The 144,179-nt window shown below is 45.2% G+C and overlaps 1 pseudogene; it reads right to left on the reverse strand.

Moving 5' to 3' along the window:
- Positions 1–22,820: 22,820 nt before the first annotated feature.
- Positions 22,821–98,558, reverse strand: LOC120980105 (annotated as a pseudogene).
- Between the last annotated feature and the right edge of the window lie 45,621 nt (positions 98,559–144,179).

A 144,179-nucleotide genomic window follows, 5' to 3' on the forward strand; every position in this document is an offset into this window, starting at 1 on the left:
ACATGGGGCCGACCCCTCTTAATGTGATGAGGATTACCGCACATGGGGCCGACCCCTCTTAATGTGATGAGGATTACCGCACCTGGGGCCGACCCCTCTTAATGTGATGAGGATTACCGCACATGGGGCCGACCCCTCTTAATGTGATGAGAATTACCGCACATGGGGCCGACCCCTCTTAATGTGATGAGGATTACCGCACATGGGGCCGACCCCTCTTAATGTGATGAGGATTACCGCACATGGGGCCGACCCCTCTTAATGTGATGAGGATTACCGCACATGGGGCCGACCCCTCTTAATGTGATGAGGATTACCGCACATGGGGCCGACCCCTCTTAATGTGATGAGGATTACCGCACATGGGGCCGACCCCTCTTAATGTGATGAGGATTACCGCACATGGGGCCGACCCCTCTTAATGTGATGAGGATTACCGCACATGGGGCCGACCCCTCTTAATGTGATGAGGATTACCGCACATGGGGCCGACCCCTCTTAATGTGATGAGGATTACCGCACATGGGGCCGACCCCTCTTAATGTGATGAGGATTACCGCACATGGGGCCGACCCCTCTTAATGTGATGAGGATTACCGCACATGGGGCCGACCCCTCTTAATGTGATGAGGATTACCGCACCTGGGGCCGACCCCTCTTAATGTGATGAGGATTACCGCACATGGGGCCGACCCCTCTTAATGTAATGAGGATTACCGCACCTGGGGCCGACCCCTCTTAATGTGATGAGGATTACCGCACATGGGGCCGACCCCTCTTAAAGTGATGAGGATTACCGCACATGGGGCCGACCCCTCTTAATGTGATGAGGATTACCGCACATGGGGCCGACCCCTCTTAATGTGATGAGGATTACCGCACCTGGGGCCGACCCCTCTTAATGTGATGAGGATTACCGCACCTGGGGCCGACCCCTCTTAATCTGATGAGGATTACCGCACATGGGGCCGACTCCTCTTAATGTGATGAGGATTACTGCACATGGGGCCGACCCCTCTTAATGTGATGAGGATTACCGCACCTGGGGCCGACCCCTCTTAATGTAATGAGGATTACCGCACATGGGGCCGACCCCTCTTAATGTGATGAGGATTACCGCACATGGGGCCGACCCCTCTTAAAGTGATGAGGATTACCGCACATGGGGCCGACCCCTCTTAATGTGATGAGGATTACCGCACCTGGGGCCGACCCCTCTTAATGTAATGAGGATTACCGCACATGGGGCCGACCCCTCTTAATGTGATGAGGATTACCGCACATGGGGCCGACCCCTCTTAATGTGATGAGGATTACCGCACATGGGGCCGACCCCTCTTAATCTGATGAGGATTACCGCACATGGGGCCGACCCCTCTTAATGTGATGAGGATTACCGCACATGGGGCCGACCCCTCTTAAAGTAATGAGGATTACCGCACCTGGGGCCGACCCCTCTTAATCTGATGAGGATTACCGCACATGGGGCCGACCCCTCTTAAAGTGATGAGGATTACCGCACCTGGGGCCGACCCCTCTTAATGTGATGAGGATTACCGCACATGGGGCCGACCCCTCTTAATGTGATGAGGATTACCGCACCTGGGGCCGACCCCTCTTAATGTGATGAGGATTACCGCACATGGGGCCGACCCCTCTTAATGTGATGAGGATTACCGCACATGGGGCCGACCCCTCTTAATGTGATGAGGATTACCGCACATGGGGCCGACCCCTCTTAATGTGATGAGGATTACCGCACATGGGGCCGACCCCTCTTAATGTGATGAGGATTACCGCACATGGGGCCGACCCCTCTTAATCTGATGAGGATTACCGCACCTGGGGCCGACCCCTCTTAATGTGATGAGGATTACCGCACCTGGGGCCGACCCCTCTTAATGTGATGAGGATTACCGCACATGGGGCCGACCCCTCTTAATGTGATGAGGATTACCGCACATGGGGCCGACCCCTCTTAATGTGATGAGGATTACCGCACATGGGGCCGACCCCTCTTAATGTGATGAGGATTACCGCACATGGGGCCGACCCCTCTTAAAGTGATGAGGATTACCGCACATGGGGCCGACCCCTCTTAATGTGATGAGGATTACCGCACATGGGGCCGACCCCTCTTAATGTGATGAGGATTACCGCACATGGGGCCGACCCCTCTTAAAGTGATGAGGATTACCGCACCTGGGGCCGACCCCTCTTAATCTGATAAGGATTACCGCACATGGGGCCGACCCCTCTTAAAGTGATGAGGATTACCGCACCTGGGGCCGACCCCTCTTAATGTGATGAGGATTACCGCACATGGGGCCGACCCCTCTTAATGTGATGAGGATTACCGCACATGGGGCCGACCCCTCTTAATGTAATGAGGATTACCGCACATGGGGCCGACCCCTCTTAAAGTGATGAGGATTACCGCACCTGGGGCCGACCCCTCTTAATGTGATGAGGATTACCGCACATGGGGCCGACCCCTCTTAATGTGATGAGGATTACCGCACATGGGGCCGACCCCTCTTAATGTGATGAGGATTACCGCACATGGGGCCGACCCCTCTTAAAGTGATGAGGATTACCGCACATGGGGCCGACCCCTCTTAATGTGATGAGGATTACCGCACATGGGGCCGACCCCTCTTAAAGTGATGAGGATTACCGCACATGGGGCCGACCCCTCTTAATGTGATGAGGATTACCGCACATGGGGCCGACCCCTCTTAATGTGATGAGGATTACCGCACATGGGGCCGACCCCTCTTAATGTGATGAGGATTACCGCACCTGGGGCCGACCCCTCTTAATGTGATGAGGATTACCGCACATGGGGCCGACCCCTCTTAATGTGATGAGGATTACCGCACATGGGGCCGACCCCTCTTAAAGTGATGAGGATTACCGCACATGGGGCCGACCCCTCTTAATGTGATGAGGATTACCGCACATGGGGCCGACCCCTCTTAATGTGATGAGGATTACCGCACATGGGGCCGACCCCTCTTAAAGTGATGAGGATTACCGCACATGGGGCCGACCCCTCTTAATGTGATGAGGATTACCGCACATGGGGCCGACCCCTCTTAAAGTGATGAGGATTACCGCACATGGGGCCGACCCCTCTTAATGTGATGAGGATTACCGCACATGGGGCCGACCCCTCTTAATGTGATGAGGATTACCGCACATGGGGCCGACCCCTCTTAATGTGATGAGGATTACCGCACATGGGGCCGACCCCTCTTAATGTGATGAGGATTACCGCACATGGGCCGACCCCTCTTAATGTGATGAGGATTACCGCACATGGGGCCGACCCCTCTTAAAGTGATGAGCATTACCGCACATGGGGCCGACCCCTCTTAAAGTGATGAGGATTACCGCACATGGGGCCGACCCCTCTTAATCTGATGAGGATTACCGCACATGGGGCCGACCCCTCTTAAAGTGATGAGGATTACCGCACCTGGGGCCGACCCCTCTTAATCTGATGAGGATTACCGCACCTGGGGCCGACCCCTCTTAATGTGATGAGGATTACCGCACCTGGGGCCGACCCCTCTTAATGTGATGAGGATTACCGCACATGGGGCCGACCCCTCTTAATGTGATGAGGATTACCGCACCTGGGGCCGACCCCTCTTAATGTGATGAGGATTACCGCACATGGGGCCGACCCCTCTTAATCTGATGAGGATTACCACACCTGGGGCCGACCCCTCTTAATGTGATGAGGATTACCGCACATGGGGCCGACCCCTCTTAATGTGATGAGGATTACCGCACATGGGGCCGACCCCTCTTAATCTGATGAGGATTACCGCACATGGGGCCGACCCCTCTTAATGTGATGAGGATTACCGCACCTGGGGCCGACCCCTCTTAATGTGATGAGGATTACCGCACATGGGGCCGACCCCTCTTAATGTGATGAGGATTACCGCACCTGGGGCCGACCCCTCTTAATGTGATGAGGATTACCGCACATGGGGCCGACCCCTCTTAATGTAATGAGGATTACCGCACCTGGGGCCGACCCCTCTTAATGTGATGAGGATTACCGCACATGGGGCCGACCCCTCTTAATGTGATGAGGATTACCGCACATGGGGCCGACCCCTCTTAATGTGATGAGGATTACCGCACATGGGGCCGACCCCTCTTAATGTGATGAGGATTACCGCACCTGGGGCCGACCCCTCTTAATGTGATGAGGATTACCGCACATGGGGCCGACCCCTCTTAATGTGATGAGGATTACCGCACATGGGGCCGACCCCTCTTAATGTGATGAGGATTACCGCACCTGGGGCCGACCCCTCTTAATGTAATGAGGATTACCGCACATGGGGCCGACCCCTCTTAATGTGATGAGGATTACCGCACATGGGGCCGACCCCTCTTAATGTGATGAGGATTACCGCACATGGGGCCGACCCCTCTTAATGTGATGAGGATTACCGCACATGGGGCCGACCCCTCTTAATGTGATGAGGATTACCGCACCTGGGGCCGACCCCTCTTAATGTGATGAGGATTACCGCACATGGGGCCGACCCCTCTTAATGTGATGAGGATTACCGCACATGGGGCCGACCCCTCTTAATGTGATGAGGATTACCGCACATGGGGCCGACCCCTCTTAATGTGATGAGGATTACCGCACATGGGGCCGACCCCTCTTAATGTGATGAGGATTACCGCACATGGGGCCGACCCCTCTTAATGTGATGAGGATTACCGCACATGGGGCCGACCCCTCTTAATGTGATGAGGATTACCGCACATGGGGCCGACCCCTCTTAATGTGATGAGGATTACCGCACATGGGGCCGACCCCTCTTAATGTGATGAGGATTACCGCACATGGGGCCGACCCCTCTTAATGTGATGAGGATTACCGCACATGGGGCCGACCCCTCTTAATGTGATGAGGATTACCGCACATGGGGCCGACCCCTCTTAATGTGATGAGGATTACCGCACATGGGGCCGACCCCTCTTAATGTGATGAGGATTACCGCACATGGGGCCGACCCCTCTTAATGTGATGAGGATTACCGCACCTGGGGCCGACCCCTCTTAATGTGATGAGGATTACCGCACATGGGGCCGACCCCTCTTAATGTAATGAGGATTACCGCACCTGGGGCCGACCCCTCTTAATGTGATGAGGATTACCGCACATGGGGCCGACCCCTCTTAAAGTGATGAGGATTACCGCACATGGGGCCGACCCCTCTTAATGTGATGAGGATTACCGCACATGGGGCCGACCCCTCTTAATGTGATGAGGATTACCGCACCTGGGGCCGACCCCTCTTAATGTGATGAGGATTACCGCACCTGGGGCCGACCCCTCTTAATCTGATGAGGATTACCGCACATGGGGCCGACTCCTCTTAATGTGATGAGGATTACTGCACATGGGGCCGACCCCTCTTAATGTGATGAGGATTACCGCACCTGGGGCCGACCCCTCTTAATGTAATGAGGATTACCGCACATGGGGCCGACCCCTCTTAATGTGATGAGGATTACCGCACATGGGGCCGACCCCTCTTAAAGTGATGAGGATTACCGCACATGGGGCCGACCCCTCTTAATGTGATGAGGATTACCGCACCTGGGGCCGACCCCTCTTAATGTAATGAGGATTACCGCACATGGGGCCGACCCCTCTTAATGTGATGAGGATTACCGCACATGGGGCCGACCCCTCTTAATGTGATGAGGATTACCGCACATGGGGCCGACCCCTCTTAATCTGATGAGGATTACCGCACATGGGGCCGACCCCTCTTAATGTGATGAGGATTACCGCACATGGGGCCGACCCCTCTTAAAGTAATGAGGATTACCGCACCTGGGGCCGACCCCTCTTAATCTGATGAGGATTACCGCACATGGGGCCGACCCCTCTTAAAGTGATGAGGATTACCGCACCTGGGGCCGACCCCTCTTAATGTGATGAGGATTACCGCACATGGGGCCGACCCCTCTTAATGTGATGAGGATTACCGCACCTGGGGCCGACCCCTCTTAATGTGATGAGGATTACCGCACATGGGGCCGACCCCTCTTAATGTGATGAGGATTACCGCACATGGGGCCGACCCCTCTTAATGTGATGAGGATTACCGCACATGGGGCCGACCCCTCTTAATGTGATGAGGATTACCGCACATGGGGCCGACCCCTCTTAATGTGATGAGGATTACCGCACATGGGGCCGACCCCTCTTAATCTGATGAGGATTACCGCACCTGGGGCCGACCCCTCTTAATGTGATGAGGATTACCGCACCTGGGGCCGACCCCTCTTAATGTGATGAGGATTACCGCACATGGGGCCGACCCCTCTTAATGTGATGAGGATTACCGCACATGGGGCCGACCCCTCTTAATGTGATGAGGATTACCGCACATGGGGCCGACCCCTCTTAATGTGATGAGGATTACCGCACATGGGGCCGACCCCTCTTAAAGTGATGAGGATTACCGCACATGGGGCCGACCCCTCTTAATGTGATGAGGATTACCGCACATGGGGCCGACCCCTCTTAATGTGATGAGGATTACCGCACATGGGGCCGACCCCTCTTAAAGTGATGAGGATTACCGCACCTGGGGCCGACCCCTCTTAATCTGATAAGGATTACCGCACATGGGGCCGACCCCTCTTAAAGTGATGAGGATTACCGCACCTGGGGCCGACCCCTCTTAATGTGATGAGGATTACCGCACATGGGGCCGACCCCTCTTAATGTGATGAGGATTACCGCACATGGGGCCGACCCCTCTTAATGTAATGAGGATTACCGCACATGGGGCCGACCCCTCTTAAAGTGATGAGGATTACCGCACCTGGGGCCGACCCCTCTTAATGTGATGAGGATTACCGCACATGGGGCCGACCCCTCTTAATGTGATGAGGATTACCGCACATGGGGCCGACCCCTCTTAATGTGATGAGGATTACCGCACATGGGGCCGACCCCTCTTAAAGTGATGAGGATTACCGCACATGGGGCCGACCCCTCTTAAAGTGATGAGGATTACCGCACATGGGGCCGACCCCTCTTAAAGTGATGAGGATTACCGCACATGGGGCCGACCCCTCTTAATGTGATGAGGATTACCGCACATGGGGCCGACCCCTCTTAATGTGATGAGGATTACCGCACATGGGGCCGACCCCTCTTAATGTGATGAGGATTACCGCACCTGGGGCCGACCCCTCTTAATGTGATGAGGATTACCGCACATGGGGCCGACCCCTCTTAATGTGATGAGGATTACCGCACATGGGGCCGACCCCTCTTAAAGTGATGAGGATTACCGCACATGGGGCCGACCCCTCTTAATGTGATGAGGATTACCGCACATGGGGCCGACCCCTCTTAATGTGATGAGGATTACCGCACATGGGGCCGACCCCTCTTAAAGTGATGAGGATTACCGCACATGGGGCCGACCCCTCTTAATGTGATGAGGATTACCGCACATGGGGCCGACCCCTCTTAAAGTGATGAGGATTACCGCACATGGGGCCGACCCCTCTTAATGTGATGAGGATTACCGCACATGGGGCCGACCCCTCTTAATGTGATGAGGATTACCGCACATGGGGCCGACCCCTCTTAATGTGATGAGGATTACCGCACATGGGGCCGACCCCTCTTAATGTGATGAGGATTACCGCACATGGGCCGACCCCTCTTAATGTGATGAGGATTACCGCACATGGGGCCGACCCCTCTTAAAGTGATGAGCATTACCGCACATGGGGCCGACCCCTCTTAAAGTGATGAGGATTACCGCACATGGGGCCGACCCCTCTTAATGTGATGAGGATTACCGCACATGGGGCCGACCCCTCTTAATGTGATGAGGATTACCGCACCTGGGGCCGACCCCTCTTAATCTGATGAGGATTACCGCACCTGGGGCCGACCCCTCTTAATGTGATGAGGATTACCGCACCTGGGGCCGACCCCTCTTAATGTGATGAGGATTACCGCACATGGGGCCGACCCCTCTTAATGTGATGAGGATTACCGCACCTGGGGCCGACCCCTCTTAATGTGATGAGGATTACCGCACATGGGGCCGACCCCTCTTAATCTGATGAGGATTACCACACCTGGGGCCGACCCCTCTTAATGTGATGAGGATTACCGCACATGGGGCCGACCCCTCTTAATGTGATGAGGATTACCGCACATGGGGCCGACCCCTCTTAATCTGATGAGGATTACCGCACATGGGGCCGACCCCTCTTAATGTGATGAGGATTACCGCACATGGGGCCGACCCCTCTTAATGTGATGAGGATTACCGCACATGGGGCCGACCCCTCTTAATGTGATGAGGATTACCGCACATGGGGCCGACCCCTCTTAATGTGATGAGGATTACCGCACATGGGGCCGACCCCTCTTAATGTGATGAGGATTACCGCACATGGGGCCGACCCCTCTTAATGTGATGAGGATTACCGCACCTGGGGCCGACCCCTCTTAATGTGATGAGGATTACCGCACATGGGGCCGACCCCTCTTAATGTGATGAGGATTAGCGCACATGGGGCCGACCCCTCTTAATGTGATGAGGATTACCGCACATGGGGCCGACCCCTCTTAATGTGATGAGGATTACCGCACATGGGGCCGACCCCTCTTAATGTGATGAGGATTACCGCACATGGGGCCGACCCCTCTTAATGTGATGAGGATTACCGCACATGGGGCCGACCCCTCTTAATGTGATGAGGATTACCGCACATGGGGCCGACCCCTCTTAATGTGATGAGGATTACCGCACATGGGGCCGACCCCTCTTAATGTGATGAGGATTACCGCACATGGGGCCGACCCCTCTTAATGTGATGAGGATTACCGCACCTAGGGCCGACCCCTCTTAATGTGATGAGGATTACCGCACATGGGGCCGACCCCTCTTAATGTGATGAGGATTACCGCACCTGGGGCCGACCCCTCTTAATGTGATGAGGATTACCGCACCTAGGGCCGACCCCTCTTAATGTGATGAGGATTACCGCACATGGGGCCGACCCCTCTTAATGTGATGAGGATTACCGCACCTGGGGCCGACCCCTCTTAATGTGATGAGGATTACCGCACATGGGGCCGACCCCTCTTAATGTGATGAGGATTACCGCACATGGGGCCGACCCCTCTTAATGTGATGAGGATTACCGCACATGGGGCCGACCCCTCTTAATGTGATGAGGATTACCGCACATGGGGCCGACCCCTCTTAATGTGATGAGGATTACCGCACATGGGGCCGACCCCTCTTAATGTGATGAGGATTACCGCACATGGGGCCGACCCCTCTTAATGTGATGAGGATTACCGCACCTGGGGCCGACCCCTCTTAATGTAATGAGGATTACCGCACATGGGGCCGACCCCTCTTAATGTGATGAGGATTACCGCACATGGGGCCGACCCCTCTTAATCTGATGAGGATTACCGCACATGGGGCCGACCCCTCTTAATGTGATGAGGATTACCGCACATGGGGCCGACCCCTCTTAATGTGATGAGGATTACCGCACATGGGGCCGACCCCTCTTAATGTGATGAGGATTACCGCACATGGGGCCGACCCCTCTTAATGTGATGAGGATTACCGCACATGGGGCCGACCCCTCTTAATGTGATGAGGATTACCGCACATGGGGCCGACCCCTCTTAATGTGATGAGGATTACCGCACCTGGGGCCGACCCCTCTTAATGTGATGAGGATTACCGCACCTGGGGCCGACCCCTCTTAATGTGATGAGGATTACCGCACCTGGGGCCGACCCCTCTTAAAGTGATGAGGATTACCGCACATGGGGCCGACCCCTCTTAATGTGATGAGGATTACCGCACCTGGGGCCGACCCCTCTTAATGTGATGAGGATTACCGCACATGGGGCCGACCCCTCTTAATGTGATGAGGATTACCGCACATGGGGCCGACCCCTCTTAATGTGATGAGGATTACCGCACATGGGGCCGACCCCTCTTAATGTGATGAGGATTACCGCACCTGGGGCCGACCCCTCTTAATGTGATGAGGATTACCGCACATGGGGCCGACCCCTCTTAATGTGATGAGGATTACCGCACATGGGGCCGACCCCTCTTAATGTGATGAGGATTACCGCACCTGGGGCCGACCCCTCTTAATGTGATGAGGATTACCGCACCTGGGGCCGACCCCTCTTAATGTGATGAGGATTACCGCACATGGGGCCGACCCCTCTTAATGTGATGAGGATTACCGCACATGGGGCCGACCCCTCTTAATCTGATGAGGATTACCGCACATGGGGCCGACTCCTCTTAATGTGATGAGGATTACCGCACATGGGGCTGACCCCTCTTAATGTGATGAGGATTACCGCACCTGGGGCCGACCCCTCTTAATGTGATGAGGATTACCGCACATGGGGCCGACCCCTCTTAAAGTGATGAGGATTACCGCACATGGGGCCGACCCCTCTTAATGTGATGAGGATTACCGCACCTGGGGCCGACCCCTCTTAATGTAATGAGGATTACCGCACATGGGGCCGACCCCTCTTAATGTGATGAGGATTACCGCACATGGGGCCGACCCCTCTTAATGTGATGAGGATTACCGCACATGGGGCCGACCCCTCTTAATGTGATGAGGATTACCGCACCTGGGGCCGACCCCTCTTAATGTGATGAGGATTACCGCACCTGGGGCCGACCCCTCTTAAAGTGATGAGGATTACCGCACATGGGGCCGACCCCTCTTAATGTGATGAGGATTACCGCACCTGGGGCCGACCCCTCTTAATGTGATGAGGATTACCGCACATGGGGCCGACCCCTCTTAATGTGATGAGGATTACCGCACATGGGGCCGACCCCTCTTAATGTGATGAGGATTACCGCACATGGGGCCGACCCCTCTTAATGTGATGAGGATTACCGCACCTGGGGCCGACCCCTCTTAATGTGATGAGGATTACCGCACCTGGGGCCGACCCCTCTTAATGTGATGAGGATTACCGCACATGGGGCCGACCCCTCTTAATGTGATGAGGATTACCGCACATGGGGCCGACCCCTCTTAATCTGATGAGGATTACCGCACATGGGGCCGACTCCTCTTAATGTGATGAGGATTACCGCACATGGGGCTGACCCCTCTTAATGTGATGAGGATTACCGCACCTGGGGCCGACCCCTCTTAATGTGATGAGGATTACCGCACATGGGGCCGACCCCTCTTAAAGTGATGAGGATTACCGCACATGGGGCCGACCCCTCTTAATGTGATGAGGATTACCGCACCTGGGGCCGACCCCTCTTAATGTAATGAGGATTACCGCACATGGGGCCGACCCCTCTTAATGTGATGAGGATTACCGCACATGGGGCCGACCCCTCTTAATGTGATGAGGATTACCGCACATGGGGCCGACCCCTCTTAATGTGATGAGGATTACCGCACATGGGGCCGACCCCTCTTAATCTGATGAGGATTACCGCACATGGGGCCGACCCCTCTTAAAGTGATGAGGATTACCGCACATGGGGCCGACCCCTCTTAATGTGATGAGGATTACCGCACATGGGGCCGACCCCTCTTAATGTAATGAGGATTACCGCACATGGGGCTGACCCCTCTTAATGTGATGAGGATTACCGCACCTGGGGCCGACCCCTCTTAATGTGATGAGGATTACCGCACATGGGGCCGACCCCTCTTAAAGTGATGAGGATTACCGCACATGGGGCCGACCCCTCTTAATGTGATGAGGATTACCGCACCTGGGGCCGACCCCTCTTAATGTAATGAGGATTACCGCACATGGGGCCGACCCCTCTTAATGTGATGAGGATTACCGCACATGGGGCCGACCCCTCTTAATGTGATGAGGATTACCGCACATGGGGCCGACCCCTCTTAATGTGATGAGGATTACCGCACATGGGGCCGACCCCTCTTAATCTGATGAGGATTACCGCACATGGGGCCGACCCCTCTTAAAGTGATGAGGATTACCGCACATGGGGCCGACCCCTCTTAATGTGATGAGGATTACCGCACATGGGGCCGACCCCTCTTAAAGTGATGAGCATTACCGCACATGGGGCCGACCCCTCTTAATGTGATGAGGATTACCGCACATGGGGCCGACCCCTCTTAATGTGATGAGGATTACCGCACATGGGGCCGACCCCTCTTAATGTGATGAGGATTACCGCACATGGGGCCGACCCCTCTTAATGTGATGAGGATTACCGCACATGGGGCCGACCCCTCTTAATGTGATGAGGATTACCGCACATGGGGCCGACCCCTCTTAAAGTGATGAGGATTACCGCACCTGGGGCCGACCCCTCTTAATCTGATGAGGATTACCGCACATGGGGCCGACTCCTCTTAATGTGATGAGGATTACCGCACATGGGGCCGACCCCTCTTAAAGTGATGAGGATTACCGCACCTGGGGCCGACCCCTCTTAATGTGATGAGGATTACCGCACCTGGGGCCGACCCCTCTTAATGTGATGAGGATTACCGCACATGGGGCCGACCCCTCTTAATGTGATGAGGATTACCGCACATGGGGCCGACCCCTCTTAATGTGATGAGGATTACCGCACCTGGGGCCGACCCCTCTTAATGTGATGAGGATTACCGCACATGGGGCCGACCCCTCTTAATGTGATGAGGATTACCGCACATGGGGCCGACCCCTCTTAATGTGATGAGGATTACCGCACATGGGGCCGACCCCTCTTAATGTGATGAGGATTACCGCACATGGGGCCGACCCCTCTTAATGTGATGAGGATTACCGCACATGGGGCCGACCCCTCTTAATCTGATGAGGATTACCGCACCTGGGGCCGACCCCTCTTAATGTGATGAGGATTACCGCACCTGGGGCCGACCCCTCTTAATGTGATGAGGATTACCGCACATGGGGCCGACCCCTCTTAATGTGATGAGGATTACCGCACATGGGGCCGACCCCTCTTAATGTGATGAGGATTACCGCACATGGGGCCGACCCCTCTTAATGTGATGAGGATTACCGCACATGGGGCCGACCCCTCTTAATGTGATGAGGATTACCGCACCTGGGGCCGACCCCTCTTAATGTGATGAGGATTACCGCACCTGGGGCCGACCCCTCTTAATGTGATGAGGATTACCGCACATGGGGCCGACCCCTCTTAATCTGATGAGGATTACCGCACATGGGGCCGACCCCTCTTAATGTGATGAGGATTACCGCACATGGGGCCGACCCCTCTTAATGTGATGAGGATTACCGCATATGGGGCCGACCCCTCTTAATGTGATGAGGATTACTGCACATGGGGCCGACCCCTCTTAATGTGATGAGGATTACCGCACCTGGGGCCGACCCCTCTTAATGTGATGAGGATTACCGCACCTGGGGCCGACCCCTCTTAATGTGATGAGGATTACCGCACATGGGGCCGACCCCTCTTAATGTGATGAGGATTACCGCACATGGGGCCGACCCCTCTTAATGTGATGAGGATTACCGCACATGGGGCCGACCCCTCTTAATCTGATGAGGATTACCGCACATGGGGCCGACCCCTCTTAATGTGATGAGGATTACCGCACCTGGGGCCGACCCCTCTTAATGTGATGAGGATTACCGCACCTGGGGCCGACCCCTCTTAATGTGATGAGGATTACCGCACATGGGGCCGACCCCTCTTAATCTGATGAGGATTACCGCACATGGGGCCGACCCCTCTTAATGTGATGAGGATTACCGCACATGGGGCCGACCCCTCTTAATGTGATGAGGATTACCGCACATGGGGCCGACCCCTCTTAATGTGATGAGGATTACCGCACCTGGGGCCGACCCCTCTTAATGTGATGAGGATTACCGCACATGGGGCCGACCCCTCTTAATGTGATGAGGATTACCGCACATGGGGCCGACCCCTCTTAATGTGATGAGGATTACCGCACCTGGGGCCGACCCCTCTTAAAGTGATGAGGATTACCGCACCTGGGGCCGACCCCTCTTAATGTGATGAGGATTACCGCACATGGGGCCGACCCCTCTTAATGTGATGAGGATTACCGCACATGGGGCCGACCCCTCTTAATGTGATGAGGATTACCGCACCTGGGGCCGACCCCTCTTAATGTGATGAGGATTACCGCACATGGGGCCGACCCCTCTTAATGTGATGAGGATTACCGCACCTGGGGCCGACCCCTCTTAATGTGATGAGGATTACCGCACCTGGGGCCGACCCCTCTTAATGTGATGAGGATTACCGCACATGGGGCCGACCCCTCTTAATGTGATGAGGATTACCGCACCTGGGGCCGACCCCTCTTAATGTGATGAGGATTACCGCACCTGGGGCCGACCCCTCTTAATGTGATGAGGATTACCGCACATGGGGCCGACCCCTCTTAATCTGATGAGGATTACCGCACATGGGGCCGACCCCTCTTAATGTGATGAGGATTACCGCACATGGGGCCGACCCCTCTTAATGTGATGAGGATTACCGCATATGGGGCCGACCCCTCTTAATGTGATGAGGATTACTGCACATGGGGCCGACCCCTCTTAATGTGATGAGGATTACCGCACCTGGGGCCGACCCCTCTTAATGTGATGAGGATTACCGCACCTGGGGCCGACCCCTCTTAATGTGATGAGGATTACCGCACATGGGGCCGACCCCTCTTAATGTGATGAGGATTACCGCACATGGGGCCGACCCCTCTTAATGTGATGAGGATTACCGCACATGGGGCCGACCCCTCTTAATCTGATGAGGATTACCGCACATGGGGCCGACCCCTCTTAATGTGATGAGGATTACCGCACCTGGGGCCGACCCCTCTTAATGTGATGAGGATTACCGCACCTGGGGCCGACCCCTCTTAATGTGATGAGGATTACCGCACATGGGGCCGACCCCTCTTAATCTGATGAGGATTACCGCACATGGGGCCGACCCCTCTTAATGTGATGAGGATTACCGCACATGGGGCCGACCCCTCTTAATGTGATGAGGATTACCGCACATGGGGCCGACCCCTCTTAATGTGATGAGGATTACCGCACCTGGGGCCGACCCCTCTTAATGTGATGAGGATTACCGCACATGGGGCCGACCCCTCTTAATGTGATGAGGATTACCGCACATGGGGCCGACCCCTCTTAATGTGATGAGGATTACCGCACCTGGGGCCGACCCCTCTTAAAGTGATGAGGATTACCGCACCTGGGGCCGACCCCTCTTAATGTGATGAGGATTACCGCACATGGGGCCGACCCCTCTTAATGTGATGAGGATTACCGCACATGGGGCCGACCCCTCTTAATGTGATGAGGATTACCGCACCTGGGGCCGACCCCTCTTAATGTGATGAGGATTACCGCACATGGGGCCGACCCCTCTTAATGTGATGAGGATTACCGCACCTGGGGCCGACCCCTCTTAATGTGATGAGGATTACCGCACATGGGGCCGACCCCTCTTAATGTGATGAGGATTACCGCACATGGGGCCGACCCCTCTTAATGTGATGAGGATTACCGCACATGGGGCCGACCCCTCTTAATGTGATGAGGATTACCGCACCTGGGGCTTCGGCCACTTCACCTGCTCACAGTCCGATGTGTCCAGGAATTCTTACCAATTTCGAATATCCATGTAAGAAGGGATTCCCTGGCCCGGCGGTGAAACGCGTGGGCATTTGTATTTTGAAAGTCATTTTAAAGCGGTTGTTTGCACCAAGGCTGACATCTGAAAGCCCTTTACAAAGTCCTCCTAATGACCTCACGGCCCCCCCCCCCCCCCTCCCCACTTTACTGCTTATCTGTGCAGCTCTTCAGTTTCAGTCAATACTTTCCAGGGTAGAAACATTAATCTTTTATAGGAGTTAAGTGAAGGAGACAAATTTAGCCGACATAAAAATAACAGTAATCTAAAAAAAGCCTATTAAAAGTCCCTGATGGCGACACATAATATCGGCATCTCCTCCGGTAAGTCTATTCCCGAGCGCTGGGATTTCTCCCTCATTCAGCAGATAGAAATGCGTCATGACCTTTTACTGCAGCAATCCCGGATTCTCCTCTCTGCAGATATCCCATGTGTGTATCATATATCTCCCAGTATATAGAAAGAATCACTTCCAGTAATAGAGCCGTCTAAAGGCTGCCACGTATCGATCCAGGAAGCGCTATTTTTACCTGTATCAGATAGACATAGAGGAAAATCTACCCCCTTTGCTAAAAGTGACTTCTGCTGCTCTGCTGATTTTCCAGGGATATAGGACATTATGTCATACATACAATACACACAAAAAGTTTGGGATATTTGGCTCTCGGGTGAAAGTCAGGCATTAAGTAGAAGCAGCGATGGTGATTTCCTCATCCCAGACAATTTACTGACACAGAAGCCGACCCCAGTGCTGCGTATACCGCCACAAAATGTCAGTGTGTCACCGACCCCAGTGCTGGGTATACCGCCACAAAATGTCAGTGTGTCACCGACCCCAGTGCTGGGTATACCGCCACAAAATGTCAGTGTGTCACCGACCCCAGTGCTGGGTATACCGCCACAAAATGTCAGTGTGTCACCGACCCCAGTGCTGGGTATACTGCCACAAAATGTCAGCGTCTCAGGAACTTGTCCTGCTGCTTTGAGCATCAATTTCAGCTTGACACCGACGTCTCCTGCTGTTCACAAGTCGCCTTATTGTCTGCCGAGGCATGGCATCCCACTCTTCTTGAAGGGCGGCACTCAGGTCATTGAGGGTCTAGGGTACAGAGTTACGAGCCTCTACACGGCGACTCAGCTGATCCCAGAGGTTTTTAATGGGATTCAGGTCTGGAGAAAGTGCAGCCGCTCCATGTGAGGTCCCCCAGTCTCCAGCAGCCGCTCCATGTGAGGTCCCCCAGTCTCCAGCAGCCACTCCATGTGAGGTCCCCCAGTCTCCAGCAGCCACTCCATGTGAGGTACCCCAGTCTCCAGCAGCCGCTCCATGTGAGGTCCCCCAGTCTCCAGCAGCCGCTCCATGTGAGGTCCCCCAGTCTCCAGCAGCCGCTCCATGTGAGGTCCCCCAGTCTCCAGCAGCCGCTCCATGTGAGGTCCCCCAGTCTCCAGCAGCCGCTCCATGTGAGGTCCCCCAGTCTCCAGCAGCTGTTCCCTAATGATGGGACCTCGATGCTAGCGCATTGTGCAGCGACCAGGTCCACAAGGGCAACACATGAGTTATGGTGGGCCAATGGGGGTAGTAGTTCATTTACTCACTGTTAGAAGAGCCTCCCTGGGCGAGCGTGCAGTGATGGGGAGGACAGCACTAAATCCTCCGGGGCACTCTCTATTGCAGGGATCACCAGCCAGATGGAAGTTGAGGTGCCCTTGATGGTATAAGTGTTTAGGGTGCTTTGGTGGCTGGGCCCCTGTGTTCGTGACGCCAGCACCGTAAGGTGCAAATGTTGAGGGTAGTAGAAGTTGTACTAGAAAACAGTTGAACATTTACTGAATCAATTGTCTCAGGGCAGTTGTTATAGTTCATCAATACAGCAAAAGCAATAATCCAGATGTTGGTTTAACTGGAATTCCTTATAACAGGTCTGGCAATTGTCAGTTGAGGAGTTCTCTAATGCTGTTACTTTACAGGCAAAGAATAGGTCAATTTGAACTAGGTCCACTTTCTAGCACTCAGGTGCTGAATATAATGATTTCCTATTTATCTTGCGCAATCCAATAAGGGCATTCTCCCTCGTGGCAGGCAAACTCTCTGCTACATTATTTTATGCAGGATGCTCTCCTGAAATATTCAGGTTCACTATGTCCCAGAAAGCATTTAGTGAAAAAGGACAATTCTGTGCACTAATTATCCAATTGTGTCCAGGTACCTTTAAGTTCCTCCCGGTCACCTGTGCTGGTGAAGTCCCTTGGCTAGACTCAGCTCTAATCTTCACTACACTTGCTCTATATTCAAACTTAGACTTACTGTCTTGTGCTGGGCTGCAGTAAACTCTTGGTTTGTCCTCTCCAGGCTTGATCAGTGCCCAGAGGTAAGAAAGGCAGCTACATTGTGGATCTTGCCTGTTCTCCTCCACCATTAACTTCCTTCTCTTCTCTCTCTCACTTCAACTAACTACTTTCTCTCAAAGCTAGCACACCCCTGGCTATATATATTATGTGGCACCAGCACCACCTAGGGGAGAATAAATGTAATGACAATGTCAGCCTGATATTAGGAAAATACAATACATTAAATACATTAAATAAGACAGTTAGCAGCAAAAGTTTAAAGTGCCCACATATAGCACATAGTGGGACACTGCAATTGTCCTCCATGAAGATGACATTAGACCCGTGTTGTTCCCGCAGAGGCACAATGACTGGAGTAATGGTGTTCTTCAGGTAGTCTGGGCTGTCACTGGACCATTCACAGTGTAGGGCAGTTCTGTACTGACTAGACGCACCGGCCCACACTGTAACACCACTGTGTCTCTCTGTATCTCTGATACAACCTGCTGATGACTCTATGTGACACTCTAAGCTCAGGGGCCACTTCCATCTGAGAACATACTGCTTAAAGCCTCGCAATGGCGAGATACTGTTCATCAATTGTTAGGTGTCGTCTTGGTCTCATGATGTCAGAATGTGAACAGCATGATGAGGAGGACGGTTTAATACCAAGTCTAATTGAACCAGGAAATTTATTGGGCGATTCATGGATCAAACACCTGTGGTGAATTTTGCCGTTAAGCTCCTTGTTATAGAACTGCAAGTTGTGCAAAATGAACTGAAAAGCAGTAAGTAAAGGTCTGCACACTTGAGGTTGTTAGGTGCTAGCGAAGGACTGAGTAGTCATATATAGTATAAGGATAATGAGTTCTTGCAATTCAGGTCACAGTTTTTATTATAAATAAATAGCATCCAGAATAATTGATCCAGACTTAATCATGAAAATGGCTTTTTGAAGAAAACAGAGACTTAAATAGAAACCGGATGTTTCGGTCCCTCTAGGACCTCCCTTAGCAGTGAGCAAATTTATAATGAAATATAAGATACAATGCTGAATATGAACATAGACCTGGCACCCAAAAACCTGATGTCTACTGAAAAAAAAAAAGTAGAAAAAGAAAAATATCATAGCTTATGGTCCCATTAATTGTGAAAGGGCACATATCTTGGCATAACGACTGCGAAGATGCACATATCTGGGTATAACTACTACAAGGGGCACAAATCTGGGCATATTACTATGAGGGGCACATATCTGGGCATAACTACTGTGAGAGGAGCACATATCTGGGCATAAATACTGCAAAGGGGCACATATCTGGGCATAATTACTGTGAAGGGGCACAAATTTGGACATACCGTAACTACTGTGGGGGCACATATCTGGTATAACTACTGTGAGGGGGCACATATCTGGATATAACTACTGTGAGGGGCACATATTTGGTATAACTACTGTGAGGGGGCACATATCTGGATATAACAACTGTGAAGGGGCACATATCTGGGTATAACTACTGTGAGGGGCACATATTTGATATAACTACTGTGAGGGGCACATATTTGATATAACTACTGTGGGGGCACATATCTGGTATAACTACTGTGAGGGGGCACATATCTGGATATAACTACTGTGAGGGGGCACATATCTGGTATAACTACTGTGAGGGGCACATATCTGGTATAACTACTGTGAGGGGGCACATATCTGGATATAACTACTGTGGGGGCACATATCTGGTATAACTACTGTGAGGGGGCACATATCTGGATATAACTACTGTGAGGGGGCACATATCTGGTATAACTACTGTAAGGGGCACATATCTGGTATAACTACTGTGAGGGGCACATATCTGGTATAACTACTGTGAGGGGGCACATATCTGGTATAACTACTGTGAGGGGCACATATCTGGTATAACTACTGTGAGGGGCACATATCTGGTATAACTACTGTGAGGGGCACATATTTGGTATAACTACTGTGAGGGGGCACATATCTGGATATAACTACTGTGAGGGGGCACATATTTGGTATAACTACTGTGAAGGGCACATATCTGGATATAACAACTGTGAAGGGGCACATATCTGGGTATAACTACTGTGAGGGGCACATATTTGATATAACTACTGTGAGGGGCACATAGTAACATAGTAACATAGTACATGTACCGAAAAAAGACATTTGTCCATCCAGTTCGACCTGTCCTCCTGTTATTTGATATAACTACTGTGAGGGGGCACATATTTGGTATAACTACTGTGAAGGGGCACATATTTGATATAACTACTGTGAGGGGGCACATATTTGGTATAACTACTGTGAGGGGCACATATTTGATATAACTACTGTGAGGGGGCACATATTTGGTATAACTACTGTGAGGGGCACATATTTGATATAACTACTGTGAGGGGGCACATATCTGGATATAACTACTGTGAGGGGGCACATATCTGGGTATAACTACTGTGAGGGGCACATATTTGATATAACTACTGTGAAGGGGCACATATCTGGTATAACTACTGTGAAGGGGCACATATCTGGTATAACTACTGTGAAGGGGCACATATCTGGTATAACTACTGTGAGGGGGCACATATCTGGTATAACTACTGTGAAGGGGCACATATCTGGTATAACTACTGTGAAGGGGCACATATCTGGTATAACTACTGTGAAGGGGCACATATCTGGTATAACTACTGTGAAGAGGCACATATTTGATATAACTACTGTGAGGGGGCACATATCTGGTCATAACTACTGTGAGGGGCACATATTTGATATAACTACTGTGAGGGGCACATATCTGGTATAACTACTGTGAGGAGGCACATATCTGGTATAACTACTGTGAGGAGGCACATATCTGGTATAACTACTGTGAGGGGGCGGCCCTAAAAAGCCCCTGGTGATCAGCGGAGCAGCTCCGTTCCAGGCCACGCCCCTGAATCCTCCAGTTTTCTCCCATAATAACTGGTTGATTGGCCTCTCAGGATTCAGACCTCCCTCACAAGGAGATCCCTGCGGGGGGGTTATATCTATACAGTAATAAAATCCCTTCCACCTCGTCTCTAGTAGGTTTATATTTGGTTGGAATATTATGGCAAAAAAATAACGCCAGATTTGGTTAATTTGGGCTGGGGCCAGTGGCAGTCACCTAGGCCTTGTGGTTCATTAATACCCCCAGATACATTTGTCGGGATGCTATTACATGTTGGTTATACATTAAGGGGGTCCTCTCCCTTCAGGAAATAGCACGTATCATGCAGAAGAAGTTAATACCAGGCCGTTACTAATGTATTGTGATTCTCCATGCTGCCTCCTTTGCTGGATGGATTCATGTTTCCATCACATTATACACTGCTCGTTTCCATGGTTACGACCACCCTGCAATTCCTCAGCGGTGGTCGTGCTTGCACATTATAGGAAACAATGCCGGCCTCTCTGGTGGTCGGGTCCATGGGTGTTCACATAGGCTGCTGCTTTTTTTTATACTGTGCAAGCACGACCAGCACTGATGGATTGCAGGGTGGTCGTAACCATGGAAACAAGAAGTGTATAATGTGATGGGAAATGAATCCGGCCAGCAAAGGAGGCAACATGGAGAATCAGAGTACATTAGGAAGTGCCTGGTATTAACTGCAGCTACATGATAAATGCCATTAGCTGAAGGGAGAGGACCCCTTGAAGTTCCCGTAAGTTCTATTAGAAGTGAGCAGGTTATGGTCATGAGTGATTTTCATTATTGCTTGTAACACGGATAGCGGCCACGGTTAGGCGCCACGGATCAGGTGTCCTTCATAGCCGACTGCTCTCCATGTAAATACAAAGAGCTGGGCCGGGTGGCTTTCACTCCACTATTCATCCAGGCCGGGGGCTTTTCTACAATCCCACCATGAAAGATAGATGAACTCCTGAAGCCTATTGTGATGTTCAGACGGTGCCAAGTTTCCAGGGAATGTGAGCGATAAGCGCAGAAGACACTGACCTTGTGTGCGGCAAGAAATAGAAGCCGTTCTAAGTTTAATGCAGATATCTGTAAACAGACGGCTTCACGCCTGCTATAATTACGCTTCTTGTCCGAGGGGCTCTTGTTAGGACCCATGGACGGGGCCCTATATTTGGAGCGGCACACCGGCTGCTGTGATAGTAGCAAAGGCTCCTTGGATACGCAAACAAACAGAGTTAATCAGCGGGAGTGGGACGGAGGCCAGGAGCGAGAAGACGTGGCCCCGTCCTGTGGTCACGCTGGCCTCTCCATTGTATCAGTAACATCACTGTATAGATCAGGTCACCCTACAACCAATGCGGTGCGACCACTGCTCACCTGCGGACAGCTGCACCTGCGGGTTGTGTCCTACGTCTCCAGTAAAGGCTCATTCACACAGCAGCGTCATGTATGTCAAGCCCCACGTGTCTCTACAATACGCCATACATACCCCAGGGTCGCGTCCAGCAGCATTACTTAGGATGGGTTTACGGCACGTTTTTTCCATCCATTAAACGGATACGTTGGGATAAAAACAAGGATACAAAAGCGCAGCTCACCTCGCTTCTGTATCGGCGGAGTCCAGTGAAAAAGTATACCTTCAAATATGGCGAACAGATGCCAGTGTATACTATCAGTCCGAGGCATCCGGTAATGTCTACGGTTTTTGTATACTTTAAACAGATAGCAAAAACGTGAAGTGAACCCGGCCATAGATGTACGGCTAGAATATATGGCAATGGTGGGTCTACCGCCACAGAACGAGTCCAGCCACATAGAAGTCAGTACCTCAACCATCCGAGACCGAACTAAAAGAAGATTCCGCAATTCTCGATTGTATGTGATCCTGATGTAACTGCGGAGTGTTCAACGTGCAGAGAATTCTCCTCATCATTACTGCTACCTGCACACATCTCTCTTCTGGAAGGCAGGGTTCTGCTGCTGGTTCTGCCGCTGGCTCTGCTGCTGGCTCTGCCTCTGATTCTGCTGATGATTCTGCCACTGGCTCTGCCTCTGATTCTGCCGCTGGTTCTACTGCTGATTCTGCTGCTGGTTCTGCTGATTATTCTGCTGATGGTTCTGCCGCTGGTTCTGCCTCTGATTCTGCCGCTGGTTCTGCTGCTGATTCTGCTGCTGGCTCTGCCTCTGATTCTGCCGCTGGTTCTGCTGCTGATTCTGCTGCTGGTTCTGCTGATTATTCTGCTGATGATTCTGCCGCTGGTTCTGCTGCTGATTCTGGTGCTGGTTCTGCTGATTATTCTGCTGACGATTCTGCCTCTGGCTCTGCCTCTGATTCTGCCGCTGGTTCTGCTGCTGATTCTGGTGCTGGTTCTGCTGATTATTCTGCTGATGATTCTGCCGCTGGCTCTGCCTCTGATTCTGCCGCTGGTTCTGCTGCTGATTCTGCTGCTGGTTCTGCTGATTATTCTGCTGATGATTCTGCCGCTGGCTCTGCCTCTGATTCTGCCGCTGGTTCTGCTGCTGATTCTGCCGCTGGTTCTGCTGCTGATTCTGGTGCTGGTTCTGCTGATTATTCTGCTCTGCTTCTGATGCTGGTTCTGCCACTGCTTCTGGTGCTGGTTCTGCTGCTGATTCTGCCGCTGGCTCTGCCTCTGATTCTGGTGCTGGTTCTGCTGCTGATTCTGCCACTGGCTCTGCCTCTGATTTTGCCGCTGCTTCTGTTACTGATTCTGCCGCTGGTTCTGCTGCTGATTTTGCCGCTGGTTCTGCTGATGATTCTGCCGTTCCTTCTGTTTCCGATTCTGCCGCTGGTTCTGCTGCTGCTTCTGCCTCTGATTCTGCCGCTGGTTCTGCTGCTGTTTCTGCAGCTGCTTCTGTTAACTGATTCTGCCACTGGTTCTGATGCTGATTCTGCTGATGATTCTGCCACTCCTTCTGTTGCTGATTCTGCTGCTGATTCTGCTGCTGGTTCTGCTGATTATTCTGCCGCTGCTTCTGTTACTGATTCTGCCACTGGTTCTGCTGCTGATTCTGGTGCTGGTTCTGCAGATGATTCTGCCGCTGGTTCTGCTGCTGCTTCTGGTGCTGGTTCTGCTGATGATTCTGATGCTGGTTCTCCTGCTGATTCTGGTGCTGGTTCTGCTGATGATTCTGCGCTGCTTCTGATGCTGTTTCTGCTGATAATTCTGGTGCTGGTTCTGCTGATGATTCTACCGCTGGCTCTGCCTCTGATTCTGCCGCTGGTTCTGCTGCTGATTCTGGTGCTGGTTCTGCTGATGATTCTGGTGCTGTTTCTGCTGATGATTCTGCGGCTGGTTCTGCTGATGATTCTGCGGCTGGTTCTGCTGCTGCTTCTGGTGCTGGTTCTGCTGCTGCTTCTGGTGCTGGTTCTTCTGCTGATTCTGGTGCTGGTTCTGCTGATGATTCTGCACTGCTTCTGATGCTGGTTCTGCTGAAAATTCTGGTGCTGGTTCTGCTGATGATTCTGCCACTCCTTCTGTTGCTGATTCTGCCACTGGTTCTGTCTCTGATTCTGCTGCTGATTCTTGTGCTGGTTCTGCTGATGATTCTGCGCTGCTTCTGATACTGGTTCTGCCGCTCCTTCTGGTGCTGGTTCTGCCGCTGCTTCTGATGCTGATTCTGCCTCTGGTTCTGCTGCTGCTTCTGGTGCTGGTACTGCCGCTGCTTCTGGTGCTGGTTCTGCTGATGATTCTGCAGCTGGTTCTGGTGCTGGTTCTGCTGCTGCTTCTGGTGCTGGTTCTGCTGATGATTCTGCCGCTGGCTCTGCTGATGATTCTGCCGCTGGCTCTGCTGATGATTCTGCCGCAGGTTCTCTTGCTGATTCTGGTGCTGGTTCTGCTGATGATTCTGCGCTGCTTCTGATGCTGGTTATGCCGCTGCTTCTGTTGCTGGTTCTGCTGATGATTCTGTGGCTGGTTCTACTGCTGCTTCTGGTGCTGGTTCTGCTGATGATTCTGACACTGGTTCTGCTGCTGATTCTGGTGCTGGCTCTGCCTCTGATTCTGCCGCTGCTTCTGTTGCTGATTCTGCCGCTGGTTCTGCTGATGATTCTGTGCTGCTTCTGATGCTGGTTCTGCTGCTGCTTCTGGTGCTGGTTCTGCTGATGATTCTGACACTGGTTCTGCTGCTGATTCTGGTGCTGGCTCTGCCTCTGATTCTGCCGCTGGTTCTGCTGATGATTCTGTGCTGATTCTGCCGCTGGTTCTGCTGATGATTCTGTGCTGCTTCTGATGCTGGTTCTGCTGATGATTCTGCTGCTGGTTCTGCTGATGATTCTGTGCTGCTTCTGATGCTGGTTCTGCTGATGATTCTGTTCTGCTTCTGATGCTGGTTCTGCTGCTGATTCTGGTGCTGGCTCTGCCTCTGATTCTGCCGCTGGTTCTGCTGATGATTCTGTGCTGCTTCTGATGCTGGTTCTGCTGATGATTCTGCCACTCCTTCTGTTGCTGATTCTGCTGCTGATTCTGCTGCTGGTTCTGCTGATTATTCTGCCGCTGCTTCTGTTACTGATTCTGCCACTGGTTCTGCTGCTGATTCTGGTGCTGGTTCTGCAGATGATTCTGCCACTGGTTCTGCTGCTGCTTCTGGTGCTGGTTCTGCTGATGATTCTGATGCTGGTTCTCCTGCTGATTCTGGTGCTGGTTCTGCTGATGATTCTGCGCTGCTTCTGATGCTGTTTCTGCTGATGATTCTGGTGCTGGTTCTGCTGATGATTCTACCGCTGGCTCTGCCTCTGATTCTGCCGCTGGTTCTGCTGCTGATTCTGGTGCTGGTTCTGCTGATGATTCTGGTGCTGTTTCTGCTGATGATTCTGCGGCTGGTTCTGCTGATGATTCTGCGGCTGGTTCTGCTGCTGCTTCTGGTGCTGGTTCTTCTGCTGATTCTGGTGCTGGTTCTGCTGATGATTCTGCACTGCTTCTGATGCTGGTTCTGCTGAAAATTCTGGTGCTGGTTCTGCTGATGATTCTGCCACTCCTTCTGTTGCTGATTCTGCCACTGGTTCTGTCTCTGATTCTGCTGCTGATTCTTGTGCTGGTTCTGCTGATGATTCTGCGCTGCTTCTGATACTGGTTCTGCCGCTCCTTCTGGTGCTGGTTCTGCCGCTGCTTCTGATGCTGATTCTGCCTCTGGTTCTGCTGCTGCTTCTGGTGCTGGTACTGCCGCTGCTTCTGGTGCTGGTTCTGCTGATGATTCTGCAGCTGGTTCTGGTGCTGGTTCTGCTGCTGCTTCTGGTGCTGGTTCTGCTGATGATTCTGCCGCTGGCTCTGCTGATGATTCTGCCGCTGGCTCTGCTGATGATTCTGCCGCAGGTTCTCTTGCTGATTCTGGTGCTGGTTCTGCTGATGATTCTGCTGATGATTCTGCGCTGCTTTTGATGCTGGTTATGCCGCTGCTTCTGTTGCTGGTTCTGCTGATGATTCTGTGGCTGGTTCTACTGCTGCTTCTGGTGCTGGTTCTGCTGATGATTCTGACACTGGTTCTGCTGCTGATTCTGGTGCTGGCTCTGCCTCTGATTCTGCCGCTGCTTCTGTTGCTGATTCTGCCGCTGGTTCTGCTGATGATTCTGTGCTGCTTCTGATGCTGGTTCTGCTGCTGCTTCTGGTGCTGGTTCTGCTGATGATTCTGACACTGGTTCTGCTGCTGATTCTGGTGCTGGCTCTGCCTCTGATTCTGCCGCTGGTTCTGCTGATGATTCTGTGCTGATTCTGCCGCTGGTTCTGCTGATGATTCTGTGCTGCTTCTGATGCTGGTTCTGCTGATCATTCTGCTGCTGGTTCTGCTGATGATTCTGTGCTGCTTCTGATGCTGGTTCTGCTGATGATTCTGTTCTGCTTCTGATGCTGGTTCTGCTGATGATTCTGGTCCTGGTTCTGCTAATGATTCTGCCGCTGGCTCTGCTGATGATTCTGCGCTGCTTCTGATACTGGTTCTGCTGATGATTCTGGTGCTGGTTCTGCTGATGATTCTGGTGCTGGTTCTGCTGCTGATTCTGCCACTGGCTCTGCCTCTGATTCTGCCGCTGGTTCTGTTGCTGATTCTGGTGCTGGTTCTGCTGATGATTCTGCTGCTGTTTCTGCTGATGATTCTGCGGCTGGTTCTCCTGCTGCTTCTGGTGCTGGTTCTCCTGCTGATTCTGGTGCTGGTTCTGCTGATGATTCTGCGCTGCTTCTGATGCTGGTTCTGCTGAAAATTCTGGTGCTGGTTCTGCTGATTATTCTGACACTGGTTCTGTCTCTGATTCTGCTGCTGATTCTTGTTCTGGTTCTGCTGATGATTCTGCGCTGCTTCTGATACTTGTTCTGCCGCTCCTTCTGGTGCTGGTTCTGCTGCTGCTTCTGATGCTGATTCTGCCTCTGGTTCTGCTGCTGCTTCTGGTGCTGGTACTGCCACTGCTTCTGGTGCTGGTTCTGCTGATGATTCTGCTGCTGCTTCTGGTGCTGGTTCTGCTGCTGCTTCTGGTGCTGGTTCTGCTGATGATTCTGCCGCTGGCTCTGCTGATGATTCTGCGGCTGCTTCTGATGCTGATTCTGCCGCAGGTTCTCTTGCTGATTCTGGTGCTGGTTCTGCTGATGATTCTGCGCTGCTTCTGATGCTGGTTCTGCCGATGCTTCTGGTGCTGGTTCTGCTGATGATTCTGCTGATGATTCTGCTGATGATTCTGCGCTGCTTCTGATGCTGGTTCTGCCGCTGCTTCTGGTGCTGGTTCTGCTGATGATTCTGTGGCTGGTTCTACTGCTGCTTCTGGTGCTGGTACTGCCGCTGCTTCTGGTGCTGGTTCTGCTGATGATTCTGACACTGGTTCTGCTGCTGATTCTGGTGCTGGCTCTGCCTCTGATTCTGATGCTGCTTCTGTTGCTAATTCTGCCGCTGGTTCTGCTGATGATTCTGCTGCTGCTGCTGCTGCTTCTGGTGCTGGTACTGCTGCTGCTTCTGGTGCTGGTTCTGCTGATGCTTTTGACACTGGTTCTGCTGCTGATTCTGGTGCTGGCTCTGCCTCTGATTCTGCCGCTGGTTCTGCTGATGATTCTGTGCTGATTCTGCCGCTGGTTCTGCTGATGATTCTGTGCTGCTTCTGATGCTGGTTCTGCTGATGATTCTGCTGCTGGTTCTGCTGATGATTCTGTGCTGCTTCTGATGCTGGTTCTGCTGATGATTTTGCCGCTGGTTCTGTTGATGATTCTGTGCTGCTTCTGATGCTGGTTCTGCTGATGATTCTGCCGCTGGTTCTGCTGATGATTCTGTGCTGCTTCTGATGCTGGTTCTGCTGATGATTCTGCCGCTGGTTCTGCTGATGATTCTGTGCTGCTTCTGATGCTGGTTCTGCTGATGATTCTGGTGCTGGTTCTGCTGATGATTCTGCCGCTGGTTCTGCTGATGATTCTGTGCTGGTTCTGCTGATGATTCTGCCGCTGGTTCTGCTGATGATTCTGTGCTGCTTCTGATGCTGGTTCTGCTGATGATTCTGGTGCTGGTTCTGCTGATGATTCTGCCACTGCTTCTGTTGCTGATTCTGCCGCTGGTTCTGGTTCTGCTGATGATTCTGCGCTGCTTCTGATTCTGGTTCTGCTGATGATTCTGGTGCTGGTTCTGCTGCTGATTCTGGTGCTGGTTCTGCTGCTGATTCTGCCGCTGGCTCTGCTAATGATTCTGCCGCTGCTTCTGTTCCTGATTCTGTGCTGGTTCTGGTTCTGGTGCTGGTTCTGCTGATGATTCTGTGGCTGGTTCTGTCGCTCTCACACAAGTATATTACAGGCCCAGTGTTACATCACTTCTGACCCAGACTCACAGCACCATGGGGTGAAAGCTCTTATTTTACTGGAACCTCCTCCAGATGAAAGTCCTCGCCTTCAGTCTGGAGAAAGAAGGAGCTTTTTGTTTCCACCCGCTTAGATTTAGTTCAGGACAATGAGTCCGTGTTGTGTAAGTGAGCGATTGCAATGTACGCAGCGGTTCTAATAGTCTTTGTATTCTATTCCTCACCTGTTTCAAGATCTCTGCTTGCTGTCATTGAACTGGGACAGTCATGTATACATTGAGGCTAAATGGCTGTAAATACCCAAGACTTCTCACAACTGATGATTTGTTACAGTCGCATCTAGTCCAGACAATCCCGCTGAGGACGTTCCAGACAGGATTCCATCGTAGAAGACTGTGAGATATTGGCCATCTATGTGTTTTCTGGGAAGAGTCTTAAAACTTGCATATTTTTATACATTCACTAAGCTTAATTCACTTAAAATCAGAAAATGTCATTCTTACTGGACCTGAAGGTCGTGCAGTCCGGGTGACATTCCAGGCCACTGACTTCTATCCACAGATCTCTGCAAATCAGGACATTGCCACGGACGGCTGACAGAGACAGACATTGGCATCACTGACCTACTTTCAGCTATGAATGAAACCACTGCCGGCAGAAATCATCACCATTAGCAACAGAGTCTGAAATATAATCCATCACAATCCTATGTCTGAGCTCAGTGCCAGATGGTAGGCGGCTACAGATCAGAGAGATTCTGGCTAAAAGGTAGCGGAGCCCATAATACGCTAAAGTCGTTACTGAGGAAATGGTGCAAACTTTTATTTTCTTCAGAGGCATTTATACTCACATGCAATAATAATCAATGAAAACACTGTTTGGCCGCTTTCAGACGAGCGAGTTCCGTGCTCCTGACTCGCAGTATGAGTATGCGGCAGCTCCCGTCCTGACCTCCCAGCACTAACAGGTTGCATAGCCTTATACTGATTTATGTTATGTAACGCTTAGAGGTCTGGAATGTATTGGATAACACTGAGATAATGCTGTCAGTGCTATACAATACATTCCAGAACTGTAAGGGTTACATAGGATCACAAATCACTATAATGCTAGGCGACCTGTCAGTGCTGGGAGGTCAGGACGGGAGCTGCTGCATACTCATACTGCGAGTCAGGAGTGTACAACTTGCTCGCTAATAAAGACCTGTGATCACAGCAGCATCAACACTGGGTAAAGGGGGATCCGCTCTCCACTGACATACTTACATTGCTGGATTAGAACTCCTGCAATCCTGGAGCAGCCGGGAACCCTGAGGGTTATTACTTCTCCTTACCCCTGTACATAGTGCCAGTGTCTCCTAATGACATCTTGGGGAACATATTGTGGGCCAAAAATATATTATAAAATAAGTAAAAAATATATTAAAATACAAGCAAAGAAATATTTTTTTAACCATAGCCGCTCCATGCAGGCAAAACTATACACATTATATATCAAAACCACCCACACAACATAGGGAGCCCATTTTAATTATTTATATTGGTATCGGTTTGCATATTTAAATAATAAGGATCTATGATTTGGAAGATAAATACTTTTTTCAAACCTTTTGCACAGTTTTCCCCAAATAAAATGGAAAAATAGGGAAAACAAATTCTCAAAAAAAACTAATAAAAAGTGTCACGTAAAAATATCTCAAAAATAAATTTTGGCAGCTCAACAAACAAAAAAGTTAGGACTGTTAAATCTCACAAAAAATGTCTGGTGATTAAGGCCATTTCAGGCCTGGTCAGTAAAGAGTTAAAATGCGACTAAATAAACCCACTTCTTGTAGCCGTTTTATATTTTCCTTTTGGGCAACACACAAGACATGGAGCCCGTTCTCGGGGTGGTTTTGGCGCCCTCTGTGGCCGTGAGCTTTCAGTGGGAGGCGATGCCGGTGGGTTAAAGCTGCGACATGTGGTGTCCAGGTGGACGCTGTTTGACGCCACAGAGCGTTCGCTCATAGTTTAGCTGCGAGCAGATCCGCAACATTGAAAGTAAACAACCGCGGCAGAAACCGCCACGTGAACGTATCTTAAACGTGAGCATTTTACTGGAGGTTTGCGTTTCCCTGCAGATTCTCATAGCTGACATTTTGCGTCATTTTCCAAAGCTTTCTTTCCCATTAGAATTCCTCGTTAGGTAAAGATTAGCATAAGAACGATTAACTGCAATTAGCCTTCAGCAAACGATCCCACGTGACACGAACTGTCTGAGATTGGTGCAGGGAGGAGATGTGGAACCGGTGGGGGCCTCCACCGCATCCCCAGGACAAGGCTCTAATGAGACATTTGCTTTGTCAGCCCCTGTATATGAATTACTGCAGGACGATTATTGAGGAGAAGACCGCTGGTTCTTTAGTATAATACGGTTTGTATTCCTGGGTTCCTGGGATCGGAGCTGGTTGACCTGTCTTGTATCAGGCTGGACTCTGGCAACTAGCTGTTTGCACGGTCCGAGGCCATCTACATCGCCCCATCGCCCTGCAGGCTATTGCAGCAGCATCTCACTCACTTTACCTGTCCCACCAGAGAAGGTCTCCAATGAATTCCCTTGATTGTTCTGTGGTTAGCCTACAAGCTAGAATCAATTCCATGACACTCTTGAAGGAAGCCCTCCTCCACAGCCGGTTGGACTACACCGCTCAGCATGCCTTGTTTTCGCTTCTCCCTGCACTGATGAGGGGACATCACCCCAAAGCAGTGGTCATGATAATCCGAAATTTTGTCTCATGGCCTGTTTGAAACTTACCGGAGAGCTAGCGTCCAACTGGTGGTTGACAGGCCCAGCTTTATAGGACACTGTATGTATGGCCTACTACATGCTGTCTACAAGGAGAAACAACAACCCTCACCGGATCCTCAGCTAGGGGACATGACATAATACGGCTTCTGCCTGACTTTAGGCTCAGGTACCATCTTAGAATGCTGACTCCTCCTGGGAGCTTACAGATAACCACGAGAGGCCACGAGGTCCTACAGAAGGTGGCCTGCTCTAAATCAGGGGCGTTCATAGAACGTAAGCTCCTCGTCTATTATCAGCAGTCATTCTGTTCTTCTGATCACATTCTTTGTCCTCTAATAAATGACATCTTCTCCTGCTCTGCATTTACTTCTCAGCATCTAATATGTAAGTGCTGAAATCACTGCGACAATCAGTGTAATGTGAATAAGTCCCATGTCCTGCTGGGGGCGATTAACAACGAGAAGGTTTCTGGGCTCCGGAGTTCATGGATCCGTCTGTCACACACTCTGCTCTATGGGAGGGGGGGTGCACCGCCGACAGTCTGCCAGTCATTCCCCATGTGACAGATTCATCACCGACGCCATCCCTCTTCATACCTTTTCAGTATCTAAACACAATGCCAGTTTGTACAAGTACAGCCAGTGCTGGTGCTTGAGGTCCTGGGGTTGAATCTGCTTGGATGTTATATGTTCTCTTTGTGTAGGTTGCAAATATATAATTATATAGAGAGGATACCCAGGTTATACCAGCTGCAAATATATAATTATATACAGGAGATACCCAGGTTATACCAGCTGTACATATATAATTATATACAGGAGATGCCCCGGTTATACCAGCTGCAAATATATAATTATATACAGGAGATACCCAGGTTATACCAGCATGGTCCATATCACTATATACAAGAAGATGTATAACTTATACCAGATGTACATATATAATTATATACAGGAGATGCCCAGGTTATACCAGCTGTCCATATATAATTATATACAGGAGATGCCCAGGTTATACCAGCTGTACATATATAATTATATACAGGAGATGCCCAGGTTATACCAGCTGTACATATATAATTATATACAGGAGATGCCCAGGTTATACCAGCTGTACATATATAATTATATACAGGAGATGCCCAGGTTATACCAGCTGTACATATATAATTATATACAGGAGATACCCAGGTTATACCAGCTGTACATATATAATTATATACAGGAGATACCCAGGTTATACCAGCTGTACATATATAATTATATACAGGAGATACCCAGGTTATACCAGCTCTACATATATAATTATATACAGGAGATGCCCAGGTTATACCAGCTGTACATATATAATTATATACAGGAGATACCCAGGTTATACCAGCTGTACATATATAATTATATACAGGAGATGCCCAGGTTATACCAGCTGCAAATATATAATTATATACAGGAGATACCCAGGTTATACCAGCATGGTCCATATCACTATATACAAGATGATGTATAACTTATACCAGATGTACATATAGAATTATATACAAGAGATACCCAGGTTATACCAGCTGTACATATATAATTATATACAGGAGATGCCCAGGTTATACCAGCTGTACATATATAATTATATACAGGAGATACCCAGGTTATACCAGCTGTACATATATAATTATATACAGGAGATACCCAGGTTATACCAGCTGCAAATATATAATTATATACAGGAGATACCCAGGTTATACCAGCTGCACATATATAATTATATACAGGAGATACCCAGGTTATACCAGCTGTACATATATAATTATATACAGGAGATGCCCAGGTTATACCAGCTGTACATATATAATTATATACAGGAGATGCCCAGGTTATACCAGCTGTACGTATATAATTATATACAGGAGATGCTCAGGTTATACCAGCTGTACATATATAATTATATACAGGAGATGCCCAGGTTATACCAGCTGTACATATATAATTCTATACAGGAGATGCCCAGGTTATACCAGCTGTACATATATAATTATATACAGGAGATGCCCAGGTTATACCAGCTGTACATATATAATTATATACAGGAGATGCCCAGGTTATACCAGCTGTACGTATATAATTATATACAGGAGATGCTCAGGTTATACCAGCTGTACATATATAATTATATACAGGAGATGCCCAGGTTATACCAGCTGTACATATATAGATATATACAGGAGATGCCCAGGTTATACCAGCTGTACATATATAATTATATACAGGAGATGCCCAGGTTATACCAGCTGTACATATATATTTATATACAGGAGATACCCAGGTTATACCAGCTGTACATACACTGCGTGCAGAATTATTAGGCAAATGAGTATTTTGACCACATCATCCTCTTTATGCATGTTGTCTTACTCGAAAGCCTACTACCAATTAAGCATATTAGGTGATGTGCATCTCTGTAATGAGAAGGGGTGTGGTCTAATGACATCAACACCCTATATTAGGTGTGCATAATTATTAGGCAACTTCCTTTCCTTTGGCAAAATGGGTCAAAAGAAGGACTTGACAGGCTCAGAAAAGTCAAAAATAGTGAGATATCTTGCAGAGGGATGCAGCACTCTTAAAATTGCAAAGCTTCTGAAGCGTGATCATCGAACAATCAAGCGTTTCATTCAAAATAGTCAACAGGGTCGCAAGAAGCGTGTGGAAAAACCAAGGCGCAAAATAACTGCCCATGAACTGAGAAAAGTCAAGCGTGCAGCTGCCAAGATGCCACTTGCCACCAGTTTGGCCATATTTCAGAGCTGCAACATCACTGGAGTGCCCAAAAGCACAAGGTGTGCAATACTCAGAGACATGGCCAAGGTAAGAAAGGCTGAAAGACGACCACCACTGAACAAGACACACAAGCTGAAACGTCAACACTGGGCCAAGAAATATCTCAAGACTGATTTTTCTAAGGTTTTATGGACTGATGAAATGAGAGTGAGTCTTGATGGGCCAGATGGATGGGCCCGTGGCTGGATTGGTAAAGGGCAGAGAGCTCCAGTCCGACTCAGACGCCAGCAAGGTGGAGGTGGAGTACTGGTTTGGGCTGGTATCATCAAAGATGAGCTTGTGGGGCCTTTTCGGGTTGAGGATGGAGTCAAGCTCAACTCCCAGTCCTACTGCCAGTTTCTGGAAGACACCTTCTTCAAGCAGTGGTACAGGAAGAAGTCTGCATCCTTCAAGAAAAACATGATTTTCATGCAGGACAATGCTCCATCACACGCGTCCAAGTACTCCACAGCGTGGCTGGCAAGAAAGGGTATAAAAGAAGAAAATCTAATGACATGGCCTCCTTGTTCACCTGATCTGAACCCCATTGAGAACCTGTGGTCCATCATCAAATGTGAGATTTACAAGGAGGGAAAACAGTACACCTCTCTGAACAGTGTCTGGGAGGCTGTGGTTGCTGCTGCACGCAAAGTTGACAGAATCCATGGATGGCAGGCTTTTGAGTGTCCTTGCAAAGAAAGGTGGCTATATTGGTCACTGATTTGTTTTTGAATGTCAGAAATTTATATTTGTGAATGTTGAGATGTTATATTGGTTTCACTGGTAAAAATAAATAATTGAAATGGGTATATATTTGTTTTTTGTTAAGTTGCCTAATAATTATGCACAGTAATAGTCACCTGCACACACAGATATCCCCCTAAAATAGCTAAAACTAAAAACAAACTAAAAACTACTTCCAAAAATATTCAGCTTTGATATTAATGAGTTTTTTGGGTTCATTGAGAACACGGTTGTTGTTCAATAATAAAATTAATCCTCAAAAATACAACTTGCCTAATAATTCTGCACTCCCTGTATATAATTATATACAGGAGATGCCCAGGTTATACCAGCTGTACATATATAATTATATAAAGGAGATGCCCAGGTTATACCAGCTGTACATATATAATTATATACAGGAGATGCCCAGGTTATACCAGCTGTACATATATCATTATATACAGGAGATACCCAGGTTATACCAGCTGTACATATATAATTATATACAGGAGATACCCCGGTTTTACCAGCTGTACATATATAATTATATACAGGAGATGCCCAGGTTATACCAGCTGTACATATATAATTATATACAGGAGATGCTCAGGTTATACCAGCTGTACATATATAATTATATACAGGAGATGCCCAGGTTATACCAGCTGTACGTATATAATTATATACAGGAGATGCTCAGGTTATACCAGCTGTACATATATAATTATATACAGGAGATGCCCAGGTTATACCAGCTGTACATATATAATTCTATACAAGAGATGCCCAGGTTATACCAGCTGTACATATATAATTATATACAGGAGATGCCCAGGTTATACCAGCTGTACATATATAATTATATACAGGAGATGCCCAGGTTATACCAGCTGTACATATATAATTATATACAGGAGATGCCCAGGTTATACCAGCTGTACATATATAATTATATACAGGAGATGCCCAGGTTATACCAGCTGTACATATATAATTATATACAGGAGATGCCCAGGTTATACCAGCTGTACATATAGAATTATATACAGGAGATGCCCAGGTTATACCAGCTGTACATATATAATTATATACAGGAGATGCCCAGGTTATACCAGCTGTACATATATAATTATATACAGGAGATACCCAGGTTATACCAGCTGTACATATATAATTATATACAGGAGATGCCCAGGTTATACCAGCTGTACATATATAATTATATACAGGAGATGCCCAGGTTATACCAGCTCTACATATATAATTATATACAGGAGATGCCCAGGTTATACCAGCTGTACATATAGAATTATATACAGGAGATGCCCAGGTTATACCAGCTGTACATATATAATTATATACAGGAGATGCCCAGGTTATACCAGCTGTACATATATAATTATATACAGGAGATGCCCAGGTTATACCAGCTGTAGATATATAATTATATACAGGAGATGCCCAGGTTATACCAGCTGTACATATATAATTATATACAGGAGATGCCCAGGTTATACCAGCTGTACATATATAATTATATACAGGAGATACCCAGGTTATACCAGCTATACATATATAATTATATACAGGAGATGCCCAGGTTATACCAGCTGTACATATAGAATTATATACAGGAGATGCCCAGGTTATACCAGCTATACATATATAATTATATACAGGAGATGCCCAGGTTATACCAGCTGTACATATATAATTATATACAGGAGATACCCAGGTTATACCAGCTGTACATATATAATTATATACAGGAGATGCCCAGGTTATACCAGCTGTACATATATAATTATATACAGGAGATGCCCAGGTTATACCAGCTGTACATATATAATTATATACAGGAGATGCCCAGGTTATACCAGCTGTACATATATAATTATATACAGGAGATGCCCAGGTTATACCAGCATAGTGGAATAATGAGATCTTATTGTTATTTTACTGTTTTATAGACTGTATATATTTTCTGAATGTATTTCTGTATGAATCCCCTCTACTTTATGGGTTCATTGTGTACATCTCGGGGTACAGAGGAGAATACTGTGGGTGCTGTGCCCATCACGTGTCCTCAGTAAAACACTTCTTATCCACTTCTCGGGAGGCTGACTGGGTGGCGCAGGATAAACAGACTTTTCTGCAGTGATTTAACCACAGACAAATGTTTCTGTGAAGCTCCGCACTGTCGGAGCATTTAAGAAGTGGAAACTTCCTTAAAAGCAAAATGGAAAAAGCGATGCGGGGCTTTTCTGTGGTTTATTTGAGGGGCTGTCAGCAGACTGGTGACTACAGAGATTTCACTCCTTTTAATGCAGCAAATGAGTTTCTTGTGTTTCAGAAGATTTTTTGGGTAAAACTATTTTTTAAAACAGTGGTTTTGATTAAGTGCTGCCCTGTGGGGCTCATCACGTTGGGAACGTATAGTCTGAAAAGGCTTTGACAATGTTCGTCCTTTGTGGGCATTCGATGATATCAAAGAACTAGTCTCCAGGGTGTTCCATACAATGTGTCCTCAGAAGCCGGGTCCTAATGTTCCTCACACAGACATAGAGAACAATAGCTCAACCTTCTAATGAATTTATCAAATGTAAAACAGACGCAGACAGTAGACACATCAAGAGTAGTGATGAGCGGCAGGGGAAATATTTCACAATTATTTGGGCAAATATTCGTCATAAATTCTTTTTATTATTGATTGTGAAAATCGTCAATGTAAAATGCGCGTATTGCGCACACAATACCGGCGTGGGTCACAGTTGCTTCCTTTTTTAAGCTGCTAGAAGTTTCCTGAGACTGAAGGAAATGGTCGGCACGGCAGAACATTGCAATAGCTTTATATGCAGATAGAGTGCTCCAATATATTTGCGATTGCGCAAATCAGCAATGATGCGCATATTTTTGCGCAATACGTGCAACTTCACATTTTAGCAGGTCTGACTACTGTGACACAGCAAGGGGTTTTGTCTGGGAAGGCAGGTGTTTTCCTCCCAACATGTGTGGCTGGGCTGGTTTCCAGCCAGGTGAGGTCAAATACCGGACTGGAGTTTAAGTGTCGGTCCGGGTTTTGGCAGCACCTGGCTGTCCTTAAATAGGCAGCTGGGCTCAGCAGCTGAGTCTTTGTGTTGGGATCTGAGATTTTGTGCCACAATGGAGGGCTGAGACCCATGTACACTGTCCCTTTAGGTGTTGTGGCTGTGCACGTGTCACGGTGCTCCTACCTGGATATTCTGGAACCCCAGGCGTAGTCGTCCGAAGCAGTGCAAATGGGGTGAATAGCTGAGGGATTTGTAGAATGAATTGAGTCCAGACTTGTACTGAAGTAGTTAACAGCTGTAATTGCATAAACTTTCATCAAGGAACAATCTTCCAACTTTATCTTGGTTACCAGCAGGCTTTGGCTTAAGTTCTGGTAGGCAAACACATTCGGCTCTGCTACATCTGTACTCTTTAGCACTGCCGTGTTTACTGGATTAAATAGAAACTTTTCCTTTGCTGCTGTACTTAACTTTCTGTAGTTTGACTCGGTCTTTATCTTTATCTGTAACTTTGCCTTTATCTCTGTCTTTATTCAAGGAATCTTTACTCCTGACTCTGAAGGCATTCAGCTTTGGCCTCTGGGCCCAGCAGAGCAGAAAGGCTCTGCTGGCTGGCACACAGCCTTCCCCTTGCAGGGGGTACTCTTACTAACTGAACTCCTCCCACTCTAGAGAGGGCTAGAATGGACAGAAGGTTCCATTCTAGGTAAACTAGCTCTGCCAGTGTTGCCGCCATCTGCTGGTAAACCAGACACATTACATTTTAATATAACATTACAGGAAAATACAAATACACATTGTGCAGGAACTGGCAATAAATACACATGATGATATAGGATAAACAGTAGGAGATAGTAGAGGGGTGCAAAAAGGTGGTAATGCCATCTCTGGGGTGCTACAATTTTAAGAAGAGGTACTATCAAGAACTTACCTTTTCAAGTTACAAAACAAACAAATTCATTAATAAAGTATATTACATTGTGTATATATAGAAGAGTTTATAAACAACTTGTATAAAAGTTTAGCTGCTCTCTAACATGTCTCTTACCATTCTGTGTATACAGCTCATATGTAAAGGAAACCTGTGTGTGTTCCCATACTGCTACCATGTAACCTAGTAACATAGTACATAAGGCTGAAGAAAGTCCTCCGTCCATCCAGTTCGGCCTGTTATCCTGCAAGTTGATCCAGAGGAAGGCAAAAAAATAACCTGTGAGGTAGAAGCCAATTTTCCCCACTTTAGGGGAATAAAAAATTCCTTCCGGACTCCAATCAGGCATCAGAATAACTCCCTGGACCTATGACCCCTCTCTAGTGGCTATAGTGCAGCGTGCCAGAGCTCCCTAAGGATTATTTTGGGCATGAGCGTACTAGTAACCAGGTGCCGAGGATAGTAGTACTCACGTTTAGTTGTCCCTTGGGGGGCCCGGCAGTGCAGTGGATGGGAAGACGGCACGAGATCCTCCGGGGCCCTCTCTGCTGCAGGGAACATCAGCCAGATGGAAGTCCTTGATGGTGGTGATGTTTAGGGTGCTTGTGGCGGCTGGGCCCCTGTGTCCGTGACGCCAGCACCGTTAGGTGCAAATGTTGAGAGTAGTGGTAGTAAGAATGAGGAGTTGGTAGTTGTAAACCAGTTGAACCTTTTACTGACAATCAATAGTCTCTGGACAGTTGGGACAGTTCATCAATGAGAAGCTTTTTACTGGTAATCCTATTATCAGGTAAAGGCAGTTGTCACTGGAGGGATTCTTCTAAGGCTACTTTCACACTAGCGGCGCGGACCTCCATCAGGCTGTTCCGTCAGGTGAACATCCTGCTGGATCCGTCCTGCCGCTAGTGACCGCGTGCCTCTGGACTGCCGCTTCGTCCCAATTGACTATAATGGGGACGGGGCGGAGTTGCGGCGAGGCACAGCAGCGCACGGCAAAAGGCATGTCCGACATTTATTCCGGCAGCCTTTTGCCGTGCACTGCCGTTGCCTCGCCGGAACTCCGCCCCCATTATAGTCAATGGGGACGGAGCAGAAGTCCAGAGGCACGCGGTCACTAGAGGCAGGACGGATCCGACAGGATGTTCACCCGAGGGAACAGCCTGATGGAGGTCCGTGCCGCTAGTGTGAAAGTAGCCGAATGCTGATACTTTACAGGCAAGGATCCAGGTGGTAGTCCCAAAATTCACTCTTTACAGCACTCTGGCACTACAGATGCTGATATATATATATACAGTACAGACCCTGCAGTTTGGACACCCCTTCTCATTCAAAGAGTTTTCTTTATTTTCATGACTATGAAGGCATCAAAACTATGAATTAACACATGTGGAATTATATACACTGCTCAAAAAAATAAAGGGAACACAAAAATAACACATCCTAGATCTGAGTTAATTAAATATTCTTCTGAAATACTTTGTTCTTTACATAGTTGAATGTGCTGACAACAAAATCACACAAAAATAAAAAAATGGAAATCAAATTTTTCAACCCATGGAGGTCTGGATTTGGAGTCACCCTCAAAATTAAAGTGGAAAAACACACTACAGGCTGATCCAACTTTGATGTAATGTCCTTAAAACAAGTCACAATGAGGCTCAGTAGTGTGTGTGGCCTCCACGTGCCTGTATGACCTCCCTACAATGCCTGTGCATGCTCCTGATGAGGTGGCGGACGGTCTCCTGAGGGATCTCCTCCCAGACCTGGACTAAAGCATCTGCCAACTCCTGGACAGTCTGTGGTGCAACGTGACGTTGGTGGATAGAGCGAGACATGATGTCCCAGATGTGCTCAATTGGATTCAGGTCTGGGGGACGGGCGGGCCAGTCCATAGCATCAATGCCTTCGTCTTGCAGGAACTGCTGACACACTCCAGCCACATGAGGTCTAGCATTGTCTTACATTAGGAGGAACCCAGGGACAACCGCACCAGCATATGGTCTGACAAGGGGTCTGAGGATCTCATCTCGGTACCTATTGGCAGTCAGGCTACCTCTGGCGAGCACATGGAGGGCTGTGCGGCCCTCCAAAGAAATGCCACCCCACACCATTACTGCCCCAATGCCAAACCGGTCATGCTGGAGGATGTTGCAGGCAGCAGAACGTTCTCCACGGCGTCTCCAGACTCTGTCACGTCTGTCACATGTGCTCAGTGTGAACCTGCTTTCATCTGTGAAGAGCACAGGGCGCCAGTGGCAAATTTGCCAATCTTGGTGTTCTCTGGCAAATGCCAAACGTCCTGCACGGTGTTGGGCTGTAAGCACAACCCCCACCTGTGGACGTCGGGCCCTCATATCACCCTCATGGAGTCTGTTTCTGACCGTTTGAGCAGACACATGCACATTTGTGGCCTGCTGGAGGTCATTTTGCAGGGCTCTGGCAGTGCTTCTCCTGTTCCTCCTTGCACAAAGGCGAAGGTAGCGGTCCTGCTGCTGGGTTGTTGCCCTCCTACGGCCTCCTCCACGTCTTCTGATGTACTGGCCTGTCTCCTGGTAGCGCCTCCATGCTCTGGACACTACGCTGACAGACACAGCAAACCTTCTTGCCACAGCTCGCATTGATGTGCCATCCTGGATAAACTGCACTACCTGAGCCACTTGTGTGGGTTGTAGACTCCGTCTTATGCTACCACTAGAGTGAAAGCACCGCCAGCATTCAAAAGTGACCAAAACATGAGCCAGGAAGCATAGGAACTGAGAAGTGGTCTGTGGTCACCACCTGCAGAACCACTCCTTTATTGGGGGTGTCTTCCTAATTGCCTATAATTTCCACCTGTTGTCTATCCCATTTGCACAACAGCATGTGAAATTGATTGTCACTCAGTGTTGCTTCCTAAGTGGACAGTTTGATTTCACAGATGTGTGATTGACTTGGAGTTACATTGAGCAGTGTATATAAGTAAATGTGTAGTCTGCAGAAAGGCACGTAGACCTACCGAAGAGCAAAGAATGGCAGATTTACTGGCAGATCGTGTAAACCCATCACCACCATTTCTTTATAGCGGAATGGATTGTTTTGGCCCATTCATTACCAAACAGAACCGCAAGGAGTACAAGGGATATGGACAAATATTTACATGTCTGAGCTCCAGAGCAATTCACCTGGAATTGTTAGAAGATATGACAACTGACGCATTCATCAACGCCTTGAGATGTTTCATAGCCATTAGAGGTACTGTCAGAGAGCTTAGATCTGACCAAGGATCTAATTTTGTTGGAGCAAAAAATGAATTGAAGAAAGCTCTAAAAGAGATCGATAAAGAAAAAGTAACTGAGTATTTGTTAGAGAAACAGTGTGATTTTCATATGAATGCTCCACATGTAAGCCAAGGAGGAGTTTGGGAAAGACAAATCAGAACTGTGAGAAATGTGTTAAGTTCAGTGTTGAAAAAGAATGCCGGAAGAATAGATGATGCTTCACTTAGGACCTTATTCTATGAAGTAATGCCTATTGTTAACAGTCGGCCACTTACAGTTAATAACATCAATGATCCAACAAGTTTGGACCCTTTAACTCCCAACCATCTACTTCACCTTAAGTCGGATTACATATAGCCACCGTCTGGCAAGTTCACCAAAGAGGATTTATATGCCAGAAGGAGATGGCGAAGAGTTCAATATCTATTAGAACAGTTTTGGAATAGATGGAGGAAAGAGTACTTAGCCAATCTTATGCTAAGAAGTAAATGGCAAACACCCAGAAGAAATGTCCAAGTTAGTGACATAGTGTTAGTGAAAGAAGAAGATTTACCTAGAAGTCAATGGAAATTGGCCAAAGTTCTAGAAGTTCAAAAAGATGAAGACAAATTAGTAAGAAGAGTGTTGTTACAAATAGGAGACTCAAAACTTGACAAAAAAGGAAAACGTCTCACTACTCCATTCACGTTGGAACGTCCTATACAGAAGTTAGTAGTTCTACTTGAGAGTAATAAAAAAACACTTGGAAGTTGAGAACCTGATGGAAAATTCCTCAAATTCATGTTCAAGACCTACCACTAAGAACATAGAATTATAGGTAATTTTGGTGGGAGTGTAGCTGGCCAGCTAAGACCTGTCCTAGGTTGCTAGTATAGCTTATATGTGTATACAGCTAAACCTGCCAATAGCCTTAATACAGTTCCTATGTTTATGTGTTAAAGACAAAAGCAGAGTTATTTACTGTGACATCATGTTTTGGATGTCATATGACTGTTATATTTTGTGTTCACAGAAGCAGAAAAAGATAATATGCCTTTAAGATTAATTTTGTAATGTAAGGTAAGCTCAGTGAGAAAGCATAGTGCTAATCTGTTGTTGCTGGGCAGAAGTCTAGACCAATCACAGCCAGCTTCTCACACAGCAAGAGTTTTCACCAATCACAGCCAACCTCACAGACAGCCTGTCTGGGAATTCCCCTAACAGGAGCTGCTAGAATCATTATTCACCAGAGAGAGGAGCTGAACATACAGTCATAGCTATCATCCAGCCATGTCTCAGTTATTCCCACTGTCATAACTATCATCCAGCCATGTCTCAGTTATTCCCACTGTCATAGCTATCATCCAGCCATGTCTCAGTTATTCCCACTGGCATAACTATCATCCAGCCATGTCTCAGTTATTCCCACTGTCATAGCTATCATCCAGCCATGTCTCAGTTATTCCCACTGGCATAACTATCATCCAGCCATGTCTCAGTTATTCCCACTGTCATAGCTATCATCCAGCCATGTCTCAGTTATTCTCACTGTCATAGCTATCATCCAGCCGTGTCTCAGTTATTCCCACTGGCATAGCTATCATCCAGCCATGTCTCAGTTATTCCCACTGTCATAACTATCATCCAGCCATGTCTCAGTTATTCCCACTGTCATAGCTATCATCCAGCCATGTCTCAGTTATTCCCACTGTCATAGCTATCATCCAGCCATGTCTCAGTTATTCCCACTGTCATAACTATCATCCAGCCATGTCTCAGTTATTCCCACTGTCATAGCTATCATCCAGCCATGTCTCAGTTATTCCCACTGTCATAGCTATCATCCAGCCATGTCTCAGTTATTCCCACTGTCATAACTATCATCCGGCCATGTCTCAGTTATTCCCACTGTCATAGCTATCATCCAGCCGTGTCTCAGTTATTCCCACTGTCATAGCTATCATCCAGCCGTGTCTGTTATTCCCACTGGCATAGCTATCATGCTGCCGTGTCTCAGTTATTCCCACTATGTCATAGTCCTCCTCACACATCACCAGTTTTATTAGTCATGCTTCTGCCATTAGTATACATACATTTGAGAGGTTTATGTATATTTTTTACCCTACACCTTTCCTTCTGAACTGTTCTAGTCCCTCCTTCCACCCCCCCCCCCCAGTTCCACTACCTCCCCCCAGGTCTCTATCTACACTATCTTCCCCTCCTATAATGTAATTACCCCCCCCCAGTCCCTAGTTTAAACACTCCTAGCCAACCTTCTAGCCATCTTCTTCCCCATTGAGGTGCAGCCCGTCCCTACGATCGAGCCTGTAGCCGATAGAGAAGTCGCCCAGTTCTCCAGGAACCCAAACCCCTCCTTCCTGCACCAGTTCTGGAGCCTCTTGTTCCCCTCCCTAATCTCCCGCTGCCTTTCTTGTGTGGCTCGTGGTAGAGGCAGTATTTCGGAAAATACTACCTTTTGAGGTCCTTGCCCTAAGCTTTTGACCTAAATCCCTGAAATAATTTTCAAGGACTTGCCACCTTCCTCTAACTTTGTCATTGGTTCCAATATGGACCATGACCGCTGGGTCTTCTCCAGCCCCTCCCAGTAATCTGTCAACCCGATCCGTGATGTGTCGAACTCTAGCGCCAGGAAGACAACACACTGTTCGGCGATCCCGGTCTTTGTGACAGATCGCCCTATCTGTCCCCCTAATAATGGAGTCCCCCACTACCAGCACCCGTCTGCCCTGCTCTCCTGGTCTCCTGCTTACTGGAGCTGACATTCTCCTGACTGGCAGAGGAAGTGTCCGGCTGCCGCAGTGCCGTCCTTGGACTGACATTCCCCACATCTGATAACCTTGTGTCAGATCAGGTCTAGCCTCCCTGCACTCCTCCCTCTACCCCGCTTTCTAAATGTTACCCAGCTAGCTACCTCTCTTTCCTGAGCCTCCTCTCTGTACCCCTCCCCCACATCTACACCATAGAGCTCTTGCTCAGTGAGCAGAAAACTCTTTTCCAAATTGTCAACGCTTCTCAGTGTTGAAACTCGCCCAGTTAGATACTCAATGTGCGATTCCAAACGGGCAATTTGCTCACATTTTGAACAAAGATATGAAAACGGCTGTTCCAGGACTGCAGACATCAGACAAGACGAGCACTGGACGGCGCTGTCAATAATGGACACAGACTAATGGGGATTACACAAGAAAAGAGAAAAATACAATATAATGCAGTGATAAGAATCTAACTTACTGTAGTCCCTCCTAAAGTCCCTGAATCTTAAGTCATGTAATCTAAAGTCACACACTTGAGCTCAAATACGCGAACGCTCACAAACTCGCGTTATTTGCCTGCTTGTATAAATGCAGCTCTCAAACCAGCCTGCTTTGTTTCCTTTGGATTTTAAAACCCTTCTTTCCATTCTATCTCCCTCACTAGAGAGGGAGGGACTAGCCAGTCAGTCTGGAGTACCCCCTGCTGGGGGAAGGCTGTGTCCAAGCCAGCCAGAGCACCTTCAGCTCTGCTGGATATAGAGGCCAAAGCCTGAAGCCTCTGAAGTAAGGAAGTACGTTCCCTGGACAAAGCTAGAGATGGACCAGATTGCAGAGTTAAGTTGCAGCATAAAGAAGAAGCTGAGTTCTATATCCAGCCTGTTAGCACAGCAGAGCCAGAGAGCAACTGACGTAGCAGAAAGGAGTTTGCCTGCCACAGTTAATGCCAAAACTTGCTGGTAACCAAGACAAAGTCTGTAAATCGTTTGGAGAAAAGTTTATTCAAGTAAAGTTGCTGTTCAACTATTTACAAGGTCTGAAATCAATCATTTCTTCAAATCCCTCAACTATTTCCCCAGTTTGCTCTGCTTCGGACAACAACGCCTCAGGTTCCAGCTTATCCAGATAGGAGCACCATGACACGTGCAACACCATTAAGGGACATTATAGGCCCCCTACACCACTCTGGCATTCCTACCGCTGGGTACCATCTACTACAATATCACTAAATGGGGCCCCGTGCCCTTGTTGCTTCACTGCAACTGGCGTCACGACAAACATATTTCTTTAATAAGACCCCTTGCCATTGCCGTGCGCTGCACATCCACCCGACAAACACTTTGAGGCAGCAATATACTTCACAATGTCCACTGAAGAATCCCTCTCTGATGAGATCATATAAAACTACAAGAACACATTCCAATATTTATTGGCAACTATAGAAAAGGAAAGTTATGAGCTCCCAAAGAAATGCAGGCGCCCATTGTGGCATTATACCGCCATATAGTGCTTACATATTAGGTTTCCAGGGCCTAAGCCATTTCCAGGTCTCAGTGAGGTTATTATAGTGGGTGTACAGGTTTCTATCACACTCAAAATCAAAATGCCCTTACGCTTAGGGCTCTTTCACACGAACAGTATGGTTTGTGTCACGTTGTAGTCAGCGAAAAACAAAACAAAGGCTTTTCCACGTCAATGCAAATCAGTGTTTGATGCATTTTTCACACGTGAGAAGAAAAACTGAAGTACAACACTCAACATCTCCTAGCATCAGTGAAAAATGTATTGCATCCAGTTGTTTTCCATTTTTCATGCAAGCCCTATTCATTTCTATAGGGCCAGGGCTGCGTGAAAAATGCACAATATGGAACGTGCTGCGACCTCTCCTGGGCGCAAAGATTACGCACGAAAAACATCCCACATGTGCACAACCATTGAAGTGAATGGGTCTGGATTCCGATATATGCAGGGGCGTGGCTATAGGAAGCAGGGGAAGAGGCTGCTTTGGGGCCCATCCAGGAGGATATATAGCTGCCAAGGTGCCCAAGGTAATGCCCAAGGCTGATGAGATTGTGGGCATGCCCGCCATCCTGTCCACATCTACCTTACAGTGACCACGCTTCTACAAGAACATACTGTGACTGGAGAAATAAAAGAGGATGAGGTCCTGACTGTTCTGAGGCAGACGGGGGGGGGGGGGTCTACACGGAGGACGTGGCTGTGAAATGTGCGTTGGGACTGCAGGGTGCCACCATGTTTACATGTGCCTGAGCCACGGGACATGGACCGTGCTGTCAGTGGGTTTAATACTCTCACTGTGATCCCGGGGACAGGGTATAGTGGGTGCAGTGTGTTAGGAGGCAAATTGGGGCGAGAACTTCTTTACTGGAAACTTGAACTTATTTTTCTACAATAAGAAATCTTATTACAGGATTTGAAACGTGTGTAGGATCCAGTCGGTAAATATCAGTCGTCCGCGTTTTTGCTAATGTCCTTTAGTCAGATGTGTTCACCCGAGCCGCAAAGCCCACGTGGGTGAAAATAAGCGGCTTTTCAGACTGATAATTGCATCTGACAATTACAACAGGTTACAAAGAGCCCTGGGAGCGGACTGAGTCACCCGCGCAGGAGGGGATGACCAGACACTATTCCTCCATATTTGCTTTGCTTTCAATTGTTCTCCTAATCTCCTAATCAGACTTAATGGAGAGAACATTGCGGCGAGAATGAAAGGACTGGCTGTTTTTAGTAGGACAGAGGCTGGCCTCCCCCAGAGACGGAGCTGAGCTGTGGGACCACTGGCTGCTTCTTGATCTTCCCTCTGAGGACCTATCCTCTGGGTCTGACACACGGGACCCCCCGCTGATCAGCTGTTTGAGAATGCCGCAGGGATTGCTCTAGCACCGCAACCTTCTCACAGATTTTCCTAGGCCAGTGATGCTACGTTTATCGCCACGTGGTCTAGCAGAAGCTCAGCCACATAGAAGTGAATGGGGTTTAGCACAATACCAAGTACGACCACTACACAATGTGTGGCGCTGTGCTTAGTGTGCACAGAAAAGGCCGCGGAGCTCATAGGTGATCCGGTGTCTTCTCAAACAGCTGATCAGCGGGGGTCCCAGGTGTCAGACCCCCACCCATAAGATACTGATGACCTATCCAGAGGGCAGGTCATCAGTAAAAAATTCTCATAAAACTCTTTTAAAATGTGCCAGATTTATTACAATGGTCGATGTTGGATGATAAATCTGTCACTACCTGCTTGTTGGCTTATTTTTCCTCCAAAAATTCGCCAAATTCTTTGCACATTTTTGCATGCTGTCAAATTTAAGCTACATCCCCTTTTCCAAAATGGTGGAAAGCACGTAGAACAGTTATAGGGCAAATTACCCCCGAATTCTGGTGCATTTTAATTAGTAAATCTCCCCTTTTGAGCCTGTGGGATTGATCTCGGTGCTCAGTCTGCGTCGGCGAGGTGGAGATTGTGACAGGAACAGTTATCGAAGGCTAGGAAAAGTAAATTACATCCAAGCATAGGAGCCGTCATCGTGCTGCCTGTGGCAGGCGCAGCGCTATGAAGTGCCTTTTGCGCTGTGGCATTAGAAGAATTTTGATATCTCTGACTTTTAGTCTAACCAGACTGTCTATTACTCTGTAATTCTTCTAGCCCCGTTCTATGGCAACAGTAGGTTTAAAGAGCACACCAAATGCTGGAAATAACTTCTTTATTAACTTCAACTTTTCTTCATATATAACACTGCCGCCTCCGCAGCAGATAGTCCATGTACATACACGTGTTGAAAAGATATCACAAAATGGCGGTATGCATAAGATGGTGGTTCAACTGTTCAATCTTGTCATTCAACATAAAATGGTGGATATATTTCTCTCTTCAGTATCTGTACTCTCACTTTAAGTTATTTAAGCACTTTATGATCTCTTTGAGAGGTATATCTGAGGTTAACCAATAGTTCTACTTGCTCAAGTTGGTTTGCAGTTTGCTCTATACAATTGCTTATGATCTGGTGTGAGCAGTTCATAGTTTGTATGCAATTTGTATGGAATCTGGTTTGTATGTTTGCAATTTGTATTTTCAATTTGTATGCTGGCAATTTTAATTTGGTGGAACTGTCAGTAAACACACATATAACTGGTTCAGTATACAGTTCTAATCACTATACTAACAGTAGGAACATTATATAACTGTTTTAAATACCTATTTTGGCCTCTTGTTCCCATAAAACTGGACTCTGACTGGAACTGTATGTTCAGCTCCTCTCTCTGGTGAATAATGATTCTAGCAGCTCCTGCTAGGGGAATTCCCAGACAGGCTGTCTGTGAGGCTGGCTGTGTCATATGACATCCAAAACATGATGTCACAGTAAATAACTCTGCTTTTCAGGTCTTAGCTGGCCAGCTACACTCCCACCAAAATTACCTATAATTCTATGTTCTTAGTGAGGAATTTTCCATCAGGTTCTCAACTTCCAAGTGTTTTTTTATTACTCTCAAGTAGAACTACTAACTTCTGTATAGGACATTCCAACTTGATTGGAGTAGTGAGACGGTTTCCTTTTTTGTCAAGTTTTGAGTCTCCTATTTGTAACAACACTCTTCTTACTAGTTTGTCTTCATCTTTTTGAAATTCTAGAACTTTGGCCAATTTCAATTGACTTCTAGGTAAATCTTCTTCTTTCACTAACACTATGTCACTAACTTGGACATTTCTTCTGGGTGTTTGCCGTTTACTTCTTAGCATAAGATTGGCTAAGTACTCTTTCCTCCATCTATTCCAAAACTGTTCTAATAGATATTAAACTCTTCGCCATCTCCTTCTGACATATAAATCCTCTTTGGTGAACTTGCCAGGCGGTGGCTATATGTAATCCGACTTAAGGTGAAGTAGATGGTTGGGAGTTAAAGGGTCCAAACTTGTTGGATCATTGATGTTATTAACTGTAAGTGGCCGACTGTTAACAATAGGCATTACTTCATAGAATAGGGTCCTAAGTGAAGCATCATCTATTCTTCCGGCATTCTTTTTCAACACTGAACTTAACACATTTCTCACAGTTCTGATTTGTCTTTCCCAAACTCCTCCTTGGCTTGCATGTGGAGCATTCATATGAAAATCACACAGTTTCTCTAACAAATACTCAGTTACTTTTTCTTAATCAATCTCTTATAGAGCTTTCTTCAATTCATTCTTTGCTCCAACAAAATTAGATCCTTGGTCAGATCTAAGCTCTCTGACGGTACCTCTAATGGCTATGAAACATCTCAAGGCGTTCAGGAATGCTTCAGTTGACATATCTTCTAACAATTCCAGGTGAATCGCTCTGGAGCTCAGACATGTAAATATTTGTCCATATCTCTTGTATTCCTTGCGGTTCTGTTTGGTGATGAATGGGCCAAAACAATCCATTTGGCTATAAAGCAATGGTGGTGATAGGTTTACACGATCTGCCAGTAAATCTGCCATTCTTTGCTCTTCAGTAGGTCTACGTGCCTTTCTGCAGACTACACATCTACTTATATACTTTGCTTCCTTTCACTATCCAGTAACTACCTTCTCTCAAACAGCTTTGGGTAAAGCTTCTTCCTTGATGCAAGGATATGTTGTGGTAGTGATCAATAATCAATCTTGTGAAGGTAGAGTTTTTGGGTAGAATTGCTGGATGCTTCACTCTGCTAGATAACGATGCATTTTCCAGTCTCCTTCCCACCTTCAGTATACCATCCTGCAGAACAAGATTACGCTTGTACAATGGGTGGTTGTTTGGAAGCCTTTTAGGTTCTTCACTAAGTCTCTTCAACTCTTCACTGTAGAATCTCAGTTGAATGAGTCTTATGACTGTTTCTTCAGCTTTCAGTCTTTCTCCTACATTCAATGATTCCTTCTTTCTGATTCCCTTTGTCAAACGTTGAATTCGAGCTACTACGTTTATGACTGTATTCCATTTTGAACATCTGGCTAGTCTTTCAAGTATGTCATCTTGACTGTTTGTACAACTTTTACTTCTGGATCACCCATAGACAATTCCTCTTGATTTCCTCTTCCCAGAGGAACTCTGGGCCTGTGAACCAATTTGAATTTTTCAATTCTGTTACATTCAGGCCTCTCCTCCTGCTCCCTCTTTGACTGGCTACAATCTGGCTTCCGAAACCACTACTCAACTGAGACTGCCCTCACCAAAGTCACCAATGACCTACTAACAGCCAAAACCAAAAACATTACTCTCTCCTTCTGCTCCTGTCCTCTGCCTTCCCTATTACTCTGTCCTCCCTCTCCTTGACCTGTCCTCTGCCTTCCCCATTACTCTGTCCTCCTTCTCCTTGACCTGTCCTCTGCCTTCCCCATTACTCTGTCCTCCCTCTCCTTGACCTGTGCTCTGCCTTCCCCATTACTCTGTCCTCCTCCTCCTTGACCTGTCCTCTGCCTTCCCCATTACTCTGTCCTCCCTCTCCTTGACCTGTGCTCTGCCTTCTCCATTACTCTGTCCTCCTCCTCTTTGACCTGTCCTCTGCCTTCTCCATTACTCTGTCCTCCTCCTCCTTGACCTGACCACTCCCTTCTGTTACAAACTCTCTTATCTCTTGGCATCACGGACCTGGCCCTCTCCTGGATCACACCATACCTCACAGAACGGACATTTTGCGTCTCCCACCACCTCCTTGTCTCATTCCCTCTCTGTTGGTGTCCCACAAGGCTCTGTCCTAGGACCCCTGCTCTTCTCTATCTATACCCTCGGCCTGGGACAGCTCATAGAGTCCCATGGCTTTCATTGTCACTCTTATGCTGACGACACACAAATCTACCTCTCTTGTCCAGACTTCACCACCTTACTATCCAGAATCCCACAATGCCTATCTTCCATATCCTCATTTTTCTCCTCTCGCTTTCTGAAACTTAACATGGATAATACAGAATTCATCATCTTTCGCCCATCTCACTCCCCCCTCCCCCCCAACAGACCTATCTATCACGATCAATGGCTGCACACTCTCCCCGGTCAACCAAGTCCGCTGCCTCGAAGTGACCTTGGATTCGGCCTTCTTCAAGAATCTCAATCCCAGTACAGTGCAGCTGAACAGATTAGAAGTGAAAGATGTCTTCATGGGTTAAAGGGGTTCTCCTGCCATGGACATTTATCAGTCATCCATATGTCTGATTGCTGAACCTCCAGTATCCGTATGGTCACATCTGCAGTCGCTGACAGACCAGCTTCACCTAAAGAATATCAGTAACCTTTGTACATGGCGGTGCGTCACCATGGGCTAAATACATCCTTTTATCATTGTTTTTACTTTGTTTGACTTTTACACAGGTGCATTGTCGTTGCGTCACCCCCGACTTGTTGCCCCATGCCTGAGAGCAGTGGTGCGGGCTGACAGCAGAAGCAGATGAGCTTGTGCCGCTCCAGATCTGCGTCTTCTCACATATTATACCAACTGCTCGTCCTGAGAAGGTGTGCCCAGGATCACTTCCAACCAGTCTAAATCTTTTTTTGCATCTGTACCGCGGGGCGCACGCCCTCGGCTCATTCATCTCACTGCTGCCGGTTCTCGTCTGCCAAGCAGATGTTCCCAGCGCCTCGCCTGTGGGTGGATCTTGGCGAAATTAATTGTACAATGATCTACATTTTAACTGCACACCAATTATCTCAATATTAATGGAGGGAGTGATGAGTAAGTGTGGGGGTAACGTGCGTCCCTTACTTTTTATGCCTTAGATCTGAGGACACAAAGATTAATCCTGCGGCAGACGCCGAGGTGTATGTGAAGAAGAGGGGGCCTGTAACCAAAAAGAATACAAAGCATGTTGTGCTGAGACAAAGAGGGGCATTACACAATAGAATCACAGTTATAACATGACGGATCGAAGAGCAATAGATCCAGAGCACAAATGAACAGTGCCAGGGGCGTAACTAGAAGTGACTGGGCCCCACAGCAAATATTTGTAAGGGCCCCCCCAGCGCGCTTCGCACCTCCCTCCTCCTGTGTAAACCCCACTCCTTTGGCACAGTGTAGCGGTATACTGTATATTGTGTGGCACAGTGTAGAGGTATACTGTATATTGTGTGGCACAGTGTAGATGTATACTGTATATTGTGTGCACAGTGTTGCGGTATACTGTATATTGTGTGCACAGTGTAGATGTATACTGTATATTGTGGGGCACAGTGTAGCGGTATACTGTATATTGTGTGGCACAGTGCAGAGGTATACTGTATATTGTGTGCACAGTGTAGCGGTATACTGTATATTGTGTGCACAGTGTAGAGGTATACTGTATATTGTGTGCACAGTGTAGCGGTATACTGTATATTGTGTGCACAGTGTAGCGGTATACTGTATATTGTGTGGCACAGTGTAGAGGTATACTGTATATTGTGTGGCACGGTGTAGAGGTATACTGTATATTGTGTGGCACAGTGTAGAGGTATACTGTATATTGTGGGGCACAGTGTAGAGGTATACTGTATATTGTGTGGCACAGTGTAGAGGTATACTGTATATTGTGTGGCACAGTGTAGAGGTATACTGTATATTGTGTGGCACAGTGTAGCGGTATACTGTATATTGTGTGGCACAGTGTAGAGGTATACTGTATATTGTGTGGCACAGTGTAGATGTATACTGTATATTGTGTGCACAGTGTAGCGGTATACTGTATATTGTGTGACACAGTGTAGAGGTATACTGTATATTGTGTGGCACAGTGTAGATGTATACTGTATATTGTGTGGCACAGTGTAGAGGTATACTGTATATTGTGGGGCACAGTGTAGAGGTATACTGTATATTGTGTGGCACAGTGTAGAGGTATACTGTATATTGTGTGGCACAGTGTAGAGGTATACTGTATATTGTGTGGCACAGTGTAGATGTATACTGTATATTGTGTGGCACAGTGTAGCGGTATACTGTATATTGTGTGCACAGTGTAGAGGTATACTGTATATTGTGTGCACAGTGTAGAGGTATACTGTATATTGTGTGGCACGGTGTAGAGGTATACTGTATATTGTGTGGAACAGTGTAGAGGTATACTGTATATTGTGGGGCACAGTGTAGCGGTATACTGTATATTGTGTGGCACAGTGTAGAGGTATACTGTATATTGTGTGGCACAGTGTAGAGGTATACTGTATATAGTGTGGCACAGTGTAGAGGTATACTGTATATTGTGTGGCACGGTGTAGAGGTATACTGTATATTGTGTGGCACAGTGTAGAGGTATACTGTATATTGTGTGGCACAGTGTAGCAGTATACTGTATATTGTGGGGCACAGTGTAGAAGTATACTGTATATTGTGTGGCACAGTGTAGCGGTATACTGTATATTGTGTGCACAATGTAGAAGTATACTGTATATTGTGGGGCACAGTGTAGAGGTATACTGTATATTGTGTGGCACAGTGTAGAGGTATACTGTATATTGTGGGGCACAGTGTAGAAGTATACTGTATATTGTGTGGCACAGTGTAGCGGTATACTGTATATTGTGTGCACAGTGTAGAAGTATACTGTATATTGTGGGGCACAGTGTAGAGGTATACTGTATATTGTGTGGCACAGTGTAGAGGTATACTGTATATTGTGTGGCACGGTGTAGAGGTATACTGTATATTGTGTGGCACAGTGTAGAGGTATACTGTATATTGTGTGGCACAGTGTAGCAGTATACTGTATATTGTGGGGCACAGTGTAGAAGTATACTGTATATTGTGTGGCACAGTGTAGCGGTATACTGTATATTGTGTGCACAGTGTAGAAGTATACTGTATATTGTGGGGCACAGTGTAGAGGTATACTGTATATTGTGTGGCACAGTGTAGAGGTATACTGTATATTGTGGGGCACAGTGTAGAGGTATACTGTATATAGTGTGGCACAGTGTAGAGGTATACTGTATATTGTGTGGCACAGTGTAGAGGTATACTGTATATTGTGGGGCACAGTGTAGAGGTATACTGTATATTGTGTGGCACAGTGTAGAGGTATACTGTATATTGTGTGGCACAGTGTAGATGTATACTGTATATTGTGTGGCACAGTGTAGCGGTATACTGTATATTGTGTGCACAGTGTAGCGGTATACTGTATATTGTGTGGCACAGTGTAGAGGTATACTGTATATTGTGTGGCACAGTGTAGAGGTATACTGTACATTGTGTGGCACAGTGTAGATGTATACTGTATATTGTGTGCACAGTGTAGCGGTATACTGTATATTGTGTGGCACAGTGTAGAGGTATACTGTATATTGTGTGGCACAGTGTAGAGGTATACTGTATATTGTGTGGCACAGTGTAGAGGTATACTGTATATTGTGTGGCACAGTGTAGAGGTATACTGTATAGTGTGTGGCACAGTGTAGAGGTATACTGTATATTGTGTGGCACAGTGTAGAGGTATACTGTATATTGTGGGGCACAGTGTAGCGGTATACTGTATATTGTGGGGCACAGTGTAGAGGTATACTGTATATTGTGGGGCACAGTGTAGAGGTGTACTGTATATTGTGGGGCACAGTGTAGAGGTATACTGTATATTGTGTGGCACAGTGTAGAGGTATACTGTATATTGTGTGGCACAGTGTAGAGGTATACTGTATATTGTGTGGCACAGTGTAGCGGTATACTGTATATTGTGTGGCACAGTGTAGAGGTATACTGTATATTGTGTGGCACAGTGTAGAGGTATACTGTATATTGTGTGGCACAGTGTAGATGTATACTGTATATTGTGTGGCACAGTGTAGAGGTATACTGTATATTGTGTGGCACAGTGTAGAGGTATACTGTATATTGTGTGGCACAGTGTAGCGGTATACTGTATATTGTGGGGCACAGTGTAGAGGTATACTGTATATTGTGTGGCACAGTGTAGAGGTATACTGTATATTGTGTGGCACAGTGTAGAGGTATACTGTATAGTGTGTGGCACAGTGTAGAGGTATACTGTATATTGTGGGGCACAGTGTAGAGGTATACTGTATATTGTGGGGCACAGTGTAGAGGTGTACTGTATATTGTGGGGCACAGTGTAGAGGTATACTGTATATTGTGTGGCACAGTGTAGAGGTATACTGTATATTGTGTGGCACAGTGTAGATGTATACTGTATATTGTGGGGCACAGTGTAGCGGTATACTGTATATTGTGGGGCACAGTGTAGAGGTATACTGTATATTGTGTGCACAGTGTAGATGTATACTGTATATTGTGGGGCACAGTGTAGCGGTATACTGTATATTGTGTGGCACAGTGCAGAGGTATACTGTATATTGTGTGCACAGTGTAGCGGTATACTGTATATTGTGTGCACAGTGTAGAGGTATACTGTATATTGTGTGCACAGTGTAGCGGTATACTGTATATTGTGTGGCACAGTGTAGAGGTATACTGTATATTGTGTGGCACAGTGTAGATGTATACTGTATATTGTGTGGCACAGTGTAGAGGTATACTGTATATTGTGGGGCACAGTGTAGAGGTATACTGTATATTGTGGGGCACAGTGTAGAGGTATACTGTATATTGTGTGCACAGTGTAGATGTATACTGTATATTGTGGGGCACAGTGTAGCGGTATACTGTATATTGTGTGGCACAGTGCAGAGGTATACTGTATATTGTGTGCACAGTGTAGCGGTATACCGTATATTGTGTGCACAGTGTAGAGGTATACTGTATATTGTGTGCACAGTGTAGCGGTATACTGTATATTGTGTGCACAGTGTAGAGGTATACTGTATATTGTGTGCACAGTGTAGCGGTATACTGTATATTGTGTGGCACAGTGTAGAGGTATACTGTATATTGTGTGGCACGGTGTAGAGGTATACTGTATATTGTGTGGCACAGTGTAGAGGTATACTGTATATTGTGGGGCACAGTGTAGAGGTATACTGTATATTGTGTGGCACAGTGTAGAGGTATACTGTACATTGTGTGGCACAGTGTAGATGTATACTGTATATTGTGTGCACAGTGTAGCGGTATACTGTATATTGTGTGGCACAGTGTAGAGGTATACTGTATATTGTGTGGCACAGTGTAGAGGTATACTGTATATTGTGTGGCACAGTGTAGAGGTATACTGTATATTGTGTGGCACAGTGTAGAGGTATACTGTATAGTGTGTGGCACAGTGTAGAGGTATACTGTATATTGTGTGGCACAGTGTAGAGGTATACTGTATATTGTGGGGCACAGTGTAGCGGTATACTGTATATTGTGGGGCACAGTGTAGAGGTATACTGTATATTGTGGGGCACAGTGTAGAGGTGTACTGTATATTGTGGGGCACAGTGTAGAGGTATACTGTATATTGTGTGGCACAGTGTAGAGGTATACTGTATATTGTGTGGCACAGTGTAGATGTATACTGTATATTGTGTGGCACAGTGTAGAGGTATACTGTATATTGTGTGGCACAGTGTAGAGGTATACTGTATATTGTGTGGCACAGTGTAGCGGTATACTGTATATTGTGGGGCACAGTGTAGAGGTATACTGTATATTGTGTGGCACAGTGTAGAGGTATACTGTATATTGTGGGGCACAGTGTAGAAGTATACTGTATATTGTGTGGCACAGTGTAGAGGTATACTGTATATTGTGTGGCACAGTGTAGAGGTATACTGTATAGTGTGTGGCACAGTGTAGAGGTATACTGTATATTGTGTGGCACAGTGTAGAGGTATACTGTATATTGTGGGGCACAGTGTAGCGGTATACTGTATATTGTGGGGCACAGTGTAGAGGTATACTGTATATTGTGGGGCACAGTGTAGAGGTGTACTGTATATTGTGGGGCACAGTGTAGAGGTATACTGTATATTGTGTGGCACAGTGTAGAGGTATACTGTATATTGTGTGGCACAGTGTAGATGTATACTGTATATTGTGTGGCACAGTGTAGAGGTATACTGTATATTGTGTGGCACAGTGTAGAGGTGTACTGTATATTGTGGGGCACAGTGTAGCGGTATACTGTATATTGTGTGGCACAGTGTAGAGGTATACTGTATATTGTGTGGCACAGTGTAGAGGTATACTGTATAGTGTGTGGCACAGTGTAGAGGTATACTGTATATTGTGGGGCACAGTGTAGAGGTATACTGTATATTGTGGGGCACAGTGTAGAGGTGTACTGTATATTGTGGGGCACAGTGTAGAGGTATACTGTATATTGTGTGGCACAGTGTAGAGGTATACTGTATATTGTGTGGCACAGTGTAGATGTATACTGTATATTGTGGGGCACAGTGTAGCGGTATACTGTATATTGTGGGGCACAGTGTAGAGGTATACTGTATATTGTGTGCACAGTGTAGATGTATACTGTATATTGTGGGGCACAGTGTAGCGGTATACTGTATATTGTGTGGCACAGTGCAGAGGTATACTGTATATTGTGTGCACAGTGTAGCGGTATACTGTATATTGTGTGCACAGTGTAGAGGTATACTGTATATTGTGTGCACAGTGTAGCGGTATACTGTATATTGTGTGCACAGTGTAGAGGTATACTGTATATTGTGTGCACAGTGTAGCGGTATACTGTATATTGTGTGGCACAGTGTAGAGGTATACTGTATATTGTGTGGCACGGTGTAGAGGTATACTGTATATTGTGTGGCACAGTGTAGAGGTATACTGTATATTGTGGGGCACAGTGTAGAGGTATACTGTATATTGTGTGGCACAGTGTAGAGATATACTGTATATTGTGTGGCACAGTGTAGAGGTATACTGTATATTGTGTGGCACAGTGTAGATGTATACTGTATATTGTGTGCACAGTGTAGCGGTATACTGTATATTGTGTGACACAGTGTAGAGGTATACTGTATATTGTGTGGCACAGTGTAGAGGTATACTGTATATTGTGTGGCACAGTGTAGATGTATACTGTATATTGTGTGGCACAGTGTAGAGGTATACTGTATATTGTGGGGCACAGTGTAGAGGTATACTGTATATTGTGGGGCACAGTGTAGCGGTATACTGTATATTGTGGGGCACAGTGTAGCGGTATACTGTATATAGTGTGGCACAGTGTAGAGGTATACTGTATATTGTGTGGCACGGTGTAGAGGTATACTGTATATTTTGTGGCACAGTGTAGAGGTATACTGTATATTGTGTGGCACAGTGTAGCAGTATACTGTATATTGTGGGGCACAGTGTAGAAGTATACTGTATATTGTGTGGCACAGTGTAGAGGTATACTGTATATTGTGTGGCACAGTGTAGATGTATACTGTATATTGTGGGGCACAGTGTAGCGGTATACTGTATATTGTGGGGCACAGTGTAGAGGTATACTGTATATTGTGTGCACAGTGTAGATGTATACTGTATATTGTGGGGCACAGTGTAGCGGTATACTGTATATTGTGTGGCACAGTGCAGAGGTATACTGTATATTGTGTGCACAGTGTAGCGGTATACTGTATATTGTGTGCACAGTGTAGAGGTATACTGTATATTGTGTGCACAGTGTAGCGGTATACTGTATATTGTGTGCACAGTGTAGAGGTATACTGTATATTGTGTGCACAGTGTAGCGGTATACTGTATATTGTGTGGCACAGTGTAGAGGTATACTGTATATTGTGTGGCACGGTGTAGAGGTATACTGTATATTGTGTGGCACAGTGTAGAGGTATACTGTATATTGTGGGGCACAGTGTAGAGGTATACTGTATATTGTGTGGCACAGTGTAGAGATATACTGTATATTGTGTGGCACAGTGTAGAGGTATACTGTATATTGTGTGGCACAGTGTAGATGTATACTGTATATTGTGTGCACAGTGTAGCGGTATACTGTATATTGTGTGACACAGTGTAGAGGTATACTGTATATTGTGTGGCACAGTGTAGAGGTATACTGTATATTGTGTGGCACAGTGTAGATGTATACTGTATATTGTGTGGCACAGTGTAGAGGTATACTGTATATTGTGGGGCACAGTGTAGAGGTATACTGTATATTGTGGGGCACAGTGTAGCGGTATACTGTATATTGTGGGGCACAGTGTAGCGGTATACTGTATATAGTGTGGCACAGTGTAGAGGTATACTGTATATTGTGTGGCACGGTGTAGAGGTATACTGTATATTTTGTGGCACAGTGTAGAGGTATACTGTATATTGTGTGGCACAGTGTAGCAGTATACTGTATATTGTGGGGCACAGTGTAGAAGTATACTGTATATTGTGTGGCACAGTGTAGCGGTATACTGTATATTGTGGGGCACAGTGTAGAGGTATACTGTATATTGTGTGGCACAGTGTAGCGGTATACTGTATATTGTGTGGCACAGTGTAGCGGTATACTGTATATTGTGTGGCACAGTGTAGAGGTATACTGTATATTGTGTGGCACAGTGTAGAGGTATACTGTATATTGTGTGGCACAGTGTAGAGGTATACTGTATATTGTGTGGCACAGTGTAGCAGTATACTGTATATTGTGGGGCACAGTGTAGAAGTATACTGTATATTGTGTGGCACAGTGTAGCGGTATACTGTATATTGTGTGCACAGTGTAGAAGTATACTGTATATTGTGGGGCACAGTGTAGAGGTATACTGTATATTGTGTGGCACAGTGTAGCGGTATACTGTATATTGTGTGCACAGTGTAGAAGTATACTGTATATTGTGTGGCACAGTGTAGCGGTATACTGTATATTGTGTGCACAGTGTAGAAGTATACTGTATATTGTGGGGCACAGTGTAGAGGTATACTGTATATTTTGCGGCACAGTGTAGCAGTATACTGTATATTGTGTGGCACAGTGTAGCGGTATACTGTATATTGTGTGGCACAGTGGATGCTATATGTGTATAACATAAACATATTTCATATGAAAACTTACAGTTACTTGGCCCTTGGGGATCTCGGACGCCACTTCCACACTTTGGCCGGGGGCTCGGCGGAGCTGATGTGTTTTATCCTAATGAGAAAGATTTCATAATAAGGATTTGGAGAAGGGGCAGAGGGATAGCAGAGCAGGGAGAGGCTGGTGCTGCTACTAGGGGGTCATACCATGGGGGCGTAATAAAGCCCACCATAATGCCCCCCCCCCAGTAGAAATAATTCTCCTTATAATGTGACAGTGCAAAAAATACCCCCTTGTAATGCCCCCAGTTGAGCTAATGTCCCCATAGTGCCCCCATAATGTCCCAGTATAAAATACCCCTATATAGTGCCCCCAGTAAATTCCCCCATAGTGCTTCTCTCCCCCCTTCCTGCTAGTGCCCCCCATAATGTACCAGTATAAAATGCCCCATATATGGTGCCCCAGTAGATGCCCCTCAGTGTCCGGCCTCTGATAGGCTGCCGGCCTAGTGTCCCCCATAATGCCCCCCAATAATGTGTCAGTAAGTGTCCCCATAGATGCCCCCCTATCATGTGCCAGTATCAAGTGCCTCTCTCCTCCACCCCACATGTCCCAGTATCATAGTGCCAAACCCCCTCATGTGCCAGTATCAAGTGCCTCTCTCTTCCCCCCCATGTCCCAGTATCATAGTGCCATCCCCCCCCCAATGTGCCAGTATCAAGTGCCTCTCTCCTTCCCACCCCCCATGTGCCAGTATTATAGGGCCAAACCCCCTCATGTGCCAGTATCAAGTGCCTCTCTCTTCCCCCCCATGTCCCAGTATCATAGTGCCATCTCCCCCCCAATGTGCCAGTATCAAGTGCCTCTCTCCCTCCCACCCCCCATGTGCCAGTATCATAGTGCCAAACCCCCTCATGTGCCAGTATCAAGTGCCTCTCTCTTCCCCCTGATGTCCCAGTATCATAGTGCCATCTCCCCCCCAAAAAAAGTGGCAGTATCAAGTGCCTCTCCCCCGCCCATGTGCCAGTATCATACTGCCAAACCCACCCATGTGCCAGTATCAAGTGCCAAACCCCCCCATGTGCCAGTATCAAGTGCCTCTCTCCCCCCCCCATGTGCCAGTATCAAGTGCCTCTCTCTTCCCCCCCATGTCCCAGTATCATAGTGCCATCTCCCCCCCAAAAAAGTGCCAGTATCAAGTGCCTCTCTCCCCCACCATGTGCCAGTATCATAGTGCCAAACCCCCCCTCCCACGTGCCAGTATCAAGTGCCAAACCCCCCCTCCCACGTGCCAGTATCAAGTGCCTCTCCCCCCCCCACCCATGTGCCAGTATCAAGTGCCAACCCCCCCCCACGTGCCAGTATCAAGTGCCTATCTCCCCCCCCCCCATGTCCCAGTATCAAGTGCCTCTCTCTTCCCCCCCATGTCCCAGTATCATAATGCCATTTCCCCCCCAAAAAAGTGCCAGTATCAAGTGCCTCTCTCCCCCCCATGTGCCAGTATCATTAGTGCCAAACCCCCCCTCCCACGTGCCAGTATCAAGTGCCAAATCCCCCTCCCACGTGCCAGTATCAAGTGCCTCTCTCCCCCCACCCATGTGCCAGTATCAAGTGCCAAACGCCCCCTCCCACGTGGCAGTATCAATTGCATCTCTCCTCCCCCCCATGTCCCAGTATCATAGTGCCATCTCCCCCCCCCCCAAAAAAAAAGTTCCAGTATCAAGTGCCTCTCCCCCCCCATGTGCCAGTATCAGGTGCCAACCCTTCTCCCCCCCCCCATGTGCCAGTATCAGGTCAGGTGCCTCTCCCCCCCATTTGCCAGTATCAGGTGCCAACCCCCCTCCCCCCCCATGTGCCAGTATCAAGTGCCTCCCGCTCCCCCCATGGCAGTAACAGTCGAGTATTAAAAAAATAAATAAACACTTCTACTTACCTCAATGTCAGCGATGCGATGCAGCCTCTTCCTGTGTCCCGCCCTGTATGTCCATATATGAAGTCAGTGCTTGTATTTCAGAAAAGATTCTGCTGGGATTCGAACCCACGACCTTCTGTATCAGAGGCAAAGCACTTAACCACACAGCCATAAGAGCTGCCTTGCCAATGACTGAAAAAATATGAGACTTCTACTGTTATAGCTGGCTAAGTGTACATCTATACACATGACAGCTGTCCCAACACACCCAGCACTGCTATATCTCTATATGACAGCTGTCCCAGCACACTCAGCTCTGCTATATCACTATATATGATAGCTTCCCCAGCACATCCAGCTCTGCTACATCTAATACACATGACAGCTGCACCAGCACACTTAGCTCTACTATATCTCTATGACAGCTGCCCCAGCACACCCAGCTCTGCTACATCTATATATCTCTAAGTATTGCTATACAGTAGATAGATATATAGAGATATAGCAAAGCTAAGTGTGCTGGGGCAGCTGTCATGTGTACAGATGTAGCAGTGCTGGGTGTGTTTGGGCAGCTGTCATGTGTATAGATGTAGCAGAGCTGGGTTTGCTGGGGCAGCTGTCATATATAGAGATATAGTAGAGCTGAGTGTGCTGGTGCAGCTGTCATGTGTATTAGATGTAGCAGAGCTGGGTGTGCTGGGGAAGCTATCATATATAGAGATATAGCAGTGCTGGGTGTGTTGGGGCAGCTGTCATGTGTATAGATGTACACTTAGCCAGCTACAACAGTAGAAATCTCATATTTTTTCAATCAATCAGTGGCTGTGTGGGTAAATGCTTTGCCTCTGATACATGAAGGTTGTGGGTTCAAATCCCAGACACATCAGGAGACTTCAGTAAGATTAAGATCACATTAGCGAGGGGGCCTGTTCTGCCGCCGCAGCTGCTGCGAAGGGGCCCTGAACAACAAGAATCGATCATATTTAACTAAATAACTTGAAAATAAACTGTCACACACGCTGCCGGGGCGCCGGGCCCCGAAGTAGCCGCTTCCCCAGTAGTTACGCCACTGAACAGCGCCATACAGGGCGGAGCTTTAGGGGGTGCAGAGGCGGCGGGCGCTATCGGGCCTAGGAGACTGAGGGGGCCCAAAGACCCTTGTGCCGCATTGCAAGACACCGTTATTATAGAAAGTGGATGCTGGGAGGGCACTGGGGCCCAGAATCTTCAGGTTACACCTCTGGCTGGAAGGAAAGGGTTAGGTCAATCATTTGGCATGGGGGGGGGGGGGAACGTTTCAATATTTGCCTCAGGCAGCACAAAACTTTTGCACCAGGACCCATGAGCCTTTATCTACTTCCCTTGCGCCACAACAGCATCTCATCACTGGAAGGGACTCCCTGACATCTTTTTTCATTTTGATTGCATTTATTAATTTTAATGGATTTGTGTCCTGTAAGGCCGGACTCCATCTATGACGTCCATGTGTCCTAATGGTAAATGTTACCGGTAATGATGGATTTGTGTCCTGTGAGGCCGGACTCCATCTATGACGTCTATGTGTCCTAATGGTAAATGTTACTGGTAATGATGGATTTGTGTCCTGTGAGGCCGGACTCCATCTATGACGTCCATGTGTCCTAATGGTAAATGTTACTGGTAATGATGGATTTGTGTCCTGTGAGGCCGGACTCCATCTATGACGTCCATGTGTCCTAATGGTAAATGTTACTGGTAATGATGGATTTGTGTCCTGTGAGGCCGGACTCCATCTATGACGTCCATGTGTCCTAATGGTAAATGTTACTGGTAATGATGGATTTGTGTCCTGTGAGGCCGGACTCCATCTATGACGTCCATGTGTCCTAATGGTAAATGTTACTGGTAATGATGGATTTGTGTCCTGTGAGGCCGGACTCCATCTATGACATCAATGTGTCCTAATGGTAAATGTTACTGATAATGATGGATTTGTGTCCTGTGAGGCCGGACTCCATCTATGACATCCATGTGTCCTAATGGTAAATGTTACTGGTAATGATGGATTCGTGTCCTGTGAGGCCGGACTCCATCTATGACGTCCATGTGTCCTAATGGTAAATGTTACTGGTATTGATGGATTTGTGTCCTGTGAGGCCGGACTCCATCTATGACGTCCATGTGTCCTAATGGTAAATGTTACTGGTAATGATGGATTTGTGTCCTGTGAGGCTGGACTCCATCTATGACGTCCATGTGCCCTCAGGAGAAAACCCCTTTAAGCTGTCAGTTCACATTGGACAAATGTTGGCCGACGGACTCCTCCCGATGGCAGAAGTCCTCAGGAGATATAGTCCGATGCTGCGGCGGGGCACTGGAGTGACATCTCCCTGCACAGGCAGCGCGATGACATCATTATCATCGCACCGCCTGAGCTGCACAGCATACAATGTGTTACACAGAGTGGAGGAGGCGTGCATCCTATCGCTGACAGCCGCATGGAGGTAAGTATTTTAGTTTGTTGTAAAAATAAATGGATATTGCGAACCGGCAGTACAACTAGTTCCAGGCAGAGGGCAGTGTCAATATAAGTATAAAAACTATTAATTTATTTCTTTAAAAAATTACCCAATAAAACAAAGTAAAATGTGTACACAATGACACCATTAGATCATTTCCAAATTATTAAATCTGAGTGGTGGCCGCCTCCTGTATCCGGCCGCCTCCTGTATCCGGCCGCCTCCTGTATCCGGCCGCCTCCTGTATCCGGCCGCCTCCTGTATCCGGCCGCCTCCTGTATCCGGTCGCCTCCTGTATCCGGCCGCCTCCTGTATCCGGCCGCCTCCTGTATCCGGTCGCCTCCTGTATCCGGTCGCCTCCTGTATCCGGCCGCCTCCTGTATCCGGCCGCCTCCTGTATCCGGCCACCTCCTGTATCCGGCCACCTCCTGTATCCGGCCACCTCCTGTATCCGGCCACCTCCTGTATCCGGTCACCTCCTGTATCCGGCCACCTCCTGTATCCGGCCACCTCCTGTATCCGGTCACCTCCTGTATCCGGCCACCTCCTGTATCCGGCCACCTCCTGTATCCGGCCACCTCCTGTATCCGGCCACCTCCTGTATCCGGCCACCTCCTTTATCCGGCCACCTCCTGTATCCGGCCACCTCCTGTATCCGGCCACCTCCTGTATCCGGCCACCTCCTGTATCCGGCCACCTCCTGTATCCGGTCACCTCCTGTATCCGGCCACCTCCTGTATCCGGCCACCTCCTGTATCCGGCCACCTCCTGTATCCGGCCACCTCCTGTATCCGGCCACCTCCTGTATCCGGTCACCTCCTGTATCCGGTCACCTCCTGTATCCGGCCACCTCCTGTATCCGGCCTCCTCCTGTATCCGGCTGCATCCTGTATCCGGCTGCATCCTGTATCCGGCCGCTTCCTGTATCCACCTCCTGTATCTGGCCTCCTCCTGTATCCACCTCCTGTATCTGGACGCCTCCTGTATCTGGCCACCTCCTGTATCCGGCCGCCTTCTGTATCCGGCCGCCTCCTGTATCCGGCCGCCTCCTGTATCTGTCCGCTTCCTGTATCCGGCCGCCTCCTGTATCTGGACGCCTCCTGTATCTGGCCACCTCCTGTATCTGGTCACCTTCTGTATCCGGCCGCCTCCTGTATCCGGCCGCCTTCTGTATCCGGCCGCCTCCTGTATCTGTCCGCTTCCTGTATCCGCCCACCTCCTGTATCTGGCCACCCCTCAATATCCATTTATTTTTACAACAAATACTTTTGATTGGGTGAATCAGGTGAACCCAGAGCACCTATTTACATTGGAGGAGCTGGGTGAGCCACCAATACCTTTCGATGAAGTATTTTAGTTCATTTTGTTTCATTTGGCAGCATGCTGTTGGGCCACTTTGGAAGGTGGGTGGGGGGCAGAGAGGAACACTATGGGGGCATCTACTGGATGTACTGAGTAGGGGCATTTTGTACTGGCTCACATTATAAGGCCTCATGCACACGACCGTTGTGTGTTTTGCGGTCCCCAAATTGCAGACCCGCAAAACACAGATGGCGTCCGTGTGCTTTCTGCAATTTGCGGAATGGCACGGACAGCCATTGATATAACTGCCTATTCTTGTCCAAAAAGTGGACAAGAATAGGACAGGTTATATTTTTTTTGTGGACCACGGAACAGAGCAACAGATGCGGAAAACACACAGAGTGCTGTCCACATCTTTTGCGGTCCGCATCCAGGCTGCAAAAACTGCCGCTCGGATGCGGACCAAAACTACGGTCGTGTGCATGAGGCCTTAGGGGGCATTTTTTGTACTGGCTCACAATATAAGGGGGTATTTTTTGCACTGGCTCACAATATAAGGGGGTATTCTTTGTTTTGGCTCACATTATAAGAGGGTATTTTTTGTACTGGCTCACATTATAATGGGTATTTTTTGTTTTGGCTCACATTATAAGGGGGTATTTTTTGTACTGGCTCACATTATAAGGGGGTATTTTTTGTACTGGCTCACATTATAAGGGGGTATTTTTTGTACTGGCTCACATTATAAGGGGGTATTTTTTGCACTGGCTCACATTATAAGGAGGTATTTTTTGTACTGGCTCACAATTTAAGGGGGTATTTTTTGTACTGGCTCACAATTTAAGGGGGTATTTTTTGTACTGGCTCACAATTTAAGGAGGTATTTTTTGTACTGGCACACATTATAAGGGGGTATTTTTTGCACTGGCTCACATTATAAGGAGGTATTTTTTTGTACTGGCTCACATTATAAGGGGGTATTTTTTGTACTGGCTCACATTATAAGGGGGTATTTTTTGTACTGGCTCACATTATAAGGAGGTAATTTTTGTACTGGCTCACATTATAAGGGGGTATTTTTTGTACTGGCTTACATTATAAGGGGGTATTTTTTGTACTGGCTCACATTATAAGGGGGTATTTTTTGTACTGGCTCACATTATAAGGGGGTATTTTTTGTACTGGCTTACATTATAAGGGGGTATTTTTTGTACTGGCACACATTATAAGGGGGTCGTTTTTGTACTGGCTCACATTATAAGGGTATTTTTTGCACTGGCACACATTATAAGGGGGTATTTTTTGCACTGGCTCACATTATAAGAGGGTATGTTTTGTACTGGCACACATTATAAGGGGGTATTTTTTGTACTGGCTCACAATATAAGGGAGCATTTTTTGTACTGGCACACATTATAAGGGGGTATTTTTTGCACTGGCTCACAATATAAGGGGGTATTTTTTGCACTGGCTCACATTATAAGGAGGTATTTTTTGTACTGGCTCACAATTTAAGGGGGTATTTTTTGTACTGGCTCACAATTTAAGGGGGTATTTTTTGTACTGGCTCACAATTTAAGGAGGTATTTTTTGTACTGGCACACATTATAAGGGGGTATTTTTTGCACTGGCTCACATTATAAGGAGGTATTTTTTGTACTGGCTCACATTATAAGGGGGTATTTTTTGTACTGGCTCACATTATAAGGGGGTATTTTTTGTACTGGCTCACATTATAAGGAGGTAATTTTTGTACTGGCTCACATTATAAGGGGGTATTTTTTGTACTGGCTCACAATATAAGGGGGTATTTTTTGTACTGGCTCACAATATAAGGGAGCATTTTTTGTACTGGCACACATTATAAGGGGGTATTTTTTGCACTGGCTCACATTATAAGGGGGTATTTTTTGTATTGGCTCACATTATAAGGGGGTATTTTTTGTATTGGCTCACATTATAAGGGGGTATTTTTTGTACTGGCTCACATTATAAGGAGGTATTTTTTGTACCGGCTCACATTATTAGGGGTATTTTTTGTACCGGCTCACATTATAAGGGGGTATTTTTTGTACTGGCTCACATTATAAGGGGTATTTTTTGTACCGGCTCACATTATAAGGGGGTATTTTTTGTACCGGCTCACATTACAAGGGGGTATTTTTTGTACCGGCTCACATTATAAGGGGTATTTTTTGTACCGGCTCACATTACAAGGGGGTATTTTTTGTACTGGCTCACATTATAAGGGGTATTTTTTGTACTGGCTCACATTATAAGGGGTATTTTTTGTACTGGCTCACATTATAAGGGGTATTTTTTGTACTGGCTCACATTACAAGGGGGTATTTTTTGTACTGGCTCACATTTGAAGGGGTATTTTTTGTACTGGCTCACATTATAAGGGGTATTTTTTGTACTGGCTCACATTATAAGGGGGTATTTTTTGTACTGGCTCACATTATAAGGGGTATTTTTTGTACTGGCTCACATTACAAGGGGGTATTTTTTGTACTGGCTCACATTATAAGGGGTATTTTTTGTACTGGCTCACATTATAAGGGGTATTTTTTGTATTGGCTCACATTATAAGGGGGTATTTTTTGTACTGGCTCACATTACAAGGGGGTATTTTTTGTACTGGCTCACATTATAAGGGGGTATTTTTTGTACTGGCTCACATTATAAGGGGTATTTTTTGTACTGGCTCACATTACAAGGGGGTATTTTTTGTACTGGCTCACATTATAAGGGGTATTTTTTGCACTGGCTCACATTATAAGGGGGTATTTTTTGTATTGGCTCACATTATAAGGGGGTATTTTTTGTACTGGCTCACATTATACGGAGGTATTTTTTGTACTGGCTCACATTATTAGGGGTATTTTTTGTACTGGCTCACATTTGAAGGGGTATTTTTTGTACTGGCTCACATTATAAGGGGTATTTTTTGTACTGGCTCACATTATAAGGGGGTATTTTTTGTACTGGCTCACATTATAAGGGGTATTTTTTGTACTGGCTCACATTACAAGAGGGTATTTTTTGTACTGGCTCACATTATAAGGGGTATTTTTTGTACTGGCTCACATTATAAGGGGTATTTTTTGTATTGGCTCACATGATAAGGGGGTATTTTTTGTATTGGCTCACATTATAAGGGGGTATTTTTTGTACTGGCTCACATTATAAGGAGGTATTTTTTGTACTGGCTCACATTATAAGGGGTATTTTTTGTACTGGCTCACATGATAAGGGGGTATTTTTTGTATTGGCTCACATTATAAGGGGGTATTTTTTGTACTGGCTCACATTATAAGGAGGTATTTTTTGTACTGGCTCACAATATAAGGGGTATTTTTTGTACTGGCTCACATTATAAGGGGTATTTTTTGTACTGGCTCACATTATAAGGAGGTATTTTTTGTACTGGCTCACATTATAAGGGGTATTTTTTGTACTGGCTCACATTATAAGGGGTATTTTTGTACTGGCTCACATTACAAGGGGGTATTTTTTGTACTGGCTGACATTATAAGGGGTATTTTTTGTACTGGCTCACATTACAAGGGGGTATTTTTCGTACTGGCTCACATTATAAGGGGTATTTTTTGTATTGGCTCACATTATAAGGGGGTATTTTTTGTACTGACTCACATTATAAGGGGGTATTTTTTGTACTGGCTCACATTACAAGGGGGTATTTTTTGTACTGGCTCACATTATAAGGGGTATTTTTTGTACTGGCTCACATTACAAGGGGGTATTTTTCGTACTGGCTCACATTACAAGGGGGTATTTTTTGTACTGGCTCACATTATAAGGGGTATTTTTTGTACTGGCACATGATAATGAGGCATTATGGTGGGCTTTATTACAACTGGGGGACTCTGGGGAACATGAATACTAGTATGGGCACAGTGGGGACATTATCATTCCCGTGGCGTACATGACAGTAACCCCCGTGGCGCTGGACCTCCGGGGATCGGCTCATCTTTAGGGATCTGCTGGATGCGATCGATCTCTGCCCTGATAGGAGCTTTTCTGATGCTTTAATATTTGCAGAGTGTGAGAGAAGAGAGTCCACAGCAATGTATACTGGCAGTGGATGGGTTAAGTCGGGGTAACGTGCGCCCACCCCCTCTCTGCGTCATTCTCTGGTGACCCTCATTCATCACCGATTCTACATGATGTAAGGATAAAAACTCTCTCTCTCAGCTCAGTGCCCAGAATGAAAACACAGAAAACCATTCGCAGCGCCGACCGCCAGCGGAAAATAAATTGTCTATTTAAATGGACAATTTATTATCAGCTTCTCGATGGGAACAGGGTTAACCCTTTCATTGCACTCCATCTGCAGAGATCCCTTAGGCTGTGTTCACATCATGACATATACGTTAAACTGATGCCTGAGACAGACGTAATACAGTGGCATCTGCAGGAACGGACGGGGAACGTAAAGTATTGGACGGTACCGGGATGGTCTCAGCCCGGTGCTGAGAGCACCAGATTATGGACCCAGCCGTCAGGAGGGGTCGCCCCTGGGCCGTGGGTCCACCGGGATGCCACCAGTCCGGCCCCGGGCATGTGTTTTTATCCTGGACTCTGCAGGAAGGGAAAGCAGAACGTGCTGCATTTTTGCAACCTTTTTTTCTCAATGTAAATGTTAAAGGTGGGAAAAATGAGATGTTAACAGCCCCTTAAAGAGGAATTAGATTGGAAAGCGCTGATTTGCTTTGGACAATGCTTTTATGTTAGGGTTAGGGTCCTCCAAACTTCCAGGGACCTGTTGGTGATCGGGGGGAATCCGGCAGCAGGTTTATGCTGAGCCTTTGTCTCTCGCCATCGAGGGACTGAATGGAAACTTTGTCAAGTGGGAGTGGAAATGGTCTGTAACAAGTGGCAAGCATAGTATGGTACCCCAGACCCGGGGGTACTACTATGGTATCTGCAATTATTTGCCGTTTTATACACCACGTGAATGTAATGACATGCAATACACTTTGTACACCAGCAGACGGGGGATGGGGGGGGGGTTTGTCTGGTACACTAATTTGTTTTGTAACATTCCTATAATGTATTAGAGTCAGCAGAGTAATCAAGCAACCAAGCTATCAAAACTCTGCTGCAAAGTGGTGGGTAACATATTCTGACACCATTACGAGAGTTCAGGACAGGCATAGCTGGAGGCCTGTATTATACAGTGGACACCCACAGCCACAGGTGCCTCCTCTGGAAGGAGATGCTTTGTAGGAACTGCTGATCAATGGGCTGCACTGGTTCTGTTCATCGTCACCTATTTGACTGCACTGAACCCTAGGGAGCGATGGCCTGGGGTAGGACACCGTGACACAACAACATCTCACCAAGACCACTACTACTCCCATCCTCTGCATCGGTGTAATAGCATTCCAGCTCTGCCCTAATACCAGCTGATGGCAGGAGGCACCCAAGAAGAAGAAGAATGGGGACCTTTGTTCTCCGGTGTTCAGGGACGATTCAGGCTAAATATCAGGTATTTGCATTGTCAGATTTATTGAATAAGATTCCAGATGGAAAAAGGAAGACATTTTGAATTTTATAATATTGTTTTCCACTTTTCGTCATATTAAACGAAACGTTACAGGTGTTTTTGGTGTCATGTCAAAGCTGAATCTATAACCCACAAAAACATATCAGATAAGCAGATTTACCCTCAGAAGGTGGACATTCAGGCAGCAAAGACCTTGGTCATGAAGGGGTTAGACATGAGGCCGGGGGTTCCGATATCATTACAGGTATGATTATGGGGGGACGCCCTGTACTATGGAGCTAATGGGCGCCCTGTGCAGAGCATAGAGCAATATTACAATGAGCCCCATGTGGCTGTTATAATGGCAGTGCGGTACTGAAGGATTATATAGAAAAGCTCGGATGTTTTACTCCTCGTGACATTGTACATGAAATACTCGCTATTATGCAAATCTTCATTTCAATTCAGAAAGGAACAAAGCGGCAATCATGGCGAATGACAGCGCGGCTCTACACACGGCTCCTGCCGAGGGCTGTCACCAGGGAAAGGGTTGACGTCAGTTTTGCAGGAGTCTGAGTTGTATGTAGACTGTGTGGAGTGGACGGAGCATCAATGTGCGCAGCGCTGCAGGGGGCAGACAATACTGGGGACATTAAAAGCCTGGACTACACTCTTCAGATGTTGCTCCACGTTCTACTCGCTCCTTTAAGGCTCATGCCCACGAACGTAAAGGCCTCCGTGCCCATGTTGTGGACCAAAAACGGTGGTTTGACTTGAATGGGTTCGTGATCCGCAAGATACAGCCAAAGATAGGACATGCAAATAATAATCTGCTTGAGGATGCTCCCCACTAGTCCGGGGCCCGGCCTCCTGTCACCCCCAGCCATCTGAATACTATCGTAGGAAAAATAGATATATGGCCGACTCTCAGCAATTCATATAAATACATATAAAAAAGACACTTGATAAACCACCATATATATAGCAAATGGCCTTATTCTAGTACCTAATGGTGCAATTCATATAACGTATTTTTCGTCCCATAAGACGCAATTCTTCCCCCCAAAAGTAGGGGGGGAATGGAAATGCATCTTATGGGGCGAATGCTGCCATTTTTACATTGCTAACGCTGATACATCGCCGGCTGCAATGCTGCACAGAGCCGCGATCTATCAGCGGGGAGGCAGCGCTCTCCTGTTTACTACCTTACAATGAAGCTCCAGTAACAGGCAGAGCGGCGGCGGCGTAACGTCACGCGCCTGCTCCGCCCACTTTATGAATGAAGCAGGCAGAGCAGTTACCGGAGCTTCATTGTAAGGTAGTAAACAGGAGAGCGCTGCTTTAAAGTTAAACTTACTTGAGGTTAAGGGTTACTGTTTAGATGTATACTGCTGTGAGCGGCGGGGCCCGGTGTATTGGGGGACACTGTTATGGGGGGGATCTGTGGATGACACATATAGCATAATATGCTATATAGTGTCATTCAAAGATCCCACATAATAGTGACATCCACAGATCCCCCATAACAGTGTCATCCACAGATCCCCCATAACAGTGTCATCCACAGATCCCCCATAATAGTGACATCCACAGATCCCCCCTGTAACAGTGTCATCCACAGATCCCCATAACAGTGTCATCCACAGATTCCCATAATAGTGACATCCACAGATCCCCCCTGTAACAGTGTCATCCACAAATCCCCCATAACAGTGACATCCACAGATCCCCATAACAGTGTCATCCACAGATCCCCATAACAGTGTCATCCACAGATCCCCCATAACAGTGTCATCCACAGATTCCCATAATAGTGACATCCACAGATACCCCATAACAGTGTCATCCACAGATCCCCCATAACAGTGTCATGCACAGATCCCCATAATAGTGTCATGCACAGATCCCCATAACAGTGTCATCCACAGATCCCCCATAACAGTGTCATCCACAGATGCCCCATAACAGTGTCATCCACAGATCCCCATAACAGTGTCATCCACAGATCCCCCATAACAGTGTCATCCACAGATCCCCCATAACAGTGTCATCCACAGATCCCCCATAACAGTGTCATCCACAGATCCCCCATAACAGTGTCATCCACAGATCCCCCATAACAGTGTCATCCACAGATCCCCCATAACAGTGTCATCCACAGATCCCCCATAACAGTGTCATCCACAGATCCCCCATAACAGTGTCATCCACAGATCCCCCATAACAGTGTCATCCACAGATCCCCCATAACAGTGTCATGCACAGATCCCCATAATAGTGTCATGCACAGAACCCCATAACAGTGTCATCCACAGATCCCCCATAACAGTGTCATCCACAGATCCCCATTAGTTCAAAACCCACCAAAAGCACACCTTTTGGTTAAAAATATTTTTTTCTTATTTTCCTCCTCAAAAACCTAGGTGCGTCTTATAGAGCAAAAAATACAGTAATTATTAAAACCTCCTGATTAAAACACATGTGCAAACAGTATATTTACTAGATGACCAAGTCCCTAATGCGGAGCTCTCACAGAAAAATAAAAGTACAAATATTGCGGCTGTCGAGGATTTAGGACGTCTAACTGGACAGGTTGTAGACGATGAATCTTCTGTAAATGGTGAAGATTTCTATCTTTTGTTGCTCGGTTTGCAGTAGATGCGTCAAGGGCTGTATGAGGAGCGTGCTGCATCTGTAATCAGCGCTTCGCATCTCAGTGCGGTTTGTGTCCAATGCACATCCCAGCTATGAAATGTCCGTGGTGTATATCACTAGCACTGCATGCAGCACTTGACGGCGTTAGACCTGCAGTCGCTGGAGTGTCTGCACACTGTGTTGTTACCCGCGTGAGATTGCTCAGTGTTACTCACGGCCGTGCTGGGTTCCTTGCAGCTTGTAAATATGGTTGCCGGCTGCGGTCTTTAAGCTGAACTCTCGCCCAATGCCTTCAAGTTGGTCAGGGTCTCTCCGGCGCGCTAGATGTTAGTCCGAGATTTGCTCATCTAATCTTCGTATGTAAGTCACTGTACGTAATGTCCACCTACTGGACGCCACTAGACGCGTTTCGGATCAGTAATGTTCCTTCCTTAGTGGTATATAACTGTGATGAATATAAAATGGGACTTTGTAGTGGCTTCTTTTAAACTGTTTGAAGTAAAACCAAATAACGGGTCTGGATTATCTCGGGCTGTGTTCACATTATCAGCATAGTGCGTTTTCTATTACTAACAGGTTCTTGATGCATCTTTTTATCTTTTTATCATGCTGCTAGTATCAGGAGCTGGGATTAATCGTAACCAACTTTACGTCGTGTTACTTTAGACATAGCTTTGTTTGCCCATGGCTCCCATTGACAGCACAAGTGGATGCCATTAGTATAAATGTGTGGACGCCATTACCCTTCTCTGGCAGAATTAGCAGCATTTATGTGCTGCATTTTATATCCATCGCTTTTTCTTATGTGTTTTATATAATGTATATCATAATGTGATGCCTAGAACTGAATAAATAAAGGATATTTCATGTATTTCATTAGCGGATAGCTGTCTCTTCTATCAGCCTGATATCGACTCTCGCACTACGTTTTCTCAACTGACTTTTGAATTACAAATTGAGATCATTTCTTCGAACTATTGTGTGTGTGATAGTAAACCACATTGCCGCCATGGCCTGCAAAAAAAATAATAACATTTATACTTTGAATTGTTACAGTCATGTAGTGGTTATGGGGGAAGGCGCAGAGAGCGTCAATGCGCTGATAAACAGCCTACCATTGACGCTCTGCGCAGGCAGCCCCCTCACCCAGTACAAACATCCAAAGATTTCCAGGTCTGCATTTAATCCCCTTGGAACCAAGGATCCAAATTCCTATATTTTCCTTGCTTTGCACCTGGACATCTGGGCGATAAAGTCCGGTTGGTCGTAACGACCTCTAATGCTGGCCTGACATATCTGACAGCGGTTGGACAACGTGTGTTTATCGTAACCCTTTCTGATGTTATTAAGGTGTTCTGCGGTTCTTATCTTTAGGGTTCTTCTAGTTCCTCCAACATACTGTCACGGACACTCTACTCTATAAATCACTGACTTACTCTTACACGTAGTTAGTAGTAGTTCTTTGATTTCCCATTGGTAGTTGTTAGTTGTGGATTTAGTTATACTCGTTTTTCTCTGAGAATTCGTTTGTTTGCAGTTGTAACAAAAGCCACATCTAAAGAATCCATTACGTGTCATCCCATTTTTTAGCACCATATTAATTTTAGGATTCTTTACAGTTGGTGCTATTTTTAAACCCAAATTGGGCGCTCTAGTGTAGACTACTGGGGGCCCGGACAGGGATTATTGGCCCCACAATATTTTATCCTCTTTTAGTAGGTGCCAATGATTTTGAACTATCTGTCACGACCGCTATCCCAGCAGCAGTCGTGTCGCACCAGACGCAGGGGAAGGGGGACCCTTATCTACGGATGGGAATAGTATGGCCACCCCTGACTAACCCTAAGCTGGCACCTGTCTGCCCTGATACCCTAGACGGGGTGTGAACCTAAACCCTCAGTCACCCTAAAGCCTAGAGTTGGGAAAGGCCGATGGGAGCACTAGTCACCATCACTCATGTCTAGGAGAACAGCAGGGGAAGACAGCAACAAACAAACTATATCAGAGATAGACTTATCCAGTCACGAGCAGAGAAGGCGATCCCAATCACGACAGTCCACGCCGGACAAGAGCTTCACAGCAACACCATCAAACGATCTCCTTCAAAGGTCAGAATAGAACTGGAAGTAAGGACTATATCTGGCAATGACTGCAAGTGAAAGTGAAACTAATATAGTAGCTGTGGCGAAACCGACCTCGCCACTGGGTTTTGGAGAGGACTGGCTGCTGGCCTCTTGCCCCAGGATTATGGGCCATATACTAACTTTTAAACCCCTGAACCGATTCAAGTGAATTTTGGATAGGTTTGTCCCCACGTTATACTGGTTGAATTAATGTAAGTTATATGTATGGCCAATGTAAACTCACAAAGTTGTAACAATTTATAATAAGTGTAACTTGTCAGCTTGGGAGGAATATGCGGGTGTGTTTCTATTGTGCCATTGTCCCATTGTGTGTTTAAATGGTGATGTCTGTTCTGTTGTCCTCACATGTGTATTGCCGATCTCCCTTTGTCCTCAGAGATAATTGGATTGCTCTTCAGGTTGTCTGGACAGAGAGGAGGAAACCATGATGCATTGTGGGGATATGTTGTCCTATGTCACAGTCTTCATTCTGGTCCTCTGGGGGCGTGAACGATTGGTTGCTGTTGTATCATTGTATGTGTTGTAAATTACTGATTGGTTGTATTTCAAACCCCTGTGGGCAGTACTATGTTTGTGGTTTATGAATAAAAGAGGCTGTACGTGAAGTACAGTCAGACCACTGCTTGACCCTCAACACGGAGCCTTGTCTCGTTATTGGGGGGATTCACTGTATGCTGTTAGATGCTGATTGCCAGAAGTGTAAGCTGATCCCTGTTCGTCTGCTAGCAGCTATTCGTGAGGTTCCAGTTTGGAGTGCTACTTTGTATCCAGTTCGGGAATTTGGTGTCCTGCAGTAGCTGTGCCTGTCTCTCAGAAAGGGGCTTATCGCCTAAACGGATTTTAACCCCTTGTCTGCTGAAACGGTCCGTTACAGTAGCTGGGAGTGGCAGACAGGACTCACCTGAGAAGGATGCCTACAAACTCCCAGTCAGGACAAAAAGGTTCACAAGGCAAAACCCGGATGACATACCCTGAACCATGGAGCAAACTCACAATCGTGAGTAGCAAGTCGCTGCGACCTTCTCCTCCCAGACCTGTCTGGATCAGTCACAGTCGTGACACTATCCTTGCTATTTTCTTATATTCCATATTGAATGGCAGAACCAATTTGCTTTGGTCTATTCCTATCTGTTTTTCCTTTATTGCTCTTGGTTTGAAAAATAGAGATCGGTCCAACTGTTTGACTTCCCTCATGGCTCTCTCCAATATTTCTGATGGGGATTGTTTTTCTAAAAATTGGGTTTTAAGTTGTTCTGCCTCTATTTCAAACTGTTAGTTTTGAGTACAATTCCTTTTTAAGCGCCTGAATTGGCTTTTCGGAACATTCAGCAGCCATCTTGGTAGGTGGCAGCTTGTGTTAAGGATAAAACTATTTTTGGCCACATCCTTTTGATACATACTGCAGATAAATGTATCATTTTGCATTTCTATTTTAAGATCCAAAAATTCAACTTTTTTGCTATTAATGTTCGGTGTAAATTTTTTTATTATATTGATTGGCATTAATCAAATTGATGAATTCTTTTAATTCCTGATGTGTGCCACTCCATATCAAAAAGATATAGTCTATATACCTTTTCCAGAGCACCAGGTTCGCCCCCAGTCTGGGACTGATGGATTGAACTGGGGGCGAACCTGGTGCCCATGGCGGTACCTGTAATTTTCAAATAATAATTGGCATCAAAATAAAAAGAGTTATGGGGGAGAACAAAATGTATGTCTTCTAGCACGAATTGTATTTGTTCTTCATTACGTTCTCCTTCTTGTTTGAGGATTTTTTCTACAGCTGGTGTACCATGATCATGATTTATACATGTATACAACGCGCTCACATCGAGTGTGGCCAGAATCCAATGGGGCTGACATGTCATGCCCTCCAAAAGGTTAACTACAGCAGTTGTATCTTTTAAGTGTGATGGCGTGTTTCCGACATAGGGCTGTAAAAATCTGTCCAAATATTGGGACAAATTGGATGTAACAGACCCTATGCCGGGAACTATAGGCCTACCTGGGGGGTTAAGAGGATCCTTGTGCACCTTGGGGATGCAATAAAAAACTGGAAGTCTAGATGGGGCTCCTAAAATGAAATCAAATTCAGATTTATTAAGTATTCCACAGTGGTATGCCCTCTCACAAACAACAGTCAATTCTTTATAATATTCATCTACTGGATCTTTTTCCAATGGAATATAAGTATTGATATCAGCTAATTGATGCCTGTTAGTAATAGAAAACGCACTATGCTGATAATGTGAACACAGCCCGAGATGATCCAGACCCGTTATTTGGTTTTACTTCAAACTGTTTAAAAGAAGCCACTACAAAGTCCCATTTTATATTCATCACAGTTATATACCACTAAGGAAGGAACATTACTGATCCGAAACGCGTCTAGTGGCGTCCAGTAGGTGGACATTACGTACAGTGACTTACATACGAAGATTAGATGAGCAAATCTCGGACTAACATCTAGCGCGCCGGAGAGACCCTAACCAACTTGAAGGCATTGGGCGAGAGTTCAGCTTAAGGACCGCAGCCGGCAACCATATTTACAAGCTGCAACTACAAGGAACCCAGCACGGCCGTGAGTAACACTGAGCAATCTCACGCGGGTAACAACACAGTGTGCAGACACTCCAGCGACTGCAGGTCTAACGCCGTCAAGTGCTGCATGCAGTGCTAGTGATATACAACACGGACATTTCATAGCTGGGATGTGCATTGGACACAAACCACACTGAGATGCGAAGCGCTGATTACAGATGCAGCACGCTCCTCATACAGCCCTTGACGCATCTACTGCAAACCGAGCAACAAAAGATAGAAATCTTCACCATTTACAGAAAATTCATCGTCTACAACCTGTCCAGTTAGAAGTCCTAAATCCTCGACAGCCGCAATATTTGTACTTTTATTTTTCTGTGAGAGCTCCGCATTAGGGACTTGGTCATCTAGTAAATATACTGTTTGCACATGTGTTTTAATCATTATATGACTTGCACCATTAGGTACTAGAATAGGGCCATTTGCTATATACATTATATGGTGATTTATCAAGTGTCTTTTTTATATGTATTTATATGAATTGCTGAGAGCCACACGGGTGTCACGGCTGTATGTGAGCAACAATAGTATACACAGTAAAAGAGCTACTGACCGGACCCAAACTAGGGAGGATAAAGGGTGACCCCTGTCCGACCCTCAAAGCTCTCCCTATGCTGCTAAAGCACATGCCCGGATCCAAATGGCGGAACGAGGCATGCCCACGTGCCTAAGACTGATGACCACTGTAACCCCTACAATAGTGGAAGGGGCACGGCCACCGGTGCCCTACTCAGTATATGGAGGGAACCGTGGCCACCTCAGATCCAGTCAGAAAATAATCAGGTACACAACAATGTCTGTACACTTAGCTGAAGGTGTTGCAGCCGCAGAGAAGACGGATCCAAGGACAGCTGGCAATATCCGGAGTGCTTGCTGCAGCAGAACACAGGTCCAGTGAACTGATAGCTACAAGTGAAGATACTAAAGCAAGAGCTACAACTGAAATGAGAACTATAATCCACGCCCTACAATAGGAGGAGGGGTGATATAAAGAGAGGGAAATCAAACGCATGAGGAACAGCTGGGAGGAAGGAAACCAAAAGTAAACAGAGCAGTGAGAACTCCTCCCAGCTCTAGTAGTGACATCATCACAGGGGTGGAGAAACAGAGCTGTGAGAATGTCCCAAAGCTCTGGTAGTGACAACGGGCTGCAGTGTTAGGCCAGGACTACACGTTACATGTGTCACAATAAGTTGCACACCTTTTTCTATAAAGGTAGTCAATGGCGTTGCACTGCGACATCATCCAAGTTGGATTTTTGTGCGACTGTCAGGTCGTAGTTTTGCACTGCGACACCATTAACTGTCATTACAAGAACTGTTGCCGGACATTGGGGCGACACATGTTGCAGTGCAGTTGTACTCGTGCAGCCGTAGTCGTAGAACTCAAGCTGGACACCAGTGCAGGACAGAAATACAAGCAACAAACCACCAGAGAGAGGGAGACCTATAGATCTGTTATCAGCGATGCCCAACTGCAGAGGTGTAGCTTTCCAGCACCCGGGGCAAGGATTCAGTACGGTGCCCCCCCCCTTAGAGCATTGCGCCCCTGCCCCCTTTTTATTATTTTTATACTAAAGGCGCCCAATGTGCATAATTATACCCACCCAATCCCCTTAGGGTTATGGGTGAATAGCGTAAAACATAACTTTTTATAATATCCTTACAAATATTTTTACACCTGTTTTGGAGTAAAAATAGTCACAAGCTCCATTTTTGCAACTTTTTAGGAGCGGTGAGTGTGTGACGTGGCCTGGACTCCGGCCCCAACACATTTTCTATCTTTTGCGCCTGAAAACAGGTGTAAAAGAGGAGTAAAAACTTCTCCAGAGGCCGAAGTAGTTTGTCCTCCAGACACATGGACTGCCGGAGGTGCACAGAACTCAGGCTAATCCTTCAGCAATGCAGAGGTAGAGCAGTAATGCCCACATTGTGCCCACTGACAGTAGTTATCCCCTCCTTGTGCCCCCTGACAGTAGTTATGCCCACATTGTGCCCCCTCACTGTGGTTAGCCCACATTGTGCCCCTTGACAGTAGTAATCCCCTCCTTGTGCCCCGCTCACAGTAGTTATGCCCTCCTTGTGCCCCCTGACAGTAGTTATGCCCACATTGTGCCCCCCTGACAGTAGTTATGCCCACATTGTGCCCATCCTGACAGTAGTTATGCCCACATTGTGCCCTCCTGACAGTAGTTATGCCGTCCTTGTGCCCCCTGACAGTAGTTTTGCCCACATTGTGCGCCCTCAATGTAGTTAGCCGACACTGTGCCCCCCTGACAGTAGTTATGCCCTCCTTATGGCCCCTGACAGTAGTTATAGCTATGTTGTGCCCCCTCACTGTGGTTAGCCCACATTGTGCCCTCCTGACAGTAGTTATGCCCTCCTTGTGCCCCCTGACAGTAGTTATGCCCACATTGTGCCCCCCTGACAGTAGTTATGCCCACAATGTGCCCCCCTGACAGTAGTAATCCCCTCCTTGTGCCCCCTCAATGTAGTTAGCCCACATTGTGCCCCCTCAATGTAGTTAGCCCACATTGTGCCCCCCTGACAGTAGTTATGCCCACAATGTTCCCCCTGACAGTAGTAATCCTCTCCTTGTGCCCCATCAATGTAGTTAGCCCATATTGTGCCCTCCTGACAGTAGTTATGCCCACATTGTGCCCCCCTGACAGTAGTTATGCTCTCCTTGTGCCCCCCGTACTGTGGTTAGCCCACATTGTGCCCCCCTGACAGTAGTAATGCCCTCCTTGTACCCCCTCAATGTAGTTAGCCGACATTGTTCCCCCTTGACAGTAGTTATGCCCTCCTTGTGCCCCCTGACAGTAGTTATGCCCACATTGTGCCCTCTCACTGTGGTTAGCCCACATTGTGCCCTCCTGACAGTAGTTATGCGCTCCTTGTGCCCCCCTCACAGTAGTAATGCCCGCATTTGCCCCCTGGGGCCTCCTCCAGGTCCATTAATAAAGTAAAAAAATAAAAATAAAACCCTAACCTGTTTCCTGATGATCGGGTAACATTGAAGGGGTTGTGCGCACCTTTATTTTTGATGGACTATCCTCAGGATAGTCCATCTATAGCTGGTCTGCGGGGGTTCACCACCCCACAGCCCCGTGGTACGGATGGAAATCAGCGCCAGAACTACACAGCTCTCTGTCCACGATGCAGTGGACGGATCTTGGATCTGCAGCCATTACCTTCAATGAGGACAGTTCTGCACTAACCAGCCGCGTCCACTACACAACGGACGGAGCTGCGTACAGCTGATCGGGAGGGTGCGGGGGTCAGACCCCACTGATCAGATATTGATGGCCCATCAATAGTAAAGGCGTGGACCACCCCTTTAAAGTTTCTACGAATAATATATCCTAGGATTTATCCCAACATCCCTCTTCCTAACGATTGAGCACTGACTAAACGAGGAGGATAAATCCATGACGGGCTTTTATCCGTTAAACCCTCTACCCACAATCCAAGATAAGAAAAGACCCGGCCACGGCACCCCCGCCATCAGCTGACAGGCGCTCGGCTGGAGTCTTTGTCTCTGAATGACATCAGGGGGGTGCGATTCACCGTCCTCACAGGAATGAACAATCATCATCCTCTTTAAATGATGTCGCCGTTAACCCCTGCATGCCCAGCCACCGACGCCAATGAGTATTAGCTGCTGTCAGTGAGACGAGGCTGACATCCCACAATGCTCAGTGACTAGCTGATGGAAGATGCTCAGGGTCAGGATGGCTAGGGTCGAGCAGTGAGTCAGCTGCTGAAAATGAAACAATCAGGTATTTTTGGAACAATAGAGGAGGTAAAATGCGGATGTTCTCAATGAATGTATGATTTCCTTTAATAAAAATGGCGGTGCAGTGTGGAAACAAAAATATCCTTATTGGGAAATGAAAGGCAATCGGCTGACAATATAGAACATGTGTTATGCAAGCGGGTGTGGACCCACTGCGCCACTGACCGGCTATACCCTGGAGGGGCGTGACTAAGTGACTACCTGCTCTTCACTAGAGCCTCTGATGGTGAGGATAGGCATGGGCCGTGGGCATGGGTAGTCACCAGGTGCCACTCCAGAGCAGTCCCCGGGTCGGTGGTAGCTGACCAGGGGAACATCGCGGTGCAAGCACTGAGGTGAAGGATGTGGTCAGGAAGTCTGGGGTCAGGGCAGGCGGTCAGCAAGCAAAGTCCAGAAACGAAGTCCGAGGTCAGAGGCAGGCGGAAAACAAGCAAAATTTGTTAAATCAAGAAGCTGGGTTCGGTACAGAGAAAAGCAGAAACTTCCAAAACACCTTCACACTTGGAACTAGACAAGCTAGTGACCAAGATTGCTCAGGCATCTTCCTGAGGCCAGAAGCGCCTTTAAATACTTCCTGCAACCCAGCTATAGGCTGGGGAGATAGAGGGCGTGTACGTGCTGCCTCACAGGGGAGGAGATACCTGCAATCCACGCATGGCAGCAGGAGGGAAAGAAGGAGCCCGGCGACCCATGCCCGCGTGTAGGGCCAGCAGCACAGGCACGGAGTGCCAGGCTAACAGTACCCCCCACCCTTACACCCCTCTCTTCAGGCCTGGCCCTAGACAAAATCTTTTTTAGAAGAAGAAGAGGGGAATTGATGTTCTCTCTAGGTCCCAAGATCGTTCCTCAGGGTCAAACCCCTTCCAATCCACAAGAAACAGGGTTTTATCTCTACTCTTCTTCATGCCCAGAATAGCTTTCACCTTACAGACGTTCTCATCACTGACCGCAACAGGAGCTGAGTCAGGTTTCTTGACGAAACGATTCAGGATGACAGGTTTCAGCAGGGAAATACTTCCTGCAACCCAGCCATAGTGTCGCAAGTGACATCAGACAGCCCCAGCCAGTAGTCGGTGGGTTCCTCTGACACCATGCTTAGTTGGCATGGCCCTGGAACAAGCTTTGTCCTGAACCTACCATCTTCATTTTCTATTTCTTCTGCTCGAGAAGTATTATATGCCGTCGGCTCCACTTTTCAGCGAGGACGAGCTGCTAGAGGACAGTCAGCAGCTACTGCCCAGCCAAGATCTGGAGGAGAAATCTGCTGCTTCCTCCGGTAGGTGAGCAAGTTGCGATGATGAGAGTCGCATGGGAGCTAGTGTTGCGAGCGGTCAGGCATGTGGCCCTGAGACTGGTGAGTGTGACATCAGTGACGTGCAGACGGTAGTGGATGATGATGTAGCCGATCGCACGTGGGAGCCGGGTGAAGAGGAGAAGAGGGTGGCAGCTTACGCGTGAGGCAGCGGCTGTGCCAGCAGGGTGGTAGCGTGGCCGTGAGTCAGCAGGGTGGCAGCAGTGTGAGGTCTGGAGCCAGACATGCCCGGGGTAGACCGTCTGCTATGCAGGAACCTACCTGTCCAGAAAGAAGTAGCGGTGCATGGGTTCACGGAGGCAGCGGTAGCAGGCATCTGCATGGAGAGGTGAAGGGAAAATGCCATGCTCGGCGGTGTGGGAATTTTTAATTAAGCCCCCAGAGGACATCAGCATTGCCATTTGTAGGATCTGTGGGCAGAAGGTGAAGTGTGGCCTGGGAAAACCATGGTGCTAATGTAGTGGTATAGCCTGACGCACCAACCATTACATCACCCAGTGGCCCGCATCCATTCTCCAGCAGTCAAGGCTCCACCACCTCAGCAGGACCGAACCGTGTTTCCTTCCCATCATCTACTGGTCCTGATGCTCCTCCACCTCCTCCTCGTCACTTGTTTGGATCACTGAGGCAATTGCAAAAAGACAACAGTAAGCCTGCACTCATCCAACGGCGCAGAAGCTGAACGTGCTTCTGGCCAAGTTTCTGGTACTACAGTCCCTCCGTTTCCATGTGGTGGACTCTGCACCTTTCAGAGAACTGATGGCTTGTGCCAAGGTGGAGAGTCCCAAGCCGTGATTACGTCTGTACCAGCCCTGCACACGTATGTTTAACAGAATGTGGGCCAGTCCTTGAGCCTGTCGGTGTCTTCTAAAGTTCACAGCAGTGCCGACGTGTGGAGCTGTAACTACGGTTAAGGACAATATATGTCCTTTATGGCCCACTGGGTAAATGTGGTCCCAGCAACTTGGCCAGGTGACGGCACTAGCACCTCCACATTCTTAAGCTGTGAGTCCTGCGCCAATGTCCTCCTCTGCTTCCTCATCCTCCACCTTGTCCTCAGCCTCCACTGCAGGCATAATTCAGAGTGCTCTTCCAGCATACCACCTGCGCAGAGCATAGCCGTGTCAAGCTGTTCTGCACCTGGTTTGCCTGCCCGAACAGAGTCACACAGGGGAGCAACTGCTTTTTGTTTTTCATCAAGAAATCGAATCCTGGCTGTCTACTCTCCCAACTGAAAATCGTAACCATGGAACCGACAACTGGAAGAACATCGTGCCGGTGCTGCATCAAGGAGGGCTTACCCATGCACTCTGCATGGCGCACGTTTTTAATCTGGTTGTAAAGCGGTTCCTGAAGTCTGTCACCCATCTGAAAGACATCCTGAAAATTGCCAGGAAACTGTGCATGCACTTCAGCCACTCTTACACTGCAAAACAGAATAGCGTTCCCCAACATAACCTCATATGAAATGTTTGGACATGTTGGACTGACTATATGAGCAGAGGAAGCCCATAAACTATTTCTTGATGATGCAGGCGGACAGGAGCACTCCCCTGTGTAACTTCAACGTTAGCAAGTGCCAGCTTATGCATGACACCTGGTGTTTGCTAAGGCCCTTTGAGGAGGCCACTTTATTTGTCAGTCGCTAGGACTACGGGATGAACGATGTCATTCCACTCCTTCATGTCTTCGAGCAGGTACTGCTAAATATGGCTGGCCAAGGGACAAGAGACATGGTGCCTACATCTCATGGCCACCTGAGCCCTGTGGGGGCTAAACTGGAGGAGGAAGAGGACATTTACGCACAAGCAATGTATACAGAAATGGAAGGTTTTTCTGCACAGGTGACAGGAGAGGAGCAGGAGGAGCTAGACGGCGATGAGGAAGACCAGGCAGATAACCTGGCTAAAGGCAGAGCTGTGTCCAGGAGTTGTGTCCTAGCATTTACATATCACATACTCTATGTACTATAGCTTCACCACACTGAGATCTGCTCAGAAAGCTCATCTACATATCACAGTTTTTTTTCGTAGATACAATATATGATCATACAGACACCAGTAATATGTGTTCTCTTATAAGTATAGGAAAGACATGCTGAGGGCAGAGCGGTGTCCTAGCATCTACATATCATATACTCTATGCACTATAGCTTCACCACACTGAGATCTGCTCTGAAAGCTCATCTACATATCAATGTTTTATTCACAGATACAATATATGATCATACAGACACCAGTAATATGTGTTCTCTTATAAGTATAGGAAAGATATGCTGAAGGCACAGCTGTTTCCTAGCATCTACATATCATATACACTATGTACTATAGCTTCACCACACTGAGATCTGCTCAGAAAGCTAATCTACATATTATTGTTTTATTCACAGACTCAATATATGATCATACAGACACCAGTGATATGTGATATCTGATAAGTATAGGAAAGACATGCTGAGGGCAGAGCTGTGTCCTAGCATGTACATATAATATATACTATGTACTATAGCTTCACCACACTGAGATCTGCTCAGAGAGCTCATCTACATATCACTGCTTTATTCACAGGCACAATATATGATTATACAGACAACAATAATAAGTGTTAGCTTATAAGTATAGGAAAGACATGATGAGGGCAGAGCTGTGTCCTAGCATGTACATATCATATACACTATGTACTATAGCTTCACCACACTAAGATCTGCTCATAAAGCTCACCTACATATCACTGCTTTATTCACAGGCACAATATATGATTATACAGACACCAGTAATATGTGTTAGCTTATAAGTATAGGAAAGACATGATGAGGGCAGATCTGTGTCCTAGCATCTACATATCATATACACTATGTACTATAGCTTCACCACACTAAGATCTGCTCATAAAGCTCATCTACATATCACAGCTTTATTCACAGGCACAATATATGATTATAGACACCATCATCATCCAGATTACTACTAGTCCAGTACAATTACTGTTGCTAAACGCAGTCAATCAACCTGCCTTTAATCCTTTTTGGTGCCAGAATCAGCAGCTATTGAATGTATTGTTGCACTTCGTAAAAGAGACTGTTATATGTTTGATCCCCAGGGAGCAACAGCCTGAGGGAGTATACATTGACACAATGCTTCATCAAGGCCACTACCACTCCCATCCTCTGCAATGGCTCCTCTAGGGCTCGCTGAACATAAGCCATTTATTAAGAACTTGGAGTGTGGAAAAATAGTCGGAATGAGATGTTTGGCTTCCTGAGTCCACAGCCCTGGTGCTCAGCAGTAATATATGACACATGTCAGTAGGGGTAAGCTGAGACCCCCACCCACTGCTAGAAGAATGGTGTCCCAGATCTCCTCCAAGTATCATATGAAACCCTACTAACCAAGAAGATAAGTCATTCTTACCGCTGTCTGGTGCTATGACCGCATGTGATAGGTGTCTCCACACTGCGCCCTGTCCAATGAATGGAGAAGCTGAATCTGACCACAATCCTCTTGGATGAAAAAACAGTTTTTGGAATCATTTCTGATGCTGTAGCTGGTCAACAGACATGAAGACAATGTGTCACCCAGTGATAATCAGAGAATTGTCTGATAGCTAGCACTGCGAACTTAATGCGATGTGTAGAGGGGATTCCACTCAGCGCTCACCTACAGCTTCCACTAATTATTGCTAGCTTTTCATCTACTAATTTGCTTCTGAGATCATTCCATGCGTGCCAACTCTCCCAGAACCTCACTTCATGAGGGGTGCTCAGATACCGCATCATCAGATTGAGCCCCAGTTTCTAAATCCATATTCAGGGGCCACCACCAAATCTGCTCTAAGGGACGTGGCTTGAAAAAGGGCTCTTTCCTCCCAAAATAAATCAGCAGCATACTTTGCAGCCAAACACTCACTTTTCCAGGACAACTGTTTTTAAATGTTGGCAAATATGGCTTATACACTGCCGCAAATCTAAACAAGCAGAGCTGCAGTGTAAAGCACAGAGGTAAGGACAGCCTAATGCTCTGATGAGACATATAGTGACTGACCATGGATGTGCTCTAATGGAGCCAATCTGAAATGCACTGAAGATAATAAATAGTAACAGAGTTTTACTGTTTAACTCGCCTTCTGCCCTGCCCAGAAGAGTTACCTGAGGGTCACCCACACTAGGACCACATTGATGCTGCAGTGAGTATTAGGGAGTCACTATTGCAGAGGTTACTGGTTGCAAAGTCTTCAGTCTGGAAATGTTGGCTTTGTGCTTTCCTTCTATTGCGTGGGAAAAAGTCAGAATTTCAACCTCTTTCTGACTGTGCAAAGATGGAGACTGAAGCTTTAACCCAGCGCCACACCGAGCGATCAGCGGCGCCTTCCAATCAAACAGGTGCATTACTCTGCGCTAGCGTTCAATAAGTCTGTATGACAGGCTCTTGACACATGCAGTAAATCTCACTAAGTACAGCATTTTCCCTAAAACGCCTCCGTGTTACCCAGAGGCTTCATCCATCCGCCCCCTCGCAACTCCAACGTGCCAATTTAGGGCAGCAGGGAAGCTAAACTGACGGGAGCCCTAAAAGGATCGAAGAAAACATCATAATCCATGGCACTTTCACAAAACGGGCAGGAGGACGCGGAGAGCGCAGAAGAAAGGCTTCCATGACTTTAAGCGTGCAATCTCACAACCGTGTTTTGCGGACCGCACATGGCCGGCGCTATATAGAGAATGCCCATTTTTCTCCGCAAGAGCAGACAAGAATGGGACATGCTCCATATTGCGGGGCCGCGGAACGGAACAATGGATGCAGACAGCACACAGTGTGCTGTCCGCACCTTTTGCGGCCCCATTGAAATGAATGGGTCTGCACCCGTTCCGCAAAATTGTTGAGCGGATGCGGATCCATTTATACGGTCGTGTGAATGTACCCTTAGTTGTAGAAAGGTTGAAGGAAAGCCCATAGTGTAAGCAGGCTTGAAGTAACATAATAATACCGTCACTGAGTGCCTGAAAGGGTTATAAGGGATTTGCAAAAGCGAGAAATGTAATAAACTGGGCAGAATAAACCTGAACATGAATGTGTCAAGATAACCTTATATCCTTGTACATAGGAGCAGTATTATAGTAGTTGTATTCTTGTACATAGGAGCAGTATTATAGTAGTTATATTCCTGTACATAGGAGCAGTATTATAGTAGTTATATTCTTGTACATAGGAGCAGTATTATAGTAGTTATATTCTTGTACATAGGAGCAGAATTATAGTAGTTATATTCCTGTACATAAGAGCAGTATTATAGTAGTTATATTCTTCTACATAGGAGCAGTATTATAGTAGATATATTCTTGTACATAGGAGCAGTATTATAGTAGTTATATTCTTGTACATAGGAGCAGTATTATAGTAGTTATATTCTTGTACATAGGAGGCAGTATTATAGTAGTTATATCCTTGTACATAGGAGCAGTATTATAGTAGTTATATTCTTGTACATAGGAGCAGTATTATAGCAGTTATATTCTTGTACATAGGAGCAGTATTATAGTAGTTATATCCTTGTACATAGGAGGCAGTATTATAGTAGTTATATTCTTGTACATAGGAGGCAGTATTATAGTAGTTATATTCTTGTACATAGGAGGCAGTATTATAGTAGTTATATTCTTGTACATAGGAGGCAGTATTATAGTAGTTATATTCTTGTATATAGGAGCAGTATTATAGCAGTAATATTCTTGTATATAGGAGGCAGTATTATAGTAGTTATATTCTTGTACATAGGAGGCAGTATTATAGTAGTTATATTCTTGTATATAGGAGCAGTATTATAGCAGTAATATTCTTGTATATAGGAGGCAGTATTATAGTAGTTATATTCTTGTACATAGGAGGCAGTATTATAGTAGTTATATTCTTGTACATAGGAGCAGTATTATAGTAGTTATATTCTTGTACATAGGAGCAGTATTATAGTAGTTATATCCTTGTACATAGGAGCAGTATTATAGTAGTTATATTCCTGTACATAGGAGGCAGTATTATAGTAGTTATATTCCTGTACATAGGAGGCAGTATTATAGTAGTTATATTCTTGTATATAGGAGCAGTATTATAGCAGTAATATTCTTGTATATAGGAGCAGTATTATAGTAGTTATATTCTTGTACATAGGAGGCAGTATTATAGTAGTTATATTCTTGTACATAGGAGCAGTATTATAGTAGTTATATTCTTGTACATAGGAGCAGTATTATAGTAGTTATATTCTTGTACATAGGAGCAGTATTATAGTAGTTATATTCCTGTACATAGGAGCAGTATTATAGTAGTTATATTCTTGTACATAGGAGCAGTATTATAGTAGTTATATTCTTGTACATAGGAGCAGTATTATAGTAGTTATATTCTTGTACATAGGAGCAGTATTATAGTAGTTATATTCTTGTCCATAGGATGCAGTATTATAGTAGTTATATTCTTGTACATAGAAGCAGTATTATAGTAGTTATATTCTTGTACATAGGAGCAGTATTATAGTAGTTATATTCTTGTACATAGAAGCAGTATTATAGTAGTTATATTCTTGTACATAGGAGCAGTATTATAGTAGTAATATTCTTGTACATAGGAGCAGTATTATAGTAGTTATAGTCTTGTACATAGGAGCAGTATTATAGTAGTTATATCCTTGTACATAGGAGCAGTATTATAGTAGTTATATCCTTGTACATAGGAGCAGTATTATAGCAGTTATATTCTTGTACATAGGAGCAGTATTATAGTAGTTATATTCCTGTACATAGGAGGCAGTATTATAGTAGTTATATTCTTGTACATAGGAGCAGTATTATAGTAGTTATATTCTTATACATAGGAGCAGTATTATAGTAGTTATATTCCTGTACATAGGAGCAGTATTATAGTAGTTATATTCTTGTACAGAGGAGCAGTATTATAGTAGTTATATTCCTGTACATAGGAGGCAGTATTATAGTAGTTATATTCTTGTACATAGGAGCAGTATTATAGTAGTTATATTCTTATACATAGGAGCAGTATTATAGTAGTTATATTCCTGTACATAGGAGCAGTATTATAGTAGTTATATTCTTGTACATAGGAGCAGTATTATAGTAGTTATATTCCTGTACATAGGAGGCAGTATTATAGTAGTTATATTCTTGTACATAGGAGGCAGTATTATAGTAGTTATATTCTTGTACATAGGAGCAGTATTATAGTAGTTATATTCTTGTACATAGGAGCAGTATTATAGTAGTTATATTCCTGTACATAGGAGGCAGTATTATAGTAGTTATATTCTTGTACATAGGAGGCAGTATTATAGTAGTTATATTCTTGTACATAGGAGCAGTATTATAGTAGTTATATTCTTGTACATAGGAGCAGTATTATAGTAGTTATATTCCTGTACATAGGAGCAGTATTATAGTAGTTATATTCTTGTACATAGGAGGCAGTATTATAGTAGTTATATTCTTGTACATAGGAGCAGTATTATAGTAGATATATTCTTGTACATAGGAGCAGTATTATAGTAGTTATATTCCTGTACATAGGAGCAGTATTATAGTAGTTATATTCTTGTACATAGGAGCAGTATTATAGTAGTTATATTCTTGTACATAGGAGGCAGTATTATAGTAGTTATATTCTTGTACATAGGAGGCAGTATTATAGTAGTTATATTCTTGTACATATGAGGCAGTATTATAGTAGTTATATTCTTATACATAGGAGCAGTATTATAGTAGTTATATTCCTGTACATAGGAGCAGTATTATAGTAGTTATATTCTTGTACATAGGAGCAGTATTATAGTAGTTATATTCTTGTACATAGGAGCAGTATTATAGTAGTTATATTCTTGTACATAGGAGGCAGTATTATAGTAGTTATATTCTTGTACATAGGAGGCAGTATTATAGTAGTTATATTCTTGTACATAGGAGCAGTATTATAGTAGTTATATTCTTGTACATAGGAGCAGTATTATAGTAGTTATATTCCTGTACATAGGAGCAGTATTATAGTAGTTATATTCTTGTATATAGGAGCAGTATTATAGTAGTTATATTCCTGTACATAGGAGCAGTATTATAGTAGTTATATTCTTGTACATAGGAGGCAGTATTATAGTAGTTATATTCTTGTACATAGGAGCAGTATTATAGTAGATATATTCTTGTACATAGGAGCAGTATTATAGTAGTTATATTCCTGTACATAGGAGCAGTATTATAGTAGTTATATTCTTGTACATAGGAGGCAGTATTATAGTAGTTATATTCTTGTACATAGGAGCAGTATTATAGTAGTTATATTCTTGTACATAGGAGCAGTATGATAGTAGTTATATTCTTGTACATAGGAGGCAGTATTATAGTAGTTATATTCTTGTACATAGGAGCAGTATTATAGTAGTTATATTCTTGTACATAGGAGCAGTATTATAGTAGTTATATTCTTGTACATAGGAGGCAGTATTAGAGTAGTTATATTCTTGTACATATGAGCAGTATTATAGTAGTTATATTCTTATACATAGGAGCAGTATTATAGTAGTTATATTCCTGTACATAGGAGCAGTATTATAGTAGTTATATTCTTGTATATAGGAGCAGTATTATAGTAGTTATATTCTTGTACATAGGAGCAGTATTATAGTAGTTATATTCTTGTACATAGGAGGCAGTATTATAGTAGTTATATTCTTGTACATAGGAGGCAGTATTATAGTAGTTATATTCTTGTACATAGGAGCAGTATTATAGTAGTTATATTCTTGTACATAGGAGCAGTATTATAGTAGTTATATTCTTGTACATAGGAGCAGTATTATAGTAGTTATATTCTTGTACATAGGAGCAGTATTATAGTAGTTATATTCTTGTACATAGGAGGCAGTATTATAGTAGTTATATCCCTGTACATAGGAGCAGTATTATAGTAGTTATATTCTTGTACATAGGAGGCAGTATTATAGTAGTTATATTCTTGTACATAGGAGCAGTATTATAGTAGATATATTCTTGTACATAGGAGCAGTATTATAGTAGTTATATTATTGTACATAGGAGCAGTATTATAGTAGTTATATTCTTGTACATAGGAGGCAGTATTATAGTAGTTATATTCCTGTACATAGGAGCAGTATTATAGTAGTTATATTCTTGTACATAGGAGGCAGTATTATAGTAGTTATATTCTTGTACATAGGAGGCAGTATTATAGTAGTTATATTCTTGTACATAAGAGCAGTATTATAGTAGTTATATTCTTGTACATAGGAGCAGTATTATAGTAGTTATATTCTTGTACATAGGAGGCAGTATTATAGTAGTTATATTCCTGTACATAGGAGCAGTATTATAGTAGTTATATTCTTGTACATAGGAGCAGTACTATAGTAGTTATATTCTTTGAAAATTCTCTTTTTATTGAAAAGTATATTGAAAATACATACTACAACATTATGCAGTGACATATACAAAGTGGTTGATATCGTACATTGCTTTGAGTATACATAACAGCTTGAAGGACTGTAGATATGGACCTAAACAGAATTCCGTATATAAATAACAGGACAATACTAATTTCCCATTTTTCACATATAGACAGAATAATCATATCCCATTATACAAGTATTATGCAAAGGTTACAGATGCATCTTACCAGTATATAAAGGTCTTGTAGTATGACTGGTGAACATAATGACGCAGAAATAGAGGAAAAAGGGGAGGGGAAGGATATGGGGATAGGGACAAGGAATAGGGGGGAGGGAAGGATAAAGAGGAATAACCAAAAACAACAACAATCCATCCATGACACTCGTTCGTTTGCAGCATATTAGATATCTAAAGTGCATATTGAATGTATTCATATTCACAGGTATTATTTTGTCAGTGACTCAGACATGGTCCAGAACGCGTACCATTAATGCGCATATATACCCTCTACCCGTGAGCTCATAATGTACCACTACTAGCAGACCCGTGTGCCGTCTGACTATTCGGAGGGTCATCCCTAAACATGAGCCAGGGTGTCCACAGCTTCACATATTTATTGTGATTCCTGTCCTCCCAACTCGCCAGTTCCTCCATACGACAGATATGGTCCACCTTGTTCAGCCATGCCTCCACAGTGGGGGGTTCTGTACTCAACCAGTGCTGCGGGATGAGCAGCCTTGCCGCCTGGAGTAATTGGGTGGTTAAGCATCTTTTTGAGGGAGAGAAAGAGGGAGTCGGGAGCCACAGGAGCACAAGAGTAGGGGGCACTTCCACAACTACATGTGTTATTTTCTGAATAGTGGATAAGACACCTTCCCAGAATGGACGGATCCTAGGACAAGACCAGAAGATGTGAGACAGAGTACCTGTATCCTCCAGACACCTCCAGCATTTATCGTCCTGTCTCATACCCCTGATAAACATCTGCTTCGGAGTCATGTACCACTGGGTGAGGACTTTGTATGTGTGTTCCTGTATCCTGGTACACCTTGAGAAACCGTGGGAGTGCGCATGTATCCTCATAATGTCAGTCTCATTCAGTTCCACCTCAAGTTCAGCAGCCCAATGCCTCAGGTATTGCGGTGTTCCAGGGGAGCGGGGAGTAACCAAAGCCAAGTAACACAGAGAGATCAGTTTACGTGGGATGGACTCAAATGTTAAAAGTTTCTCAAACCAAGACTGTGTAGGTTTATGTCTATTACTCTCTATTAGTGGTCTGGAGACTGAGTTAAGTTCAATCAGTTCTAGAAAATTACACTTTTTTATAAGGTTGTGTAGTGGGTGTTGATCAGATAAGTCCCCCGAGGTCGCCCCCAGGAATTCCTCTGTTGTAAACTTATGTAGTTTATGCCAGGTCGTTGCTATTTGTTTGGTATTCGGTCGTATAGTGAAAGGAAGAAGATCCGCTGGCATAGATGGAGAGGGGTTATTTAGGAGGTTAAGTTTGCCATTTAACTGTTGAATTACTGAGGCGGTTCCCCTAAGCAGAACTTGTGACCTAAGATTAGAAGTAGTAAGACCCCAGAGGCCCGCCCTCTGGACAGATGAAAGTTGGGCAAGTTCTAAGTCGCATCCCCAAGTCTGGTATTTAGTAGCGTGTAGCTGAATCCATCTTTTTAAATGAATCGCCTGATAGTATAGGTGTGCGTCTGGTAACCCAAACCCCCCCGTGCTCCTCCCCTGTATCAGCCTGCTATGGGCCAATCTAGCGGATTTCCCACCCCAAAGGAACGTTCTAAATAACCTCCTGACCTGGCAAAAGAAGGACATAGGGATAAAAAAAACGGGCAACATTTGCATCACATACAGGAGCCTGGGCATGATGAAGGCCTTCAGAAGGTTCTTTCTACCCATCCAAGAGACATATGGGATTTTAAGCGAGTGAAGCTGCTTCTGTATATCATTTAAGAGGGGTTTAAAGTTCAAACTGAAAGTTTGGTCCAAATCTGCTGGTAATTTAATTCCTAAGTAGGAAAGATGAGAACCCTGCCAGATAAACGGGGTTGTGCCTTTTAAAGAGGAAATCATTTTGCTTGGCGCTGAGACGTTCATCGCCTCTGACTTTGTATAATTAACTTTAAAGTTAGAGATCCTCCCATATAATTCGAAAAGGGATAGAAGATGCGGAAAGGCCTCGACAGGGTTTGTGAGCATAACCAGTAGGTCATCCGCATAAGCGGCATTTATAAATTCTACAGAACTATCCCTAATTTTGAGACCCTTTATACCGGGGTGTTCTCTTATAGCTTGCAGTAATGTCTCCATTACCATGACGTACAGTGTAGGTGACAGAGGACAGCCCTGACGAGTCCCGTTTGTAATCGGGAACGATTGGGATAATGTACCATTTACCCTTATACGTGCACTAGGTTCATGGTAGAGGGACATGATGGCAGTTTGGAATTGCTCTGGAATGCCAAGTTTATGTAGGGTTTTCCTCATGTAGCTCCAGCTTACCCTGTCAAAGGCCTTTTCCGCATCCACACCCAAAAGGACCAGTGAGGCCTTCTCTTTCTTAGCTAATTGCATTGCTGAGAGAACCCTACAGGAGTTTTGATTCCCCTCTCGTCCAGGCACAAACCCGGCTTGGTCCGGGTGAATTAGTTTCGGCAGAAGGGGAGCAAGGCGGGAAGCCAGCAACTTTGCCCATACTTTAACGTCTACGTTGAGAAGCGATATCGGCCTATAACTGCCGCATTGGTTAGGATCTTTACCTGCTTTTGGGAGAATTGTGACCGTCGCTTCCAGGGATTGCCTATGGAGAACAGAACCATTTAATAGGGAATTACACCAAGTGGCCATACGAGGGGTTAGGACAGATGATAATTTTTTATAATACCCCACAGAAAACCCATCAGGTCCAGGGCATTTCCCCATTGGCATGGAGCTCAGAATATTTGATATTTCCTCTATTGTGACTGGGGCAAGGAGTTGTTCCCTATCTTTGGTCTCCAGTTTGGGCAGATTGAGGTTCCCCAAGAACTTGTCAGCAGCCTCTTCTATATTAGCTTCTGTGTCGTCATCTGGGCATTTGAGCCCATAAAGCTGACTATAGAACTTATGGAATTCTTTCGCAATATCTGAAGTTTTATGTAATAGCCTGCCATCTTTGTCTTTAATTCCAGCTATATAGGAAGCATCTTTTTTCTGCTTAAGTAGCGAAGCCATAAGCCTCGTCCCTTTGTCTCCATGAGCATAAAAACGGAACTGGGCATATTGGTAGGATTTGGCCTGGTGATAGTTAAGGTGATCTTTTAGTTTTTTCCTAGTTAGTGTTAGTTCTTGTTGGGCCTCTGTGGTTCTGGATTTTTTGTGCAGAGATTCTAGAGCTGAGATCTTCTCTAGTAATGTATGAAATGTTTTTTGTCTTTCCTTCTTTTTCCGACTACCCAGGGCAATCAGCTCCCCTCTGATGACCGCTTTATGCGTCTCCCAGACAGTCGTGACAGAGACGTCATCCGCGGTGTTCTCCCTAAAGAAGTGTTGTAATTTAGCTTCTATGTCTCTCATTCCCTCCACATCATCCAGCAGAGTCTCATTTAATCTCCATTGTCGAGATTGCTGAGGTAATTCAGAGAACACCACGGATGTCGTGACAGGAGCGTGATCTGATACTGTCATAGGATCAATGGTGGAGTTACTCACCAGTTCAGCGTGAGCGTCAGAGATGAAAATATAGTCTAGCCTGGAATAGACCTTGTGCGCAGCTGAGAAGAACGTGTAATCTAAGTCAGTGGGATGAGTCAGGCGCCAAGTGTCCAGTAAATGGGCCCCTGCTAGATGCTTATTAATCCTGCCAATAGCCGCTTGAGTCAACTGTGAGGAATGGTCTGAAGCGTCTACTAGTGGGTTTAGGGCCACATTAAGATCCCCCCCTATTAAACAAATGCCCTCTGCAAAGGAAGTAAATTTAGTCAATGTAGTCTTCAACCATAGGCCCTGACCCCGGTTAGGACTGTATAGACTTGCCAGTGTCACCAACACGGTCCCTATTTTACCTTTTACGAACATAAAGCGTCCCTCTGGGTCAGTCAAGGATGAGATAAGGGAGAAGGGAACCCTCCTGGATATGGCAATCCCCGCGCCCCTGGAAGCCTTGGCATGAGAGCTGATGAACCACTGATTAAAGTAGGACTGGGAGAGTTTAGGAACATGGCCGAGCTTAAGGTGCAGCTCTTGGAAAAAACAGACATCTGTGCGTCTCTTCTTTAGAAGTCTGATCACCTGTGAGCGCTTTTGGGGGGTATTAAAACCCCGTACATTGAATGTAGTGCAGTTAACTGCAGCCATCAGTGTAGTGATATACACATGTGCTTGCATATAATAACATACGTGAGCATGGACAGGGAAACAGGGGGAACAAACAGGGGAACGCCTTGTCTTGGACAAGGTCCTTTGATCCCTTTAGCCAGAATTTTGTTAATAAAAGCAAAATATGTAATCCTGCAAGCAAAAGGGGGTCAAAGGAAATAAGAGAACTCCATGCCGGAGCACAGGAACCACTGGTGACAAGGTGGGAGCAGGGTGACATAGTGTCAGACAGTACTGCTCCTGGCCACAAATCAGGGGTCCCCACCCCCACAAAGTGTGCTGACATTAGTATGCATGTGTGAACATAGCCACTCCTATAACCGCCTGACAGAATCTGGCTATACATATCAGGGAATCCCAGTATACTGTGTGCACCTACTAACTGACAACCTGAGAGAATGCATTACTTATATAACCTCTATGGTAGTCGCCCATAACAACATGAAGTGAATGCAGCTTCCACCCTCCACATAGGGAGCAATGACGTCCTCCATCTTAAATGCGCTCCTATAACATATTGAACATTAACTGAGGAGCTTGCAATCTAACAGCCCACATACAACCTGTGGAGAATGTTCAAGTAATTCTTTGCTTGGCTCCTTTTCTGGATGGCACCTTCGACCATCTGGAACTATCAGGGAGTTCTGGGAGCGGGACGCCAGTGTCCGCTGAGGGCAGCCATGATGGGATATCTTGTGGCGTGGTGTTGAGCAGCTCCCACGCTGCCGGCAGATCACTGGGGGTCCGGATCGTGCACCTCTTTCCTTCCCTGGAAAATGTGAGGCCAAATGGAAAAAGCCACTTAAAGGGGATCTTTCTCTGGCGCAGAATCTCGGTGACAGGGCGCAGGATTCTTCTTTTATTCAGGGTTGAAGGTGCGAGATCCTGGAATAGCAGAATCTTGGCTCCATCATGCTTTAGATCTCCCTTCTCCCTGGCCGCTTTAAAAATCGCAGCGGTATCTACGTACCGCAAGAGACCGCAGACCACATCACGAGGGGGTTCTCCCTCCCTGGGTTTAGGCCGCAGAGAGCGATGGATGCGCTCGATTGTGACTGCAGATGCACCTTCAGGGCCCAGCAGGGATGTGAAAATGGCTGCCGCTGCTGCAGGAAGCTCCTCATGTGACACTGCTTCTGGCAGGCCTCTGAAGCGCACGTTTTTGCGCCTGCTTCTATTTTCCTGATCTTCAATCAGGGCGTATGCATGATCCAGAGAAGACAGGTAAGCAGAGCTGTTATCTCCAATCGCACGGGTGTAATTCAGGATGGCCCCCTGTGTATCTTCAAGCCTCTCCACTCTATGGCCGATGTGCTTAATGTCCTCCTTTATCTCAGTGAGCTCCTGCATCACCGGCCGTATCACTGACAGGAGGGCCTGCTGCAAGAACCGCTTTGAGATAGGTTCAGCAGCTTCAGCCTGCGATCCCTGGGAGCTCTCAGTAGCCGGGCTGTCTGCTCTCTCAGCCTCCTCCATGCTGTCATCAGGGTCAGGAGGGGCCATCTTAGGTCTCTCTGTTACTGGAGCTGCAGGCCGCTTGTTAAAGTATTTCTCCATCTCAGACGGACCCCGATCTTGCTTGAGGGGTTCAGGTCTTTCTTTGGGCAGGTATTTGCCGATTTTCCCCATATTTGTGCAGTTAAGAAGCGAAATAAACCACTTTGTGAGGCAAAGAAGAGGAGAGCTCTCCTCACATGCAGCCGGTCAGGAAGCCGGTCCTATAGTAGTTATATTCTTGTACATAGGAGCAGTATTATAGTAGTTATATTCTTGTACATAGGAGGCAGTATTATAGCAGTTATATTCTTGTACATAGGAGCAGTATTATAGTAGTTATATTCTTGTACATAGGAGCAGTATTATAGTAGTTATATTCTTGTACATAGGAGCAGTATTATAGTAGTTATATTCTTGTACATAGGAGGCAGTATTATAGCAGTTATATTCTTGTACATAGGATGCAGTATTATAGTAGTTAGATTCTTGTACATAGGAGGCAGTATTATAGTAGTTATATTCTTGTACATAGGAGGCAGTATTATAGTAGTTATATTCTTGTACATAGGAGCAGTATTATAGTAGTTATATTCTTGTACATAGGAGGCAGTATTATAGTAGTTATATTCTTGTCCATAGGAGCAGTATTATAGTAGTTATATTCCTGTACATAGGAGGCAGTATTATAGTAGTTATATTCTTGTACATAGGAGCAGTATTATAGTAGTTATATTCTTGTACATAGGAGGCAGTATTATAGCAGTTATATTCTTGTACATAGGAGCAGTATTATAGTAGTTATATTCTTGTACATAGGAGCAGTATTATAGTAGTTATATTCTTGTACATAGGAGCAGTATTATAGTAGTTATATTCTTGTACATAGGAGCAGTATTATAGTAGTTATATTCTTGTACATAGGAGGCAGTATTATAGTAGTTATATTACTGTACATATGAGCAGTATTATAGTAGTTATATTCTTGTACATAGGAGGCAGTATTATAGTAGTTATATTCTTGTACATAGGAGGCAGTATTATAGTAGTTATATTCTTGTACATAGGAGCAGTATTATAGTAGTTATATTCTTGTACATAGGAGGCAGTATTATAGTAGTTATATTCTTGTACATAGGAGGCAGTATTATAGTAGTTATATTCTTATAATAGGAGCAGTATTATAGTAGTTATATTCTTGTACATAGGAGCAGTATTATAGTAGTTATATTCTTGTATATAGGAGTCGGTATTATAGTAGTTATATTCTTGTCCATAGGAGCAGTATTATAGTAGTTATATTCTTGTACATAGGAGGCAGTATTATAGCAGTTATATTCTTGTACATAGGATGCAGTATTATAGTAGTTAGATTCTTGTACATAGGAGGCAGTATTATAGTAGTTATATTCTTGTACATAGGAGGCAGTATTATAGTAGTTATATTCTTGTACATAGGAGCAGTATTATAGTAGTTATATTCTTGTACATAGGAGGCAGTATTATAGTAGTTATATTCTTGTCCATAGGAGCAGTATTATAGTAGTTATATTCTTGTACATAGGATGCAGTATTATGGTAGTTATATTCTTGTACATAGGAGTAGTATTATAGTAGTTATATTCTTGTACATAGGAGGCAGTATTATAGCAGTTATATTCTTGTACATAGGAGCAGTATTATAGTAGTTATATTCCTGTACATAGGAGGCAGTATTATAGTAGTTATATTCTTGTACATAGGAGCAGTATTATAGTAGTTATATTCTTGTACATAGGAGGCAGTATTATAGCAGTTATATTCTTGTACATAGGAGCAGTATTATAGTAGTTATATTCTTGTACATAGGAGCAGTATTATAGTAGTTATATTCTTGTACATAGGAGCAGTATTATAGTAGTTATATTCTTGTACATAGGAGCAGTATTATAGTAGTTATATTCTTGTACATAGGAGGCAGTATTATAGTAGTTATATTACTGTACATATGAGCAGTATTATAGTAGTTATATTCTTGTACATAGGAGGCAGTATTATAGTAGTTATATTCTTGTACATAGGAGGCAGTATTATAGTAGTTATATTCTTGTACATAGGAGCAGTATTATAGTAGTTATATTCTTGTACATAGGAGGCAGTATTATAGTAGTTATATTCTTGTACATAGGAGGCAGTATTATAGTAGTTATATTCTTATAATAGGAGCAGTATTATAGTAGTTATATTCTTGTACATAGGAGCAGTATTATAGTAGTTATATTCTTGTATATAGGAGTCGGTATTATAGTAGTTATATTCTTGTCCATAGGATGCAGTATTATAGTAGTTATATTCTTGTACATAGGATGCAGTATTATAGTAGTTATATTCTTGTACATAGGAGCAGTATTATAGTAGTTATATTCTTGTACATAGGATGCAGTATTATAGTAGTTATATTCTTGTACATAGGATGCAGTATTATAGTAGTTATATTCTTGTACATAGGAGCAGTATTATAGTAGTTATATTCTTGTACATAGGAAGCAGTATTATAGTAGTTATATTCTTGTACATAGGAGGCAGTATTTTAGTAGTTATATATTTGTACATAGGAGCAGTATTATAGTAGTTATATATTTGTACATAGGAGCAGTATTATAGTAGTTATATTCTTGTACATAGGAGCAGTATTATAGTAGATATATTCTTGTACATAGAAGCAGTATTATAGTAGTTATATTCTTGTACATAGGAGCAGTATTATAGCAGTTATATTCTTGTACATAGGAGTAGTATTATAGTAGTTATATTCTTGTACATAGGATGCAGTATTATGGTAGTTATATTCTTGTACATAGGAGTAGTATTATAGTAGTTATATTCTTGTACATAGGAGGCAGTATTATAGCAGTTATATTCTTGTACATAGGAGCAGTATTATAGTAGTTATATTCCTGTACATAGGAGGCAGTATTATAGTAGTTATATTCTTGTACATAGGAGCAGTATTATAGTAGTTATATTCTTGTACATAGGAGGCAGTATTATAGCAGTTATATTCTTGTACATAGGAGCAGTATTATAGTAGTTATATTCTTGTACATAGGAGCAGTATTATAGTAGTTATATTCTTGTACATAGGAGCAGTATTATAGTAGTTATATTCTTGTACATAGGAGCAGTATTATAGTAGTTATATTCTTGTACATAGGAGGCAGTATTATAGTAGTTATATTACTGTACATATGAGCAGTATTATAGTAGTTATATTCTTGTACATAGGAGGCAGTATTATAGTAGTTATATTCTTGTACATAGGAGGCAGTATTATAGTAGTTATATTCTTGTACATAGGAGCAGTATTATAGTAGTTATATTCTTGTACATAGGAGGCAGTATTATAGTAGTTATATTCTTGTACATAGGAGGCAGTATTATAGTAGTTATATTCTTATAATAGGAGCAGTATTATAGTAGTTATATTCTTGTACATAGGAGCAGTATTATAGTAGTTATATTCTTGTATATAGGAGTCGGTATTATAGTAGTTATATTCTTGTCCATAGGATGCAGTATTATAGTAGTTATATTCTTGTACATAGGATGCAGTATTATAGTAGTTATATTCTTGTACATAGGAGCAGTATTATAGTAGTTATATTCTTGTACATAGGAGGCAGTATTATAGTAGTTATATTACTGTACATATGAGCAGTATTATAGTAGTTATATTCTTGTACATAGGAGGCAGTATTATAGTAGTTATATTCTTGTACATAGGAGGCAGTATTATAGTAGTTATATTCTTGTACATAGGAGCAGTATTATAGTAGTTATATTCTTGTACATAGGAGGCAGTATTATAGTAGTTATATTCTTGTACATAGGAGGCAGTATTATAGTAGTTATATTCTTATAATAGGAGCAGTATTATAGTAGTTATATTCTTGTACATAGGAGCAGTATTATAGTAGTTATATTCTTGTATATAGGAGTCGGTATTATAGTAGTTATATTCTTGTACATAGGAGGCAGTATTATAGTAGTTATATTCTTGTACATAGGATGCAGTATTATAGTAGTTATATTCTTGTACATAGGAGCAGTATTATAGTAGTTATATTCTTGTACATAGGAGGCAGTATTATAGTAGTTATATTCTTGTACATAGGAGCAGTATTATAGTAGTTATATTCTTGTACATAGGAGGCAGTATTATAGTAGTTATATTCTTGTACATAGGATGCAGTATTATAGTAGTTATATTCTTGTACATAGGAGCAGTATTATAGTAGTTATATTCTTGTACATAGGAGCAGTATTATAGTAGTTATATTCTTGTACATAGGAGCAGTATTATAGTAGTTATATTCTTGTACATAGGATGCAGTATTATAGTAGTTATATTCTTGTACATAGGAGCAGTATTATAGTAGTTATATTCTTGTACATAGGAGCAGTATTATAGTAGTTATATTCTTGTACATAGGAGCAGTATTATAGTAGTTATATTCCTGTACATAGGAGCAGTATTATAGTAGTTATATTCTTGTACATAGGAGCAGTATTATAGTAGTTATATTCTTGTACATAGGAGGCAGTATTATAGTAGTTATATTCTTGTACATAGGAGGCAGTATTATAGTAGTTATATTCTTGTACATTGGAGCAGTATTATAGTAGTTATATTCTTGTACATAGGAGCAGTATTATAGTAGTTATATTCTTGTACATAGGAGCAGTATTATAGCAGTTATATTCTTGTACATAGGAGCAGTATTATAGTAGTTATATTCTTATAATAGGAGCAGTATTATAGTAGTTATATTCTTGTACATAGGAGGCAGTATTATAGTAGTTATATTCTTATAATAGGAGCAGTATTATAGTAGTTATATTCTTGTACATAGGAGCAGTATTATAGTAGTTATATTCTTGTACATAGGAGCAGTATTATAGTAGTTATATTCTTATAATAGGAGCAGTATTATAGTAGTTATATTCTTGTACATAGGAGGCAGTATTATAGTAGTTATATTCTTGTACATAGGAGCAGTATTATAGAAGTTATATTCTTGTACATAGGAAGGCAGTATTATAGTAGTTATATTCTTATACATAGGAGGCAGTATTATAGTGGTTATATTCTTGTACATAGGAGCAGTATTATAGTAGTTATATTCTTGTACATAGGAGCAGTATTATAGTAGTTATATTCTTATAATAGGAGCAGTATTATAGTAGTTATATTCTTGTACATAGGAGGCCGTATTATAGTAGTTATATTCTTGTACATAGGAGCAGTATTATAGAAGTTATATTCTTGTACATAGGAGGCAGTATTATAGTAGTTATATTCTTGTACATAGGAGCAGTATTATAGTAGTAATATTCTTGTACATAGGAGCAGTATTATAGTAGTTATATTCTTGTACATAGGAGCAGTATTATAGTAGTTATATTCTTGTACATAGGAGCAGTATTATAGTAGTTATATTCTTATAATAGGAGCAGTATTATAGTAGTTATATTCTTGTACATAGGAGGCAGTATTATAGTAGTTATATTCTTGTACATAGGAGCAGTACTATAGTAGTTATATTCTTGTACATAGGAGCAGTATTATAGCAGTTATATTCTTGTACATAGGAGCAGTATTATAGTAGTTATATTCTTATAATAGGAGCAGTATTATAGTAGTTATATTCTTGTACATAGGAGGCAGTATTATAGTAGTTATATTCTTAAAATAGGAGCAGTATTATAGTAGTTATATTCTTATAATAGGAGCAGTATTATAGTAGTTATATTCTTGTACATAGGAGCAGTATTATAGTAGTTATATTCTTGTACATAGGAGCAGTATTATAGTAGTTATATTCTTGTACATAGGAGGCAGTATTATAGTAGTTATATTCTTGTACATAGGAGCAGTATTATAGTAGTTATATTCTTGTACATAGGATGCAGTATTATAGTAGTTATATTCTTGTACATAGGATGCAGTATTATAGTAGTTATATTCTTGTACATAGGAGGCAGTATTATAGTAGTTATATTCTTGTACATTGGAGCAGTATTATAGTAGTTATATTCTTGTACATAGGAGCAGTATTATAGTAGTTATATTCTTGTACATAGGAGCAGTATTATAGTAGTTATATTCTTGTACATAGGAGCAGTATTATAGCAGTTATATTCTTGTACATAGGAGCAGTATTATAGTAGTTATATTCTTATAATAGGAGCAGTATTATAGTAGTTATATTCTTGTACATAGGAGGCAGTATTATAGTAGTTATATTCTTATAATAGGAGCAGTATTATAGTAGTTATATTCTTGTACATAGGAGCAGTATTATAGTAGTTATATTCTTGTACATAGGAGCAGTATTATAGTAGTTATATTCTTATAATAGGAGCAGTATTATAGTAGTTATATTCTTGTACATAGGAGGCAGTATTATAGTAGTTATATTCTTGTACATAGGAGCAGTATTATAGAAGTTATATTCTTGTACATAGGAAGGCAGTATTATAGTAGTTATATTCTTATACATAGGAGGCAGTATTATAGTGGTTATATTCTTGTACATAGGAGCAGTATTATAGTAGTTATATTCTTGTACATAGGAGCAGTATTATAGTAGTTATATTCTTATAATAGGAGCAGTATTATAGTAGTTATATTCTTGTACATAGGAGGCCGTATTATAGTAGTTATATTCTTTGACAATGTTCTTTTTATTGAAAAGAAGCAGATAATTATTACACAAGCGACTTCCATCATAGTGTCAAGACAAAAATAGATGGGCATTTCAGGCCAGGGTGGATAGGCACATCCCCCAAACATGTCTAAGCAGTATGAATAGTGCAGTTAAACATACAAGAGGCATGATTTGAAGCAGAGATAATGTAGTATAACATCTATACTTTAGGCACTTGTGGGTCATTGTGAGGACACATCTTGAATATACAGGAATGTGTACATGTAACAGTCACTTGGTTTGCAGGGACATTTTATGCAATTAGTGAACAGCAAGGCAACGGCCTTACGAGAACATACAAAACATAACATAACTTATGTCTCTAAGCACATTTTGAGAAAGTATAGAATAATTTGGTGATGGAGGTAAAGGGAAATAGTACAAGTTAGAAGGGTCAAAGGACCTTTAATAACCAGCTGTTGTATGTGACATGCGATATCTTAGCCATGGGTTCCACATTTTAGCATGCTTCTCGTGCGTTCTAGTCTCCCAACTGGCTAGTTCCTCGAGGCGCTGTATATGATCAACCTTATTTAACCATTGGGAAAAGGTGGGGGGTTCTGCACTCAGCCACCTCTGAGGAATTATCAGCCTAGCCGCTTGGATCAGTTGCGTGGCTAAACTATTCCTAGAAGGGGAAAGAGCTTTGGTGGGTAGCCATAGAAGGACTAACTCAGGGGACAGGGGTATCATCTTTTGTGTAATTGAGCTAATGGCTTTGGATACCATTTCCCAAAAAGGGTGTATCAAAGGGCAGGACCAAAAGATATGTGACAGCGTTCCCACCCCGTCTTTACATCTCCAGCACTGGTCACTGGAACTAAGACCCCTAAGAAACATCTGTTTCGGTGTCATGTACCATTGGGTGAGTACTTTAAAAGAGTGCTCTTGTATCTTGACGCACCTTGAGAAGCCGTGCGAATGTGCAAAAAGTCTGAGAACCTCCGTCTCCGTGAAAGACCTATCTAATTCTGACTAGCTCGGGGTACATTAAGACCCAGGTAGAATAGGGAGATCAATCTACTGTGTGGCGAGCTGGAGGACAGAATTTTCTCGAACCATGTTTGATCCTGTTTATGGATCTGTTTATCTGTTAGAATTTTACTAACTGCCTTAAAGTCAGCCAGGCCCAGGAAATTGCAGGACTGCATGGCTAAGTGACAGGGATGATCAGCTGATAAACTACCTAGAGCAGCATCTAAATACTCTTTGGTGGTGAATTCTCTAAGGGAACTCCACGCTGGGGAGGTGTTTGCTAATGTAGGTCTTACTGCAAAGGGGGCTAAATCCGCTGGCGTACTTAGTGAGGGGGCACCTAACAGGCCGTGATCTTTGTTAAGTTGTTTAATTATCATACTAGTGCCTTTAAGTAGTGTATGGTTGTGTAGAGATGTGGTAGTCAGGCCCCACAATGCTGCTCTTTGTGATTGCGAGAGTTGAAGTGTTTCTAGGGCATTACCCAACGTTGAGCAGCTAGGAACATGTAGCTGCATCCAACGTCTAAGGTGGATTGCCCTATAGTATACCTGTACATCTGGCAGCGCAAACCCACCCTGAGTCTTCCTCAGAATCAGTCTACTGTGAGCTATCCTGGCTCCCCTCCCCCCCCACAGGTATGTAGAGAATAATCTCCGGATCTGTGTGAAAAAGGAGGAGGGAAGGAAGACAGGCAGCATCTGCATGACATATAATATCTTAGGTAACACAAAAGCCTTCAGCAGATTCTTTCTCCCCATCCAGGAGGTATAAGGGATGCGGAGAGATCCTAATAATCTTTGTATTTCAGACAAAAGGGGGGTATAGTTCAGCTGGAAAATGTTCTCCAGTTTGGACGGGATGTTAATACCCAGATAAGTGATGTGGGAAGTCTGCCACATAAAGGGAGTTGTAGCTTTGAGGGAGGACACACTCTTTGGTGGGGCTGTGATATTCATTACCTCTGATTTGGTGTAATTAACCTTGTAATTAGAAACTGAGCCAAATAGCTCGAATAGGGAGAGGAGATGCGGGAAGGCCTCGACCGGGTTGGACACCATCACCAAGAGGTCGTCCGCATAGGCGACGTTAATATATTCAATTGTGTCTTTCTTGGCCCTGACCCCTCTTATGCCAGGATGGTCTCTGATGGCTTGGAGAAGTGTCTCCATCACTAAAATGTATAGCGCAGGAGATAATGGACAACCTTGCCGGGTGCCATTATAGATGGGAAAGGGGGGTGAGAGGGTGCCATTTACTCTAATTTTAGCACTCGGGTTGGTGTAGAGAGTCATGATGGCATTCTGAAATTGCTCAGGGATACCGAACCTCTGCAGTGTCCTCTCCATGAAGCTCCATTTTACCCGGTCGAAGGCCTTCTCCGCATCCACACTCAAAAAGGTCAGGGGGGTACCATGCTTCTTTGCCCACTGGATTGCCGTGACGACTCTGCAGGAGTTATGGTTCCCCTCTCTTCCTGGTACGAAGCCAGCTTGGTCGGGGTGTATCAATTTGGGAAGAAAGGAACTAAGGCGAGTAGCCAAAATTTTGGCCCAAACCTTTACGTCGACATTCAAAAGAGATATGGGCCTGTAACTCCCGCAGAGCGTGTGGTCTTTCCCAGGTTTAGGCAGAATGGTCACAGTTGCTTCTAAAGATTGAGCAGGAAGATGCCCACCTGTAAGGAGAGAGTTGCACCAGTTCATGAGATGCGGAGATAAAATATCAGCAAATTTCTTGTAGTAACCTACCGGAAGTCCATCCGGTCCTGGACATTTCCCCAAGGGCATTGATCTCAATACTTTCCTTATTTCTTCTTCAGTTACTGGGGCAATTAGTGAGGACCCCTCTTCACTACTAAGTTGGGGTAAATTTAGATGGGACAGAAAATCGTCCATCACAGACTTTACTCCTGGGTCTGGGCTAATAGAGCTTTTATCTAACCCGTATAGATTTTGATAGAAATTTTTAAATTCCTTTGCTATATCTACAGTTCTATGCAGTAATGTACCATCCGAGGATTTTATACTGGGGATGAACATAGAGTCCTTCCGTTGTTTTATAAGCGATGACATCAGCTTCGAACCTCTGTCCCCATGAGAAAAAAACCGAAACTGCGCGTATTGATACGCTTTGGCGTGGCATATGTTTAGATGGTCCTTCAGCTTCGTTCTCAGGAGGAGGAGTTCTTGCTGTATTTTCAGAGCCTTAGACCTCTTATGAGTGGCTTCAAGATCTGCAATCTGTTTGAGTAAGGAATGGAGTGTTTGCTGTCTCTCCCTTTTAATTTTACTCCCCAGAGCTATGAGTTCTCCTCTCATAACAGATTTATGCGCCTCCCACACTATAGTCTGAGAAACATCAGGTGTTAAATTTTCTTGAAAGTACCATGTCAATTTTTTTGATAGAGCCTCTACTGCCTCTCTTCTATCTAGTAAGGTTTCGTTAAGTCTCCATTGCCTACATTGGGGGGGTAAACTGGCAATATGTATAACCATTGACACAGGTGCATGATCAGATATTGTAATGGGGTCAATCGTTGACTGCTCCACCAAATCTACGCATGAATTTGAGATCAAAAGGTAATCTAGTCTTTTATATACCTTGTGTGAGGCAGAAAAGAAGGTATAATCCCTGTCTGCGGGATGCGTCAAGCGCCAAGCATCCGTTAAGTTAGCATCAGCAATGTAGGAATTGATACAACCCAAGGTCTTCTGTGTTTGCTGGGTGGATCCGTCCGAGGTGTCAATACTGGGATTTAGGGCCACATTAAGATCTCCACCTACAATACAGATCCCTTCAGCAAAGGCCTTGAGCACCTGCATTACCTTAGAAATCCATGCTTTCTGACCCCTGTTGGGACTATAAAGACTCGCCAAGGTTACAGGTTGGGTGCCTATAACCCCTTTCACAAGGATGAATCTACCTTCAGCGTCTGTCTGAGTGGCTGACATCTTAAAGGGAACACGCTTCGCTATGGCAATGCCAACCCCTCTTTTGGCCTTTTCGAATGAACTAATGAACCAGCTATTAAAGTAACCCTTCTGAAGTACAGGAACATTCGTAGATCTAAAGTGCAGCTCTTGAAAAAAGCATATATCCGTGCGGTATTTCCGCAACAAACGTATGACCTGTGATCTTTTTTGTGGAGTATTGAAACCCCTTACGTTAAAGGATGTACATTTAATCTGTGACATCTTTTATGAAAATAAAGACCCTCCAACACCTGCCCAATAAACGTGCAATAGAGACAACTGAACCCAGCCAATATTCCATACATAACTTTGGAACATGGCCACATAACAGAACTTAGGGGGGATACATCTGACAACTCCTAACAAGGAGCATACAGTCAGTATGCCGTCCACCCAGTTAAAGCGCTGACACCAGGGCTGCGCTAGTGAACCCCTGATGTAGAACATTTTGGGGGGGATCTAAGGTTGAATCTAGATCCTACACAACCAGCCAATCCTGCACCTGGTGCAGTGTGACAAAGAAATAACTAGCATAGCCCGTTATATGTGACTCTCCTACATTCCAGCTACATGACATGGGGCATATTAGAACATGGGACATAACAGAGGCAGATACAACAAGCTAGTCTTGTAAGAGGTAGACAGGTACCATAAAATGCAAAACATATACATGTATAATACATATAGAATACTTGCAATACTGCGGATAGAATAGAGGGATCGTCCATGACACACATAGCCCTCACTGGATCCAATTAATAAAACACAGGAACAGACCCTTTGGGCGCAGCATTCATGTGTCTCTGAAACCGGAGCCCATCTTCTTCCTCTGACCCGCTTTGGACCACCGCTGTACTTCAGGCAACTCTGGTAGTGGGGTACCCGTCTCCGCTGATGGAAGCCACGATGGGATGTCCATTGGGGTGGTCTGGAGTAACTCCCAGGCCGCAGCTAAATCTTTAGGGACACGAATGGTGCACCTCCTGCCTCCGACCGCAAACGTTAGGCCAAAGGGAAACAACCATTTATATGGTGTCTTGATGTGTCGCAGGTGATCTGTGAGTGGACGGAGAGCCCTCCGTTTGTTTAGCGTTGTTGGCGCCAAATCTTGAAATAACAGGATCATGGCTCCCTCATGTATGAGATCCTTTTTCTCTCTAGCTGCTCTGAGTAAGGCCGCCACATCTGTGTATCTCAGCAGGCCACAGATAACGTCCCTGGGGTTTTCATTATCTTTAGGCTTTGGCCTGAGCGCTCTGTGAATGCGCTCTATATCAATATCTGCTGCGATTTCTGTACCCAGGAGGGTGGTAAAGATGGCGGCCGCTGCTTCAGGTAAGCCCTCATGTGGGATCTGCTCCGGTATGCCGCGTATCCTAATATTCTTCCGCCTGCTGCGGTTTTCTTGGTCCTCAATGAGGGAAAAGGCCGTATCAAGAGACTCCATGTATGCCCCCGTATTCTCTCCCAGAGAGCGGGTATATGACAGTAAGGCCGCCTGGTTCCCCTCTAATGCCTCCACACGGTGACCGATTTGGTGTATGTCGGTTTTGATTTCCTGAAGCTCCTGTAGCACCGGAGCAATGGCCGATGAGAGGGCCTGTTGGAGGAATGTCCTCGATATAGGCGTTATGCCTGTGAGCTGAGACCTGTCCTCTACGCCTCCGATAGCTCCCTCAGTCTCCTGCGGCCAGTCCTCTGCGTCATGTGGCGCCATTTTGGCCGCACCGCTCGTCGCACCAGAGGGCTTCTTATTCAAGTATCTCTCCATGTCAGAGACCCCACGATCCGGCCTCGGTGAGTCCGATTTCTCCTTAGGAAGGTACTTGCCTATTTTCCCCATACTTTGGTGGGCTAAAATGCTATATATACCAGGTTGCAGGTTTGCATAGGCAGGAGCTTCTCCTACATGCGACTGCTCTGGTCAGCAGCCAGACTCCGCCCCTATAGTAGTTATATTCTTGTACATAGGAGGCAGTATTATAGTAGTTATATTCTTGTACATAGGAGGCAGTATTATAGTAGTTATATTCTTGTACATAGGAGCAGTATTATAGAAGTTATATTCTTGTACATAGGAGGCAGTATTATAGTAGTTATATTCTTGTACATAGGAGCAGTATTATAGTAGTTATATTCTTGTACATAGGAGGCAGTATTATAGTAGTTATATTCTTGTACATAGGAGCAGTATTATAGTAGTTATATACTTGTACATAGGAGCAGTATTATAGTAGTTATATTCTTGTACATAGGAGGCAGTATTATAGTAGTTATATTCTTATAATAGGAGCAGTATTATAGTAGTTATATTCTTGTACATAGGAGCAGTATTATAGAAGTTATATTCTTGTACATAGGAAGGCAGTATTATAGTAGTTATATTCTTATACATAGGAGGCAGTATTATAGTGGTTATATTCTTGTACATAGGAGCAGTATTATAGTAGTTATATTCTTGTACATAGGAGCAGTATTATAGTAGTTATATTCTTGTACATAGGAGCAGTATTATAGTAGTTATATTCTTGTACATAGGAGGCAGTATTATAGTAGTTATATTCTTGTACATAGGAGCAGTATTATAGTAGTTATATTCTTATAATAGAAGCAGTATTATAGTAGTTATATTCTTGTACATAGGAGGCAGTATTATAGTAGTTATATTCTTGTACATAGGAGCAGTATTATAGAAGTTATATTCTTGTACATAGGAGCAGTATTATAGTAGTTATATTCTTGTACATAGGAGGCAGTATTATAGTGGTTATATTCTTGTACATAGGAGCAGTATTATAGTAGTTATATTCTTGTACATAGGAGCAGTATTATAGTAGTTATATTCTTATAATAGGAGCAGTATTATAGTAGTTATATTCTTGTACATAGGAGGCAGTATTATAGTAGTTATATTCTTGTACATAGGAGGCAGTATTATAGAAGTTATATTCTTGTACATAGGAGGCAGTATTATAGTAGTTATATTCTTGTACATAGGAGCAGTACTATAGTAGTTATATTCTTGTACATAGGAGCAGTATTATAGCAGTTATATTCTTGTACATAGGAGCAGTATTATAGTAGTTATATTCTTATAATAGGAGCAGTATTATAGTAGTTATATTCTTGTACATAGGAGGCAGTATTATAGTAGTTATATTCTTAAAATAGGAGCAGTATTATAGTAGTTATATTCTTGTACATAGGAGCAGTATTATAGTAGTTATATTCTTGTACATAGGAGCAGTATTATAGTAGTTATATTCTTATAATAGAAGCAGTATTATAGTAGTTATATTCTTGTACATAGGAGGCAGTATTATAGTAGTTATATTCTTGTACATAGGAGCAGTATTATAGAAGTTATATTCTTGTACATAGGAAGGCAGTATTATAGTAGTTATATTCTTATACATAGGAGGCAGTATTATAGTGGTTATATTCTTGTACATAGGAGCAGTATTATAGTAGTTATATTCTTGTACATAGGAGCAGTATTATAGTAGTTATATTCTTGTACATAGGAGCAGTATTATAGTAGTTATATTCTTGTACATAGGAGGCAGTATTATAGTAGTTATATTCTTGTACATAGGAGCAGTATTATAGTAGTTATATTCTTATAATAGAAGCAGTATTATAGTAGTTATATTCTTGTACATAGGAGGCAGTATTATAGTAGTTATATTCTTGTACATAGGAGCAGTATTATAGAAGTTATATTCTTGTACATAGGAGCAGTATTATAGTAGTTATATTCTTGTACATAGGAGGCAGTATTATAGTGGTTATATTCTTGTACATAGGAGCAGTATTATAGTAGTTATATTCTTGTACATAGGAGCAGTATTATAGTAGTTATATTCTTATAATAGGAGCAGTATTATAGTAGTTATATTCTTGTACATAGGAGGCAGTATTATAGTAGTTATATTCTTGTACATAGGAGGCAGTATTATAGAAGTTATATTCTTGTACATAGGAGGCAGTATTATAGTAGTTATATTCTTGTACATAGGAGCAGTATTATAGTAGTTATATTCTTGTACATAGGATGCAGTATTATAGTAGATATATTCTTGTACATAGGAGCAGTATTATAGTAGTTATATTCTTGTACATAGGAGCAGTATTATAGTAGTTATATTCTTGTACATAGGAGCAGTATTATAGTAGTTATATTATTGTACATAGGAGCAGTATTATAGTAGTTATATTCTTGTACAGTCAGGTCCATAAATATTGGGACATGGACACAATTCTAACATTTTTGGCTCTATACACCACCACAATGGATGTGGAATGAAACAGACAAGATGTGCTTTACCTGCAGACTGTCAGCTGTAATTTGAGGGGATTTACATCCAAATCCGGTGAACGGTGCAGGAATTACAGCAGTTTCCATATGTGCCTCCCACTTGTTAAGGGACCAAAAGTAATGGGACAATTGTCTTCTCAGCTGCTCCATGGCCGGGTGTGTGTTATTCCCTCATTATCCCAATTACAATGAGCAGATACAAGGTCCAGAGGTCATTTCGAGTCTGCTATTTGCATTTGGAATCTGTTGCTGTCAACTCTCAAGATGAGATCCAAAGAGCTGTCACCATCAGTGAAGCAAGCCATCATTAGGCTGAAAAAACACAACAAACCCATCAGAGAGATAGCAAAAACATTAGGCGCGGCCAAAACAACTGTCTGGAACATTCTTAAAAAGAAGGAACGCACCGGTGAGCTCAGCAACACCAAAAGACCCGGAAGACCACGGAAAACAACTGTGGTGTATGAGCGAAGAATTCCTTCCCTGGTGAAGAAAACGCCCTTCACAACAGTTGGCCGGATCAAGAACACTCTCCAGGAGGTAGGTGTATGTGTGTCAGAGTCAACCATCAGGAGAAGACTTCACCAGAGTGAATACAGAGGGTTCACCACAAGATGGAAACCATTGGTGAGCCTCAAAAACACGAAGGCCAGATTAGAGTTTGCCAAACGACATCTAAAAAAGCCTTCACAGTTCTGGAACAACATCCTATGGACAGATGAGACCAAGACCAACTTGTACAGAGAGATGGGAAGAGAAGAGTATGGAGAAGGAAAGGAGCTGCTCATGATCCTAAGCATACCACCTCATCAGTGAAGCATGGTGGTGGTAGTGTCATGGCGTGGGCATGTATGGCTGCCAATGGAACTGCTTCTCTTGTATTTATTGATGATGTGACTGCTGACAGAAGCAGCAGGATGAATTCTGAAGTGTTTCGGGCAATATTATCTGCTCATATTCAGCCAAATGCTTCAGAACTCATTGGACGGCGCTTCACAGTGCAGATGGACAATGACCCAAAGCATACTGCAAAAGCAACCAGAGAGTTTAAGGGAAAGAAGTGGAATGTTCTGCAATGGCCAAGTCAATCACCGGACCTGAATCCGATTGAGCATTTCACTTGCTGAAGACAAAACTGAAGGTGAAATGCCCCAAGAACAAGCAGGAGCTGAAGACAGTGGCAGTAGAGGCCTGGCAGAGCATCACCAGGGATGAGACCCAGCGTCTGGGGATTTCTATGCGTTCCAGACTTCAGGCTGTAATTGACTGCAAAGGATTTGCAACCAAGTATTAAACAGTGAAAGTTTGATTTATGATTATTATTCTGTCCCATTACTTCTGGTCCCTAACAAGTGGGAGGCACATATGTAACTGCTGTAATTCCTGCACCGTTCACCTGATTTGGATGTAAATCCCCTCAAATTACAGCTGACAGTCTGCAGGTAAAGCACATCTTGTCCGTTTCATCTCACATCCATTGTGGTGGTGTATAGAGCCAAAAATGTTAGAATTGTGTCCGTGTCCCAATATTTATGGACCTGACTGTATATGGAAGAAATAATATTTTTTTCTATAAGAGACAATACATGTATTTTTTACATTATCTTTCTTGGATAACATGGTGGTCTTTCCTGCAGTTATGGGGTTAACATTGCCCTTTAAATGTCTCATTGATGTCAGTCACTTGCATTACATTTGACTAATCTTTTGGAATCGGCATCTTCTATTGTGTCCTGGTAGAAAGGTAGCTGAATGCGTCCTTGTCTGGGAGAGGACATCTTGTCTCTGTACTTTGTCCTATTTGAAACTATTTATTTAATTAAAAAAATGTTGTTCGGCAGTTTCCGGGCGCGGAATAATGATGACAGAGCTTCGCTTTTAAACATGAACTAAATGTACAATAGTATTAAATGAATATAGCAGTGCCCCGCATTTTTCTTTAAAAACTCAAAAATGTAATGTTTTCTTTCAAGAAGGTATGCAAATGAGCTCTTAGCAAGCTCCGCCTCTGATGCCCGAATGTTTGATTGTTATAGGATGGCTGCCTTACATCTGGTGGCATCAGAGGCGGAGCTTGCTAAGAGCTCATTTGCATACCCTCTTCCCAGATTCCAGATGAGCATGTATGACCTATAAGTCTCCTCAAGCCGATTAAGGGTCTCACCGTAAGGAGACATAGCCGCCCTCAGTCTAGTATTTGGGGGCATTGGGCACAGTATTGGGGGTGACGACAGGGGGCAAACGCTGCAAAATGCCACGTGGCTGAAAGACCTCATCATTTCAGTTTTCACCTCAGGCAGCGGAGAATTTAAAATCGGCCCCAGTTGCAGGCATTTTCTGCAGTGTGGGAAGGAGTTTTTTTAAAGGTTGTCTACTTTGCTGTGAATGCTACACTGCAGAGAATGCACAGCATATACGCCATGTGTGGCTCAGACTCATGACAAACCGCCATTTTTTAAGAATTTTGCTATAATGAGATCTCTGCTGGCGACACTCCATTCATGGTTTACTACAATGGAATATAGTTGTCCGCTTTGACCGCTGCCGTTTCTGTCACCCGGTCTTTCCTCGGGATATGAAACAGGCGGTCCAATCTATCCTTATAATTTCTTGTTGGCTGTTGTAGCTGCTTACGGACACTAAACAATCCTCTGCAGGCAACAGATGCTCCATGATTACTGAGACACACAGGTCCTAGTCATGGTGACGTCCTGTGCAGGTCCTTGCACCAGAGCTGAAATCGACGCGAGTAAGGGAGCTGGTGTGGATTTCCGGTACAATTCCGTCAGTTTCCTTGCATAGGTTAGAATGAATGTGCCGGACCGGATATGCATGCCCTGCACCACCCACTCTCCACCCTACTCTGCCCACGTTTTGGAAGCTTTACTATTGTAGTGTACGGGAACTGTAATACCCGTCACTACCAAAGTGTCACTTGGTGTGCTGTCGTCCCTCCTTAATTATGGAGAAGTTGTTATATGTCAGTTTTATAAAATGCCATGTAATGTATGTATTTTCCTGTTACTGAAACTTGCATGTACAGGCCTGCTAGGGGTGTCATTCCAGCTTCTAGTCCATAGAGGGAGCTAGGGAGCCCTAGTTTATATAAGGCCCAGTCAGGGAAGTAGAAGGCAGACGGAGTCTAGTGTCTGTAATCTACAGTTGGAGATTAGACAATGTCAGAGACAAGTCCAGGCCTGAAGCCTGCTGTCCAGGAGAAGATTCCCTCCTGAATTCCCATATGCAGAAACAGGAATATGTTAGATCAAGAGCCTGAGGAAGTTTCCAGAAGCTGAGAGAGACAGAGGCAAAGATCAGGAAAGCCAGAGGTACTCAGAAAGACAGAGGAGGTACTTATTAAAGCTATAGCCAAGGATATAAAGCCAGAACTAGGTTAATGGGCCTTGGTGAAGATTGCTATATTCCAGGATCAGACAGAATTAGAGTGCAAGCTCCTGTGCTGCAAGTCCTGTGTTCAACACTCTGTAATTACCCTGCTGTAACTGAATTGCCTGCATCGACCGAATTGCAAAATCGACTGTATGCTGAGGAACTGCGTTTCCAATATTGTCTCTGCTTGAAAACTACTAAAGTTGGAGTTCTGTTTTAATACTACGTTTCCTCAATTTATTCCTGCATCCGCAAACGGCGTGCCACCGTTTACTTGGCACTGGCGTCACGAACTATTTCTACCTATACCTGCCCTTGCAGAGAGTCAGCTGTACCAGGTTAGTGTATATTGCACTACATCACCCAGAAACACCTACTACACACAACTTGAGTACGCTGCACTATGAAATAAGCGTATACCTTTTATGTGTAAATGAGACGTTTTATACACCCTGTTGGATGTCCTTTCGCATTTCCGTGTTTCCTGTGCACAGTAAGGGTTTGATTTGACTTTGTTATATGAATCTTTTCATTATGGCCTAACGCTGAGACGTGTAATGTCCATGTCCCTGGAGGAAAGGCTATTACCGTGTCTTGGGGACGCTCGTCATACCTGATGACGTCTGTAGTACAGGTTCCTGTGATGGGGCTGACTCACTGCCATGTGGATAGCGAAGGCTCTCATTCCTTGCTGTGATCAATTTGCAGCCACTTCTCAGGAAGGCAAAGCAAAAACGTATCTAGTCATTAATATCATTCACAAACTCCGGTTCACACTGAGGTTCTCGCCACTTTCGTGTCAGTTTGGAACAAGACAGTTCGTTACCGCAGCCTGTGTTATTCCTGAAAAGAAGATTCAAGGAATCGTGACACAATGTACCCTAGTGTTCCTCAGAATGGATGGCGAACTACGGCCAATCTGAGACCAATATCTGGTCAGAATAATGGAAGAGAAGGGCCTCCTGTAGTTTCTGCACTGATTACTAAAAATGGTCATTTAGGCTCAGATTTCCACTTTTGTCCACATCTGTTAATAAAAAACATCTTGGAACATGCAGGCAGTCTCGGGCAAAGTCGAGAGAGGCCACAATAGTTTTTTTTGACAGCAGTGCCTTCCTTTGTGATGTCCTTCCATGAACACCATCCTTGTTCCGATTTTTCGAATGGTGGAGACATTAAAATAAGTTTTTGCAGTTTGCCCAGTAGTCTGTGGGTCTTATGCCGTTACCCTTGAGCTCTTTGGTCCTAACAGGGTGCCAACTCCTGGCACGAGGAGTCTGGAATTGTCTTCATTCATAAATAATTTATCATACACCCAAGTGTTTAGCTTCATCTTCATAGCACATCTTCTGAGGTCTTCTGAAAGTTGTCTCCAGGCCTGGTTCACATTTAGCAGCCTTACTTGAGAAAAACTGATTTGTCAGTAACCAGACTTTGTGTGCAGTTATTTCTTGGTGAAAACACCTGTGAAACCCACACTTCGTCTCTTCTGCTTTGGTCAGAGGTTCACTTACTTTCTCTTTGTAACGTGGACGGTTCACTTAATGAATGGTACAATTAATTGTGTGTTGTACATTCAGATACATTGTGTTTCTCTATCACTTAGATAACAATCAGACCACATTTTTTAGTAATCAGAGAAGAAATCCAGGCAATTCTTGTAATTGTACCGGAGACATCAGGTTTAAATTGATGGAAAGAATGGTTTGGGAACAACTAATGGACATATTCTGCATACAATATAAGCAGAAGCTGGGTGAGCCCCATGGTCCTTCAAGAAGAATATGTTTATGGGACAGAGCTCATGGTGCAGAACCCATTCGCCAAATAAAAAAAATGTTGCCCATCGGCAAACAATACAATGCTTGAAAAAGACATCTATTGTGGACTGGTCAAAGGAGCCAAAGACGTTGTAGATGACAGATATGTGTGAAGAGGGGGTAAAACATCCAGGGAGAGAAGCTCACACAGGCTGTGGATAGGAAGAGAAGCTCACACAGGCTGTGGATAGGAAGAGAAGCTGACACAGGCTGTGGATAGGGAGAGAAGCTGACACAGGCTGTGGATAGGAAGAGAAGCTCACACAGGCTGTGGATAGGGAGAGAAGCTGACACAGGCTGTGGATAGGGAGAGAAGCTGACACAGGCTGTGGATAGGAAGAGAAGCTCACACAGGCTGTGGATAGGGAGAGAAGCTGACACAGGCTGTTGATAGGGAGAGAAGCTGACATAAGGCTGTGGATAGGGAGAGAAGCTCACACAGGCTGTGGATAGGGAGAGAAGCTGACATAAGGCTGTGGATAGGAAGAGAAGCTCACACAGGCTGTGGATAGGGAGAGAAGCTCACACAGGCTGTGGATAGGGAGAGAAGCTCACACAGGCTGTGGATAGGGAGAGAAGCTGACATAAGGCTGTGGATAGGGAGAGAAGCTGACACAGGCTGTGGATAGGGAGAGAAGCTCACACAGGCTGTGGATAGGGAGAGAAGCTCACACAGGCTGTGGATAGGGAGAGAAGCTGACATAAGGCTGTGGATAGGGAGAGAAGCTCGCACAGGCTATGGATAGGAAGAGAAGCTCACACAGGCTGTGGATAGGGAGAGAAGCTCACACAGGCTGTGGATAGGGAGAGAAGCTCACACAGGCTGTGGATAGGGAGAGAAGCTCACACAGGCTGTGGATAGGGAGAGAAGCTCACACAGGCTGTGGATAGGGAGAGAAGCTGACATAAGGCTGTGGATAGGGAGAGAAGCTCACACAGGCTGTGGATAGGGAGAGAAGCTGACACAGGCTGTGGATAGGGAGAGAAGCTCACACAGGCTGTGGATAGGGAGAGAAGCTCACACAGGCTGTGGATAGGGAGAGAAGCTGACATAAGGCTGTGGATAGGGAGAGAAGCTCGCACAGGCTATGGATAGGAAGAGAAGCTCACACAGGCTGTGGATAGGGAGAGAAGCTCACACAGGCTGTGGATAGGGAGAGAAGCTCACACAGGCTGTGGATAGGGAGAGAAGCTCACACAGGCTGTGGATAGGGAGAGAAGCTCACACAGGCTGTGGATAGGGAGAGAAGCTGACATAAGGCTGTGGATAGGGAGAGAAGCTGACATAAGGCTGTGGATAGGGAGAGAAGCTCACACAGGCTGTGGATAGGGAGAGAAGCTCACACAGGCTGTGGATAGGGAGAGAAGCTCACACAGGCTGTGGATAGGGAGAGAAGCTCACACAGGCTGTGGATAGGGAGAGAAGCTCACACAGGCTGTGGATAGGGAGAGAAGCTCACACAGGCTGTGGATAGGGAGAGAAGCTGACACAGGCTGTGGATAGGGAGAGAAGCTCACACAGGCTGTTGATAGGGAGAGAAGCTCACACAGGCTGTTGATAGGGAGAGAAGCTCACACAGGCTGTGGATAGGGAGAGAAGCTGACATAAGGCTGTGGATAGGGAGAGAAGCTGACACAGGCTGTGGATAGGGAGAGAAGCTCACACAGGCTGTGGATAGGGAGAGAAGCTCACACAGGCTGTGGATAGGGAGAGAAGCTCACACAGGCTGTGGATAGGGAGAGAAGCTCACACAGGCTGTGGATAGGGAGAGAAGCTCACACAGGCTGTGGATAGGGAGAGAAGCTCACACAGGCTGTGGATAGGGAGAGAAGCTGACACAGGCTGTGGATAGGGAGAGAAGCTCACACAGGCTGTGGATAGGGAGAGAAGCTCACACAGGCTGTGGATAGGGAGAGAAGCTCACACAGGCTGTGGATAGGGAGAGAAGCTCACAAAGGCTGTGGATAGGGAGAGAAGCTGACACAGGCTGTGGATAGGGAGAGAAGCTGACACAGGCTGTGGATAGGGAGAGAAGCTGACACAGGCTGTGGATAGGGAGAGAAGCTGACACAGGCTGTGGATAGGGAGAGAAGCTCACACAGGATGTGGATAGGGAGAGAAGCTCACACAGGCTGTGGATAGGGAGAGAAGCTCACAAAGGCTGTGGATAGGGAGAGAAGCTGACACAGGCTGTGGATAGGGAGAGAAACTGACACAGGCTGTGGATAGGGAGAGAAGCTGACACAGGCTGTGGATAGGGAGAGAAGCTCACACAGGATGTGGATAGGGAGAGAAGCTGACACAGGCTGTGGATAGGGAGAGAAGCTCACACAGGCTGTGGATAGGAAGAGAAGCTCACACAGGCTGTGGATAGGAAGAGAAGCTCACACAGGCTGTGGATAGGGAGAGAAGCTGACACAGGCTGTGGATAGGAAGAGAAGCTCACACAGGCTGTGGATAGGGAGAGAAGCTCACACAGGCTGTTGATAGGGAGAGAAGCTCACACAGGCTGTTGATAGGGAGAGAAGCTCACACAGGCTGTGGATAGGGAGAGAAGCTCACACAGGCTGTGGATAGGAAGAGAAGCTCACACAGGCTGTGGATAGGGAGAGAAGCTCACACAGGCTGTGGATAGGGAGAGAAGCTCACACAGGCTGTGGATAGGGAGAGAAGCTCACACAGGCTGTGGATAGGGAGAGAAGCTGACATAAGGCTGTGGATAGGGAGAGAAGCTGACATAAGGCTGTGGATAGGGAGAGAAGCTCACACAGGCTGTGGATAGGGAGAGAAGCTCACACAGGCTGTGGATAGGGAGAGAAGCTCACACAGGCTATGGATAGGAAGAGAAGCTCACACAGGCTGTGGATAGGGAGAGAAGCTCACACAGGCTGTGGATAGGGAGAGAAGCTCACACAGGCTGTGGATAGGGAGAGAAGCTCACACAGGCTGTGGATAGGGAGAAAAGCTCACACAGGCTGTGGATAGGGAGAGAAGCTGACACAGGCTGTGGATAGGGAGAGAAGCTCACACAGGCTGTGGATAGGGAGAGAAGCTCACAAAGGCTGTGGATAGGGAGAGAAGCTGACACAGGCTGTGGATAGGGAGAGAAGCTCACACAGGCTGTGGATAGGAAGAGAAGCTCACACAGGCTGTGGATAGGAAGAGAAGCTCACACAGGCTGTGGATAGGGAGAGAAGCTGACACAGGCTGTGGATAGGAAGAGAAGCTCACACAGGCTGTGGATAGGAAGAGAAGCTCACACAGGCTGTGGATAGGGAGAGAAGCTCACACAGGCTGTGGATAGGAAGAGAAGCTCACACAGGCTGTGGATAGGGAGAGAAGCTCACACAGGCTGTGGATAGGGAGAGAAGCTCACACAGGCTGTGGATAGGGAGAGAAGCTCACACAGGCTGTGGATAGGGAGAGAAGCTGACATAAGGCTGTGGATAGGGAGAGAAGCTGACATAAGGCTGTGGATAGGGAGAGAAGCTCACACAGGCTGTGGATAGGGAGAGAAGCTCACACAGGCTGTGGATAGGGAGAGAAGCTCACATAGGCTATGGATAGGAAGAGAAGCTCACACAGGCTGTGGATAGGGAGAGAAGCTCACACAGGCTGTGGATAGGGAGAGAAGCTCACACAGGCTGTGGATAGGGAGAGAAGCTCACACAGGCTGTGGATAGGGAGAGAAGCTCACACAGGCTGTGGATAGGGAGAGAAGCTCACACAGGCTGTGGATAGGGAGAGAAGCTGACACAGGCTGTGGATAGGGAGAGAAGCTCACACAGGCTGTGGATAGGGAGAGAAGCTCACAAAGGCTGTGGATAGGGAGAGAAGCTGACACAGGCTGTGGATAGGGAGAGAAGCTGACACAGGCTGTGGATAGGGAGAGAAGCTGACACAGGCTGTGGATAGGGAGAGAAGCTCACACAGGATGTGGATAGGGAGAGAAGCTCACACAGGCTGTGGATAGGGAGAGAAGCTCACAAAGGCTGTGGATAGGGAGAGAAGCTGACACAGGCTGTGGATAGGGAGAGAAGCTGACACAGGCTGTGGATAGGGAGAGAAGCTGACACAGGCTGTGGATAGGGAGAGAAGCTCACACAGGATGTGGATAGGGAGAGAAGCTGACACAGGCTGTGGATAGGGAGAGAAGCTCACAAAGGCTGCGGATAGGGAGAGAAGCTCACACAGGCTGTTGATAGGGAGAGAAGCTGACACAGGCTGTGGATAGGGAGAGAAGCTCACACAGGCTGTTGATAGGGAGAGAAGCTCACACAGGCTGTGGATAGGGAGAGAAGCTGACACAGGCTGTGGATAGGGAGAGAAGCTGACACAGGCTGTGGATAGGGAGAGAAGCTCACACAGGTTGTGGATAGGGAGAGAAGCTCACAAAGGCTGCGGATAGGGAGAGAAGCTGACACAGGCTGTGGATAGGGAGAGAAGCTGACACAGGCTGTGGATAGGGAGAGAAGCTGACACAGGCTGTGGATAGGGAGAGAAGCTCACACAGGATGTGGATAGGGAGAGAAGCTCACACAGGCTGTGGATAGGGAGAGAAGCTCACAAAGGCTGTGGATAGGGAGAGAAGCTGACACAGGCTGTGGATAGGGAGAGAAGCTGACACAGGCTGTGGATAGGTAGAGAAGCTCACACAGGATGTGGATAGGGAGAGAAGCTGACACAGGCTGTGGATAGGGAGAGAAGCTCACAAAGGCTGCGGATAGGGAGAGAAGCTCACACAGGCTGTTGATAGGGAGAGAAGCTGACACAGGCTGTGGATAGGGAGAGAAGCTCACACAGGCTGTTGATAGGGAGAGAAGCTCACACAGGCTGTGGATAGGGAGAGAAGCTGACACAGGCTGTGGATAGGGAGAGAAGCTGACACAGGCTGTGGATAGGGAGAGAAGCTCACACAGGTTGTGGATAGGGAGAGAAGCTCACAAAGGCTGCGGATAGGGAGAGAAGCTCACACAGGCTGTGGATAGGGAGAGAAGCTGACACAGGCTGTGGATAGGGAGAGAAGCTCACACAGGTTGTGGATAGGGAGAGAAGCTCACAAAGGCTGCGGATAGGGAGAGAAGCTCACACAGGCTGTGGATAGGGAGAGAAGCTGACATAAGGCAGATTGCCGCAGCATAAATCACACTCACTGTGTACAAGTGTAAAAGTAAAGCAAAGGCTCCACGGCAGACTCTGCAGGAGGAGGGAGGGGGGATCACCCAATCCTCAGCATCAGTGACCGACAGTACAAGTGAGAAGAGATCCTTCATGGGCCATAAAAGGAGAAATCAGTCCAGGAATGGAGCTGTGCTGATACATGAGAGCTAGTGAAGACAACACCATCCTGGACACACAGACCTCACACCCAGTATCTGGTATTGGGTGGGATAGCCTACATAAAAAGTATTAAAGGTCTGAAACTAGGAGCATTTTGTAAACCAAATGTCAGGGATCTAATAAGAAATGAAGGAATTAAGATTGCAGCCTGAAAGTTACTCAAAGTAACTGTTACCATATGTAACAATCAGGTCTTCTATGTCAAGCATTAAGCCAAGCAACATCTATGCGGATGGTGATGAGGGAGGCAGGTAGCAGAAGAGAGAGGTCACGGCCATGGAAGAAGGCGCAGCATATTCCTACCATCCCGCACAGCCTCATTGCCTCTAATAGATATACAGGATTTTTCTATTGTTGACTTTATATTATAGACAATATTTATGGGATACTATTGTAGTGCCACACCATCCCTCAGGGGAACCGTTCTCATCTCTGATAATCATGTTATGTCATATTTAATCATGTAATAAAGACCTTTTTAGATTTAAGCCATTTAGACTCTAGTCTTTGCGTCTTTTTGTAGGCATTTATATAGGTGTTGCATCTGTAGAAATGAAGACAATTAAAACCAGTAATGAAAGCTGCAGAGACCCCGACTTACCTCTTCTAGGACGACGGTCACCGTGTTGTGATCCTGATCAGCATTGAGGCCGAAGGTTTGGGCTTCATTCCCGGACACTACAGCAAAGTCTGTGAGTTTATTTCCCAAGTCCACATTCTGGTCAGTTGCAGTGAGTGTAGTGACTACTGCTCCAATCTCCGAGACCTCTGACACAAGGGACGGTGAGACTCCTGCATCAGACATATAGCCTGCTCCACCTATGTGGGGGTCTACGTCATGAACCTCTGACGTCACAAGCAATCACATTTATCTATCAGCAGAACGGCTGCTTTAAGGGTAATAAGGATCTTTCAGTTGTATCCAGAATGAAGACCTGCACTCAAGAATCCTGCGTTTCTGGACGCCCTTTATCCACCTGCGACACAAAAGAGAAACACTAAGAATAAGCCCCATGAAGGATTCGATCTGGTATTCTTGAGTAATACATATTTTACAATATACTCCTTGAGGTTCTCACTGTTTGCATCTTAATAAGTGGCAAAAAAATGTTGTTGCCAAAAGTTCAGTGAGAATCCTCAGGTTTTATCACACGAAATATATCCTTGTTCATCATTTAATCCGATTTTCTCATGAAATACATTTACGCTGCACACAGACCAGTAAAGCCCCTTCCTGAATATAGAAGAGGTGATCTGCTGGTAAGAGTCATTGGGTGGTGGTGGCGCGTTGCGATGCGTCACGATCTCTAACGAGACAAGTATTTATGAGGTGATTATGAAAGGACAGAAATAAGGCAGAGGAGGTTTTCACACAAGAAATCCTCTCTGGCAGAAATCAATGAAGCAACATGAGTGGTAGATGACCTGCGTTGCGAGCTACCGCTCCTGGCTGATGTGTCCCTGTTACATCTTGTTCCTGGATTCAAGTACCCAGCACCTGGCGCTCCAGGCGAGCGGATGAATCATGAAATGCTCTCCGGAATCACAGGCCACTATGGCTTCAGCTTCTCTTACATCATACATACATAACCTTTTAGCATTTCTTGGCCCATAGACATTATGTTAAGGGAAGAGGGAGATGCTTCTTGTTTTGGGAGGTGGGGGGGGGGGGGGGCAGGGGACCAGCCCCAGCTGTTGCAGCAGGAACTTAGCAGTATATTAAAGGGACTCTGTCAGCAGTTCTGACCATGCTAAACTGCTGACCTCACTATGTAGGGATAAGGGAGAGCAGGAGAAACATACCTTTTGTGGGACTATCAGAAATGGTGAGAATATGACATTTTATTCTGCCAGATTCTGCTACACTGCGAATCCCTCTCTGCACAGACCTGTTCCCAGCTCCTCTTCTGGTTGGACGCTACAGCTTTCGTGCAGAGCAGAGGTGATGGGCTGTGACGTAGGTCAGGACAGAGATCACTTCACAGTAAAGGTCCACCTCCTGGGCACTTGCAGGAGCAGAATACAAGTTGATATTCTCACTGCTCCTGATAATGGAAGCTTTCCTCAGCCCCTAACTAGTGCTGTTGCAGGGAGCCGGTGCAGAGAACTGGAGTGGCGCGGTGCACTCCCTCAGGCTGTTGCTCCCTGGGGTTTGGTGCAATGAAGGTGGCGTGAAAGGATCAGTCAGATGTAGAGGAATGTTATTCTTTACTGAGTGAAAGGACAAGTTTCAGTACATACGGCTATAGTCTCTACAAGATGCAAAGTCTCAATCCTGTGATTAGTAAGTATGGTGGCAGGCAAGATGGCAGACCATAATACTCTAGAGTAGTCCTCTCTCTCCTGATTTCCCTCCAAGCAAGAAGCTGGCAGTGATATTAGCTGTCCACTTGTGTGTCCACTTCAAGCATGCATGTCCTGAACTGATGGGTGTCTTAACTTGTTATCCCTTCACCTGCAGTGAAGTCTGTATAGCTGTAATGCTGATCACTCTGCTGACTTAGTATGCTGCAGCTTGCAGATCTTCTGTGGCCTGGGACCCTGCAGTCGCCAGGGAGTAGTAGTCCTCACAGAGGAGCAGATGGACATGCTCCATCACTCCAGGCTTGCTAAGCTAACTCCACCTCCTTGCTGGAAGTACAGACTCCCTTTAAGGCCACCTCCCACTGAAGATGTTGCGTCCCTGTCTGATGTCAATGTCTCTGCCCGCACAATGACGCATTATTCACAGTAGTTACAGAAACAGAGACCAAGTTGATTACAACAAAAGAATTTTACTCTTCCTTTCGTTACACATTAAGCCCCTCCCAACATGTATGTACATGTATGGCGAATGTCGGGTCTTTAAAGACGACGCCCCCTCTGGAGCGCACAGAGTTTCATACAGCCGTCACCCATAGCTAATGTCTGCAATCAACAGTAATGCTGACTGCGGACATTTAACCCCTCAAATGCTGTGGTCAAATGTGATCATGGTGTCTGAAACCTGCAAAACCTGGAAGTGCATGCTTCCTATTCAGGCGCACTTCCCCCCGGTGGAGATCAGGGAAAGCGCCCTGTTCTAATAATGATCCGAAGCATGTACTAGGCCTGCAGGCTCATTCTTAGTATGTCCCAGTTCAGGCCAGCAGGTGGCAGCACTGAACTAGAATAATGGAGCAAATTCCATCCTTCTGTACAAGTTGCAATCTGATGATTACAACTTGTGGTCCACTTGGGGATCTAAGAAAAAGTAAAAAGAAAGTATTAAAAAAGTATAAAAAAATAAATAAAAGTAAAAAAAATTCAAATCACCCCCCTTTCCCCAAAATCAAAATAAACAATTAACCCTTCAATGACCAGGAAATTTTCTATATTTTTTTTCCATTTTCATTTTTTACTCCCAGCCCTCCCAAAGACATAGCTTTTAATTTTTTTTATTCACAGCTTTATGAGGGCTTGTTTTTTGGGGACAAGATGAACTTTCTAATAGCACTATTTATGGTTGCATAAAATGTGGTGGGAAACTGTAGAAAAAATTCCAAATGGGGTGGAATTAAAAAAAAACACACCATTCCGCCACAGATTTCAGTTTTTGTTTTTTTTACACAATTTCCTATGTGCTAAAGCTGACCTGTTACTTTTATTCTCCAGGTCAGTGCGATTACATAGTTTTACGATAGATTACGATTGTGTAGTTTTTTTTGTGTTTTAATACCAAAAACATAATTACTTTGAAAAATGTTTATCGCCATATTAGGTGCACAGAGCTGTGTGATGGCTAGGTTTTTGCAAATCGGCCATTTTTAATTTTTTTCCGGTTTGCCGTATGGGAAAAATATTTTCATACTTTAATAGTATGGACGTTTTTTCGCACATGATAATGCCCATGATGTGTATTTTTTTATTGTTTACATATTTTTATTTACATTTTGGGGATTAGAATTTTTTTATTTTTTTGAATTTTTTTAAAACATTTTTTATTACATTTTTGACCATGGCATCTGAAAGGTGAAGTCCATCACTGGTCACGGACATTAGTGCTGGGTGCTTGGTGTTTAAAACAGCAGAAACCCGGCAGCCTATGGCTCCCACTGCATTTTCAAGCTTCCGGCTGCCAACGTAAATTTACATTGGGTATTCGGGAAAGGGTTAAAAAAAAATACCTCATGGGCACCGCCGCGTGTGAAAGTGCTCATGCTCTTAAAATATTGAAAACAATTTTTTTGATCCCATACAGTAAATGGCGTAACAGAAAAAAAATTAAAATGGTTCACGTTTTTTCATCACTTTATCTACAAAAAAAATTGAATAAAAAGTTATCAAAAAGTCATACACGTCCTAGAATTGTATTATCAAAAATTCCAGATCATCCTGCAACAAATGAGCCCCCTACATTTCTCTGTAGACATAACTTTGTTATGGGGTGAAAAGTCTCAAAAGAAAATATTCAGTCTTTCTCTTGGTTCCAGCAGGCTTTGGCATAAACTGGCAGGCAAACTTGAGTACTCTGCTTTATCTCTCTGCTGTGCTAAACTGGCTCTATTCTGGCAGTTGGACTTTAGAACTGTTCTGGTATCTCTGGAATGGGGTGCTATTGGCTGTTGACCCCCCTGTGACACTCTGTAGGTAAATCTGCAAGGAGTCATGGTGCTCTAGGAGCTGCTTCCCTCCGGAGGGACTGCTGCTACAGGAGGGGGCCTCCCTTCGTTGCTACATGTTGGCACGTCTGCATCTGACGCTGCTCTGGCTTAGACTGACTAGACACTTCCTGCTGCCCCTCCCTTGGTAGGAAATGGGACTGGCCCACTTCTGCCCAAAAGGGGGAGAATGGAATGGTATGTTCCATTCTATCTAGAGATCTCTCTGCCACCTGCTGGTGAACCAGGCATACTACATGAACATAACAGTTTCAGAGCAATATTATCAAAAGCACAGTGACAAAAGTAAGTTCAGAGATGAAATTAATGTTAGCCCATTAGAGGCCGTAGCCGGGTGTAGGAATGGTAATACCACGATGGGGTTTTACACCTACCACAATTAATTAATAGCTCACAATCTCTGGGTGTACACAGCCGTAGGGTAACTCTACCTCTCAGAGCACTTCCTTCCAGGGTGGAGCACCACCACACCGTACAGTGCACACAGCATATACATAATAGACACATCTTCATATACCTCTAGTCTTTCATGTAATGAGGGAATGTATGAAGTTGACCCCCTTCCGTTCTCTTCCTCGCCCTTTGTATACCGTTTCCATGCTCTGGGCCCCCTTCCCTGTATGCTTGGATATTTTTTGACCAGGACACAATCATTGTAAAATAGGGGCGTCCATTTCTTATGGGTTATCAGTTTACCTAATGCACGTCACAATAACCTTCACTAACGGAGATGAAATTCTCCCTTACCTGATACTTCACAAAAACCGGTCGACCACATCAGTTATTGCCGTACAGCCGCTGCTAAATCGGGGGAATGGAATATAGAGCGACTTGGAGGCCGCGCATCTGCATACGACAGTAACATTGCAGGTGGAAGCTTAGGGGCCCGGTGGGAAAGCTATACCTGGACCCACCACTCAACCCTCTAAACCACAGCTATACACAAGGTAATCAGGACTCTTTACCTAATGCTTCTCATAGCTGAGGGTTTGTTACAGCTGGATTCAGCCATGGTCAGCGCACATCATTCCTGTCCTGAAAGTTTGCTACAATGTATCGGTGCTGTCTGGACTCTCAGAACAATGTACTCTACATTTACAGGTATGATCACTAAAGCAGTATGATCACGTTACACCCACAAACTGTATTTCCTTGGGATTTTATCTGATAGACCAACACAAAGTACCAGTCTGTGTGAGGTGAATCGAAAATGATCAATGGTTTTCAACATTTTTAAAAATGTAAAATCTTTTAACGTGCGGCAAGCATTTGTATTCAGCCCCCTGAGTCAGTACTTTATAGGAGCACCTTTCACTACAGTTACTGCTACAGGTCTTTTGGGGGATGTCTCTACCAGCTTTGCACATCTAGAGGCTGATATTCTGTGCAGAAGAGCTCGCGCTCAGTCAGGTTGGATGGAGAGCGTCTGTGAGCAGCAATTCTCAGGTCTTGTAAAACAAAACATGCAATACAACAGCTCTCTGCAAACCAAATAAAGTACAACAATGCATCATAATTGCTAGTGCTATACTAATAAGTTAGAGATGCTTGGCAAATCATTTTGTACAAAATTATTTGAGCCCGTCTGCCGCACGTCAAGGCGATCTCTGTAAGACGGGTTCCTAACACTAAATTCTACCTGTTATGTGCCATGACGGCTACCATACAATTCAGGGAGTGTAGGTTCCACATGCATGCTGGGCCTGCATTCATTTGTGTCATTTCTGGTGCCAAAATGGCCTCCATTATATCCAAGGAATGCAGGTACCAACATGCATGCCGGGCCCACTCCACACCACTCCTGGTGCCAAATGGCCACCAAAGACTGCAATGAGAGTCCACACTATACCTCTCCTGGTGCCAGATGGCTTCAGTGAGTGAGGGGGAGCAGGCCCATATACTCACACTAATTAAAATCAGCCTATGGGGCAGACGAGCTGGTCAGGAGTGCACGACTGAGGTGTCAGCCGCACCTCCAGTACAAACTGCAACGAAAGAGGGGGTCAGTCAGCACATCCCAATGCGCAGGGGCTCGTTGCTATGGCGGAGAACAACACTGTAAAGCAAAACATGCAATGCAACAGCTCTCTGCAAACCAAATAAAGTACAAAAAGGCATCATAATTGCTAGTGCTATACTTCTAAATTAGAGATGCTTGGCAAATCGTTTTGTACAAAATTATTTGAGCCCGTCTTGTGACAGATTCTCGATGGGATTCAGGTCTGGACGGTGACTGGGCCGTTCGAACACATGAAGATGCTGTAATCTGAACGCTTCCCTTGTAGCTCGGGCTGGATGCTTAGCGTTGTTGTCCTGCTGGAAGGTGAACCTCCGCCCCAGTCTCAAGTCTTCTGCAGCCTCTGCCGGCTCTTCCTCCAGGATCGCCTTGCATTTAGCCCCATCCATCTTCCCATCACCTCTGACCAGGTTCCCTGTCCCTGCTGAAGATAAAAGTCTTCTTTACAAATTCCTTTCCTTCATTACAAATTTCCTTTCCCACGATGCCACTCCCTCTTGTCAAGCTAGACGCAGAAGATTTTCTTAAAATAAGGTGCGCCAATTTGCATCAGATTTTGGTGCAGTTTATCACAAGGTGCAATCTTATTAGTAAATCTGCATTTTATAGGGCGAATCTTTCAGCAATATTACGCCCTGAGTATAAACTGGAGACAGATACTCTTAGCAGAACCCTGGCTTACATGAAATAACCCAGTCGCTCTGCTCAAATCTGTATGGAGCGAGTCCGGAGTCAGCCGCGCGCTGCAGTCCACTCGGGCACTAGGACGTCCTCGTATTCATGGGCTGCCCAGTACAGATATTACTGACCAGGAGCAGAAGACTGGTGACAGATTCCCTCTAGGGCTGCACTACTCCAGCTCCATCCCTGGTTTTACCTCCGTCTGGTCGGGACGCTGCTCCGGACCTCCTGTCTATCTGGAGGACATTCTTCTCACTGTCCAGGATTGTGCAACATAAATCTGCATTCTCTGTGAACGGATCATCTGCATCTGTCGTTTTAATGTGCATGACAGCAACGCCTGCAAGTGATAGAGAAAATGCATAGAATTATGAAATGCTCTGCAGTCATATCCTAACACTATGGGGGTAGGACCATGCAGCAAGGGCAAACCACCGCCACATGCAGGATAGTCAGATTGATAATGTGCATCCATTGACAATAAAGCACAACTTCCCGTACTGTGCCCTAAATTGTGCAAATGATAACAACTGATGATTTTGGGCTCTTTCTGTATTTGTTTTCAGTGGGTAACAACGTGCCATTAGTGGGTGCGTGGTCTATAGAATGGGGTTAAGACACGGGAGGATTCCAAATTGATGCAAATGGTCAGAGGAATCCAAGGGTAAGCCTTAGATCTCTGCCACACATGCCCTCCAGCTTCTACTGCGTCATACAGCGTAATATGAGGTGCATTAGTGTAAATTACTTGCTGTCCTCGAATTTAGGAAAATCTGGATAACAACTGCTGCGAGGGTTGTGACGTCAGACATATGTCTCCAATCTAATGCTAAAGAATAAATGAGAACAATCGTCACAGTCCTCAATTCACAGGCCGCAGTCAGAAGAAATCTAGACGTTACCCTTCCTTTGACCAGTGTGAATTTGGAACCAATACTTCGGCCTCAGTATCCCGGTGTGGTGCCTTGTGGGGCCCCGCAGACCTCTCAGCACACATGGTGCTCTGTATCTATCACCTACTGATGAAACAGGCCGGCCTTTGAGATTAGCAGGCTATAATGGTCCTATATCTTCAGCCTGACATTTTAGCTGCCAGCCTTAGGGTGTGGGAAGTTTTGTACTGACATCTAAGAGCAGATCCGTAGCGGCACTTCCAGAAGAGGACGTGGAACAAACAGTCACATGCTCGCAGTATTTTCATTCATTCATCTCCAAAATGTCATCTCTAAAGGGTCAGTCAGTTAATCTCACCGCACACACACTATGCAGACTGAGATCTCCGTGCAGGAAGATGAGAAGACAGCGCCTTCTGCCCCAGCAGTACACCGAGCGAGTGGCGGGCAGGAATATAGCTACTATAATACCGCCTCCTTATGTACAAGAATATAACTACTATAATACTGCTCCTATGTACAAGAATATAACTACTATAATACTGCTCCTATGTACAAGAATATAACTACTATAATACTGCCTCCTATGTACAAGAATATAACTACTATAATACTGCTCCTATGTACAAGAATATAACTACTATAATACTGCTCCTATATACAGGAATATAACTACTATAATACCGCCTCCTTATGTACAAGAATATAGCTACTATAATACTGCTCCTATGTACAAGAATATAACTACTATAATACTGCTCCTATGTACAAGAATATAACTACTATAATACTGCTCCTATGTACAAGAATATAACTACTATAATACTGCCTCCTATGTACAAGAATATAACTACTATAATACTGCTCCTATGTACAAGAATATAACTACTATAATACTGCTTCTATGTACAAGAATATAACTACTATAATACCGCCTCCTTATGTACAAGAATATAGCTACTATAATACTGCTCCTATGTACAAGAATATAACTGCTATAATACTGCTCCTATGTACAAGAATATAACTGCTATAATACTGCCTCCTATGTACAAGAATATAACTACTATAATACTGCTCCTATGTACAAGAATATAACTACTATAATACTGCTCCTATGTACAAGAATATAACTACTATAATACTGCTCCTATGTACAAGAATATAACTACTATAATACTGCTCCTATGTACAAGAATATAACTACTATAATACTGCTCCTATGTACAAGAATATAACTACTATAATACTGCTCCTATGTACAAGAATATAACTACTATAATACTGCTCCTATGTACAAGAATATAACTACTATAATACTGCTCCTATGTACAAGAATATAACTACTATAATACTGCTCCTATGTACAAAAATATAACTACTATAATACTGCTCCTATGTACAAGAATATAACTGCTATAATACTGCTCCTATGTACAAGAATATAACTGCTATAATACTGCCTCCTATGTACAAGAATATAACTGCTATAATACTGCTCCTATGTACAAGAATATAACTGCTATAATACTGCCTCCTATGTACAAGAATATAACTACTATAATACTGCTCCTATGTACAAGAATATAACTACTATAATACTGCTCCTATGTACAAGAATATAACTACTATAATACTGCTCCTATGTACAAGAATATAACTACTATAATACTGCTCCTATGTACAAGAATATAACTACTATAATACTGCTCCTATGTACAAGAATATAACTACTATAATACTGCTCCTATGTACAAGAATATAACTACTATAATACTGCCTCCTATATACAAGAATATAACTACTATAATACTGCCTCCTATGTACAAGGATATAACTACTATAATACTGCTCCTATGTACAAGAATATAACTACTATAATACTGCTCCTATGTACAAGAATATAACTACTATAATATTGCCTCCTATGTACAGGAATATAACTACTATAATACTGCTCCTATGTACAAGAATATAACTACTATAATACTGCCTCCTATGTACAAGAATATAATTACTATAATACTGCTCCTATGTACAAGAATATAACTACTATAATACTGCTCCTATATACAAGAATATAACTACTATAATACTGCTCCTATATACAAGAATATAACTGTTATAATACTGCTCCTATGTACAAGAATATAACTACTATAATACTGCTCCTATGTACAAGAATATAACTACTATAATACTGCTCCTATGTACAAGAATATAACTACTATAATACTGCTCCTATGTACAAGAATATAACTGTTATAATACTGCTCCTATGTACAAGAATATAACTACTATAATACTGCTCCTATGTACAAGAATATAACAACTATAATACTGCTCCTATGTACAAGAATATAACTACTATAATACTGCCTCCTATGTACAAGAATATAACTACTATAATACTGCCTCCTATGTACAAGAATATAACTACTATAATACTGCTCCTATATACAGATATAACTACTACAAGTCCCAGGAGGCACAGTGCAGCAGCAGCAGCAGGACAATGGACATCTATCCATACATACAGGTGATGGGGTGCCAGAGCAGATCTCTACTGCTGAGGCAGAGACTGGGGGTAACGGTGGACATGTAGGGGTCAGTGTCTGGGAGGAATGTACAGTCTGTATGGGAGATATCTGAGGATGGCATAGAGGTGGACAGGCTGGAGGAATCTCCGCAGAGTAATGAGGGTGATTTTCCACCTTTACCCTCAAGCACAGAAGGTGTGAGTGGCCCCACTAGTGCAGACACCCCCCCAATAAGTCAGGGCCCTGAACCCCGCCAGGTCCCCCCCGGTAATGGCTGGAGCTGCGGCACTCAATTTTTTTTCCTCCGGCGCTCACTATACAGGTCAGGCCTTTAAAAGGAGGACTGTAGTAAGATTCAAACAGTTAGGCGCCAAAGAAGACCTCCCAGATTGGATTCAAACTAAATAGAATAAGTCCAGCTCACCCACCAATGTCCGTGCAGGGAACGAGTCAAGGTCGGCTCTTCTCACATATGAAAGAATAAATGGGGTTCCAGCACCAGATAGTATCTTTTGTAGCTTGTCTTTATTTGATGTTCATAATCATAGGAAACAAACAGTGGATATCACCTCCCACCACCTCCGGTCAGGTTTACATGTTTCGAACTTGAGTTCTTAGTCATAACCTCAAGGTGTGACTAGCTCTGTTTTTTTTAAATGTCTCCTCCTACCATGGTCAGGTGAATCAAGTGAATCAATTGAATGATCAGGGGAGGAGGAAAGAAAGAAAAAACATCACAAAGGAACCCCAGTGTCACGGCAGACAGGATACAAGATACACAGGATATAACAAACAAGTGTCTAGGCAAGAAGCTGGGGAAAGGGGTCACCACCTGACAAATCCCTACCAGCTCTCCCTAGACTACTATGCCCACATTCAGACCCTGAAGGTGGGAATGAATGTGTCCTCGTGCCTGGGCTGAAGATTCCCTAGAATCCCTAAGATGGTGAAAGGGGGAAAGAGGCAGCCTGCTCCCTCAGACCTGGAGGGGGCAGGCTTCTCTCTAACAGCCTAGACAGCCAACCACAATAAAACAAAACCAACTTATCTATTGCTGAGCAGGAACAGCCAATCCTTCCTTCCTTACTCTGAGCCAGACAGAAGCTATAACCCGCCCAGGACACTGGAAGGGGGCGTAATTTAAACTCTTACCAATGACCCCACCCAGTGCACCTGAAGGGAGGCGGATACAGCTCCACTCAAAAACAGTAACAAAAGGCTACACATGTGCAGAGATGTCGCAAACATAAAATTTTCCGTTCGCGAACGGCAAACGTGAATTTCTGCAAATGTTCGCGAACGGGCGAACCGCCATAGACTTCAATAGGCAGGCGAATTTTAAAACCCACAGGGACTCTTTCTAGACACAGTAGTGATGGAAAAATTGTTTCAAGGGGACTAACACCTGGACTGTGGCATGTCGGAGGGGGATCCATGGCAAAACTCCCATGGAAAATTACATAGTTGACGCAGAGTTGGATTTTAATCCATAAAGAGCATAAATCACCTAACAATCCAATTTTTTTTTGAACAACGTGGTTTAAAACATACAGTGTGTGTATACGATCAGGTATGATGTTGTATCGATCAGGTAGTGTAAGGGTTACGCCCGCTTCACAGACATTGACAGACCAAACTCCCCTTTTAATGCACCGCAAACAACCGCAAACTGTCCATTTGCCCAACCGCAAACTCCCCATTTGTACAAGGTTGGATACCAAGCTAGCCATGTCCCTTTGATGTCATTGAAGGTTTCTTCCTCCACCCAGCCACGTACAACACCAAGGGTCCCGGAAATGTGAATTGAATTGATTTTTCGAACGGGGAGATGGTTAAAAAAACGCTGGCTCCCTCCCCTTTGTTTGAATCCACGGTCACTGCGTCTGTGCCGTGCAATTTACTGTCCCACCCGATATGAGTGCTATTTTCTGTAGCTCTCTCTTCTCATCAGTTTAATCCCTGTTACGTCCCCAATCTGGGGTCCATTTATTAAATTGATTTTTCGAACGGAGAGATGGTTAAAAAAAAGCTGGGTCCCTCCCCTTTGTTTGAATCCACGCCACGGTCACTGTGTCTGCGCCGTGCAATTTACTGTCACACCCGATATGAGTGATATTTTCTGTAGCTCTCTCTTCTCATCAGTTTAATCCCTGTTACGTCCCCAATCTGGGGTCCATTTATTAAATTGATTTTTCGAACGGAGAGATGGTTAAAAAAAAGCTGGGTCCCTCCCCTTTGTTTGAATCCACGCCACGGTCACTGTGTCTGCGCCGTGCAATTTACTGTCACACCCTATATGAGTGATATTTTCTGTAGCTCTCTCTTCTCATCAGTTTAATCCCTGTTACGTCCCCATTCTGGGATCCATTTATTAAATTCATTTTTCGAACGGGGAGATGGTTAAAAAAACGCTGGCTCCCTCCCCTTTGTTTGAATCCACGCCCCGGTCACTGCGTCTGCGCCGTGCAATTTACTGTCACACCCGATATGAGTGCTATTTTCTGTAGTTCTCTCTTCTCATCAGTTTAATCCCTGTTACGTCCCATATCGACTGCCTTCACAGTGACAGACCAAACTCTGATACACCAAACTGAATTGATTTTAGGAACCGGGAGATGGAAGAAGCAGCTTGGTCGGTCCTCTTACTCCCAAGTTGGGGCACTGTGCGTGCACGGAGCAATATGCTGTGACACCCTATATGAGTGGTGTCTTAACTAGTACTATTCCTATCAGTTTAATCCCTGTTACGTCCCCTATCCGGGGACGTGTGTGGAATTGATTAACCATTGTCGAATTAACGAACTGCAAATACAGTGAAGGAGGTTAAGCATGCATGGGATAGGCAGAAGGCCATCCTTCATATAAGATAGGGCCGGGGGCTATCCATAGTATTCAGTATATTGGGCAGACTAGATGGGCCAAATGGTTCTTATCTGCCGACACATTCTATGTTTCTATGAACCATTACGACATCCTGGAATAATTTAGTTCTGAGCTTTGTACTTGCTTTGTATTGGAATTAATGGGGATTTTTTAAATTGTCTGCATTATTTCTAATAAACTATTAAGAGACTTTATAATGATTTTTTTATTTTATGTATTAAAAACCCACCCATACAACTTAAAAAAAATAAAAATAATAATTTAAGTTTTTTCTATGAAAAATTATCCAGCCGATCGCTTTTGGTCTGATCATAATGAAGCAACGACCTTATCATCTGGGGTGTGCCAACATTGCCAACACACTCATAGAGGTGATGATCGCTTCATTGTGATACGCAAGCCCCTTCACCACAATAAGGTAACGATCACGAAGGGGAATTGACACTTGTATGTGCCTTTTTTTGTTTGTTTTGTTTTTGCAGCCACAGTGCAGCACCAGAGGCCAGAAATATTAGGCATGTACACATGCCTGAAAAATAATGGTATTGTTGCAGCCGCTGTTGTAGCAGCGGCCGGAAAAATTGATGTTTTCAAGGCAGAAAGGTGACTAAAACATTGCGGCTTGAACCCTAGTTGGTGGCGGAGAATTCACGAAAGTCATCCGGTGTGCAGACATTAAATACAGCAGCGTGGGGACCATTTTGAGGCCAAGGCATGTCATCAGGCCTTTTGTTAGTCAAACGTATCCCCCACTGTCAGTCCCTTCGGGATCCATGCCTCATTCATCTTAATAAAGGTGAGGTAATCTAGACTTTTTTGACCGAGGCGACTTCTCTTCTCAGTGACAATACCTCCTGCTGCACTGAAGGTCCTTTCTGACAGGACACTTGAAGCGGGGCAGGCCAGAAGTTCTATCACAAACTGGGATAGCTCAGGCCACAGGTCAAGCCTGCACACCCAGTAGTCAAGGGGTTCATCGCTCCTCAGAGTGTCGATATCTGCAGTTAAGGCGAGGTAGTCTTCTACCTGTTGGTCGAGACGTTCTCTAAGGGGGTGGACCCCGAAGGGCTGTGGCGATGTGTAGGACTTAAAAAGCTCTGCATGTCCTCCACGTCTGTAAAGCGTCCTGTCCTTGCCGCCGTGGTCGTGATAGGAGGAGGATTACTTTCACCTCTTCCCCTGTTAGATTCCCGTTGTGCTGTGACATCACCCTTATACACTGTGTAAAGCATATTTTTTAGTTTTGTTTTGGAACTGCTGCATCCTTTCTGACTTTCGGTAATTCGGTAACATTTTAGGCACTTTCTGCTTATACCGGGGGTCTAGTAGCGTGGCCACCCAGTACAGGTCGTTCTCAGTCATCCTTTTTATACGAGGGTCCCTCAACAGACATGACAGCATGAAAGACCCCATTTGCACAAGGTTGGATGCCGAGCTACTCATTTCCCATTCCTCATCCTCACTGATGTCATTGACGGTCTGTTCTTCACCCCAGCCACGTACAACACCACGGGTACCAGATAGGTGACAACGAGCACCCTGGGATGCCTGCTGTGGTTGGTCTTGCTCCTCCTCAAAGCCACATTCCTCCTCTGACTCCTTCTCCTCAGACTCCTCTTGCAGCGTTGCCGCAGGTCCGGCAAGCGATGATGACAAGGCTGTTTCTGGTGGTGATGGTGACCACAACTCTTCCTCTTCACGCTCATCTACGGCCTGATCCAGCACTCTTCGCAGGGCACGCTCGAGGAAGAAAACAAATGGGATGATGTCGCTGATGGTGCCTTCGGTGCGACTGACTAGGTTTGTCACCTACTCAAAAGGACGCATGAGCCTACAGGCATTGCGCATGAGCGTCCAGTAACGTGGCAAAAAAATTCCCAGCTCCGCAGAGGCTGTCCTAGCACCCCGGTCATACAAATACTCGTTGGCGGCTTTTTCTTGTTGGAGCAGGCGGTCGAACATTAGGAGTGTTGAATTCCAACGTGTCGGGCTGTCGCAAATCAAGCGCCTTACTGGCATGTTGTTTCGGCGCTGATGAAAAGTGCGCCATGGCCGTGAGTCACCGGTGTAGACCTACACAGAAACAAGTTGATCCCCTACCTTTAGCTTACACGCTGTTTACGACTCCCCAGATCCGGATCTGCTATGGCTCACGGTGCAGGTGGAACTCTTCCTTCCTGAAGTCATCACAGGGAAGCTGCTGCTACTGGTATCCGTTGCTGTACGGATCCAGAACTCCAGCACAGCTCCTCAGAAAACAATCCTTTTCACTGAATAATCTCTCTCAGACTCCTGCAGCACAGAGTCCTTTACTTCCTGCAGCCTCAGAACACGGTCCAGCCAGCTCACCAGGGACACAGCGGCATCTGGTGGCTGGAGTTAGTACTACTGGCAATAACAGCCTAGAAGTTCCTAACACTGAACTGATGCAGATGTGGGTTTCAGAGGAGCACCCTGCAAATAATCCCAGTTCCCATGAAGGTCCACTTACGGGTATATCCTCACCCTCTCACACATCTACAGGATAAATGCTATTTCCTGAAGTGAGAGGACCCCTTTATGTGGAATGGGTGCAGAATGATGGGGAAAACTGTAACTGTTCTAATTTTATCACAAGGAGCAGGAAAACTAAATGTGAACAAGTGAAAGGGTCTGAAGATTTTCTGAGTGCATTGTATTTCAGTTCCCCACTCAACAGTTAGGCCTCTTTAACACAAGCGAGTTTTCCGTGCGGGCGCAATGCGTGAAGAGAGCGAATAGCACCTGCACTGAATCCGGACCATTGTGTACATGAGCGGTTTTATTCACACATCAGTTCTGCATGAAAAACGCAGCATGTTCTATGTTCTGCGTTTTTCACACACGCAGCCCTGGCCCTATAGAAGTGAATGAGGCTTCAGTGAAAAACGCATCGCATCCGCAAGCAAGTCCAGATGGTAGCTAAGAGATGTTTGTAAACCTTCAGTTTTTTATCACGCGCGTGAAAAACGCATCAAAACGCATTGCACCAGCGTGGAAAAAACGGAACAACTGAATGCAATCGCAGACAAAACTGACTGAACTTGCTTGCAAAATAGTGCGAGTTTCATTGAACGCAACCTGAACGCATCCGGCCCCAATCCGCAACGCTCGTGTGAAAGAGGCCTTAGCTGACCCATCAATGCTGCTGCTAACATACCCTTTATCCCCTTTCCGAAATAAAACTCCTGGAAATCTCACATTCATTGCATAGATTACAAAAAAGAACCATATTTGCCATTTGGGAAACCCTACTTACACAGTATTCCGCCACCTAATGTCCAATTACTTACATAGTATTCCGCCACCTAATGTCCATTTACTTACATAGTATTCCGCCACCTAATGACCATTTACTTACACAGTATTCCGCCACCTAATGACCATTTACTTACACAGTATTCCGCCACCTAATGTCCATCTACTTACACAGTATTCCGCCACTTGATGACCATTTACTTACATAGTATTCCGCCACCTAATGTCCATCTACTTACACAGTATTCCGCCACCTAATGACCATTTACTTACATAGTATTCCGCCACCTAATGTCCATTTACTTACACAGTATTCCGCCATCTAATGACCATTTACTTACACAGTATTCCGCCACCTAATGTCCATTTACTTACATAGTATTCCGCCACCTAATGTCCATTTACTTACACAGTATTCCGCCACCTAATGACCATTTACTTACATAGTATTCCGCCACCTAATGACCATTTACTTACATAGTATTCCGCCACCTAATGTCCATTTACTTACACAGTATTCCGCCACCTAATGTCCATTTACTTACACAGTATTCCGCCACCTAATGACCATTTACTTACATAGTATTCCGCCACCTAATGTCCATCTACTTACATAGTATTCCGCCACCTAATGTCCATTTACTTACACAGTATTCCGCCATCTAATGACCATTTACTTACATAGTATTCCGCCACCTAATGTCCATCTACTTACATAGTATTCCGCCACCTAATGACCATTTACTTACATAGTATTCCGCCACCTAATGTCCATTTACTTACATAGTATTCCGCCACCTAATGACCATTTACTTACACAGTATTCCGCCACCTAATGACCATTTACTTACATAGTATTCCGCCACCTAATGACCATTTACTTACATAGTATTCCGCCACCTAATGACCATTTACTTACACAGTATTCCGCCACCTAATGACCATTTACTTACATAGTATTCCGCCACCTAATGACCATTTACTTACATAGTATTCCGCCACCTAATGACCATTTACTTACATAGTATTCCGCCACCTAATGACCATTTACTTACACAGTATTCCGCCACCTAATGACCATTTACTTACATAGTATTCCGCCACCTAATGTCCATCTACTTACATAGTATTAAGCCACCTAATGTCCATTTACTTACATAGTATTAAGCCACCTAATGACCATTTACTTACACAGTATTCCGCCACCTAATCACCATATGACAGTGGGTCTCTGGCCGGTGACAGACAGTAGATTGTACAATGTTATGTGTACTGTCCCTTTAAGTAACGTGTTCCACTCCCCGAGCACACAGCAGGCAGCCTTGACTCCAAGGTGAAACCATTGAGCTGCGTCTTCCCGAAATGTAATCGCCATAATAAGGCGAGCAGCGTCTTTGTAAATGATGTCGCCTGGCACGTGCCTCGGTTTTTTGCTAACAACTTTTTTGTTCTAAAAATGTCAAGTGGCTCTGGTGGCACGTGTCCTCTGCTGCGTGACCACCATCCTCCAACGCTGATTGTCTGCGGTAAAGAACTTGTGAATTTCCTCACCCTGACCTCTCGCACAGCAGCCATTTAATCAGCGGCGCTGCTGCAGGATGCAGATGA

The sequence above is a fragment of the Bufo bufo genome, chromosome 10 (genome assembly GCF_905171765.1).
Source record: "Bufo bufo chromosome 10, aBufBuf1.1, whole genome shotgun sequence".
In the NCBI taxonomy this organism is placed as follows: domain Eukaryota; kingdom Metazoa; phylum Chordata; class Amphibia; order Anura; family Bufonidae; genus Bufo; species Bufo bufo.